This window comes from Conger conger, chromosome 16, assembly GCF_963514075.1.
Source record: "Conger conger chromosome 16, fConCon1.1, whole genome shotgun sequence".
Lineage (NCBI taxonomy): Eukaryota > Metazoa > Chordata > Actinopteri > Anguilliformes > Congridae > Conger > Conger conger.
The window spans coordinates 20,471,741-20,615,919 of NC_083775.1; the positions used below are offsets into that span (position 1 = coordinate 20,471,741).

General features: G+C 44.1%; 3 protein-coding genes across 5 annotated transcripts; all 3 read right to left on the reverse strand.

Annotated features, from left to right (window-relative positions):
* Positions 1-3,082: 3,082 nt before the first annotated feature.
* Positions 3,083-35,114, reverse strand: olfm2a (olfactomedin 2a). 2 transcript variants are annotated; one of them, XM_061224154.1, is made up of 6 exons: positions 34,689-35,114; positions 11,087-11,236; positions 9,121-9,276; positions 6,159-6,378; positions 5,778-5,884; positions 3,083-3,916 (listed from the first exon to the last, which is right to left on the reverse strand). In XM_061224154.1, exons 1-6 carry the CDS (start codon positions 34,743-34,745, stop codon positions 3,242-3,244), a joined length of 1,365 nt encoding a protein of 454 aa, XP_061080138.1. In that variant the 5' UTR covers positions 34,746-35,114; the 3' UTR covers positions 3,083-3,241. The 2 variants fall into 2 exon arrangements, with proteins under 2 accessions (XP_061080138.1, XP_061080137.1); XM_061224153.1 differs by lacking the exon at positions 34,689-35,114 and adding an exon at positions 21,953-22,111.
* Positions 35,115-42,167: 7,053 nt separating this feature from the next.
* col5a3a (collagen, type V, alpha 3a) lies at positions 42,168-112,417 on the reverse strand. Of its 2 annotated transcripts, XM_061224357.1 has the most exons (67): positions 112,110-112,417; positions 91,862-92,029; positions 89,634-89,847; positions 88,917-89,079; positions 83,846-83,974; positions 82,533-82,979; positions 80,794-80,913; positions 80,207-80,332; positions 79,994-80,050; positions 79,723-79,764; positions 79,507-79,569; positions 77,926-78,000; positions 77,355-77,438; positions 76,929-76,985; positions 76,180-76,233; positions 75,957-76,010; positions 75,636-75,689; positions 75,246-75,299; positions 74,548-74,601; positions 73,957-74,001; positions 72,596-72,649; positions 72,306-72,350; positions 70,580-70,633; positions 70,418-70,462; positions 69,602-69,655; positions 68,247-68,291; positions 67,746-67,799; positions 67,059-67,103; positions 66,618-66,671; positions 66,201-66,308; positions 65,514-65,567; positions 65,304-65,357; positions 65,013-65,057; positions 64,625-64,678; positions 62,838-62,882; positions 62,416-62,469; positions 62,165-62,218; positions 61,923-61,976; positions 61,725-61,832; positions 61,190-61,279; positions 60,991-61,044; positions 60,247-60,354; positions 59,740-59,847; positions 59,597-59,650; positions 59,438-59,491; positions 58,252-58,359; positions 57,828-57,881; positions 55,799-55,852; positions 53,881-53,934; positions 53,217-53,270; positions 53,018-53,125; positions 52,221-52,274; positions 52,025-52,078; positions 51,872-51,925; positions 50,058-50,111; positions 49,374-49,481; positions 48,714-48,767; positions 48,302-48,355; positions 48,041-48,148; positions 47,889-47,942; positions 47,621-47,656; positions 47,288-47,341; positions 46,900-47,185; positions 45,870-45,982; positions 45,402-45,470; positions 43,199-43,432; positions 42,168-42,706 (listed from the first exon to the last, which is right to left on the reverse strand). In XM_061224357.1, the coding sequence occupies exons 1-67, from the start codon at positions 112,183-112,185 to the stop codon at positions 42,560-42,562; spliced, it is 5,649 nt and encodes a 1,882-aa protein (XP_061080341.1). In that variant the 5' UTR covers positions 112,186-112,417; the 3' UTR covers positions 42,168-42,559. The 2 variants fall into 2 exon arrangements, with proteins under 2 accessions (XP_061080341.1, XP_061080342.1); XM_061224358.1 differs by lacking the exon at positions 82,533-82,979.
* Positions 112,418-127,879: 15,462 nt separating this feature from the next.
* On the reverse strand, positions 127,880-140,010 carry adgrg7.1 (adhesion G protein-coupled receptor G7, tandem duplicate 1). The gene is made up of 15 exons (XM_061224958.1): positions 139,942-140,010; positions 139,247-139,351; positions 138,723-138,829; positions 138,273-138,404; positions 137,809-137,900; positions 137,197-137,333; positions 135,691-135,804; positions 135,246-135,403; positions 134,703-134,855; positions 134,168-134,280; positions 132,682-132,998; positions 132,232-132,313; positions 130,121-130,279; positions 129,734-129,890; positions 127,880-129,382 (listed from the first exon to the last, which is right to left on the reverse strand). The coding sequence occupies exons 4-15, from the start codon at positions 138,387-138,389 to the stop codon at positions 129,191-129,193; spliced, it is 1,791 nt and encodes a 596-aa protein (XP_061080942.1). The 5' UTR covers positions 138,390-138,404; positions 138,723-138,829; positions 139,247-139,351; positions 139,942-140,010; the 3' UTR covers positions 127,880-129,190.
* Between the last annotated feature and the right edge of the window lie 4,169 nt (positions 140,011-144,179).

Below are 144,179 nucleotides of genomic sequence, written 5' to 3' on the forward strand. Positions count from 1 at the left end.
CTATAGCCAGCTCAAACCACATACAAAATGCAATCTCACATTTTCGTGATTTTTTAGGTTTTATTAAAACTGTACAATGAAAACATAACGCTGAATCAGGTTGAAATTGAACAAACACCACTGTGTCAAAAAAAATGCATTGTACGCCCACAACCGGATTGAGGTACCCAGGTGCTGTACCAGGCGGTTTTGCCGCGGTCGCTCTCCCGCCGCTCTTTTAAAGATGTGCGCGCGTGTGTGCGTACGTGTTTTTGTTTTCTGTTGCTCATGCTAAAATGGTCCCTATTAAAAAATAAAAGGCAGCATGTATCTGTCTCTATATATACCTCTGAGCACTAATTTATGTGTATCTACTGGCTTTAGCCGAGCTGGTTCTTGAAATGTATTTAAATGAATGAGTCTGGAAACTGACTATGGATCCACTCAAAGCATATGCACCAGAAATAATTTAATATTACAGTAATCTTTGGCATCTCAGAATGAATGTATAAATAATTTAGGCCTCCTTTCTCCCTAAAGCGTTGTGTGAAATTGGTTCTTTCAGTGTAAATCCTGACTGACTGCAGATATATCTTCATTCATTCAGTCTTTTCTGGTTGGGAAATTACTATTATCTGTTATTTTATTAGTATTTTTAATCAGGTTCTTCATGAATATGGAATAAAAAAAATAATTAAAAAATACAGTCCTGGAACTTCTTTTTTTGATTAACAAGACTGAAGTTTTCCAAACAACAGAGTTAGTGATATTACTGTGAAGTATTTGAGAAACCGTCTAATCTCTGTGCAGTTGGGAATATTTGAGTAACGGTGCATCTCTAATTGTATTTGGACCCTGGGAGACTTGAGTTAGACGGTATTTTGTCTCTAAACTCTATGCAGCTCCTTTTTCTCCATCCTCTTCTGCTTGTTACATAACATTACATTACATGAATGGCATTTGGCAGATGTATCCAGAGCAACGTACAGTTGATTAGACTAAGCAGGAGACAATCCTCCTCTGGAGCAATGCAGGGTTAAGGGCCTTGCCCAAGGGCCCAACTGCTGTGCGGATCTTATCGTGGCTATACCGGGGATCGAACCACTAACCTTGCGGGTCCCAGTCATTTACCTTAGCCACGCTACAGGCCATCAGCATGGGCCTCTCCACTTCACAACAGTATGTGGGTGACACGGCAGCAGTATCTGTGGTGTTAAGTGTGTGTTTTGAAACATAGAAAGAGCGGGAGAAAGAAGACAATATGAGAGAGCTACATGTGCAAGTGTGACTATTTGTATTTGTATTTGGGAAGATAATCTACTCTTTTTTCAGTTTAATTTGGTGAGTAAATACTACCCCTTATATGGCATTGAGTCTATATAACTCAACTCTAATACCTTGCTCTCTTTGGATTTAATAGTGTTTTCCAAAACCTCCACATCAGGGCCCTCTCAATCTTATTACAGTTTTACAGAGTGTACTTAGTGTCATGTTTCATTTCCTGAATTGTTTTCTTGTGCTTGGTTTACTTTGTGGCAAATGCACATTGTTTGCATTTGCATAATTGTCTAGAAACACAACAAGATTTGGGTTTAGTAAATAACTCTCTTGGCTACACAAGAGCACTGACATTTTATTACGGATGACTCATAATTGCATATTACAAAACAGCTGCAGTTACCTTTTATTATCTACTTCTTACTTGACACATGGAAGAACATGGTCTGTATGACTAGCTTTAGACCTTATTATCACAGTTACACTGTTGGAGTTTTAAGTAAAGATATGGGAGCGAAATTGACAGCTCCATGCATTATCACCCTAACCTGTCAAACTGGGTTTCCCAAAAATTATGAATTGTCGCATACCTCTAGTCCCTCGAGTCTGCTGTTTCCAGCGACTGTCCCCATCGTTCTGTTTTAATGAGGCCTTTCTCTCGTTGTCATTGACGTCCAAACGGGAAACAAACAGCCCCGTCTTCGTGGCCAGGCGCAATCCTGTCCCTGACTCCATTCCCAATGTCAAAAACATCAGTGTTGCAAATGCCATGTATGGTAATGGAACCCATTTCATACATATCCCTGGTACGGAAATCTATTCTTCTGAATTAACATCCATATATATTCATATAAAAAGCCAAGAGCAGTGGGGAACACTGCGCTTTGAAGATGCTTTCACCTTGGCAAAGCCCTAAGAAAGTTATCAGGCCGCTCCAGTGTAACAGATATAAATGACCTGTACGGCTCTCAGAGCATTCCAGAGTAATGGACATAAATTACCTTCACAACTCTCATAAATCACCTCTAAGGGCCTTATAAATTAAAGATGAATTCAGATTCAACTCTCAAATTATGAGCAGTGACGTGAATGTGGGGTTTTGCGATTCCCGTAGTGGGTGGAACAATGGAGTGGTGCCAATCACCGACTTGTCTGAACCATTAAAAATATATTTTGATTAACACTGAAAATATTACTGGTTCAACTCTGGCTGCCAGACAGTGACAACACAGAAGCTTCCGCCATTTTGAGTTTTTACTCGTCTATCTTTACTTACCGGTATACACAGTTTACAGGCAACTGTGTAAATTCAAAATAATCTACTGCATATGGATGTGCGTATATATGATTTTTGATACATATTAAAATTGAATCCGTTTTTTTTTTTAAAGCATAACATTTAAAATAAGATGTTTATATTACTTTGAAACATAGGTAAAATTGTATTGGTAGCATGGCTTTTATTGTAACAAGTCAAAAAGAAAATCTTAGTTACAGTACACCTATATGTTTCACCTGTCCTTTACTGTTTATACCTCCTGCCGTTTAATGTACTTTATGGTTTATCACTCTCATAACTGTTCAACAATCCTCTACTTATGGTCAACCTCTCTTTTACTGTAACCGCTCCGCTATTTACCATCAACCTCTCCTTTACTGTTCCCCTCTCCTCTATTAATAGTTATCGTCTTTTACTCTTACCCTCTCCTAAGGCGATAGAAATAGCAAACGTGTCTCTTCCGTGACTTTGGAAGTAATGATAATTGGGAATAGTTTTAGATATTTAAATTGTTCTCAAAAACACAAACAGAACAGTGAGAAAATGTCAAAGTCAAAGTGTTTTTTTTATTTCGGTCACAAATGAAAATAACCATGCGCACTCATCACAGGAAGAGAGGAGAGGAGAGGAGTCTGTGGCTGTCCGTGTCCAAAAGCTTTCGCCTCTGGCTTTGCGCTCGTTTTACTTAACGTACGACGGAAAGTTCTAGTCTTCCGCATTGGTAATGACCTGGAAGAGGGTGACGTTGTACAGGACCTGGTGGCCGTTGTTCCAGGTGTACAGCACCCTTTCGCGGGGGTTGTAGTCCAGCATGGAGATGTGTGAGTACTGGTTGTGGAAGGGGATGTCCGTGTACTCGTAGCTGGACGAGTTTGTGTAGTAGGCAAAGTAGATCTTGGCCCCGGCCAGGTGGGAGTTGGTGACGTAGAGCGTGCCGCAGATCATGAAGGCCTCTCCGGCGCTGCGCTTGGGGAAGCCCGTGTCCCAGGTCTGCAGCACCTCCAGGCTCTGGGGCTCCAGGCGGCTGATGACGATGTTGCCCGCGTTGGGGATGGTGGTGTAGACGGCCCACAGCCCGTTCTCGTCCGCCATCAGGTCGATATCGGAGGAGCCGCCCCAGGAGTAGGGGAAGGTGTTGTTGTAGCCGGCCGAGGGCAGGCTCCTCTGGAGCAGCACGCTGCGGGAGCGGAAGTGGTACTTGATGACGATGTTGCTCTGGTACTTGTTGTAGTACAGGGAGCCGTTGTAGACCACGTGCCCCGTCCCCGCCCACGGGTGGGGCAGCAGGTGCTGCACGAAGTTCTGGCCCTTCATGAAGTCGCCCAGCGTGCGGTACTCCAGCACGCGACGGCCCTTCAGGTACCCGTCCATCGACCACACCTGCAGGGAGGGAGGGAGGGAGAGGGGGGGAGGGAGAGGGAGGGAGAGAGGGATGGAGAAAGAGAGAGTGAGGGAAGGAGGGAGAGAGAGAAGGCAGGGAAAGAAGGAGGCAGAAAGAGAACAGCAGGAAGTATGAAGCATTTCAATCAAGAAACCACGTAGCTGATGGCAGAAACCAGTTGATTTACCCGAGTCATGGTTTTGTGTGTGCATGTTAGTGTGTATGTATGAACATATGCTTGCTCTGTCCTTGCTGTTGTGTAATGAGTTAGAATATGCAAACTGCTACAGTATTAGCAGCCAGTCAACACAATTAGCAACTCTCCTTCACTATAAAGCAGAAGGGGCGTGATATGGCAGTAAGTGTCTCTCTCCATAAAAAGATGAGGCTGTGATATTGCAGGAAGTCATGCACTGCCCACGGAGGAAGGAGGATATACCTCTCTCCCGATCCTCTCTACGTTCCTGGGAGACTTCATTAAAACTGCAGATAATTAGAGACCTGCCAACTCTTCTACAGTTAAAAACAGAAGTAATGAAAAACCTCATTGCAGTTTTTAATTGGTTCACCCTCTCTGCCTCCCTCCTGTCTCTCACTCTCTCTCTCCTGTCTCCCTCTGTCTCTCTCTATCTCTCTATCTCTCTCTACCTCTCTCCTCCTCTCTGCTGATTTATCTTGCTTTCTGGCCCACACTTCCTCCTCTTTATTCACTCCAAGTTCATGATTCCAGTCTTTCAGAAGGGAGATTGGAGAGAGGGATGAACACAGAGCGAGAGTCAGGGAGGGAGGAGTGAGTGAATGAGAGTGGAAGATGGATGGGGAAGTAGTATTGAGCTGTTGCACGCTTCCTCCCCTGAGTGGTCAAGCTGCATTTGAGTTGTGTTCCATCTGTGTTCAAGCTGTGTTCGAGCTGTGTTTGACCTGTGCTCAAGCTGTGTTTGAACTCTGTTTGAGCTGCATTTGAGCTGTGTTCGAGCTGCGTTTGAGCTGTCTTCAAGATGTGTTTGAACTGTGTTCGAGTAACATTTGAGCTGTGTTCAAGCTGTGTTTGAACTGTGTTCAAGCTGTGGTTGAGCTGTGTTTGAGCTGCATTAGAGGTGTGTTAAAGTTGGTTGAGCTGCGTTTGAGTAGTGTTCGAGCTGTGTTTGAGCTGTGTTCGAGCTACATTTGAGCTGCGTTTGAGTAGTGTTCGAGCTGTGTTTCAGCTGTGTTCGAGCTACATTTGAGCTATGTTTGAGTAGTGTTTAAGCTGCATTTCAGCTGTGTTGGAGACATGGTTGAGCTGTTTGAACAGTAAAGGAAGGCCAGGTTGGATCACATTGATGGAGCAGGGAGCAGAAGGGCTCCTAAATGCAGTCAGGGTGAAGGACAGGATAATTAATGTAATAACCTGCGACTGATACAGCCCTTAATGCCATCCCCCACTGTGGCATTCTCCAGCAAGAACGCCATGCTGTGGTTTGCGGGCTTTGCCCCGCTCATTAGTATTCCTTATCTGTCAGTCCCGACCACTGAGGGCAGGGCCTGCAGGGGTAGGGTCACTGCAGCCAATCATACGCAGGATTGGTGAAGCGGTCTCACAACAAGGGTTCATTTCCGGCCTAGGGATGGTGGTGAGGTTTGGGGGTTGAGTATTGTGCTCGGAGCATTATGCAACCCATGTTAAATCTCAAGGATGGAAGAACTAAAATGCTTTTCATTCTCACTAAAGCTGGACTTTCAAAACATCTCACTGCTCATGTCATGGTATTTTATTTGTGTACAGGCGAGCAGGTGACTGGATGGAGATGTTTTGATTGGCAAGCGTTAGTGAAACGCAAAGTGTTTTAGATTTTCAAGGGAGAATTCTCAGACTCTTACCCTGTTGTCTGAGCTGGGGGTCATGGTGTCGGTCATCCAGGAGCCAAAACGCGAGCCAGAGGCGCGGATTGTGATTGGATTACTGACGCCGGTTAGCTTCCCGCAACCTGTGAGACACACACACACTTTATTCAGTCACAGAGCTTCTGAGGGCTGCACATGAAAGTGAAAATCTATTAGAACTGGAGTAGTTTGATGTGGCTGGATCTCACTGGGGCCCTGCTGTTTCTCAAAATGGAAGACCAAGAAAACCCATATGAAATGCTCATGCCTCTTGATCCATCCCCCCCACCACCTGAATCCTCCTCTCCCACCACCTGAATCCTCCTCCCCCACCACCTGAATCCCCCCCACCACCTGAACCCCCCCCCCCCGCCGTACCCAGTTTCTGCATGCAGGAGTGCAGCCTGGTCTCCAGCAGGAGGACCCTGTGTCTCAGCTCCTCGTAGTCGTACGCTCCCATCTCCTCCTGGATGGCCAGCAGCACCAGGGACAGGTTCTGCACCTCCTCCTTCAGCTGCCCCAGCATGCGTGCGTCCGCCTTGTACTGCTCCAGCACCGGCAGCAGGGGGAGCAGCTGGGTCACCGTGTCCTTCAGCTCCTGGGAACAGGAGGAGAGAGGGGTAGGGTGGTGAGAGGGACAGCACTTTTAACTGACGCAGATATATTATACAGTTTGCATGTATAATATAGAATTCAAAATTATTTTTTCTTTAAAACCTTACTGACATAAATATATAAGACAGATATGAAAAAGAATTTCAGTGCTTGAGAGTATGTATTTCATTCACAATATCTGCAGTAATTTCAGTGCATTCCCTAAGATATTTATTTCATACAACAAATGTTTTCAATGTATGAGAAATATGATCTTCTGCTTCCTCTTCATTATTTTCTCTACAACCACTATTTGCACAAGGTATCTCTTGCGAAAAGCAAGGGTATACTGTAACCATATTTAGGGCCTAATAATTATTATTTATATACACTCAGCACTTTATTGGGTATTTATTGACTTATTGGTCTCTAGAGACTGTTGAAATGAAAATAACAGGAGATCAGCAGTTACTGAGATACTCAAACCACCCTGTCTGGCACCAATAATCATTCCACGGTCAAAGTCACTTAGATCACATTTATTCCCCATTATGACATTTGGTTTGAAAGACAGCTGAACCTCTTGACCATGCCTGCATGCTTTTATGCATTTACATTACATTATTGGCATTTGGCAGACGCTCTTATCCAGAGCGACGTACAACAAAGTGCATACCCATAACCAGGGCTAAGTGTGCTGAAAGACCCTAGAGGGAAGTACAATTTCAATTGCTACACGTACAAGAAAGATAAGGACCAGGGCCTATTTTTTATTTATTTATTTTTTTAAACAACAAATAAACAAACAAGGAAGCAAAAGTGACCAAACTTAACTATCCAAATACTGCTTACTTTATTTAGTTGCTGCTAATGATTGGCTGATTAGATATTTGCATTAACAACCTGGTGTACAGGTATACCTAATAAAGTGCTCACTGAGTGTATGCTAATGTAATAGAGCAATTGAATAATTATTTGTAGAATTGTGTATTGTTTTATAGCAGAGAAGCTCTGTGAAGCTCTTCATTTACAACATTTACTGCTAAATCTCTCAGTCCTGGCAAGAAAAAAAACAAGAAAAAAAACACATCCTCTAATCTTGACATATAATTTTTTGGGGGAGCTCAATATATGAATATTTTCTCTTTTTTAAGTGTACTGTCATGGCCCAGTTCTGACAGCACTGCTCCAGCAAAGCAAGGTTCTGCTGTAAATCCAAATCTACTCATCATCATCACCAGTGACTGATTGAGGGCCCTACAAGTGATTGTGCTTGTGGACCAGGGGGGTCGTATAGGACGAGGTGGTCCTGATGAAGCCTGGTCATTTAAATTTAATTTAAGTAGATACAACATGGGGCGCATGGGGGTCAAGGGGGCCCTATGCATATTTAATGTATAGCCATGAAGCTAGTGGCAGTACTCTGTAGAATCAGGGACTAGGGATAACACAACACCGCCTGTCTGTGTTCCTGTGTGAAGAACTCTCTCTTTGCCACGTGTCCCCCGAGTGCATTGATTTAACCATATCACAAACTCTCCCTCCTACGCCACTAAGAACAGGCTTAAATTACATTTTGAAATCAATGATGCGTGCAGAAATCGAAAGGACATGTTTATTTATCGGGGGTGTGCAGGGTCTCCGTAGCCCGCAATGCGGTGGCGAATACCACAACACTTCTGTAAAACGAGGATTGCGAGGAAGCCCCTTTCTCAGGTTTTTATATTATTGGGTTTTAATTTGCGCGTGTGTGTGTCTCCCTTCCTTGGTGCAGGACAGAGGGAGGTCTGTCGTAAATCTTGTGATGTAGTGGTGCTCAGCAAGGAGCGCCCCACCATAAATCTCATTTTCCGTTTGGCGGCGTGGAAATTTGGACTCGTAAATCTCCCACCCTGCTATGGGCGAGTCTGTTAGATCTCCATTCATCACTCATCCACGGGGGATGAAATAAAGGCGGTTCTGCTGTTTTATAGGAATGTGCTCGACGCACACGCATGCCCTTAACACAGTGGGGGCTGTTGATACCTTACCCTCAACAGACGGCCATCTTAAGCCAGGTTTCAATTGTTTCACTTGGTCAGGAATTGAGTACATTTAAGTAAAGGTCACTTGTCCTTACCGGGCTCGGTTCAGATGTATGTTGCACATGTAAGGCCACCAAAATAAAATTTCAGGTTATAATCTACTGCATATTATTTTGCATTAAGTGCACGTAAGTAAGTAGCACAGTTAAACGGAAATGACTTGACTTGTTCTCATGTGTTAATTGTTGTTTAAAATTTGTTTTTCATAACCATTTTGGGTCACACTTTACAATAAGGTTCATAAATTGCCATTAACTAATGTAGTTGTTAACATGGATTAATGATGGACAAATACATATTAAGCATGATATTAACTTTTAATTAGTTAATGCATTTGTTAACAACTAACGTATTTGTTACATTATATTTATACATTAGCAAACCATAGGGTGACCTTATAATTAGTTAACCATTAACAGATACATTAACTGACTTTTTAATTCCAATATGAATCGGCATGAATTAATGATGTACAAATACATTAACACAGCTGTACAGATTCACTTCTCGGTAGTAGTTTGTTAATTAGTGAGTTAACTACTACATTAATTCATTCCAATTCATAGAACCGTATATCATAATGACTATTGAGCATGCGGCATTTAGTATGCATGAAAAATAATATTTCTGGGTTGGGTACAGGCACACGTGAGTTGGAGTACCTGAAAGCTCTTGGGGTTGAGGGTTCTGGGGTTGTCAGAAGCCATCTTCAGCCTGCTGTCCACCGTCTTCATCAGGGACGCCGTGTTGTGCACATACTGCAGGTCCCTGTAGGTCCTCAGATCCAGAACCTCCATGGACTGCGTGATGTTCTGCACCTGTCAATCACAGGCACACTGTGAGAACCCGACCCTAATCACACACACCAAAGTCAACCACACTGTGGGGTCCGCTCGCCCGCCAAACACTTATTGGAAATCACTGACAGACTGGGGACCACACAACGTCAACCGCAGGGACAGTGTCGGGGCAGTGTATTTGGCACTCATTGTAAGCGGGCATCGATTATACAGAGAGGAAGGAGAAGGGCTGTTCAGAGGAGAAGTGAAGAAGAGAGGGAGCAGGGCCTTTGGCAGTGGAAGGTGACAGAGGTGGAGCATTTGGCAGTGAGAGGGGGGAGATGAACAGGGCCTTTTTCAGAGCGGGGGGGAAGGGGGGGGTGAGTGGGGCGGGGCCTTTTGCAGTGAGGGGGGAGAAGGGTGGGGCCTTTCTCAGGGGAGGGAGAGGGGCGGGACCTTTGGCAGAGAGTGGGGGAGAGGGGCGGGGCCTTTGACAGTGAGGGGGGGAGAGGGGCGGGGCCTAGTGGTAGTGGTAGTGGGAGGAGAGAAGGGCAGAGTCCTGAGCAGTTGGGGGTAAGGCGACAGCTGGTGTGTGTGCGTTGGAAGGTGAGACACCTGCTCAGCTGCCTCATTATACAGTGTTATTTCAGGCTGTTTAATTTTCCCTCACAGCTGGTGAGCATTAATACACAAACACACACACGCATTCACCGATGCACACACATACACCCACTCACCACATACACACACACACACACAAATGCTGAAACTCCTATACTGTAGATGGATAGAGGTTTTTATCATCAGCTCACACTAATTCTGAAGCATCCTCTCTTCCTATTAGCATTCCACGAAACACTACTATTGAGAGTAACACTCCTCTCTCTCAGGAACCCGACACTAACGCAGACTGGCAGATTTTATAGGTGCTTGCTTTCAGGGTCTCCAAAGGTTTCGGACCGGTTTCTACCCCTGTGACCATTCTCAGTTAGAGGAGATGGAGGAAAGTTATGGAGGAGGGAGAGAGCGGGGGATGTAAAGCCAGAGTCTGACAGTTTAAGGCCTGATCGATAGACCTGCTCCTGATGTTTACAGAGCAGTAAACGCCAACCTGCTGCCCACCCAAGAATATAGCCTCTTCTCTCTGCCCTGCTCTCTCCCCCGGTCTGCCACTTTATAGCACTCCCTCTCTTCCACTTCCACCCCATCATCCTCCTCTTTCTCTTTCATCTATTTGCAGTATTAGAGCAGTCTGAGTCAGTATAAGAGCACAGTCTGAGTCAGTATAAGAGCAGAGTCTGTGTCAGTATTAGAGCACAGTCTGAGTCAGTATTAGACCACAGTCTGAGTCAGAATTAGAGCAGTCTGAGTCAGTATTGCAGCAGTCTGAGTCAGTATAAGAGCAAGTCTGAGTCAGTATTAGTGCACAGTCTGAGTCAGTATAAGAGCAGAGTCTGTGTCAGTATTAGAGCACAGCCTGAGTCAGTATTAGACCACAGTCTGAGTCAGTATTAGAGCACAGTCTGAGTCAGTATTAGAGCACAGTCTGAGTCAGTATAAGAGCACAGTCTGAGTCAGTATTAGTGCACAGTCTGTGTCAGTATTAGAGCAGTCTGAGTCAGTATTAGTGCACAGTCTGTGTCAGTATTAGAGCAGTCTGAGTCAGTATTAGTGCACAGCCTGAGTCAGTATTAGACCACAGTCTGAGTCTTTATTAGAGTCAACACCAGTGGGTCACAGACAGGAAGCGTGCAATGCGCTTAAACAATGATTGACAGCAGTGGCTCACAGACAGGAGTGATTGACAGCAGTGGCTCACAGACAGGTATGATTGACAGCAGTGGCTAACCTTTTCCATGAGGTGGCGCAGCTGCTTGCTGCGTGGGTCGCGGTTGCACATGTTCTGCGCGGGAGCCACCACCGTGCACAGGCACTTCCCCTCCACGTCCTGAGAGGAGCTGTAGATCTGCCAGCCCTCTTCTGGGCTCGGATACAGCGCCTGCAGCAAGACAGGGAGAAACAGGCAGATAAACACCCGCACAGCCAAAACGAGACGGCGTGAGACTGAGAACAACCAGCCCGGAGAAAGAGATCTGTAAACGTCACATCTGGAAGGCGCGCAGACGGACACGTGGAGACGTTACACAAGACAGAACAAAAAGCAAACGTGAATCACTCAATGGAATTAAAGGTTATCCACGAAACAGCTTAGACATGCACCTAGGATTTAAAGCACAGCAAGGGTCAGGATCAGAGTAATCTGCTAAAAAAACGACTTTAACTCCCGGAGGTGATGTCAGACCAGTTCAGTTTTATTTGACGCCTGCTGCCCCCTCAGGGTAAAATAAAACAACATTTTCAACTGTAAACAGGGACACAAAAACACAGTGTTGATTAAGTGCCTGCATTAATCCGGTGCAGAAAGTTATAAAAGGCTCTATAAAATGATCTGGCATTGCAGGGAAGTGGGGGAGGGGGTGAGAGGGAGAGAGAGGGTGGCTGATGTGAGGTGGGCCCCCTAATTGGTTTAGGCAGGAAAAGGAAATGGAGCTGTTCCTGAGAGATCGATGCAGCTTTTCTCTGCAGGAGAGAGAGATGGGAGATATCCTTGTGTTCGCTAATCTAATCAGAGTCAACAATGCACTATCACTGTGCGTACGTGTGTGTGAGTGTGTATGAGCATCTGTGTGTGTGTCTGCATGAGCCAATCTAATCAGAGCCAACAATGCACTATCACTGTGTGTGTGTGTGTGTGTGTGCGTCTGTACGCATGAGTGCATGTGTGTGTGTGTGCGTGTGTGTTTGTTTCTCCTTGCCAGGAGACACTGCGTGTAAGTATATTAAGCTTGATTTCTCTGTCAGGATACATGTGTAGTCAGAATGGGGTTTGCGCCATTACCACACCTGGAAACACACACACATACACACACACACACAGGCACACTTCATTACTCACACTTAGGGTGCTGGGCATTACAGTAAATGGGTATCACAGTGTGTGGACTGTGGAGACTATTAATTTTTCATAAATGTTGGAGGTGCAGCAGCATGTAGAGTTCCCCTCAGTCTTAATCCAAAGGATCTCATTAAATTCCTTTGCCATTTCATTACCATCCACCTATTAATTCTGCAGTCACTTCCAAACAGCTCTTCATAATTACACAGGAAACCAGGGGACAAAACACTCTGTCAGTGAAAATATGTCAGTGAAAATATGATTTTCAGCTTTGTTTGCACGGTTCTAAACAGAAAACAAGACAAGAAAAAAGTGTGTGATCCGTCTGCTTGGCTGAATATGTGTTTGGTCTGAATCCTTCATATGAATATGCACTGGAACACAACCCAGATAACAACACAGATAAAACCAAACAATATGCCTATAAAAAGCTGTTTTGGCAAGTATACTGACTGCAGATAGAGTGGGATCCCTTGTGTTGGTGTTAAGGACATAGGAATGATAAATATGCTAAAAGTATAATTAGCACTGGTGTTAAGTACAGATTCATTTTGCTGTTAGTTTTGGTGTAAGTTACATATTTGTTTTTGTATTAGGGACAGATTTGTCTTTGGTTTTAGGGACATAAATTGCTGTGTTAGGTACAGCGTGTTTTGTTGTTAAGTAAATGTTAGTTTTGGTGTCAGGGACAAGGCTGAGCATTTTAAGGGATGAGTTTATGGTCGGGATATTGTACAGGCCCATTAAACAGATGGCAGAAGCAGTAAAATGAACAAGAGTGGGGGTGGAGGAGGGATCAATACAGCTTTGTCACTGAATGCTCTGTTCCCACTGATGTCTCGGGAAACCTTTCAACTGAATCATCTACACTCATCTCTCCATTAGCAGCTGAAACACTGCTATCCTCTCTCCCTGGTGTGTCCATCACAGAATGAAGAAAAGGAGGGGGGGGGTGAGAGACACAGGACATCCTATTAACACCCAGGGGTGTCATAATCAGGCCAATATTAACAGCCAGAGGCAAAGGGCAGGGGGTTTCAACCTTTCCTGATCCAGGGACCCCCACCTAGGCTCAAAGGCATCCAGGGGACCAACCCCCCCCATCACAAAAATGTTTAATGTTTAAAATCTAGAGGGACCAACCTACAGTACTTTGAAGGACGCCTAGGGGAATGTGGATCCCCTATTGAAAAACCATGGGCATCAAACAAGTGTCATTTGAAGCCTTGACAGCCCTATACCAGAGCAGGATTTCAACACCATAGACAGCTGTACACTGGAGCATATTTCAGGACCATAGATTGCCGTACACTAGAGCAGATTTCTGAACCAGGGACAGCTCTACACCAAAACAGATTCCAGGACCATACATAGCCATACACCAGAGCAGAGTTCAGGACCAGGGACAGCTCTATACCAAAACAGAGGCATGTTCAATCTGAAAATGAAAGTTTTGCTACAGTTTCTGTGCTGAGCGATATGTTTTCTCCCAACGATGTGCAGCGTTTTGCAACAGGCTCTGAGCTATATTTGCTCCCGTTTGGTGGATGTGTCGGGGGTGTAACCCTAATCAATAATGATGTCGGCCTATGCTTTTAAGGCCGGAGAACTCCTTCTCAGACGCCATAGGAGCAAACCCTACTACATCAGTTAGGATGTTCAACTCGGCACCATTTCTGTTTAAATAAATGGTTTACTACGTTTTTCCGGGGCTCAACGTGACCCAGATTTCAGGACTATAGATAGCCATACACTAGAGCAGATTTCAGGAACATAGATAGCCATACACTAGAGCAGATTTCAGGACCATAGATAGCCATACACCAGAGCACAGCTAAATAAAGGTGAGTAAATAAATCTGCTGTGTTTACATGCCAGTAGGGGGTGCTGTGCATGCCATGCTGGCAGCAAGGCTCGGTTCAGCAACAGGGTCAGCTTAATTTGCATTTGACTCAAGGAGAGATAGTTAATCTCCACTGAGATTCCTCTACACAGCCTTGCTTCCTGTCTGTGCTGAAAACATCTGTTGGTGGATAAAAATGGCTAGCAGTCAAGGACTAATTTGGTCTAGATATGTTTACAAAAAAGGTTCTTTGGCGGGGTTAAAATGTATAACCACAGCAACTGTCCATCTACCAATTATTATTCATGAACAGCTGTTTTCACCGAAGCACTCTGGCTCCAGTGAGGGGTGGGCTTTCTCTGCATGGGGCTGGACATCTTGTGTAAAGCAATTGGCTGAATTTACTAAACCGTCAAGACTAAATAATTGACAGAACTAATGACAGAACCAACTACAACAGAGAAAGGCAGTACTGTGAATGACATTTAAATATGTACTTTTTGTCAGTCAGGATGACTGGAGAATCCAATAAGAATAGCCCCAAAACCCAAAACGAGGTCACAGTGGACCAATGGCCACTCTCAGCTGCAAATGCATTGAACTGGGAGACAGATCGCGGACCTCCTCAAATTATTTAACATCCAACAGACTTCACAAAGTCCTAATGGCCAATTACAGAAAGCTAAGACCAGCAGTAAAGCCCCTGCTGTTCTTCTGGAGACAGCCCATTACATTATAATCACTTAGCAGATGCTATTACCCAGAAATGGAGAATATCGGTGTTAGTGTCAGGAATACAAAGTGCCATGTCCCCATGAAGGCACAGAGGCCCACTTTTAAACAAAGTGTAATATTAACCAGTAAAGAACTATTTGCATCATTAGCGTGATCACTTCATATTGTATAGCAATACCAATGCTATTATCCTGAAAGAAGAAAGAAAGAAAGAAAGAAACAGGGGTCAGAACAACCTGAAGACATGATGTGGCAGAACACACCCCCAGAGGTGTAAGAACATTTACATTTACATTTACATTTTAGGTACTTCAATGAGGAGTGGGGTGACATGAGCTGACCTGGGCTGAATGGTGATCAGGCGGACTGCAGCATTCTGAACCAGCTGGAGGAGCTTGATGGCACAAGCTAGGAGACCGGCTAGGAGGGAGTTGCAGTAATCCAGGCGGGAAATGACGAGCGCCTGAACTAGGAGCTCTGTGGCTTTCTCCGTCAGGACATGACGGATACGGCGCATATTGTAAAGGAAGAACCTGCAGGTTCTGGCAGTGGAGGATACATGTGGAGCGAGGGTGAGGTGGTTATCAAGAGTCATCCCAAGATTCTTGGCCATATGGGAGGAGGATACTACAAAGTCCTCAACAATCATTGAGAGGTCGATTGTCGGAGAGGACATAGCAGGGATGTAGAGAAGCTCAGTCATGGCAAGGTTAAGCTTCAGGTGGTGGGAAGTCATCCACACAGAGATATCAGCCAAGCAGGCAGAGATCGGTGTGGTGACCTGGGTATTGGGGGGAAGGAAAGAAAGAGTTGAGTGTCATCGGCGTAAGAATGGTAAGAGATAACAGACCCAAGAGACATGGTGTATAGAGAGAAGAGGAGAGGACCAAGAACTGAGCCCTGCGGGACTCCAGTTTGTAGGGGGTGGGGTGGCCGCTCCAAGTCAACTGGTAGGAGCGACCAGAGAGGTAGGAGGAAAACCATGCCAGTGCAGATCCTGTGACACTCATCCCAGTCAGCGATGAGAGCAGAATCTCATGGTTGACTGTATCGAAGGTGGCAGACAGGTTGAGGAAGATGAGGACAGCGGAGACGGATTTGGCTTTAGCAGAGTGGAGTGCCTCAGTGTCCGCGAGCAGGGCGGTCTCCGTGGAGTGGCCACTCTTGAAGCCAGACTGGTTGGGATCGTGGAGATTGTTCTGGAGAAGGTAAGTGGACAGTTGGGAGCAGACCGCCAATTCCAGAGTTTTAGATAGGAAGGGAAGAAGAGAGACAGGCCAGTAGTTATTCAGAGCAGAGGGTTCAAGAGTAGGTTTTTTTAACAGGGGGGCGACTCTGGCGAGAGGAGAGAAAAGGAGGATAGGGAGTTAGGGAAGGTAGGAGGGTCAGCAGTGGGAGAGGGTGGGGAGAAGGAATTGCAAATCACATCTACCTTGTTTTCAGAAGAAGAACAGCGAGGTCTGCCAGGTGTGTAGAGCCTGAGGATCTTTTTAGGGATATAACAAAGCTGCCCCTTTAGCTGCGTGATAGGTAAGCAGCAAGATTCAGAATCTAATACGAGTTGATGCCAGTCGAGGAGGGAGATAAGAAGGGGAGTGACAGGCTTGGGCCTGGGGAGGTTCTAGATCAGATGAGCAGCAGCAGTCTGGTAGCAGAGGCAGGGTGATCAGCAAAGATGGAGTTGCAGTAGTCCAGACTGGAGACGACCAGTGCCTGGAATAAGGGAGCCAGTCTATAAGAAACCCAGAAATCCAGGTCAGGTGACCTGCTGATCCTACTTATTGGGTAGTCTGGTCTGGTGGAAGAGGTAGTTGTGGTTTGTCTGTGGTCTCCAGGGAGGAGTTTAGGAGAATTTATCACCTTGACCCTGTCACCCGAGGCCATGAAGCCTAAAAGAACGGGGTCGTAAATCTGGTACTCTTTATTTCTGTCTGGCAGAAAGTTATTAGGATTGGCAGAGCAAGCACATAGCAGAAGGGGGGGGGGGGGTGCAGCATTGTGTCTGCTACAATGCTACACTAAAAAGCATTTTAGTGTTACAATGCATCTTTCTATGGTACAGTACGTGTTGGTGTATATGTGTAATATGGACACTGTGTATGTGTATATGTGAAATGCAGTTTCAATTCCCCAGTCATAATTGCCTACCTCTTACGGACAAATTCCACTTATCTGTGGGCCCTTCTGTTAATATAATGAGAGCTTTTAGAACAGTAATTCACCCCAGGTTCCTCCTTTATTCTGCTTCTCACTGCTTCAGCACAAATATGCAGCCTTTGTGATGACTGTACTGATCTTTTGGCACGGAGACCCAAGAACTGCTACAAATAAATTCAATATTGAGATCAGCCAAACAATATTATTTCTAGGTTTTATGCACAGACGAAAGGTCAGCCACAGTGCAAATAAAATGCTTTCTCCGCCAAGATCCGCTAGATTTCAATCAGGGTAAAAGAAAGGAGGGAGAGGAGCCAACACCAGCTCATGTCTTATACCTTTTCTGTAGGAACTAGATTATTCATTCTGGTTTCTTTATTAAGAGTGAATTGCTCTACTGTCATGATAGATGCACAGTGTGGATATGTGAGCTAGAAGATGATGGACTCAGTGATTTATTTCAGGATTTCCTTCCTATCGTAGAAAAGCTGTAATTCTGACAGAGCCTGCTCAATAATAACAATAATAAATACATTTGCCTGCAAGCAGTGATTCCTGGGGTCCAATCATCAAAAGCAACCATTTACAAACACAACGCTTTTCTCAGTTTTGGCCTAAGCACAAAGGCAATTCTTACAAAATGTGCTACCCTGACAGAGGCTATGATTGAATGGCTACTCTGCAATTTTAGGCTGATCTATAATGAAGCTATAACTGTCTCCTGAATTTGAAATATTTAAACAATCGTAACTCTGGCCCCAGTTGACCAAGAGCCTTGGAACCGAACTCAAAATATCCTGCTTTCGTTCATTTACAAGATCCGTTGTACATGATTTCTGCTAATAAAATCTGCTATATTGCAGATGTTTTTTCTTCAAGAATTTACCAATTAGCATTTGGCTGCATTGTTAATAGAATGTTACATGTCAAAATGTAGAATGTTTTTCAAACAATTAAAAATGACATAACTTTTACCCAGTTTGACTTTGAGTCCTTGAGGAAAATTCCTTCCTCAGCAGAGGGAGCAGAGTAGTGTGGCTCTAGGGCAAACAGGGCACAGGAGCTGGCCTTGTGAGGGCCCAAAATTCATCATGCGCAGTACAACACCACCAGGGGTCCAATCTGCACCATGTTATACAGCAGAGATGAGCAAGTCCGGTTCTGGAGGGCTGTATTCACCAACACTGATTCACTTTTAGATTAGATCACAGTAAAATGTTTCATATAGGGACCAGACCTGGGTGAAATGCATAATTGTTTTGGATTCAGATACTTTTCTATGCTCGACTGACCGACCAACCAAAATGGCCAGAAGGCAGGGCACTGCACTTTTTGAGAGTACAGTACAGTACAGTACAGTACAGTAAAGAAATGAAAAGTATTTGAATACAAACAATTACGTATCTGACCCAAGTCTGATAGGAACACCAAAACGGTTTTCAGCTTTCATTCATGCACTTATGAAGAAATGTCAGATGGACTAAATGGTAGGACGAATTAAGCAATTAAGACTGGAAGTTTGAACTAAAACCAGAAACAAATACGGCCCTTGTTGCCGATAGCTGTTTCAGGATCCAAGAGTTCAGCCATTCAAACAAGCCTAGCAAATTTGGTACACCTCATCCTTAGCAGGTAAAAGGTACTTTAGTCAGGACAACTCACATATTTAGATAAACATATTAATGAATATGTAAGTAAATTATTTTAGGTTTGGCGCTGAATGGATCTTCTTCAGGTACCACCCTGCACGCACCTGCATGCACTACGATACACCTCGCCTACTAAACAGGGGAGTAGCGGAACCACCAGTACCTAGAAGCAGATCCAAACAGCAGGTGTTAGCCGGGGTGGTGGAGGGTGAGCGCAGTTGTGCAAAGCAAGCGAGCACGCAGAGGCAGCGCAGGCAATGAGCAGCATAGGGAAGGTCTGACTGCCGGTTTAAGAAAGGCACTCTGAGATGCATGTGATTGGATGAAATTAATTTATGTGTTAATGTGATTTGTTGATTATGGCACACACGTGAATTCAAGCCTATTGGTCACCTGTCACAGAGTTCCCTGATCAAATTTGCTCTGCGCAATCCACAGGCTTTGCTCATTGGAGGCCAACAGGCAAAAAATTGAAACTAAATAAATAATCAAAAGACAACAGGGTTCCACCACCTGCAGAACTTGAACACCTTATTATACACAATATGTTGTGTCATCCATTTGGCAGACAGGAATGTTTGCTTTTGTGGCGGACGACATGCACACTTTTGTAGATCATCCTTATTACAACAGTGCGCCATATGTTTCTCTCATTGCTGCGTCTGCTAAAGGAAGCAGTGGGTAGCTGAGAAAAAGGCCATATGTTAATTATTTGCTAATTACTTGTGAATGATTTGCTGGCTTAGCAAAAAAAAAGCTACAATTATAATGATACAATTAGGAGAGCTTTCTTACTGTGGGCATATAAATACTGAAACTCAGCAAAGCTCCTTGGGGATGTGAATAAATCTAAAAAGCCTGCAATGTTGAGAAGTATATGACTCCTATATACTTTAAAATACACTGCTTTAGATACTGTTTGAATACTAAGTATAGTTTTTGTCATTACAGTTTAAAAGGAAACCAATACAGAGTAAATAGAAGAGAGCAAGTCTAGGTGAGTGAAAGAGCACTTCATGAGGTATAAACAACAGAGAGAGAGAGAGGGAGAGAGAGACAGATAGAGAGATAGAGGTAGAGAGAAGCCAAATGCTGCATCAAAGCCACAGAACTGCCAACACAGGACTCTACGGTAAAATGTTTGTGCTCTCCAAAGTTGAAAAATGTGAAAAACACTACAACATCCCAAATTGTAGATGTGCTCCTAAATTCTTTTTCCAGCTAGCACACATACATTTTCAGGAGCAAATGCACACGGAATGAGAGCACTGTAGAACCCTGCTACACAGCAGACTTTGGTTATATGGATTACACTTTGTGAGTAATGTGTGTGACTTGTGCTCTCCGCCACATCAGCCGATTAGCTAATGTTCCAAGCTAGCAACTACAAAACACCCCAGGTTATGTTCTATGCACACTAAATTGAAACCATGAAACCACAAATTAAGCATTCAGCCATCTAATGTAAACCAACTGCCTTGGTGCTGTGTGACACATGCCTTTACAGCTGCATAAAAGCCATTAGGTCCGTCTACACAAACCAGTCAATCGCACTCCACGGTTCCCACAAACAAACCGTGATGGCTCCTTCTATTTATGGGCAAGGACTTTATGTGATTGACCAGTCTTTAAGCCAATGGCAACGGCAAAAGCAGGAGACATTTTGTGCCATCTCATATCAGCTTCCTGAAACCAAGTTCAATTTAGAGAAATCACATTCAGCACTGGTCCAGTCAGTAGTAACATTCTTCATAATACTGTGTACAGACACTGTCAACCCATACCCTATTACAGTGCTAATAAAATCTGAATACTCATTCAAAAAATTATTTTAGAAAATATGACAAACACAAAAGAAAAAATTTCCCCTGTTTGGGCTGCTAGTTTTTATTTTCAAGAAAGGCTTTCCAAAGACATCCAACATTGCTCCACCTTGCAATCCTTTTTGAAAGTTTGGTAACTGGAAATGACCAGAACAATTTGGCAGAGAGGCCATTGCTCTAGTGATTTTATAGGAATAACATGAAAAAGCTTAAGTAACGACAGCCATATTTCATAACCCCTGACAGCTATATGGTGCAGATTGTGATGGATAGCGGAACAAAGGTCTGTAACAGTGAATTAATAATACGTTTTTTTTACTCATTACTCACTGTGCTACAGAAGTTCTTCTCCTGACAAAGAACAATTTGACTCAAAGATCAAAATAAATGCAACAAAACACTTCAATCATAACAGTGGTTTGACTGACAAAAGAATAACAACATCTACCTAAATTGAAACAGACACCCTTTGAAGCCATTACTTAGAATCTAGTGCTTTTTAACGGTGTCAAATAATCCCTCTAAACAAGTGTTTAGAATGCAATTATGTTAGAAATATGAATTAATAACACTTACAGGAAAAATGTACCTCTGTGAATGTAATGTCTATAAATAATATCTGTGTGATTGTAATTGTTCTGTGTTGACAATTTTACGGTACTAGAATACATAACGTTTACACTGCTGCACATAAACCTTAATACACTGGCCCTAATATGCATTAACCCTAACATAGACCCAAATGCAATAACTGTTATACACAAACCGTAATTAATTTGTATACATAGACAGCAATAAATACACAGAAGACATAATTACAGTACATTAACGATGCACAGACCCTAAGACATAAACATTTCCACAGATAAACACTAAAGCCCTCAGATCTACATAGGGATAAGCACATAGTTAATGATCATATCCAGGACACATACGGACATGCACACACTCTCGCTCTCTCTCATAGATACACACACACACACACACATACAGAACATATCCTCTCTTTGTCATACACACACAACCTCACACACACACCCACACTACATACACCTCACACACAGAGCACAGGAGCACATACACAAGCTTCGTACAAGTACACATCCACATATTCACAAACACACCACACACAGAGAAACATGCAGACATACACTTTCTCACACACAGATACACATAATGTACACAGACACACAATCTGTCACACACTGATTTACACTCACAAGACACTCCCTCACACGCAAACATGGTCACGTCATAGACACACACACTTTCACACACAGACACACTTGCATATCTCTCTCTCTCACACATACACACACACAGATTTACACTCACAAGACACACTCCCTCACACGCAAACACGGTCACATTTCATAGACACACACAGTTTCATACACAGACACACTTGCATATCTCTCTCTCTCTCTCTCTCTCTCTCTCACACACACACACACACACACACACACACAGACAAACGCAGACATGCGCGCGCACACACACACACACACACACTCACACACTCACACGGTAAGAAGAGGACAGGGCTACGCACACTGATGATCTTTTCCGAGGTTCCTCCTCTGGACACAGTGGTGCCGTTGAGCCCCACGAGAGAGGGCAGGGTCTGGGACATCCAGTTGGTGACCATGGCCATGGTGCTGAGCACTGCCCCGATTTTCAACAGCGGGACACTCATCTCCCCCCCCCCGCAAACACTGGCCTGCCCCGACCCCAACCCCAGCCCAGCACACTCCACCTAACACCCAGCCCAGGCAACGTTCCGCCAGAGAAACGCAATGAACCAGGCACACTCAGCGAGTCAGAGAGGACGGAGAGAGGCAGAATGAGAGAGAGAGAAAGAGAGAGAGAATGAGAGAGAGACAGAGAGGCGGAATGAGAGAGAGAGAGAGAGAGAGAGAGGATTGGATGAACGGACGGAGCTCCAGTCTAGTCACACTGCACTCTACTCATCAGTCTGTGTGACTCTGCAAGTACCTCGCTCCCTCCCTCTCTCACTCTCTCTCACGCTCTCTCTCTCCCCCTCTCTCCCACTCCCACTCTCTCTCTCTCCCTCCCTCCATTTCCCTCACATTCATGCACTCTCTCCTTTCTTCTGAATCTTGTTGGTTGAAAGTGTGGGAAGTGGGTGGGGGCTCTAACACTAAAATACACCTTTTCACCTTTTACTCTCACACACACACACACACACACACAGGGTGCGCAATGGGAAACATGAGTAAGGAAGAGGACGATGGTGATGAAGATGAAGATACCTGTGTACTGCTCTCAGTGAAAGCTCATCAATCATCACGCATCCTGGCAGCTGGTGCGTTAACAAAACTGCTGACAACCCATCAGTCTCAAAGTATTCATTGTCATGCATGCGGAAATGTATATTCACATCCATATTGCGGTTCACAGTGGCCGAACGTAGGAAGCAAATAAACAGGCTGGCATTAGATTATCTACAAACAGCTGGTAGATGTAATGTTAAAGCATCACGCTGACAGCCCATCTAGTCCACTCTCCAGAGTCACCTGCTCTGACGGTGGGCTGTGCGCTGCTGCCCTCGTGTGTTGGAAACGGGGTACTGCGGCAGACGTGCGAACAGCAGCACACAGCAGGGAACCGTCCTTCCTCTCCGCAGCAGATATTCCGCCCCCTATCCGTCTTTTAATTTGCGGTACGACAGTGAATAATTCGGACTATGAGGAGGGATCCGTTTTATGAGAGAGGCGCGGAACTTGAGCCCGTGCTGCACCGTGAATATCAGCACAGCGAGGCGGTTTGTGTTGCGCCTAAAAACATCCCCAAGCCGGGCCGATATTGATGACGCAGCACAGGCTGCGGTGTGGTGTCCGCTATCGTATGGCCGACTATGCGCTGACACAGCCAGGATTAGACTCTGGACCTTAGGGTGCATCGCTGCATCAGGAATGAGCTGGATACCATACGCTGTTATACTTTGTAAATTCAGCTTCTGAGTATGCCCTCACCACCAGTCTTAATAAGTGTCCCAAATTACCTGAAACCTCCTCTTAGCTATGAAAATGGAAGTCAGTATCAATTAAGCAGAAAATAAGAAGAAAACTGATATATTATAATAGTCTGTAAGAAGAACTAAGTTACCATAAATAAATACAATTTTCATTAACTGCCTCTGTATTTACATGCTTAGAATGAATAAACTAGAATAAAACTGCAAACTGACTTGGACAGGTATAGTGGGATACATTTTAACCATCACAGAGATGAATTAAACTGTACATTAATAGCCCTCAGGATCATTGTAGAGGGAAAATGCATATTTTATTATGATGAATACGGCTCTCACAGAGAGGGGGACATAAACACATACAATCACAGATACACACATACACACTCATGTACACCCACAAATGCACACACACAAACATATCAACACACACATGCACTGATGGACTGACACAAACATACACCAACATACATACCCACATATATCCACACACATGCGGAAAGAAACACATACACAAACCCACACACACATATCCACACACACACACACACACACACAAATCCACACACACACACACACACACACACACACACACACACACACACACACACACACAAATCGCCCAGGCACTTACTCGTAATTGAATCACAGGGGGTCAAAGGTTAACCTAAATATAAGCGGTTTGTCATATTTCCTCATTTATCGCATTACGTCTGGGCAAAGTGGACTGGGCGCCCTGCCCGCAGGATGTCTGTCCACCTCGTTTGGACAGCCTGTTAAATTGTAACCTTCCTACCTTTCCCATGAGAGCCTAAAAGACAGCAACACTGAGAAAAACATCACCTGCTTTCTGAACAACGCTGAGCAAAACGTCACCTGCTTTCCGTACAACGTTGAGAAAAACATCACCTGCTTTCTGAACAATGCTGAGCAAAACGTCACCTGCTTTCCGTACAACGTTGAGAAAAAAATCACCTGCTTTCTGAACAATGCTGAGCAAAACGTCACCTGCTTTCCGTACAACGTTGAGAAAAACATCACCTGCTTTCTGAACAATGTTTTTTTTTTTTTTTTAAGATATTTTTTAGGCCTTTTTTCAGCTTTTTTATTGGACAGTATATAGTATAGAGAGACAAGAAGAATGGGAGCAAGAGAGAGGGGAAGACATGCGACAAATGTCAGACGGTCGGATTCGAACCGCCGACGTCGCGGCTCGCAATGAGCATGCGGTCAGCGCTCTACAGGCTGCGCCACCGAGACACCCCTTTCACAATGTTGAGCAAAACATCACCTGCTTTCTGAACAGCATTGAGCAAATTAACACCTGCTTTCTGAACAACGCTGAGCAAAACATCATATGCTTTCAGGCCAAAACTGCGAAAACATCATCATCACACCAAAATAACTGCCAGAACCATTCTGTGAATCATCTTCTAATGTAGCACTGTCAAACACATTACTTCTTGCCAATCAAAAAATGAATCAATAAAAAGAGTGATGCTTGTGGGTACTTACACATAACTTACACGTATTGTGGTTATTGCATATCCAAAATAGAAGATTTACACACCATGATGCCCTCCGAGAACAGGGATACAGAACATGGCTGCTGGGTCCGTTTCCACATACACTCTACCAGCTACTCCGGTTCCCTTTGCATTTCACAATAGAATGGAACTTATTTTAATCCAGCCATTTTGTGTTCTGCTCATTCATATGTATTCACAGCACTGGTTACGTTTGGTCTGTTAAATGCAACCATAAGTATAACCATAAGTAATCCTGAAAGATAACACAGACTCTCTCTACATCTCTCTCGTGCACACACACACACACACACACACACACACACACACACACACACACACACACACACACACACACATACATACATACACACACACACACATACACACACACAATCCAGTTGTGTGTGTGTGTGTGTGTGTGTGTGTGTGTGTGTGTATTGACTGGCTGTGGGACACAGCAGTTAAAAGCAGGCAGGATGCTCTCTACAGGGCACACAGCCTTTGATGTAAATGGCAGGAATGCATTGAGAAAACCCAGGCAGCGCTTCTAAAACACTGCACCAGGCTGTTTACTCAGGAGCTTTCCAATGAAAGGGACAATGTTCAGGGAATGCCAATCGAAATGCACACTGCTGGGAAAACTGAGCAGCAGCCTGCAAAAACAGAAGGCAGTAAGCTCTCTGCATCCACAGGGGGCAGTAGAGCTCTTTCACAATTTACTAACAGTTTCTTAATTTCACAATATTCTTTCAAGCTCTGTGGAAATTGCCTTCATCTCAGTGAATGTCTGAGGCAAAGGACCATGGAGTTTCAAGAGACTTCCAGAGTCTGTTTCAGAGTCATATACACACTCAGAAAGCTGTCTCAGAGAGGAAACGCCTCAATCAGACAGAGGTACACTGTCACTTTTTTTTGTGATGCGTGTGTATTTTTTCTATTTTTAGGACAATGTGCATTCTTCAGTCATAACTCATTCATCTGAGATGTGCTCCTTTCTGATGAAATCACCATCAAAATGCATGATGTCATCTCCGCAGCAACCATCACAGCAATGTACAAAACCTAGCTTACAAAGCATTCATGGTTATAGATATTTACAGGCACACACACAAACATGTGCGGGCATATACAAAAGAATGGATGCACACATGCACACACACAGGTACACACATGCATACACACACACACACACACACACACACAGCATGTCTCAGCATGGTGTCATATAATCAATGCTCTGTGCGTGATGGACGATAATAGTTCCCATGGTTACTCCTAATAGATTAACTCATTCTGGAAGCTGGTATACATGCCTTTGTGCAATTACCGCATTTATTTTAATTACCACCCTTTGATGCATTGCTGTGTAATTTAGTATTATGAATCTAAGCATTCTGCCAGATCTTATTCTATTCACTTCATTAGAATTGCCCTGGATGAGAACATCTGGCAAATGAATAAATGATTACAATTGCAAAAACATATGTAGGCATGCATACACACGCACAATCGCGCACACACACTGTTACTCATTTCGTACCATTTTTGTTTAGTTTTTCTGAATTTGTCAGCAGTAAAACAGCTGACTTTAGCAATAATTCAGAGCTGCAGTTAGTATCACTGCAGGTACACTTGTGTGTGTGTTTGTGTGATGGCATATGCACACAATCCCTCGTTAATAAAAGTGTATTTCAATCACATAGTGCTTCTTATTAATTAGGGATTAATTACCCCCGTGTTTAATTACAGTGCTCCCCATTAATTTGGGTTTAATTACCATGGTGTTTCATTACAGTTTTCTTCATTAATTATTGCGTAATTATACAGTGGTTTAATCACACAATGTCCCTCATGAATTAGAGTGCAGTTTAATCAATCCGTATCCCCCATTAATAAAGGTGCAGTTTAATCACACAGTGTTCCACATTAATTAGGGTGTAGTTTAATCACACAGTGTTCCACATTAATTAGGGTGTAGTTTAATCACACAGTGTTCCACATTAATTAGGGTGTAGTTTAATCACACAGTGTTCCACATTAATTAGGGTGTAGTTTAATCACACAGTGTTCCACATTAATTAGGGTGTAGTTTAATCACACAGTGTTCCACATTAATTAGGGCGTAGTTTAATCACACAGTGTTCCACATTAATTAGGGCGTAGTTTAATCACACAGTGTTCCACATTATTTAGGGTGTAGTTTAATCACACAGTGTTCCACATTAATTAGGGTGTAGTTTAATCACACAGTGTTCCAGATTAATTAGGGTGTAGTCTAATCACACAAGTGTTCCATGTTAATTATGGTATATTAAAATCACAGTGTTACCCATTTATTAGGGTGTAGTTTAATCACAGTGTTCCCCATTAATTAGGGTGTAGTTTGATCACACACTGTTCCATATAAATTATGGTGTATTAAAATCACAGTGTTCCCCATTAAATAGGATGTAGTTTAATCACAGTGTTCTATATTAATTATAGTGTAGTAAAATCAGTGTTCCACATTAATTAGGGTGTAGTTTAATAACACAGTGTTCCACATTAATTAGGGCGTAGTTCAATAACACAGTGTTCCATATTAATTATGGTGTAGTTTAATCACAGTGTTCTACATTAATTAGAGTTTAGTTTAATCACACAGTGTTCCACATGAATTAGCATGCAATTTAATCACTTATAGTACTCCTAAATAAAAAAGGTGTAGATTAGGGCAAGTTTTCTTCTCAAACTGCCTTATCTTTCATAAATGTAACATTTAAGATGGTTTTTGTGCTTTCGTGTGTGTGCGTGCATGCAAGTGTGTGTGCGGTAATGTTTGTGTACCAGTGTTGCTGGTTACCATGGTGATAAATGCATTTCTAGTCATCTTTCTCTTCCCCAGAGATACATTACATTCTATCATATCATATGAATATTTGATGCGTACATGAAATGTGTGCAAAGTATTAAACACCCATCTCTAAGGGGCTCAATCTTTTTTATCATAAACATTTATTTACTGCATATCCTGATACTGCTCCGAAACCACACCACCAAATGCTACCACTACTATATACTAACACTACTACTATAGGATGTCATGGCTTACATGAGTGCAGGACCATTTATAATCAAAAGTACAAACAATTTAAACCATTTCAATAGTAAACATACCACTATACACTATACAGCTAACTCTAACCAGACCTGGGTCCAAATAGTATTTGTTTTGAATTGAAAAACTTTTGTGCATTTTAAGCTAATTTAATTTAATTTGTTCCAATACACTAAGCTTGCCTGGTGTATTGGAACAAATTAAATGATCCTAACAGTGTAAACCGCTCCCCTTTGCTTCTCCTGGCAGGCTCAAATGCACCAGGCAAGATCAACAGAGCGCAGAAAAGTATTTGAGTCCAAAACAAAAACCATTTGGACCCAGAGGCCGGTTCCACAAAGCAGGATAACGGAGTTAGCCTGACAAAAGCATTCCGGATTTTTTGGGCATAAGAATGTGCATATATTCTGCTCAGAACATATAAACAAATATCATTTGTTTAATTCTATATGTTGAGATATATTACTTGACCGTAATGACTCCTGCAGTAAGCGCACTCCATCGAGAGGCTTGAACACTCCAGGCTTTGAGAGTCCTGCCTCGCAGTCAATCTTACTCAGCCCAGTGCTGCACCATGTCTGCAGTCATCACTATCAACACAGATATCAACTCTGCAGTCGCTATCCGCCACAGACAGATGGGCTTGAGAAAGTACTATCGACCGCAAACAAACAGGCAGAGAAAACACATCTGAGACAGTGAATATGAGGCAGTTCTCGTGAGCTCTTCCGATCCATATTCTGCGCATCTCTGGTGGGACAGGTATACAACTGCCAGAGCTTTTAAAGCGCCTTCAAACACATCGGCTTTAATCAAACACTGCAACCAGAACTACCAGCACAACAATAACTACACACTCAATACACCAGCACTAACAAGCACAACAATAACTACAAACTCAATACACCAGCACTAACCAGCACAACAATAACTACAAATTCAATACACTAGTATTAACCAGCACAACAATAGCTGTAAACTCAATACACCAGCACTAACCAGCACAACAATAGCTACAAACTCAATACACCAGCACGAACCAGCACAACAATACTAAACACTCAATACACCAGCACTAACCAGCACAACAATAGCAAAAGAAAAACAATACACACATGCAAGCTTTACTCTTTTTCCTTCCTTTCCTCACTTTTACTTCTTGGTTTTTAAGATACATACTGCCACTTGTGCAGAGACACAACCACATTCACATTTCTCTCTATCCTCCACTCTCTCTCTCTCTCTCTCTCTCTATCCCTCTCCCCTCTCTCTCTCCCTCCGTTTTAGAGTCGGGCATTGTCTGAATAGTGCTGTGAGTGTTTGCTGTCTATTGATTTATTGCAACCGGCCAAATTAAACACAATCTGAACGCTTAATCAAGCAGGACTGTCCTGACCAGTCACAGCACAGGCACAGCGAGTGTGAGATGGACGAGTAATTAGACTCTCTTTAACGGAAGCCAGATAAGAGCCGACACGGCTCTCTGCCTTTCTCTCTTCCTCCATCCGATGTGGTTTTGCGCTTCTTTGCGCAGGACCCCTACTGACCACCACTAATATACACATATAGAACATGCACTCAAAGACAGACACACACACACACACACACACACACACAACCATACATGCTGAGAAACACACACAGTAGCACGCATGCATACACACACAGTCTCTCACTCTCGGCAGTATCGGAATAACCCAACAGCTGCAGCAATAATGACACTAATGCCGTTATTAAGACTAATGACTGAGGTGAGCTGGTGAATTTTAGTCAGAGAAGCACGTACACATATATTATGTTTGTACCTGCTGGGGGGGGGGGGGGGTTTGGGAGAGGGAGAGGGAGAGGGAGAGAGAGAGGGGGGGGTACTTGCAGTCACACAGACAAAAGAGACTGTCTCAGCCACAGAGCTGTTTCTGACAGAACTCTCATAAAATAACACAGAGAGGGCAGCCACTGAACCACATTAAACCACATGCACATAAATAAAAGATTCAGCCCCCCCCCCCCTTATTTCTCCTGTTCTGTAAAATCAAAGCAGCTCTACATTGAGTTGTAGTTCTTTTATTCTCCTACAGCGAGTTACCATTCTGCAGCACTGATATCACAGTACCTCTTTCTACACGACCGAATGCAGATTCACAACCCTTTAAGGTGCAAGATTGCAAATATATGATCAGAATGTTCTTAACTGAAAATTCTAATGCTGCTGTAACATTCACTACAGGCAATTAAAAGCAATGGAATTCTAGAACATTCCGAAAGCCTTCAGTACTCTTGAAAGAATTGCAGTCGTCTTCTCAGCAGCACTGGCAGGTTTTTGTCATGTGTTGGCATTTACAGGCCTTCGGGCTTCATTTAAGTCACTGAAAAATCTATACACCTTGTTTTCCAAGGCTTTAATTGGCTGCTGATTTGTAGGAAACCACAAAAACCTGCAGACACTGAGACCCTCCAGGGTGAGTTTGACACCTCTGCTCCTCCAGGACTCTTGTTCCATAGTCAGGAATTCCATCCAATCCGTGAACAGGCTGCATACTGTAGTATGCATGAGAATCAGTATTGTAAATACTGGCCATTTCTGGGCCATTTCATGCAGAGAGTGCGGTATGTAATGCTCAGAGTGGGGTATTTAATGCAGAAAGTGGGGTATTTAATGCAGAGAGTGGGGTATTTAACACTTAGAGTGGGGTATTTAATGCAGAGTTTGGTATTAAAGGCAGAATGGGGCATTATATGTGGAGAGTTGGGAATTTAATGCTCAGAGTGGGGTATTTAATGCAGAGAGTGGGGTATTAAAGGCAGATAGTGGGGTATTAAAGGCAGAGTGGGGCATTGTATGTGGACAGTGGGGTATTAAAGGCAGAGAGTGGGGTATTAAAAGCAGAGTGGGGCATTGTATGTGGAGAGTGGGGTATCAAAGGCAGAGTGGGGCATTGTATGTGGAGAGTGGGCTTGCTCATGCGACGCACACAGTAACATGAACTGCAGCAGCGCAGCGGGGTAAAACCATGTGCCACAATCTGATTGGTTTCCAAGCCAGAAGGCTTCTGTATAAAAGGGAAAGACACTCGGCTTTGGACATATTTATATTCCAATCCACTTGGCTGAGCTCATTAAAGATTCATAGCATGGAAGGATAGCAAGGTCACAAAGGAACCAGGCCAGGGTGTACACAGCACAGCAGGGGAGGAACAGAGAGCTGCGTTCACCTACTGCATCAGCCTTAAAACATGCAGCCGCCACAGAAAACAGGGGGAGGAGAGGGACAAGAGAGAAGAGAGGAGGAGATGGAGAGACAGATGGGGAAGAGAAAAGGAGAGAGATAGAGAGAGAGGGGGAGAGATGGGAGTCTTTATGATGCCTCTGTTGAGGGAGGCACACATACCTACACATACACACACACATTAAACAGAGTGACAGTGCACAGATGTGTCTTCTTAGAAGGATGAGATCCCTATTTTCTTCCCATTTGGAATATCCAATAGGTTTTGAGTTCTCCTGCTCATGGCTACATCTCCCCCCCCTGTCCATTCGTGAGGGCGCCCCCTCTTCAAAAAAACAGAAAACTGTGCTCTGCCAGCTAGGCCTGCACATAGGAGAGGAGGCTGCCTAAAGCAGAGGGGGTCACCAGTCACCCTCTGCCCTCCCTCCCCAAATGACAAACACCTTCCCAGCCAAACAGAGGAACACTCCCTGCAGGAAGAGCTACCAGCTTCAAAATGTACACTTCCTAACAGTAACATCTCATAAGGACTACCACTGTTTAGTCACATACAGAACATAAAATACCATACATACAATTCAATAACATCACACTATTTCTCTGTCGTATCCTTAACATAGCTGATAAAAGTTAACTTAGAAGATGACAGGAAAACGTATCCAGGAGCCAAATATTTCAATATGCAGCATTATGAGATTACTGTAATGATGCGTGCAAAATGATTAAATAAATCCACAGCAACGATGCATGAGACAAGATAAGAGACACATTTAATGTAGTGATGTATGCCATAGTGGAGTCTCGACTTTTAGAGACATACTGTAAATCAACCATTGCCTCGACATTCATAGACTCTGCATCATCATCTCCAAATGATCACTGCATCATCATCTCCAAATGATCATCATCTCCAAATGATCCTCATCCCAATGGCTACCATCACTCACGATCACGCCACTGCCCACAAACACCCAGAATCACACCAAAACCTACAAACAACATCACACTCTTCACACTACGCCATTCTCCACAACATTTTCATCCATTTTCATTAAGGGAGTTTTCCACCTTGCATACCATCTGCAACAGAGCCAATTTAGTGCAGGTGGGGTGACGAGAACCAGGTGCGCCACCCAGCAGCCGGTAAGCATGCATTTGCACTGCCAGCTTGGAAGACCACCGGGCATTATGGGCCATTTAACAAACATGGTCAATAAGCACGAGAGTGCATCGGCCTCATTAAAGCTTCATGAATATGTTGTGCATTTCCACACAGACACGTAACGTATTACTATTTCAGCATTGTTGCGGTAGACTTCATGACAAGAGAGATGTTGAAATTCATCATTTGTTTATGTCGGCCGTGTTTCACTGGGAGAGGGATGGCGCTGTTCTTTATAAATCTTTAATATTTACACTTCCAACGTTTCATCCCCCATGGCCAATTACAGGCCATTTGCTGAGGGGGAAACAGCCCCACTGACAGTGAGGTTTTTACCTCATAGGCCGTGTCTGAGACTGCTTACTGGCCTACCACGGAGTGTACCACTTGTATACTCAGTAGTAAGCAGGTAAGCTTGGACAAGGCGACAGTGAATGGCAGTAACTGAGAGAACTTCCTTAATTAGCTACAGCGCCACCTACTGCAGCAGGCGTCAAAATTCAGGTCATGCAAAGCAGTCATTCTGCTGTGGACAAACAATCATTTGGTTAGTATCTGGTCCTGTCTGGATATTTGATTCGGATACAGTCATATGAACATTTGATGAAAATATAGTTGTATAGACCTTAGGTTAGAATGTGCTCCCAAGGATATTTGGTAAAGGAAATATACATAAATTGAATGTATAGTACAAGACAGAATATGATCATGAGACGGTTGATTAAAATATGGTAGACATTTATTTGACATATGATCCTATGCATATTATGGGTTCATGTGGATATTTAATGATACATTTGGTTAGACATTTTCTAAAGACATGGTTGTACAGACATGCATTAGCATGAGGTTGTGTGGACATTTGCTTCGGACCTGGCTACATGGGCTAGGAGAGAGTGGTGTAGAACAAAGGGGTAAAAGTGAATCCTTGTGGGGTCAGAATAAATTGCAGGACTTTAAGCATCCAGTGGAATACTTTCAGAAGACACCAGTGGGATTGTCACCACCAAAAAACAATAATTGAAACTAGTCCGATTTTTTTCCGTCTTGTAAGTTATAACAACAGTTGTAGGGGTCCATATACTGGAATGGCGTTCAGGGGATTACACAAAGGCCCCAGCAGAGCAAGATGGTCCTTGCTAGGCTTTCTTTTTACTTTCAGTTAGCCCTGCAAGAAGGTAAACTTTACTTTACCTGGTAGTTTGAGCAAATGTTGTCACGGATACAAGCAACGGGTTAGACTGACTGAAACAATGACACAAAAGCAAGAACGCAAGAACCGCAGTAGGATCACGCAAGCTGCAGAGAAGACCCGATCCAAACAAGAATCAGACTGGACCATTACTCACCATCCACGGCACTCACGTCTTCTCTGAATATATATATATATACATATATACACACACACACACACATACACACACAAAAAAAAAAAAATCACTTTCCAATTCAGTGTGATCGGACGCATAACGGCTCCTTAACTGGCTAATGAATGGTGTCGACTATTACTGTTAATAGTTTAATTATTATTTAATCTTGTCAAATATCAAATATTTCAGCATTACATATTCATAGAGTGGAGACATTTAACTTGCTAAACGTCAGATGCACACAAACTGCCGAGTGTCACTTCACGTCCATCACCCATCCGGAAACGCTGTTCTGACTGACTGGACCCAACACAGCCGCACATAAGCGCTTCCAGGCTGAACCAACCCTGTCACTCGCTAGTTCACTTCTCAGGAAACTGATTCATTGCATCCAGTAATGATGTGAACACTGTCAGGTTTTGTTTTTGTTAGCAGTAAATCGTGGTAAGACTGTTCGGACAAATATAGGACTCTTGCCAAAGTCATACAGCACGCGCTGGTGCGTTTTATTAATATTACTGGTGTTGGACGCCCTTCTCCCTTAACTTTCCCCCCAGACGACAACATCAAAGACTCTGGGAACGCCTTCTTTTCCCGCACAAATCAATCTCACAAACGCTGGTTCAAGACAGGCGTACGCGAGAAGAACAGTTAAAAGCAAATAATGCTATAAAGCATTTTACAATCGATTGCTTTCCTTGAGACATGCGCTATAGACTACCTTATTTGTGTGTGACAGATGTCGAGAATCAGCTTTTTATTTTTGCACACTTCTTATAATACTAACGGCATACTAAAAACATCGCAGTGAACACAAACAAAATGTAATTGTAATTGTGCAGCCTTTGTTGGCGGATGCACTTCACGCAGTGATTAATCGAACAGGATGAATAGCTTTACATGCCTTACCTCGCAGGGCACGAGCGATAACATCAAGAGCAGGAATATGGCACTAAAAAGATGCATTCTGTCCGATATTACACGGCTCCAGGGCGCCCCGGCTCCGCAGCGAATGCAGGGGCAATTTCTTAAACCCAGTGCTTGCGATTTGAGAGGTCCGTTCTTTGTCGAATGTGCACCATGAGCGGCATCCCTAGTAAATCTGACTGGCGTTTACTCTACTCTACGGTGCGGTGCCCGCTGTTCGACCGTGAATCTAAGCAATGATCAGACTTAATTATTCTCCTTCTCCTCGTTCTTAGACAAACAGCTGGCCCGGTCTACGGGAGAGAGTTATACGGATGGACAGCTGTCGCAACGAACAGACTGTCCACTGTAAGCTGTTTTTTAAATCACAATTGCTAATTCGGAGGTGGAATTTCAGAGAGAGAGAGAGAGAGAGAGAGAGAGAGAGAGAGAGAGAGAGAGAGAGAGAGAGAGAGAGAGAGAGAGAGAGAGAGAATCGCAGAGGTTGGAAGGTGATCGGATCGCTGTAATTGCAATGTTCCGACGCTAGGCGCAGCACCTTGGGTCTGCAACAGCCTTTTCAGATCTCTGAAATGTGAGTAGGCTACGGCACAGGCTATGTATGTAAGACAATGGCAAAATGATTTCGCTTGGAATGACAGATAGCACGACACTCCGAGCGATGGTTGATGTTCATGTATGGAGAAAGTGAAACTCCTGTCAGTGACCTGCACCCAGTCAGAATGTGGAGAACAGAGCTGGAAACACAAATATGGAATAATGTGTATCGTTCCAATGTGTGCACGCTTGTGTGTGTGTGTGTGTGTGTGTGTGTGAGAGAGAGAGAGTGTGTGTTTGTGCATACAAAAATTACACCCCCAAGTTAACTCCATGTTTTACAGATAATTGGGGATTACTCTGATGCTACTGAATCTTGGTCTCATCTGTCCACAATACCTTTACCAGGACTATGCATGTTCTTTGACGTACTAACTAGTGGTTTGCATCTTGCAGTTCTGTTTGTGAAGTCTTCTGTGGACAGTAGTCACTGACACATTCACGCCTGCCTCATGAAGAACGTTTCTTATCTGTCGGCTTGTGAGTTTTTCTTCATTATTGTGAGAAATATTTGGCCATTAACTGTAGAGGTCTTCCTTGTTTAACTTTACTGAGCTCACAAATGATCTCTTCTTAATGATGTTCCTAACAGTTGATTTTAGTAAGCCTAAGGTTTGACCTACGTCTCCGGCTGTTCTTATTTCTCAGCCTCGTTATGCCTCCCTTGACATTGTGCCTTGGCACAACTATGGTTCTCATGTTGCAATCAAAAGCCTATAGTATCAAGACTAGATATTGAAGTCTCTCTTATACCTACACTAACCAAGCAATTGAACACACCATACTAATCAGAAACATGTGAACCTATTTGTCACAAATATTATGCTGCCCTGAAATGGGGGGGCTATAAAAAGTGCTGTAATTTCTACATGGTGAAACCAAAATGTATAATACAATACCCTGAAATAAAAGCTGAGAATATGCACTTTAACCACATGTGACACATTGTTTGAGTACAAATCTAAAATTGTGAAGTACAGAGCCAAGACAAAATATTTATTTGTCCAATCAATTATGGAGCTCACAGTATATGTTCATTTTTAAGGAATGAAACATGAGGTATACATATAAATATATCCTCATGATATTTCTTTCACTGTCTTCTGCTCACTGTAAGTGCTCCTTGTAAAATAATTAAGTGAACAAAGCCAAGGAGTTCTCTCCACTATTAATATAGTATAGTAATATAGCATTACATTCAACAGTGGCTTTAAGCTTTATACGGTCTAGTTTGAACTGTGTTGAATAATGGAAGGAATTAGTGTCAAATGCCAGATTGAGGGAAAGAGGAAAAGAGAAATGTGGGGTTTTTCACAGTATCTTTTTATTTATGTATTTATTCTGGAGGAGTGGGGGGGGTGGGGGGGTTCTAAGGAGAGGAGCTCAGTGTAACAGTTTTGGGGTGGGAGTGGGCGATGGTGGTGCTGTATTTCTTTGTGCTGGGGGATTGGAAGAGGGTGGCATTTCTATGACCACAGGCCTGTCCAGAAATCCTCAAAATATCAATAATGTGAGCTATGAAATAATTTGGATACTAGAAGCAAAATAACAGACCACCCCTTTCAGAGGTATGCGTAGCTGTTCGATTCGGAGAATGCGCCAAAAAAAGAACAGGCATAAGTGCTCCTGTGCAGGGCACGTGGAGGTGAGCTGATGTCTTCAGAGGGAGCGGGTTTAGCAGGTCGTTAACATGCAGCGACTCTCATTAGCCTGCGCGGGAGCTCATTAGCATTCATGCTAGCTCATTAACATGCACAGCAGCTCTTTAGTATGCGCAGGAGTATAGCTGACAGAGGAGGAGGTTTTTTCTTTTCTTTTTTTTCTTTTTTTACTGGAGGTCGGGAAAAATGTGCAGACAGACAGGATCCTTCTCTCAGAGAATTCTCCCAGACAAGCTTCATGGTAAGCTCTGTTCTGACAGAATTTTACAGGATAAGGACACCAGTGCGATTATCTAACAAACTTTAATAGAAACTTGTCATGGGGGTCATAATGCATTCCGAATATAAGTGTTACGACTCAATGTCGTTGAATCTAGTCCGTATGGATTTAAATATTCCGCTCTGCCATCTATTCAACTTCTATTTAATTTGCATTGCACACTGTCCACGGTTAAATACCCTACCCTGTTTATTTAAATGCTCCAATGCACCACACTCACCCTCCATTTAAATACTACACACAGCTTCCTACATGACCTACATTTCATGAACCAAAATGCCACATTGCATTAAAAGAGCCTGGCTAGCAGTGGAAATGAGACATTTTGGTAGCATAACGTGGTGTGTGTGTGTGTGCGCGCGTGTGTGCATGTGTGTGCGTGTGGGTCAGTGTGACGTTCAGGGTAGACTCAGCGTTTCTGAGGAGTTATTGTCCAATTTTTTGCTCTGCTTGGCATTTCCTCGAGTTGCATTATTGAAACAGTCTAACCTTGTGTCTAGACCAAGCCCAGAGTGTGAACACACATCTCATAAATCAGCAGAGCCACACACAACAGCAAACAAAAATGCAGGAGCGCAAAAAACCCTCTATCTTTTTCTTTCTCTCTATTTCATTCTCTCTCACTCCCACTTGCTTTCCCTTACCTTTTTCTCATCTCCCACCATTTTGAGATGGTTTGGTACTTTATAGGGTAGGGCTGTACGGATCTGAGGAGAAGACTATGAAGCACATCATAACCCTTTTAAGAGTAATTTTTTGGAATGTTTAAGTCAGTGTTTCAGAATAGACCATTGTTTTCAATTACCAGTATAGTTCAGTTATTATCACAGTACAACAGGAAAGTTAGCACTGCTCAGAAAAGAGACCTGCCGTTCACTGAGGACAGCTAGTCGCCTGTGGGCATCTGGCAGACTGATGTGGAGAAATAGTGCCGTGGCAACCTGAGATGGACATGGAGGCAAAGAGACAGGGGTGCACAGAAGGATAGGTAAGCAAAAAGTGTCAGGGAGGTGCAAAGACACAGGAGGTGTAGATGAATAAGGAGGTGCAGAGGAATAGGGAGGTGTGGAGAGACAGGAGGTGCAGAGGAATATGGAGGTGTGGAGAGACAGGAGGTGCAGAGGAATAGGGAGGTGTGGAGAGACAGGAGGTGCAGAGGAATAAGGAGGTATGGAGAGACAAGGAGGTGCAGAGGGACAGGGATGTGTGGAGAGACAAGGAGGTGCAGAGGGACAGGGATGTGTGGAGGGATAAGGAGGTGCAAAGGAATCGGGAGGTGCAGAGAGGCAGGGAGGCACAGACAGGCACATGGAGGGACATAAGGAGGGGTGTGTTGAGCTGGCAGTTGGTTTGTGTTAATGAGCAGCTGTTGAAAAAAAATGAATGCTCAGATTCAAGATTTCGGCATAAAAACCCTGAAAAACACAGGGCTTCTTCCGGACCTGTAGAGGCCGGGCAACAATCGTATTTTCTATTATCAAGTGACTGACTTGCCTTGTTAAAACGCACATGTGCAAGATGGCTCATGCAGTACCTACGAAGATACAGAAAGGTGTGACAAGATTGCAGAGCAAACAGCTATGCCTCGTCAGCCAACACTTCAAGTCCATGCTGGCTAGGAGAAAGCAAGCAATTCATACAACAGGGGAGATTGCAGTAAAAAATGACAGCGTCTTCATTAAAATATATAATAATACTAAATCGGAATAGTACTGACACTGTGCTCAGTTATAAGCACTGTAAAGCTGAATAATACCGACGCTGTGTTCAGTTATAAGCACTGTAAACCTGAATAGTACTGATGCTGCGTTCAGTTATAAGCACTGTAAAGCTGGATAATACTGACGCTGTGTTCAGTTATAAGCACTATAAAGCTGGATAATACTGAAGCCCTGCTGTTCTCATATCTGCCAAGGGTCACCGAGCTTTCGTCTCTGCTGGAGCAGCCTGGGACGTTTACTGAAAAAGCCTTTTGATGTCCAAACAATGGAAGCAGCGCAAGCGCATTCTGCATGTCATGCGTGTGAGAGCCACGCTTTGCAGTGCGCCTGTCCCTGTGTGTTTGTATTTCATTTGTGTGCTCTTACAAGGCTTTGTGTACGTGAGTGCGCGCGCGTTTGCATTTCCGTTCACGCACAAATAAGATAGTGGGGGAGCTTTGTGTGTACCAGCTGAAAGGCAGGTTGAATTATTAAAGCACATGTACAGTGTGCTCACATACATGTGCACATACAAGCGTGTACACACACATGCCACTCACTCAAGTATAGACACATACACACAAACATGCAGAGGTACAAACAGCGCAGAAGAAGATCATCATTAATTAAGTTTCCTCTTATCGGAAACCATGTGGCACCAGTTCATGTTTTCAAGTACACCTGTTAATTTATTTACCAGCTGGTATGTGAAACATTCCTCCTGCTATTTGTGATTTGGTTGTGGTTTCCAATCCCCATCTTCTCCGACAGAATCGCACCTGCAGATGCTCACAGCACAACATCAAAAATGAATTTCATATGTTTGTTGAAAAAAATTAAACATGATTTGGTATTTAAAAATGAATTATGCTTTACAAATTGAATTTCATGACAGTAGTGCAGCTGATACGGAGACATGAGGAGTGGTGTGCATAAACACACAACTATTATAAATACTATAAAAACTATTCTACCAATTGAATAAATACATAAGGTTTTATGTACATATGTAGTTTTCATTATATGAAATTATATACATATATATTCAATTATATTCCTGTTGAATAGTGTTAAGCATGAACAGATGTCAACCATACTGTAAATACCAGCTGTATTCTGTATTAATTGAACTGCATTAATTTGTAAAAACCTTGTCATCTCCCACTCAGGCAACCAAACAATAATAATACAAAGTTCCATTCACATTGCCATGGCAAACAGTCCTTACCTTAAGTCCAACACCTGTTCTCCACTAGGCAATGGGCTTATGCCCAGGAATAACAGAAGAGGGGAGTATGCCCAGGTGGTACAACAGGTGTAACTGTTATATCAGGCTCAAAACGACATCAGAAATCTACAGGTGCATATGTTATGTTTAGCTGGTAAATACAATGTCTGTCTTAAAGGTCCATTCTACATTGGGCACAGCTTACAGTTATATACCCCTCTGTTGTAACAATAACACACATAAACACACACATGCACTCACTCACTCTCTCTCTCTCTCTCTCTCTCTCTCTCTCTCTCTCTCTCACACACACACACAGATAGACAAAAAGCCAGGGCTTCCACAATAAAGACACATAGGCGGTCAATGCTACAGAGAGATGGAGGCTGAAACGCAGCCTGTAAGATGGCTGCCGGAAAAGTGTTAAAGATGATTACTGCATAGCACGGTGGGGTGTTGTAAGAAAGAAAGAAGTCCACGAGGTTTGTCTCTGTGAACTTCTGAGAGATTAAGATGGGGGCCTTCCACCTTTTCCAATGTAAGGACAACTTTGAAGAATAAGACTTGAGTAGATGTGTACTTTATTTAAGAATATTTTATTTCATTCAATCTTCACTTTTCACAAATACACTTTTTTCATTCAGGCAAGAAATATGTTTACTTGTTCTTAAAGAATAACTGTACAGTATATAAAATTAGTAAAACTTACTCTGTACACTTGGGTGGAGAGGATAGTGGCAGTTGGGAAGGAAGGGTGGGAAGAATCAGCCAAAACCATCATTTCTGATTATAGCCTGTCATATGTGCAACAATGATTATTACCTGTCATATGTGCAGAAGCCATTATAGCCTTTCTGTAACAGTGATTAGAGCCCATCACAGGTTTAATAGTGGTTATATTCTGTTCTGCGTATAATAGTGGTTATAGCCTGTCACATAGTGATTGTACTGTCACATATTGAATGGTAGTGATCTTAGTGTAGTCTCTTGTTTCCTTCCCAGCATTCACTGGGGTAGTACCCTCCATATCCACAGCGCTGCCCCTCTGCCCCATCCTGTCTCCCCCAAACAGACACAAAAAATTTAAATGAAACAAAAATTTGAGAATGTTTTTCTTAGCACCATCACTGAGTAAGACGCACGCAAATACAAAACAAAAACGACAACAAAAACACACAAGGTTAGAGTACAGTACACTTGATCCTGGATAAACAGTTGACACTCTGGAGAAAAACTTGCGCTTTCGAAACAGGAGTCAGAGACGGAAAGGGGACTCTAGGGGAGGCCCACCATTGGCCGGCGTCACATCACCATGACAACAGACAACAGACTGGCCACACCCACAACAAGCTCACAAGCTCATCTGAAGGCTGGCGCAAAAGGGTCTGATGGCTCTCAACAGCAGGTCACATGACACGGACTGTTCAAAGGACCAGAGAGTAACCACAAACCTGTATGCCACAATATTCTTAAATACTGTGCAATTTATTGTCTTATGTTTCTCTGTTAAAAAAAACAAAACACATTTAAGATAATGTTCAAGAGGACCAATATTATGAGGTAACAGAATAAATATATTTGATGCATTTTGCAAACAAAATTACTATATTTTCATAAAATACTGGGGCCCATATTTGGTAAAACATAATCTATGCTCTTCCCTCTTGGTATTTTGGTACACCTGATAAAGTAGAAAACCTCTTACAGTAGAACATGATGACTCTTTAAAAGGGATTTCGAATGTTCCACAGAAAACTATCAGTTTCCAAACCCGGCATGATTAAGGTATGAAAAATACATTTAATATTGCTAAAAGGGAACGTGGAAGCGTTCCGTGGAACATCATGTAAAGCACCTACAGAAACTTGCAGGTTCTTGACTGAACCCTTTCCTGCTCTGTCCTGTTTTGGTTAAGTTGTGGTCAAAGGGTGAACAGAATCTCTATTCATCTCCCACAATGGCGAAGAATCCTTCTCCTACAGGCGAGAAACTGGTGACACGCTGACTCCTCCCACACCTGGGAGTGGCAAACTGTGTCTGTCTGGAGCTGTGCTTGTTTAGTCTAATATATTTCACCTGATAATCTATGTGTGACCAGGGAGAAGGGAAGTAATTAAAACATGGCACTAAACAGAAATGAAATGTTTGTCTATCTGAATATTTCCCTTTGCAAAATATTCCTCTTCTTTCTGGCTGGCATCCTCCAATTGCCGCAGTTCAATTAGTCATGGGACCTTGTTTCCCACTGGATGTTCAAAAGTCATTAAAAATACCACAAACCCACCACAGATTCAAAAAAATACATATAAATATTGCTTGTGGCAAAATGATGAGTCATTTTTTTTTTGTTGCAAAAAAAGGATGTGCAGATGTCTCCCTGCTGGACGTTAACCGTTGAAACAGACGGGGCCGACCTGGAAGCCAAATTTCTGATTGCTGTTTCCGAAGTCTGTGACGGCCACGTCTACGATGGGGAGCACGTCAGCTCTGGGGGAGTCCACCTCCAGGACCGTCCGCTCCTGGCCCTTCCGAGACTGTGGAGACAGAGGCGGGTCCCGCGTTCAGTCAGTGCCGGTCGAGCCGTCTCTCTGCCTGACGCCTATCTTACTGCGTGTCAGTCTGCCCATGTACTCGCTGGTCTATCTGACTACACCTGACAATCGCAATTTCTGGGTGCAACAGGTTTATTGGTGACTTCTAATATTGCAGTTGTAGCTGTATGATAGAGGTCATTCTTTTAAATGAGCTTACCATGCTGTCTGACTGTGTGTAGTGTGAGTATGTAGTTATTTTGCTACTTGCCTTGGTAACCAAGCAAATCACTCATATGGGAAAAATATGAGTAAAAGGCTTTATTTGACAAATTGAAACTAAAATGCAATTGGTGAGATACTTTTATCCTATAAAACTGAATGTTTTCCCAAACGTCATTTATACATGATGCGTGCCTATAAAAGTGATGGACAAATACACATTATTATGCATTACAGTGGCCTTATTTTGGCTGTGTGTGTAGGGGGGCCCACCTGGCAGCCGTCGTACAGGGCCTGTAGGAAGGGGGTCTTGGCCTGCGACAGCTCCTCGTCGTTGCTGCCCTTCAGGCGCAGGGCGTGCTGGTGGCTGCGGGTGGCGCTGTTGTACCACCCGGCCGAGTTCTGGCAGGAGTAGGTGAAGGTCTGCGTCCCCATGGCGCTCAGGAGCTTCAGGAAGGTCAGCTGCACCACTGCTACGGGTTTCCCGTCTGCGTCCACGTAGGAGAACTGAACCGGGAGAGAGCACATGGCTCAGAACCTCAGCACACGGCTCAGAACATCAGCACACGGCTCAGAACCTCAGCACATGGCTCAGAACCTCAGCACACGGCTCAGAACATCAGCACACGGCTCAGAACCTCAGCACACGGCTCAGAACCTCAGCACACGGCTCAGAACCTCAGCCCATGGCTCAGAACCTCAGCACACGGCTCAGAACCTCAGCACATGGCTCATAACATCAGCACACGGCTCAGAACCTCAGCACACGGCTCATAACATCAGCACACGGCTCAGAACATCAGCACACGGCTCAGAACCTCAGCACACGGCTCAGAACCTCAGCACACGGCTCAGAACCTCAGCCCACGGCTCAGAACATCAGCACACGGCGCAGAACCTCAGCACACGGCTCAGAACTTCAGCACACGGCTCAGAACATCAGCACACGGCTCAGAACATCATCACACCGCTCAGGACATCAGCACACGGCTCAGAACCTCAGCACACGGCTCAGAACCTCAGCCCACGGCTCAGAACATCAGCACACGGCTCAGAACATCAGCACACGGCTCAGAACCTCAGCACATGGCTCAGAACATCAGCACACGGCTCAGAACCTCAGCACACTGCTCAGAACCTCAGCACACGGCTCAGAACCTCAGCACACGGCTCAGAACATCAGCACACGGCTCAGAACATCAGCACATGGCTCAGAACCTCAGCACACGGCTCAGAACATCAGCACACGGCTCAGAACCTCAGCACACGGCTCAGAACCTCAGCACACGGCTCAGAACCTCAGCCCATGGCTCAGAACCTCAGCACACGGCTCAGAACCTCAGCACATGGCTCATAACATCAGCACACGGCTCAGAACCTCAGCACACGGCTCATAACATCAGCACACGGCTCAGAACATCAGCACACGGCTCAGAACCTCAGCACATGGCTCAGAACCTCAGCACACGGCTCAGAACCTCAGCCCACGGCTCAGAACATCAGCACACGGCGCAGAACCTCAGCACACGGCTCAGAACTTCAGCACACGGCTCAGAACATCAGCACACGGCTCAGAACATCATCACACCGCTCAGGACATCAGCACACGGCTCAGAACCTCAGCACACGGCTCAGAACCTCAGCCCACGGCTCAGAACATCAGCACACGGCTCAGAACATCAGCACACGGCTCAGAACCTCAGCACATGGCTCAGAACATCAGCACACGGCTCAGAACCTCAGCACACTGCTCAGAACCTCAGCACACGGCTCAGAACCTCAGCACACTGCTCAGAACCTCAGCACACGGCTCAGAACCTCAGCACACGGCTCAGAACATCAGCACACAGCTCAGAACCTCAGCCCACGGCTCAGAACATCAGCACACGGCTCAGAACCTCAGCCCATGGCTCAGAACATCAGCACACAGCTCAGAACCTCAGCCCATGGCTCAGAACATCAGCACACGGCTCAGAACCTCAGCCCATGGCTCAGAACATCAGCACACGGCTCAGAACATCAGCTCATGGCTCAGAACCTCAGCACACCTCTCAGAACATCAGCCATGGCTCAGAACATCAGTACACGGCTCAGAACCTCAGCACACGGCTCAGAACCTCAGCACACGGCTCAGTCTATGCATAATAGAGCATTTTAAGTATTGATCACAACGCAACCCTGACCTGCTGCACATCTCTATCAAAATGCCCTGACCTCATATACCAGGGGCTTTTCAACCTTTCTAGATTCAGGAACCACCACCCAGCCTCAAAGGTATCCAAGGGATCCCCATCAGAAGTTATATTAAAAAATAATTTTGGAACAAGTCGGGCCAGGGTCCCCATACAGTACATTCATGGACCCCCAGGGACTGTTGAAAACCCAGACCCTATACTGATGTATACATGCACAGTGTACCAAAAAGGTTTCTGTTATACTTATACTTCTGTTATATATATGCAGTGATATACTCTACCTGTTTGCCTTTGCGGTACTTGCTGTACCAGGTGCCTGGCTTCTCTCGGTTCCAGGCTGCCAGTTTCACCTGCATTATAGAGACAGAAAGAGCATGACTGAGACTGATGTGTTCAGGTGTATAAGAGGAGATCAGTGAGACTGATGTGTTCAGGTGTATAAGAGGTGATCAGTGAGACTGATGTGTTCAGGTGTATAACAGGTGATCAGTGAGACTGATGTGTTCAGGTGTATAACAGCTGATCAGTGAGACTGATGTGTTCAGGTGTATAAGAGGTGATCAGTGAGACTGATGTGTTGAGGTGTATGACAGGTGATCAGTGAGACTGATGTGTTCAGGTGTATAACAGGTGATCAGTGAGACTGATGTGTTCAGGTGTATAAGAGGTGATCAGTGAGACTGATGTGTTCAGGTAAGAGGTTATGAGAGAGAGCAATGTGTTCAGGTGTGTAGTTTGTGATCACTCACTGATTCAATCCTTTTGTCAGGGAAGAGGCAGGTATCTCCTTCAGCGGTGAAGTTGCAGAAGACCTTGAAAGAGTCTCTGTGACAGCCCTGGTTTGGGTCGATCCAATACTCGCCTGCATAATGGAGACATTTTATGAATATGATCATATCAACAATGAAATTCAAATATCTAGCGGACAACAGGTATGAAGTCATAATAAAGAATCTGAATAAATCTATCTGAATAAAGTGTTGTTTTCTTCAATAGTTATTTTAACGTTGGGGATGAACAGAGATATTATGGTATTATATAAATATATTTGGTATCTGATAATGATCATGCAATGTCTATGGTGATATGCATGGTACTAGGTCTAGTGCAATATCAATAACATAGATGGAACAAGACAGCAATCTTTTTAGATTTCCCATACACTTTTTATGGCCACTTCCATCACAACCCGCATAAAATAAAGTCTCCATCAATCCCAGTATTTTTTAGTGAGAATTGGATTATATGTTGCTTGGCATCGGGAATTTTCTGCAGCCATTGCCAGGCAATGTGCAGCAAATTGACATTTAACTTTAGTAGCCAATATGACCAGTATATCTTCTGGGTTTTACAGTAAAATGGGGAAAGAGTGAAGCATATTCAATTGTCAGTGAAACACCTTTAGATTGATAGGGGCTTATTAGCTAAGCATGGCAGGATTATATCTAGGCAACTGGGCTTGGAACTTAAAAGGGACTGGGTCCATTCCCACTTGGGTGGTAATTGGCTAACTGTTCAGTTTGTTTATTTGCCATAATTAAATGTTTAGAAATGCATACGCTTCCCAAAGGAAAATCATCGGTGTGTCCTACAGTTCTTGCTACACTTCTGCTGCCTGGTAGTACAATCCGTGCAGTAAAACAATCTGCCCTGCCAAAGAAACTCAAAGTTATGAGATCGATGGAGACTTGCAGGGTGACTTCAATTTAAGGGAAGCTGAATCTCCTGTCGCTCTGTTCTCTGTGGCGATAATCTACTGCTGTGTGTCTGGCTTCTGACCGTCTTTGTAGTCCGGATGACACATGAGGAGCTCCTTGCAGGTGCGGGCGGGGCTCTCGTAGGTCCCCATCGGCTTCCTCATGACTTCCACCTCCGTCTTCATGGAGGTGAGGGAGGCGAACACCTCCTCCATCCCCTCGGGATCTTCCAGAGCCTGGTCCCCCTGCAGATACTCATCCTCCTGCTCCTCCTCCTCCACGCCAGCCCCGTCCACCTGGGAGTGCCTTCGCCTTTTCCTCCGTCCCTGCGGCAGAGGGAGCGGCTCCATTGCTGAGGCGGAAGGACCCTGTGGCCCAGAGCGAGGGAGCGGAAAAGAGACGTTAGGGAATGCAAAACAGCAAAAAAGAGAGAGAGAGAGAGAGAGAGAGAGAGGCATTGGGAGACTCACCGGAGGTCCTGGGGGGCCGGCAGGTCCTGTGTCTCCTCGTGGGCCAATGGGCCCCTTAAAAAAGGAGCAGAATACTGTCAGAATCTATACAAACACCCACCACCCACATCTACACAAACCTCACTCAGTCACCCACATCTGCACAAACCTCACTCAGTGATCCACATCTATACAAACCTCACTCAGTCTCTCACATCTATACAAACCTCACTTAGTGACCCAAATCTACACAAACATCACTCAGTCACCTGCATCTACACAAACATCACTCAGTCACCCATACATACAGTACATAAACCTCAAAAACCCACAAAGGAAGATGCCTCCACCCACCTGGTTCCCTTTTGATCCTTTTTGGCCAACCATACCCTGAGATGGAGAGAAGAGGGGAAGAGGAAGAGAGAGGGGAACATGATTGTTAAACACATTGTCTTCTCATAATTTTGCCATGTATTACATTTTTTGCATTTTTAATTGTGCAATGACTAATACAGAAATCCAAAACAGCTGGCACAATCTGGAAAAGGTGGAGAGGGTTGGGTGGAGGTGGGGGAAGGTACAGGTGGGGATGAGTGGAAAGAGTAGGGCTCACAACACTCACAGATAGACCTGTAGGTCCAGGAGGACCATTGGGACCAGCAAGACCACCTAAACCCTGAAACACAGAAACAAGCAGTGTATAAACCGGGGCTACTACTATAAATTCCTTGGTTCAGCTCATTAGTGTACAGTACGATGTGGGAGTGCTCCTACCTCATCGCCTTTGGGCCCCTGCAGGCCCTGGTTCCCTGGCAGGCCCCTGTCACCCTTCTCACCCATCTCCCCTGGGGGGCCGATCAGACCAATCAAACCACCATGACCCTGGAGAGAGAGAGAGAGAGAGAGAGAGAGAGAGAGAGAGAGAGGCAGGGAGAGAGATAGTGCACAAGAGATTGAGAGAGAGACATTTCCAAGGCATGCTTGGGGTGTGAGGTAAAAGTAGTTCAATGGGTTAGGCATAAAGGTGTGACTGACCTTGTCTCCCTTCCGACCGGGGTCCCCTTTCAGTCCCGGCAGACCTGGAGGTCCCTGCAAGGATCACACAAAGGTCGCACATGAGGACTGGGGAGGGTCACATGCTCTCACTGTTTAAGTACAGGCTATACAGAGACTGGTACCAAACCAGATACTGTCCTCACTGCACCGTCTGTGTGGTCTGCCTGTGTCAATGTGCTTGAGAGCCAGTGTCTGGAACACAGTCAGGATACTGTGAGCCTGTGCGTTTACAACATGCCTACGAGTGACTGATTCAACTGTCCAATCATTGTGTGTTTGTATGGAGAGGCAGGACTTTTGATTTGTTAAAGTCAGTGTTTGACAGCTCAAAAAATGGCTCATTACTATTTTTGTGGGATGTGGAGGGAGAGACGGGGGGTGGGGGACTCACCATGGGTCCTGGAGGTCCAGTCTGTCCTGGGGGGCCGTTCAAGCCTTGTTCTCCCTGGAAATGAGACAGAGATGGATGTTTTCAGGTGGACTGAGAATAACACCGGCCTGGATAAATCAACATTTCTCCTCAAATTTTAATTAAGTGGAATGAGTGTGTGTGTGTGAGTGTGTGTGTGTGTGTGTGTGTGTGTGTGTGTGTGTGTGTGTGAGTGTGTGTGTGTGTGTGTGTGTGAGTGTGCGTGTGTGTGTGTGTGTGTGTGTGTGAGTGTGTGTGAGTATGTGAGTGTGTGTGTGTGTGTGTGTGTGCGAGTGTGTGTGTGTGTGTGTGAGTGTGTGTGTGTGTGAGTGTGTGTGTGTGTGAATGTGTGTGTGTGTGTGTGTGTGTGTGAGTGTGTGTGAGTGTGTGTGTGTGAGTGTGTGTGTGTGTGTGTGTGTGTGTGAGTGTGTGTGTGTGTGTGTGAGTGTGTGTGAGTATGTGAGTGTGTGTGTGTGTGTGCGAGTGTGTGTGTGTATGAGTGTGTGTGTGTGTGAATGTGTGTGTGTGTGTGTGTGTGTGTGTGAGTATGTGAGTGTGTGTGTGTGTGTGTGTGTGTGTGTGTGTGTGAGAGTGTGTGTGTGTGTGTGTGTGTGTGTGTGAGAGAGAGAGAGAGAGACTTACTGCAGGTCCAGGAATTCCACGCAGTCCCTGGGGGCCAGCCTTGCCTGGGTGCCCCTGGGGTCCCACTGGCCCTGTCTTCCCAATCAGCCCCTCTGTCCCTGATGCCCCCTATAGCAGGGGAGGAGGAAGGACAGCATGAGTGGCATGACTCTACCTCATGGACCCCTAAACCTGCCCCAACTCCACCATAAACCTCTGCTCCAACTCCACCTTAAACCTGCCCCAACTCCACCTTAAACCTGCCCCAACTCCACTCTAAACCTGCCCCAACTGCACTCTAAACCTGTCCTAACTCCGCTCTAAACTTGGCCCAACTCCACCCTAAACCTCTGCCCCAACCCCACCCTAAACCTCTGCCCCAACTCCACTCTAAACCTGTCCCAACTCCACTCTAAACCTGCACCAACTTCACCCTAAACCTCTGCCCCAACTCCACCCTAAACCTCTGCTCCAACTCCACTCTACACCTGCCCCAACTCCACCCTAAACCTGCCCCAACTCCACCCTAAACCTCTGCTCTAACTCCGCTCTAAACCTCTGCTCTAACTCCACTCTAAACCTGCCCCAACTCCACCCTAAACCTCTGCCCCAACTCCACTCTAAACCTCTGCCCCAACTCCACCCTAAACCTCTGCTCTAACTCCACTCTAAACCTGCCCCAACCCACCCCAAACCCCAACTCACCTTTGCTCCTTTGGCACCTGCCTTCCCTTCTTTTCCTGCAGCCCCAAGATGTCCCTGGGGGGGTTCAGGAGTGAGAGATAGAAAGAGAGAAAGAAAGAGAGATTTATTAGATATATATTATGTCCCCTCTAGCTTATCGCAAATGGTAGATGGGTTATGTCAGAATTTAATGATCAAATCCATGTACTGTATAGCTGTGCATGATAAATCACCAGTGCACATTTGTTATGGCAGAATTCAGTATGTGTGTAGACATAAATTGTCCGTTCTCACCATTTATCAACAATAGTGAGAGCTTGTGAATCCATTCTAAAACAGTTGCAGACGAATACGCTAACAATCTGATAGAGTGATCCATCTGATACTTGCCTTCCCTAGATACTGTACACACAGTGTCACAGGGATGGTAGTCTGCCAGTTAGTTATTTGTGCAAATGAGAAAACTGGAGACCGAAGACCAAAGCAAGATGAAAGGAAATAGGTTCATCATAAGAACCGGCCCTGGGGGGGGGGGGGGGGGGGACAAGCATGCCTCTGACTGAGCCAGTGTAAATGAATGCACCTCTAAACCAGGGGTGTCAAACTCAAGGCCTGCTGGGCTGCAGTGTCCACATGGTTCATTTCCATATGGCCTTGGAAACAAGGTTTGTAAACTCTTTAGCCAATCAATGACTTTAGCACTAAAGAACGATCGACCCTGCAGGCCTCCGGGACTTAAGTTTCTCTCAGTTTTAACAGCTCCCCAATTTTTCATTTTAAAAATAAATACAAAATAATTTTTTAAAGAGAATTTATTCATATGGAAAATGTTCAGAAACAGATTCATCCTATACAACCCTTTTATGAATATTCATATATTTTTCAGCTATTTTGCATGTGAAATTAATAGTTTAATTTTGGGAAACCATTAGCAGCAAGCTATCTGTATACTTCTAGCGAGCCATTTCAGCAAGGAAGGAATTGATCCTAGAAGCACTAAGCATACTTGCTAACTCGTTACTGAGCAAATGCAAAACTGCTAGATGACTAGATATCAATTTTAGTTTGACCTTTTTTGGAAACAAGAAGCATATAAGCTAACATTAGCTAGTTCATGAAGAAATATTACATTACATTATATTAATGGCATTTGGCAGATGCTCTTATCCAGAACAACGTACAGTTGATTAGACTAAGCAGGAGACAATCCTCCCCTGGAGCAATGCAGGGTTAAGGGCCGGGGATTGAACCACTGACCTTGAGGGTCCCAGTCATGTACCTTAACTACTACGCTACAGGCCGCCCTTTTATCAACAATAGTGAGAGAAATATAGAACATAAACAAGCTGGTTAACAACATTTGCTTGCTGCATCATTCCACATAGCACTAAGCAGGTAGCTAGAGTGTTAGCTAACAATTGTTTAATTGTACAAGCACCCTGATAGTTGCCTAGCTTCATAAATTAGTCAAGCGAATAAAGCAAGGCTACCAAGGCTAACGTTTTTCTAAATAAACTAGTTGGTTTTCTGTTGGAATTCTGAGCAGCTTGAGAAGTTTGCACATTAGATAATGGGGAAAGCTTGGGTGAATATTGGGCTCACCCTGTGAACACAAAAGTACTAGGTTTCCCAGCAAACTGATATGACACAGCTCCAAAGCTGTAGAACACAGCGATTAAATGTTTGTGATACAAAAACTATGATGTTATTATTTTACAGATAACAAGCCTTGGCATGTTTTCCATGGAGACTAATTATGTACTGCTAGTGTGGATATGTTATGTTACAGTTCAATGAGTGAGTAAATAGGTAATTAATGTTTCAGCAAAACTCACCCTCCTTCCTGGGGCCCCTGGGGGGCCTGGCTCGCCTGAGGCCCCTGGTGGCCCCTGCAAAGTACAGCACAGATAGCATTAATCATCTCTGTGGAAACTGACACAGCACTTCCAGCAGTGTTGTACAGTACATCACCGTAGAAACACACTTACTGATTTTCCAGGGTCACCAGCATCTCCTTTCTCTCCTGGTCCCCCATCTACTCCCTAAAATAACCACAAAGTGTAAAACAGCACAGAGGTGAGGCGTACAGTGTAAAAGGTGCAGACTGCAGAGTATAAATGAAGTGTAAAACAGTGCAGTGGGGAGGTGTACAGTGTAAATCACAGTTTCTTTTATCATACTCACATTCATACCGGCCTCTCCTGGGGGTCCAGGGTCTCCCGGAAACCCGATGGGTCCCTGAGGGGGGATGGAAAAACAGAAATTATAGAGAGAGTGAGAGAGATTGACAGAGTGAGAGAAACGGATAAAGAAAAAGCACAAGAGGGTTTGATAGAGAGAGAGAGAGCGTATTCGGGGAAGATTAACTCGTCTTTTTCAGTTTAAATCAGTGAGAGCTTCCAGTCACTTCAGCACCACTGCACAGTACACAGTGCGTCTTCCTTCCTTGTCGTGTCCCTTTTGTTATCAGAAATGTCAGGAAAATTGGTTGGTTGTTGGTTTTATTAGCTTTACTGCATTGTCATTTGGCTGTGATTACAGTACAGTTCAGTGTGTCTAATGTCCCTGTCAACTGGAATATGAATAAAAATGAATGAATGAATAAATGACATTATTATTCTGAGAGTGTAGCCCTGCTGCTCAGTGGTACTGTTTGTATGCATTGTGCATAAAGGGACTCGCAGCTGAAGGTGACTTAGAGAACTCGCAGCTGATCCTGCCACAGGAGTGGTCTTGATGGGAGATATACACACAGACCACACACACACACACATACACACAGGCACACACACACATACCCCCATAAACACACACATGTATGCGCGTACGCACACGCACACACACACAGGTCACTATACTCCATAATTTACAGATGGAGAGCAAAATAGAGGGAGTAGGGAGAATAAGGAGAGGCAGCAGAACAGCACTGAAAGAGAGGCTAGGAGAGAAACAGAGGATGCGGATCTCTTGCTGTGACTCACTGGGTTGCCTTTGGCACCGTCCTCCCCAGCAGGTCCCTTAGCTCCGGGGGGCCCGGCCGCTCCAGGGAGCCCCGAGTCACCCTTCTCGCCCAGCTCTCCTTTCTCACCCTAAAACACAGGAGACCAGCCGTGAGTTTCAGCCATCCCACGGAGCGGGCACCACGATGAGGCATGAGGGAGGGGAGAGAGATGAGCTCACCGAGGGGCCGGCCTCTCCAACCTGTCCCGGGCTGCCGGCCTCGCCATCCTCCCCCTGGAAGAGAAGAGTCACACATAGTCAACCAGGGTACCCAGTGACATCCACACACACTGCCCAGTAACATCCACACACAGTCAACCACGGTACCCAGTGACATCCACACACAGTCAACCATGGTACCCAGTAACATCCACACACAGTTAACCACGGTACCCAGTAAAATTCACACACAGTCAACCACGGTACCCAGTAACATTCACACACAGTCAACCACGGTACCCAGTGACATCCACACACAGTCAACCATGGTACCCAGTAACATCCACACACAGTCAACCACAGTACCCAGTAACATCCACCCACACCACCCAATAACATCCACACACAGCACCAGTAACATCCACACACTGCCCAGTAACATCCACCCACAGCACCCAGTAACCTCCACCCACACCACCCAGTAACCTCCACCCACACCACCCAATAACCTCCACCCACAGTGCCCAATAACATCCACCCACACCACCCAATAACATCCACCCACAGTGCCCAATAACCTCTACCCACAGCACCCAGTAACCTCCATATACACCACCACAAATGGTGTACCAAACCCAGCCCAGTGTGATCAGGGCTGGGCTCCAGCACATTGCAGTGGACTTACCTTCTCCCCCACCGGTCCAGGCTGACCGACTCCACCGGGCATTCCTTGTGGTCCCTACAGAAACAGAAGCAGAGACACACCTCATTAGTTGCTCTCTGTGTAGAGAAGCATTGCAGGCTTTTTAACGCCTCTGGGTAATCATACTGCAGTGATGCCACTCACAATTGAGCCTTAGCCAGCGTTAGCTATTTATTCAGAGTTTCATTGTCTAATTATGCTGATTGTCTTAGCTTTTTGTTTTGACAAGAAACGGCATGCTGCCACACACCATCGCTAATTTAGAGATTGCTAATCACGACTCTGCATTTTACAGTATATATTGTCAACAGTATTATCGGGTAATCTACTTCTTGCTGAATAAACACTAGAGGACAGATAATTATACCTTCTCCATGTGGAGGGGCTTAACTGTCTAACTGCACTGAACTGGAAGAGATCCCAGTAAGATTAGCGCCACTAATTACACAAGGAAACATAATTGTTTATTTTTGGCTTTGTGTGGTGCTGTCTGACAAAGTTTTGTAAATGTGTCAATGCACTGTGGTGAAAGGTGGCTTGTACACTCAAGTACCAGCAGATTGAGAAAAGAATCGCCAAACAATGGTGCCAGACCATATTTTTTGTGCTTGCTGATTTTGCCTGGTACAATTGAGCCAACTAAGTGGACCAGAAGGTAGGGTTTGCACTTTTTGAGAGAGTTATTTCATAGGTTCCCATACACCAGATAAGTTCAGTAAAGCAGAGAAAAGTATTTGAATCCAAAACAATTATGTATTTGACCCAGGTATGAACATCCATCCATCCATCCATTATCTGAACCCGCTTATCCTGATCAGGGTCGCGGGGGGGCTGGAGCCTATCCCAGCATACATTGGGCGAAAGGCAGGAATACACCCTGGACAGGTCGCCAGTCTATCGCAGGGTACACACACCATTCACTCACACACTCATACCTACGGGCAATTTAGACTCTCCAATCAGCCTAACGTGCATGTCTTTGGACTGTGGGAGGAAACCGGAGTACCCAGAGGAAACCCACGCAGACACGGGGAGAACATGCAAACTCCACACAGAGAGGCCCCGGCCGACGGGGATTCGAACCCAGGACCTCCTTGCTGTGAGGCGGCAGTGCTACCCACTGCACCATCCGTGCCGCCATCAGGTATGAACAGTGCACTGAGATTTGTATGGCCTTCGAGGTGACCGGAGATTCTAGTTTTCACACTGTTAGCAAACCATGTCTCCTTTCCCTCTGTAGTACAGCTCTGTGATTGCACTGCACTGTGCTACATTTTATAAATCACGAGAACAGGCTTTATGACCGCTCAGTAATGAAATAACAGATCTTGACAGATAACAGTTGTCTCTACACATTTCCCATGCAGAATATGAACTGCATCATTGATTAGCGGCAATATATATATGTAATAATTCATTATTTGTTTGCTGTATCTGATATATGCTTTTGGCAGCAGAGAGTTTTCCCACTCTAAGCCAAGATAGTGTATTAAATTGAAAGGGAGAAGATGAGAAGGGGGGGGGGGGGCAGGCGAGGGGAGAAGGACTAAAAAAACTGACAGGTTGAAAGACAGTGAAGGGGATGAGATGAAAGAGAGGAAGCGTCAGAGAAGACAAAAGAAGAAAAGAAGAGGGAATGAAAGGAAACAGGAGGGCTAGAGGACAGCTGTTTGGCTGTTTAGTGAGCTATGTGCATATGCTTATCCCATCCTGTGAGTTAGCTGGATAAGTTCACCCTTCCAAAGTAAAACCAGCTAGTCCTGTTGTCATCTTATCCAGCTAACTCTGTAATCCAGCTTTGTGATGTGCCCCCCTGTATTCCAACGCAGCTCTGAGTTATGGTTAAAATAAAACTGAGGGATGGACTGACAGACGTTGACAGACAGACGCAGGCACCCACCTCTCCGCCGATGGGCCCCTGGGGACCCCTGGGGCCATGCTGACCTGGTGGACCCTGGAAAGAGAAACACAAATTTACTACATCTTCTGGCACACACACACACACACACACACACAAACAGGCCTGCGCCTATGAAATTATTATTCCGGCCATCTGTCTGATTACCATGGAGACTGTTGGCCTGCATATTTTTGTTTGTCTGCCTCTGAGTTATAATGAAAGCTGACTCACTCGCACACTCCAGAGGGTCACATTCTATCTAATCTTGCCGCCAATGACTGAAGCAAGGAACGTCTTGTCTGGAATTGGTTCTTGGCTGACAGCATTTTGAGTGGGTCCAATCTGGTCACAGTCTTATTAACACCAACCGCTCACCGCACCCCCCTCCCCCCCCCCCCCGTGTCTGCGGTCTGCGACCGACAGCGTGCTACACCCCTTTGCATTATGGCGGCACAGTGGGGGTGTGTGTACTGCAATTCAATCTCTTCTGCCTTCGGCCAAGTTTTGATTCTCTGCAATTGAATTTGTAAGCATGTATTGACATTCCCTGGATCTCTAATTACCATTCCACACACGTACAGGCCAGATTAGAGGAAAAGCGATGATAGATTTAACAGAGATATCATTATAGACTAACCAGACATCGCCTCCTACTTTCCTTCTGTCCTCTTTTTCTTAATTTGTTCCGGTTAATAATAAGCAGAGTTGCCACAGCTTCCAGTCATCCATAGAAACTGCGCTGTACTTAATCACTAAATTCATTTTCATGAAGCATAATTTTTGCAATGTTTCTATGACAACAGAAGGGAAACTACATTTTCAGTGGTAATGGAAAAAATTACCCCATTTTGTTTAATGCACAGTTTTACTTAACTGTGGTAGTAATAGCAGGAAACAATTAAATGGCTGTATACAATTATTTCTCCACGCTTTGGCCTTTCCATTAATTTGGTAGTTAATCTTGGCCTGATCAGTCCATAAAACTTTGTTCCAGAACGTTTGTATCTCATCTCTGTATTTCTTTGCAAATTGTAATCTCTCTATCCGATCTTACTACTGATGAGTGGTTTTCATCTTGTGGTATAGCTTCTATATTGCTGTTCTCTAAGTCTTCTTCGAATGGTTGATTGAGATACCTTCACCCCTGTCTTGTGGAGATTGTTTGTGATGTCACTGACTGATGTTTTGGGGTTTTTCTTCACAGCTCTCACAATGTTGTTGTTGTTTTCTTTGGTCAATCTGTTTGATGTCTGTTTCTCAGTATGCCAGCGGTTTCTTTCTTTTTCATGACATTCCAAGTTTTTGTATAAGCCACCCCCAAAGATCTTTTCTAAGCTTCAAAATGGCTTGCTTTTCTCCCAATGACAGCTCTCTTGTCTTCATGTTGGTTTATCTTTTCTAACACAAATGCAGTCTTCACAGGCAAAACCCAAGGCTAAGACCAAGAGTAGACATTCAGAACTATTTATTGTTTAACCAATCAGTCTAAGAGGACACATCTGGCCAATAAAAAACACCTGTCAGTCACATGTTCCAATACTTTTGCTCACCTAAAAAGTGGGTGGTCTGATACAAAGTGATATGTTCTAAGTTGTTTAACAAATCTAGATAAACATACCAGGAAATAAAAGCTGACATTCAGATCTGTCATCTCATGAACATCTTTTGACCTCAAGCTGTCTTCAGTGTATAGCAAAAACAAAGGAATTCACCTTGCTGTTCCAATACATTTGGAGGGGACTGTAATTCAGATTTATTTTGAAAGCACAAAGATAATGCCATGTCACCAAGAGCATGATGCCTGTGCACATTTTCACATTAAACGCTCATTAAACATTGAACTTTCACTGCTCATGCTGCACTACTTTGTAAGTCGCTCTGGGAAAGAGAGTTTGCTAATAGCAAATTGTAAATTGTAATTGTACTGCAAGACCATCTGCTAAATCTAAACTATAGACATATTATATAATATAGCCTATGATATCTGTGTGTTTAATAACCTTTGGGAAAAGTGAAATATGAGGCTCACCATGAGTCCAGTGTGCCCACTTTCTCCCTTCTCTCCTGGAGGTCCTGGCATGCCCTGCAACCATACACAGGAAGCATTTACACACAGGAAGCAGTTACACACCAGGAAGCAGTTACACACAGGAAGCAGTCGCACGCAGGAAGCAGTCACACACAGGAAGCAGTTACACACAGGAAGCAGTCGCACACAGGAAGCAGTCACACACAGGAAGCAGTTACACACAGGAAACAGTTACACACAGGAAACAGTTATACACCAGAAGAAGTTACACACAGGTCCCAGTCACACGTCAACGTATGGCCCTTCAGTCTCATAGGTAATTTATTAACACTTATTGCATTCATTAAATAGGGGGTGTTGGGGTGCGGGACAATATCAGATGTTAGAACGGTGTATTTTAGGGGCACTGTCAGCATTGCCGTACCTGCAGGCCTATGGGGCCAGTTGCTCCTTTAAAGCCCCGCAGTCCTTCATCCCCCTTCTGGCCATACATCCCCTGCTGCCCCCGTGGCCCAGACTCCCCGTCTACACCCTGAAATATACATACACCACACACCATTAACACGCTGTAAAAAACTCACACACCATTAACACACCATAAAACATACACACACCACACACCATTAACACACCATAAAACACACACACACCATTAACACATCATAAAACATACACACACCATTAACACATCCTAAAACACACATACACCACACACCATTAACACACTCTGAAACACACATACACCACACACCATTAACACACCCTGAAACATACATACACCACACACCATTAACACACTGTAAAACACACACACACACCATTAACACACCCTGAAACACACACAACATTAACACACCCTGAAATATACATACACCACACACCATTAACACACTGTAAAAAACTCACACACCATTAACACACCATAAAACACACACACCATTAACACACCCTGAAACACACACAACATTAACACACCCTGAAATATACATACACCACACACCATTAACACACTGTAAAAAACTCACACACCATTAACACACCATAAAACACACACACACCATTAACACACCCTGAAACACACACAACATTAAGACACCCTCCAACATACATGCATCACACAACATTGACACACCATAAAACATACATACATGACACACCATTAACACACCCTAAAATACACACGCCATTAATAAACCCTAAAATGTACATACACCACACCACACACCATAAATATACACACACCATTAACATGCCCTGAAACACACACATTAGCACATCCTGAAACACACACACACTCATACACGGATACGGCATTAACATCCGCAATTAACATACCCCAAAACACACATACCATTAACATAATCTGAAACACACACAGACACACCAATAACACACTCTGAAACACACACACATACCACTAACACACCTTGAAAAACGCAAATGCGATTGAAAAACCATGAAATCCACTCATGATCAACACACCCTGAAATTTACATATCATTACAACACCCTGAAACACATAATTAGCACACCCTGAATTCACGGGCTATCTTTGAAAGAGGTGCTCTCGGAGCACACAAACAGTACGGACAGGAACAAGAGAAACATACAGGTATTCCGGGCTGGCCAACAGGTCCCTGACTCCCATGTGGTCCGGAGGGTCCCTGGAAGCGATGCAAAATGGGGAGAGTTAGCTCTAATCTGGGTGTCACTGCCCAGGGACAGTGCAGAGGTGTAAAATGACAGTGTTAAATGACAGTGTAACTCACAAATTCGCCTTTGTCTCCTTTACTGCCCTTCTGCCCTGGTCCTCCAGTCTCACCCTGTGGAGACACACAGAGGTGTGAGGCACACACACAAACACTTTCACACACAAACACACTTTCACACACATACACAATTTGGGCAGTACCTTGTCTCCATCCTCTCCGGGGGGTCCTGGAGGCCCAGCTGCCCCCAGCAATCCCACCGTGCCCTGGTCTCCATCATGTCCGGCTGGTCCAATGGGGCCCTTCTCTCCCTGGGGGACAGAAACAGAGAGCAGGAGCATATGAGTGAGACATCCAGCTCGGTCTGGGATCAGAACCCACACAGACCCAGCTGAGTTGGGGATCAGAACCCACACAAACCCAGCAGGGTGAGATCAGAACCCACACAAACACAGCAGGGTCTGAGATCAGAGCCCACACAAACCCAGCAGGGTCTGAGATCAGAACCCGCACAAACCCAGCAGGGTCTAAGATCAGAACCCAGCACACATGGATGGATTTCAGACAGTTAAATCGCCAGACAGGACGGTCAAGCCTTTTTTCTGCGAATTGTCACAGTGTGTGTGGCATTTAACTGGGAATCTCTGCGATTCCTGCTTTTCCAACACTGATCAGGCCATTGGACTTTGGGAATGCGACGGGAATTTTACCGGCTCCCCTTTCTCTCCCATCGGTCCAGGAGGCCCTGAGCTACCAGGACGACCAGGCTGTCCAATCGCACCAGCCGAGCCAGGGGGTCCCCTGTCACCATTGGCCCCCTAAACAGGAAGTGCAGGACAGACATATGAGGAAGACAACTTAAAAATTATATATAAATGACTTTATCAAAGAGCACTAGATATTTACACCATGATAGAAACCAAAATGCCCAAAATCCTGTTTTTAGAGCTTTTCAGAACAGCATTTAATTTGCTTTCGTGGCTTTAAAAAAATTTTTTTTACAACAAGTAATGTAGGAGATTAAGTAAAAATGTACTCCAATTAAAAATTAATTCCAAGAGTGTAAAAGCAATTACAAAATGGCCACAAAATAATATTTTCTTAACACAGGCGTTAGAGATGAAGCTTCAATCCTTTCAGCACTGTGGCCTCAGAGCCACAGTGTCAGAATGATCTCTAGTGCCACATCCCAGCATACAGGATAAGTAGCTCAAACTCCTACTCCAAGCAGATTAATTGCTACTGTTATCACCCCTAGAACATCAGCTGCAGTATAACTTGGCTCGTTATACTGTCAGACCTGAACCCTGGCAGCAAACATCAAATTGAGATTTATGTTGTAATGTGAACATGCCAGTGACGTTTAACGCTTAAAGTAGAAGGGTTTAAAAGACAAGGTCATATATTTTAACACATACTAGCCTTAAGTCACTGTAATAATATAATATACTTACAACACCTCCTGGAGAACCAGTGGGTCCTTCTCCTCCTTTCAGACCAGGGGGACCCTGCAGGGAGAGGAGGTCAGAGGACACCTTAACGCTCAGTCTCAGAACCAGCCACACTGAGTCACAGAACCACACAATGAGACTCAGAGCTGATAAATTGTAATGTAATACAGTTCATAGAAAATAAATACTGGAGATATGTTACCATGGCGCCGGGGATCCCCCTGCCCCCTCTGAAGCCTCGCAGTCCAGCAGGGCCACTCTTCCCAGGAATCCCTGAAGGACCAGGGTCGCCCTGGACACCAGAGGAACCAATGTCAATTACACACACACAGGACCATGAGTATACACTCATCACTATGAGCACATGCATTATTGCACACTTATCACTGTAAGCACATAAATCACCACATACTTTCCACTGTGATTACTGCACTGTGGCCGCTACATGTGTTAGTATGGTGTTACTAACACATTGAACATACTACAGGCAACACCATAACAGTGAGTAGTATCATGGTCCTCGGATGTGAGTTTTATGGAAAAATACAGGAGACAAACAAGTAAATGCATACTAGGGAATTCACTTTTATATGGATGCACTGGAGCTACTAAAACAGAAAATATTAATGGCAAATATTTCACTAGTGTGAGCACAGCAAATGTGTTACGTGTGACAGTAGTATGACAGCAGCAACACTGTGAGTACCGTGGCAGACATAATGATGCCATTATTGTACCTTCGCCCCTTCTTTACCAGCCGCTCCAGGTAACCCCTGCTCGCCAGGAGGTCCAGGTGTCCCAGGGTGTCCCCTCTCCCCCATTGGACCGGTTTCTCCAGATTTACCCTGCAGCACACGGGACACTGCTCACCACACCGCGCAAGCAGAATAGGAGCGGACATCTTTCCAAATTCTTCTTTGTGAGAGGGAACTTACCTGAGGTCCAACCACACCCGTTGGCCCTGGGGGGCCTGTCTTTCCTTGGAATCCCTGTTGAGAGCAGAAAAGCAAGTTAAGATAGAGCACTGGACCCGGAGAATGAGTTCAGGGAGCGCATGATCATGAGCATGAGCATCATTGACATTTTGCCTATTGTGAAAATCATCCCCCTGATCTTGAATTGACATCAGACATCAGACAGTTCTGGAGCAATTCCAGCGAAAAACATGGAGTCTCACCGGCTCCCCCCGCTGGCCTGGATGACCCGGCAGTCCATCTTTCCCTCCTGGGCCCTGCAACACAAGCAAGAGGAGGTCTTAACCATCATTACAGATATAGGAGGACATGACACAACACTGCTACCATTACACATACAGAATATGAACTGACACAGTACCACCAGCCTGGACACAGGAAGTAAATTCCCTTTGTACTGGCACCAGTACGCATTGGCTGTACAATGTCATGAAACTGTTAATGTCACACTTACATTTGGTCCTTTAGGCCCGCCCTCCCCATTCCGGCCCTGGGGTCCTTGAGGTCCCTGTGATGTAAGCAGAGTTTCTGTAAACACACCTGGACAAGGCAGATTTACTACATCTATAACACTTGTAAAAAGGGTCATACACATTCATAACACGTCAATAACAGTATGCTTCACCTATGGTTATGGCTATGAGTAGACAAATGAAAGGTATGGCTGGAATCCTGCAGTGGTCGAAAATGGGTGTGTCTCGAGATCATGTGATTGATCCAATCTAGCTCTATCATGGGCAATGACTGTAGTAGATGTGTGTTTTCAGAACACACTTTTTTAAACATGGCACTTTAACATGACTGCTGAAACATATTAACAGCATGCTGTTCCTCATTGTAATTATATAAAAACGTAATAACTGCGGGGGGGTTTACCCTATCTCCACCTGGTCCTGGGGGTCCGTCGTGTCCTGCAGAACCCTGGGTAGGGAGAAGGAGATGTTTTTTTTAAATTTGTTTCACTACTATTTACAAACTGTAAGAACATGAAAAGTGTCAAATACTTGATATGTGAGCAAATTAGATTAAACTGGCTTAACTGCTTCATAGCTAGCTAGTACTAGATAGCATTAGCTGTTTGTTAACAACCTGTGTAGTAGTTCTGTATGCGAGTTGCCACGCCAAGTTACCATGCTAAAGCTCTAAGGTTGATAATTGGCCATCAATTAAATGTAAAAATTTAACTCATATATAATATAATGTATATAAATATAATGCAACAAACAAGAAAGTAAGATAGAATCCTATGCCTGTAACATAACTAATTAACGCAAAGAAAGCTAAGTTAGCTACCATTAGCAAGGCAAGTCAGATAACTATTTTACCAAGGCAGCTACAGTAGCTAGACAATAGCAGTTTGTTAAATTATATGTTTGCATAAGCAGCATTATTGTACATTAAAGGTACAATAGGTAAGATTTTTGTGTTAAAACATTGTTACAATTGTTAAATCCCTTCATATTATTGAAAAAGGCTCACTGACATGTTGACTCATAGTCCTTAAATTCTGGTTTCAAACTGTACATTTGTCGGGCCGTCACTCTGTATCAAAACATTGTACAGCAGTACAGAAATTCAAGCTCAATGGTTGAAAATTGGTTCTAACTAGCACTGCCAATGGCATAGGTGCTCATTCAGATTTTCCATGTAGCTGCCCAAATTGCACTCCAGACAAGCGATCACTGAAACTCTGTATAGTATTTCTTATTATCCAAGCGAAGACTACATATCTAGTTATAAAACAATACCAGCTTGTTATCGGTAGCAACATGCAAGTTAGCTATATTTAGCTTGACAAATTCACACTATATCCGCTTACGATAAAATATATGAATATGAACATAGTAGCGATTGCACAAGTGTTGTGCTTCTGGTGGATATTTGTAAATTAGCTAGTAATAGCAAATTTGCTTGTTGTTACTGATAGCAAACTGGTATTGTAGATAAGCAATAGCATACAGAGTTTCAGTGATCGATGGTCTCGAGCGCAATTTTGGCAGCTACACGTTCTTTTTTATCTGTACGTGTTCAATGATTCGTGTTTCGCTAAACCTTTATTTCTCTCAAACTGTAAGTTACAGTTGCATCGTTTGTGGTAGACTATCATTTCTTAGTTATATAGTCAGCTAGTTACATAGCCAAATAACTTGCTTGCTCACAATATTGTTGGTTAACTAAAGTGAAAACTTCAAAAAGACTTAAACTATGAATAGTGTTGTGTAGCACACCAAAGTCAAGATTTCATGAAGTCACCTGTTCGGTGAACATTTTCTTATTAGAACAATACGAAAAGACGGCAGGATCTGTTGTGTTTGTCACTGTCAGCTTTCCAAAACAGAGCATGAGAACACTGAACTGTATAATAACGCTTCATATTACACGTTACATTCACAGACTGTAGATTGTGGTTTGAGGTTGTTTGTTGTTGCAATTCCTCTCTTGACTGTTAGGAGTCCGAAATTGCCTATTGTACATTTAAGTAAGCTAGCTTCTGTTCATAGAAGAGGATCCACAGCAAATGTTCATTTTTATTGGTTTTTGGTTGAAGGAAACTCAAGCCTGAACCCCTGAATACACTCTAGGTTCTTAACCTGATGGTTTTCTGTGAGTAAATGGTCCTGATGAAATTAATAATTGTCTGGATATTCAGTCTATTTTCTCACCTTGGCTCCAGGTTTTCCAGTGGGTCCTCTTGCACCCCTACCTCCTCGTGCACCCTGCAGAATAACCCCAAAATACCGTTTTATGTACACCTTAAAACACCCAACTAAACACCAGTGTAGTATCTCAAATGCCCCCCAAAAAACCCAAAATATTCATATTCACAGTACACATACCTCAGAACTAGCCTTAAACAAGCACTTATACACAGACACTGAATAACCTTTGCCAATTCCCACCTACATATAGGTGTCAACTGTAAATTCCGAGTTGATTGTATATGCATGCAGTGTTCCATCAATACCTGCCCATGGTTCAGGGACAGTGAGACTGTGTTAATGGCTATGGGTGGTAAGTGTTACTGTTCAGGGAGGTGTGCCATTCACTGACCGTGGGCCCTCGCTGACCTGCTCCTCCTGGCTGGCCCCCAGGACCCTGCAGAAACACACACACACAGTTACCATGATGATAATTTTGCCTCTCTCTCTCTCTCTCTCTCTCTCTCACACACACACACACACACACAGTTACCATGGTGATAACACACCAGCAGCCTCAAATCCAAATTCAAATGCAAAGCTTCATCACTCACTCTCTCGCTCTTTCTCTCACAGTCCCTCTTTTTCTCATACTCTCTCTCTCTCACACACACACAGACCCTCTCTCTCTCTCTCCACTCACTCTTTTTCCTTTTTCTCCCACCACCCCAGCAGCTCCGGGGAATCCCACAGATCCCTACAGAGGGTGGGATGAAGAGCAAGGGAAGAATCGCACGATCAGTACAGCATCAAATCAACATCCCGATAACATATGTCCAGGGGACCATTTCAATTAATGGATGGTCTATCTTTAGACATTAACTGATGATGTACTTCATCAGTGTTTCTGTACCTTTGGTCCCTGTCGTCCTGGATACCCAGGCAAACCTGGAACACCTAGTTTACCCTTCAGGGAAAAGAGGGAAACATACATTATGATCACACACACGTTTACGTTTATGACATCATCACTGATGCAAAAATGTGAGTACTAAATGACAATAAGTCCATTGATAACATATTGGAAAAACACTTTATTCAGCGAATGCATTTTGAGTACGCCTAATAATCTGTGAGTTTCTGTTCCTGAGGGACAGTCATAATGAAACAAAAACAAGGGCATCTTACTCTACTGTCAAAGACGCATTTTATTGCACTGCTCGACATATTGACAGATCAATAAATAGAGCTGGAAGCAGTTTAAGATGCCTGCTAATTGGCAGCTGGCTGCTCCTCCGTCAGTGTTGCAGATGCAGTGATGCAGTGTCTTTTATCTTATGGCGAGAATAACTCGCTTGCTCAGCCCAGTCAGTATATCCATCTATTAGCGCTCTTCTTGGCAAAACTTTTCCGGTTTCTATGTAATCAACATTCTTTGCGGATATTCAACTTTCGCTTTTCAGAACCCAAGACACATAGCATTTTTCAGTATAATGCTGATATAGAAAAAATTATGCCATAATGAGATTTGTTTGATTATTTATTATCAATTTAGGAAATGGAAAAATAGGTGCCAGTTAAATAGGTGCCAGTTAGTTACCTTCTCTCCTGCAATGCCTGATGGACCTGATTCTCCCAGGGGCCCTGACTGACCCTTCAGTCCCTCTGATCCATCCTCACCACGGCCCCCTGTAGCCCCGTTATCACCCTACAGACAGACAGAGGCCCGACAGAAGGTCAAAGATATTGAGGCAAACAGAGATGGATGTTTTTTGTAATTTTGTGATGTTCTGGGCATTAATCTGTGTTGTCACAGTCTATCACATGGTCTATGATAAAACAAAAGTGTGGCATCACACTCACTTAACAGGTTATTGTGATGCCACTGACAGTCTTACTAGGTCACTGTGATGTCACAGACATTCTCTTACTAATAGCCGTGCTGCAATAGGCAATCTGTTACGTAACCTCTGATGTAAAACTGTGATGTCACACTGTAAACTGTGATGCGTCTTACCCGATCTCCCTTGATGCCCATGTCTCCTTTTGACCCTGGGAAGCCATCTTCACCCTGCAGGCAACATACACTGTGTTAAACAGCCCTGGCAGAGCATGTGACACCAACTCTAAAACCAAGTCATGCAATCGGCTGACAATCGAGCTGCTTCGTGTTTCATGCAGTAAAGTAATGATGCTAATCGAGCTGCTCAGTGTTTCATGCAGTAAAGTAATGATGCTAATCGAGCTGCTCAGTGTTTCATGCAGTAAAGTAATGATGCTAATCGAGCTGCTCAGTGTTTCATGCAGTAATGATGCTAATCGAGCTGCTCAGTGTTTCTTGCACTAATGATGCTAATGGAGCTGCTCAGTGTTTCATGCAGTAATGATGCTAATCGAGCTGCTCAGTGTTTCAGGAAGTAAAGTTATGATGCTAATGGAGCTGCTCAGTGTTTCATACCTTCTCTCCTTTGCTGCCCTTCAAACCTCTCACGCCATCAGCTCCCTGAAGATGGCACAAAATCAGTGCTGACCCACTCACACACAGCACTGACCCACTCACACACAACACTGACCCACTCACACACAACACTGACCCACTCACACACAGCACTGACCCACTCACACACAGCACTGACCCACTCACACACAGCACTGTCCCACTCACACACAACACTGACCCACTCACACACAACACTGACCCACTCACACACAACACTGACCCACTCACACACAGCACTGACCCACTCACACACAGCACTAAGCTATTCACTATCACAGCACTGACACATTCACAGAACGGACATTGGTGAGGTACAGACAGCTAAGGTGTGAACAAGCTTCCTTAACATGAGAACATGGCTGATAAACAGCAAATGATCTCCACCACGGCCCTCTAGAGCCGCTCCGACCCATTCAGCCAATCAGAATTCCAGATGCGTTCGCTTCTTTGTAAATCCTTTATTTCCATTGCACGTTCATCTCATTATTTTCTCTGCAGACCCAAGGTTTTTGTGGCTGTCAATCACACGGCTAGTTACTATTCAATTCCTCTCTGATGTGACAGCCACGTTCACAGAGAGATCGAGTGTGTGTGCGTGTGTGTGTGCGTGTGTGTGTGTGGGCAGTGTTTTCTTGCGTTTCTCACCTTCACACCACGTGATCCAGGGTATCCGATGGGTCCCTGAGCCCCTAGGAGACCCTGAAAACAAGAGCATTGTCAGTAATAATTATATCGAAACGAAGAAAATTAACTTATGAAAATAAGCCATTCAGCCCATCAACATTATGCTTAACATATTGCCTACTGTCTAAAGTGGGTATTCTATAGGACTGTGTGACACTTGTTGTTCAACATAGGTGTGTCTATGTGCCAACTTACCTCATTATTCTACCTTAGCTTTCAGTCTCTAACATACCTGCACCATAACTAAACCCAAACTCACTAATACTGCAGCTGCAACAAAACATTAATATCTGTACTATAAATACTGTCAGGCATACAGGCAGTGGAAATACAGCCCAGCACATATGTACTCTAAGAGCAGCAAACCACTGCAACTGCATCTGAAGTCAGAGACCAATTCCGTGGTCACTGGCTGAGACACGGGGTCATAGTTGAGAAGCAGGGGCAGCTCAGTAAACTCACCTGGAGGCCCTTCTCTCCTGCAGGTCCCTCTCTTCCTGGGTGACCCTGGGGGCAGAGCAGGGTACGCATGGCAACACCAATCAGTGACTTCCCTTCTTCAGATAGAAAGCTTAAGCATGCTATGAGAGTAGTGTACAAGCGACACACGGGGCCAGATTTATGGGCATGAAATTCGGCCTGACGAGGGTGTGTCGGTGCGGTCACAGTCCGCCTGAAATTAACGTCTTATTTACAAAGGCTACAGCTCATTACACAATCAGCGAATGGGACTGGCTGCTAATCGCACTTGGCAAACGAGTCAGATCTAAAACGGCGGAGTTGAAACTCCTGTTTAGTGCATTGAATAGCCTGTCTTCATAGATGCGGGGATATTCATGTATCTTCCGATGCCAAATAAGATCGTATCCAGCTTGACGGTCAGCGCAGAACCAAATGCGTATTCCTGCTGTGGCTGCAATTTTCGTCTGAATTCATCCAAATGAGAGAGTGTAGTGTGATGTTGCTGTGTGGCCAGGATAGAATGGGAACATTTTGTGGGAGGTTCCAAGACATATTTCCCAATTTCTAGCGCTTTCCGTAAGTGTTTTGGAGGATAACTACTCAAAACAAACACACAACATGGGTTTTCTTTGTCTAATTAAGCAATGCAATTTGAGCTCCGTTTCTAACAATGTTCTGTCAAAGGCAAAAAAGCATGCTCTTTCCACGAAAGACAAAAGTGATTACAAGCAGCATATGAATGTATTTACTCATATTTTTTACTAGCAGCAATACTGCAGTACTGGTTATTGGCACTACGACTGAGCACGTCATTTTCCACTGCTGCGCATAGGATAGCCCATAAATATTTTCTGTGACAAACACCAAGACTTAACGATTGCATGGTTGCTTAATCTGTACTGTATGATCATTTCCTGCTAGGGGAGTTGAATTAGTGTTGCAATGATTCTTCAAGGCCTATGTCTGTGTCTTTGTCTTTTTTTGCGCCTTGATTACCCCTGCTCTTTAGAGGTGGAGAAATATAAGATAATTATCGACCATTGTTACTTGCATGCTCTTTAGTAAATTCAACAGAATACATAATCAGCCACACTTATCACCACCTGAGCAATCCTCCCTTAAATACATATGCATTAAGGAGAATCGCACCATGCGATGTCTCAGGTAGACGGCACATATACTGCGCTTCCAGCCCCATGTGCCTGTTTGATACATAAGAAGCACTTTTCCGGGGCAGATTGCATCGTACCTGCGCATGAAACTAGTCGCGAAAGGCTACTTTAAATCTATATGGCTATATTGTTTGTCTCCACCTGCTGGTTGACTGCAGTAAGTGCACTCCACTCAGTACTCACCGGAGGACCATCTATACCAGGCAGACCCTGCATGCCTGCCTTTCCCTGAGGACCCTGTGGAGGAGAGGAGAGAGAGAGGGAGAGATGGGAGACAAAGATGTTTAAGGAGCTGACAGGGGAAAACAATATCATGCAGTATTTAATATGCTGGGTCATTGTGCCCTCACACCAGAGCTACCCTGTCACAGTGCTTAACTGTTCTCCGACACACAGAACCGATGCTGATGACATGGCCTGTAGTGTAGTGGTTAAATGTAGCCACAATAAGACCCACACAGCCGTTGGGCCCTTGAATAAGGCCCTTAACCCTGCATTGCTCCAGGGGAGGATTGTCTCCTGCTTAGTCTAATCAACTGTACATCGCTCTGGATAAGAGTGTCTGCCAAATGCCAATAATGTAATGTAATGTTCTCTGACACACAGAACTCCTTGCCTGTCATAGTGCTTAACTGTTCTCTGACACACAGAACCCCACCCCTGTCATAGTACTTAACTGTTCTCTGACACACAGAACTCCTCCCCTGTCATAGTGCTTAACTGTTCTGGGACACACAGAACTCCACCCCTGTCACAGTGCTTAACTGTTCTCTGACACACAGAACTCCTCCCCTGTCATAGTGCTGAACTGTTCTCTGACACACAGAACTCCTCCCCTGTCATAGTGCTGAACTGTTCTCTGACAAGCAGAACTCCTCCCCTGTCATAGTGCTTAACTGTTCTCTGACAAGCAGAACTCCTCCCCTGTCATAGTGCTTAACTGTTCTCTGACACACAGCACCCCTCCCCTGTCATAGTGTTGAACTGGACGACGCTTACCTTTTCTCCAGGCAGGCCAATAGGACCCTGAGCCCCAGGTAAGCCCTGAGTAGGAAGAGAAAGACATTTATCACTCTGTGTGTGTGTGTCTGTTTGTATGTGTATGTGTGTGTGTGTGTCTGTGTGTGTGCGTGTTTGTGTAAAGTTGTTGTTATGTTGTACCTGGTATCCAGGGTTTCCTTGCTGGCCTGGAGCTCCTGACTCCCCAGGTGGTCCCTGAGGACAACAAAAAATACATGACCTCCACCATCACATGACCCTACAGATCACATGACCTCCACCATCACATGACCCTACAGATCACATGACCTCCACCATCACATGACCCTACAGATCACATGACCTCCACCATCACATGACCCTACAGATCACATGACCTCCACCATCACATGACCCTACAGATCACATGACCTCCACCATCACATGACCCTACAGATCACATGACCTCCACCTTGACATAACCCTACAGATCACATGACCTCCACCATCACATGACCCTACAGATCACATGACCTCCACCATCACAAGACCTTACAGATCACATGACCTCTACCATCACATGACCCTACAGATCACATGACCACCACCATCACATGACCCTACAGATCACATGACCACCACCATCACATGACCCTACAGATCACATGACCTCCATGACGACATGGCCACCCAGATCACAACCTTTACTATTATCTGACTGTGCAGGTCACATGTTCTTTACCATAATATGACCTTCCCATGACCTTTACCAGGGCCCTCATGTATAGAGCCTTGTTTACTGCCTCTAATTCACTCCTTCTGCAGCAAGACAGAGCATACAGCCTCTGTACCCTGCTGCCATATCCTAATTAGTTAAATCAGTTGATTAAGTAGATTAATTTCTACTAATTATGTAAATTTGCAAACATTTGAGGAACTATGCCCACAGCTGCTGACACAAATGCGTGCATTGTAGTTAATAATATTCACAACAATGCTATGATATTACATTCATTTACAAATATGACATGAATATGGCAGAATATGACATGTCATCCAGTGAGCTCATCATTTTTACATGAAACATTAAAAGAAAACAAATACTAAATCAGAAATTCCCTTTGCAAGGAAACAGTGCATTAGAAAATGTTACTTGCTAAGCAAGCAACAACAAGCAACAACAAGCAACAACAAGCAACACCACTCGTTATTATTTCCCATGCCTGACAATCCGTTCAACATTCAGCTGTTTAACTGTGCTGTTAGCAAAGAGCAAGTGTCAGTTCAGGTGGAAAGTTCAGGCCACATTACGTGGTTATTAAACTGACACCTAGTCCTTTATGTTCTGTAATGAGTTCACTGCATCATGAGAACATCGTCCAAGTGGACAGCCCTGCAATCATTCAAAGAAAAGCTTTTTCTTCGAATGACAAAACTCTACTGTAATTCTAACAAATAGTTTAATAATCATTTGGATTGTATCAAACTCATAATTGGACTCCATCTATTATTTATTGCTAAATTATATAGAATTATCTTGACATTATTCAACTAGAGATGCGATAGAGACACATCGTGGATTTGATTGATCCCTTGATTGATCCCACAATAAGATCCGCACAGCCTAGAGCAAGGCCCTTAACCCTGCATTGCTCCAGGGGAGGATTGTCTCCTGCTTAGTCTAATCAACTGTACGTCGCTCTGGATAAGAGCGTCTGCCACATGCCATTAATGTAATGTAATGTAAATGAAGAAAGTGGCCATGTGCTGCTACTGCCACAATAACACCTGTTTTTACAGCATTTCTAGTTCTACTTCAGTTCAATACCCGCTCACAGGATCACTCCAGCAGGTGGGCTCTGTGCTAGAAGCTATTTTAAGCATGGCACAGCAGCACTTGCACACTCACCAGGTTTCCCTTTGACCCTTGAACCCCGTCCACACCACGAATGCCCTGTAGGAGAAAGGTTGGGTCAGGGGTCAGTTCATTTGTGGCTGTGGTGATTGTAAATTTGAGCAATTAATATTGTAGAAGTTACACTAATACATGCGCACACACACACACACACACACACACACACACACACTCACACATGTGAGCAGTTGCACAGATACACACACTGACTACATACACACAGACAGACACATACACAGGCATTCATATATACAGAGAGACAGACAGATCAGGAAAAGACTTACAGGTTGGCCTGGAGGCCCAGGAGATCCTCTTGGTCCCACAAGCCCACGAGACCCCTGAAGATTACAGCATAATACAGCAGTCAACATACGTGAGCAGTGAACAAGCATAATATAGCACTCAACAAGCATAATACAACAGACAGCAAGCATAATACAGCAGTCACCAAGTAAAGTACAACAGTCAACAAGCATTATATAGCAATCAACAAGCGTTATAAAACAGTCAACAAGCATAGGAGTCAAAAAGCATAATACAGCAGTCAACAAGCATAATATAGCAGTCAACAAGCATAATATAGTAGCCAACAAGCACAATATAGGAGTAAACAAGCACAATATAGCAGTCAACAAGCACAATATAGCAGTCAACAAGCATAATACAACAGACAGCAAGTATAGTACAGCAGTCAACAAGCATAATACAGCAGGCAACATGCATAATAGTCAACAAGCATGGTACAGCAGGAAACAAGCATAATATAGCCATCAACGAACGTAATATAGTAATCATCAAGCATAATACAGCAGTCAAGTATAATGCAGCAGTCAACAAGAGTGATAATGCAAGTGTGTGTGTGTGCGGTAAAGTCTGTGAATCCGTGTGTGAGGGCGTCTGTATATATATGTGCGTAATTGCATGTATTTATGTGTGCATATGTATGTGTGTGTGTGTGTGTGTGTGCGTGTGTTTGTGCATGCGTGCACGTACATGAGCGTGTGCGCGTGTGTTTGTGTGTGCGGTGGCCAAGCCACCTGTTCAAAAGCCACATCTGTGATCTCAGAGGAAGTGATTGAAATGGAAATAACCCAAAGCCAGGATCTCATCTCCTCTCCCCCCCCCCCATGCTTCCCCTCTTCCCAGTCTCTGGTGCTTTCTCTCCCCCTCTTTAATCTGCTGCCCCACTGCCCATTAAGAGCACAGAAAGCCCATTCCTCTCTCCCCAAAGAGGGAGAAGACAAATTGCTTCTGGCCCCAATATCCACTGGAGACTGGAGACATATTCTCTTAAAGTAATCTGCAGACTGTCATGTGTGTATAGAGTTTGTATGTGTGTGTGTGTGTGTGTGTGTGTGTGTATGTGAGCACACATCTGTGGTGTGTGTTAGAGAGTAAGAGAAAGAGAACAACTGAATTTGAGGCAGAGGCTGCCAGTGTGTTATCATTCTTTGTTGGTACGTGTTTGTCGGGCTTGCATACTTGCGTGTATTTGTGTGTGTTAAGAATGTGTTTGTGTATGTGTGGTGTATGTGATTGTGTATGTGTGGTGTATGTGTGGAGTATGTGGTGTATTTGTGGTGTACGTTTTTTTGTATGTGTGGTGTATGTGTGGTGTATGTGTGGTGTATGGGGGGGAACTCACAGGTTCTCCTGCTTGTCCTCTTGGTCCCACAGGTCCATCGGAACCCTGATGCAGACAGATTCTTTTTAACACACCTCTTTAACACACTTCCTTTTGATTGCTCCAGGGGAGGACTGTCTCCTGCTTGGTCTAATCAACTGTATGTCGCTCTGGATAAGAGTGTCTGCCAAATGCCATTAATGTAATGTGATGTAATAACCATTATGGCTGCAGGGCAGTGGACAGTCAGTAATGCCAGTTTGGCATGACAGCCAGCAGGGAACACCATTTTACCAAAAACCAGATATTTCTGAAAGATGGGAGTTCAACTCATTGGAACGGTAACATCAAATGTCTGATCAAAGCTATATGCCTGAGGTGTGGTACCGGAGTCAGCCTTAGATGTTCAATCTAACAATTCAGTAGAACTTATGATCTGAAAATGATCTGTAATTTGCAAGAAATTACAAACGAATCTCAAGATTCCATATCTATTTAAAAAAAGAAAAAATACAAATATAACAACATGGAAACATAACTGGACAGGCTGGAGCAAAACAAAATCACTTAAGTTAAGAGGTCAAAGGTCACAGTTCAGGGTTCTGCGCTCACCTTCTCCCCTGGTTCTCCAACCGGTCCGTGAGGGCCTGGCTTCCCTCTCTCTCCCTGAGGACACAGCATTCCATTTTAAACAACACACAGGTACAGCTCCGCATACACCCCGGTCCAGCTGGCTTTCAACAGCCAGGATGATGTCATATAAAATGAAACCTCACCAGGGCTACTTAGAAAAATTCACCCAAAGAACTAGTGCAGGAACACACTGAGATTTTGAGCTTTTTAGTATATTTAATAAACAGAACAGGACAAGAGCAGGCTGACATTTCAATGCCTATGATGTCTGCCACGGTGTGAGAAAACTGAAACTGAGAAAGACATTGTAGACGTCGAAGTCTGTTTAAAAGGGCAAATACCTTCTCCGCCCACTCTAGCGAGTGAGCTAGCCATCTCCTCAGGACCAACTAATGACATCACACTGGAAGCATTATTTAGTTCAGCCTGCATCTTACACTTCTCCACTAGAGGGCACTGTTATGCAAATGACTTCATAATCAGACAAACTGTGAGCATTTCAGACACGTGGAAGACTTTATGGCAAAAAATGGCTTCATCCAATTTGCTCTTTAATAAAAGGGGATCTAAAGTGTATTTATTCTGAGACTGAGAAGTGTATTGAATACTGAGCTTCCTAATGGCAGCGCCTCTCAGAGAAAGTAAAATGGGTGCTTTTTGGTTGCTTTGCCACTCACTCTGTGTCCCTTATTCCCAGGGAGGCCAGGCAGTCCATCGAAGCCTCTGTCACCCTGCCACAGACACACAGAAGAGTGAGACAGCACCACCTACATACACACACACACTCACAAACAGCACCACCTACATACACACACACACACACACTACACACAGTACCACCTACGCACACACACACACACTCACACACAGCACCACCTACACACACACACACACACACTCACACACTCCTAAATGCACCAGTCATACACACACATGAACCACGCTGTATGCTACATGCTACCTGCTCATGCATGTAGTGTGCAACCAGCACAAACCCCTGCAAAGAGGAGTGAATTTTGATGTGCTCTTTTTCTTCATGAAAGCATACTCAAGTGACAGATCTTTACCTTTCCGCCTGTCTCTCCCGGTGCTCCTCTATTGCCATCTGAGCCTCCGCGCCCCTGGAATACACACACACACAGGCACACACACATGCACACACACACACGGACACACGGACACACACACGCACACACACACACACACACACACATAAAAACAAATTTGAAACAGCATTTGAAACAGCATAAGATCGTAATACACACAGAGGAAACAACATCTAAACAGCAGACAGACTGAGACATCAGCTGCGCATTTTAACCACATGCAAAGACAGATGCAGACACACTTTCTCTCTGTCTCTCTCCACCTCTCTCTCTCTCTCTCACCCGTTTCCCTAGCTTTCCATTCTGTCCTGGAGCTCCAAGCAGTCCCCTGGGACCCTAAGAGAGGGGGGGGGGGGGTACTGTTGATATGCTGTAAATATTACATGAGCAGCAAGTATGTGTTTTCTGTGGTATATAAAGAGTTGTATTTCACATAAAGCCAGACAGATAGGTCTGGAGCTTTCAGACAAACTGAGCACTACAGTTCTCAGCCGGAGGCCCTTACTGGTGGTCCAGACTCCCCACTGTCCCCCTTCAGTCCTGAAGGACCAGGAAGACCCTGGAACACAGTGAAACGAAGCAGACAGGATGCTAAAGACATATGCACAAACAGTCACTCGCAAATGTACAGACAGAAACAACACGCACTTAGCCACGTTCTTCCAACCAGAGCAGGCTCTGGGAATACAGCATGGTCATACTGAAGCAGGCAGTAAGATTAAACAGTGCAGTTACAATGAAAAAGACGGTAAGATTAAAAAGTGTAGTAAGGAAACAGTTATAGATAGAAAGTGCAGTTAAGCTGAAACAGAGTGTAGAAAGTAGTTATGCGGAAGCACAGGTTTTCTGAAAGAGACTGGAATAAAAGTGTCGATTTACTGTAAGAAGACAGCAAGAAACTGCGGGGAAATCGTACCGAAACATATGAAAGCTAGAGCAGTCATTATAAAACAAAGTTATGCAGAAAGTCCTTGTAAAGAAATACACGACAGGATAGACAGTGATATACTGTCAGTTACACTGAAACAGGAAGTAAGATAAGAGAATAGCTACACTGAAGCAGACAGCTAAAGAACAGAGCTATAGGGAAACAGAGCGATGATGTAGTTTTACTGAAACAGCACATAAGACAGAGCACATAGTTATAATTAAGAAAGCAGTGGACTACAGAGTGACAGCACAGTTTAGAGTTCCTGGAAGCTAATGGTTCAGACAGGTGAGTTGGTTGCTGCGGTAACAATAAAAATCTCTTACCAAGGGGCCAGGTCGTCCCGTCAGGCCGAGTGGACCTGGAGGCCCTTTCAGCGAGAGCTGTTAAAACACACCCCGCCAGCGTTGTTACAATCATAACCCACTCATAAACCTCACTAATATTTAATACACCATTTACAAGTATCCCTACTTAGGACAGTAATAACACTTTTATTAGAATTATCTATTTTTATTACCAAAAGCATACAGCATTTACAATTATCACTCATTATTATATTAGTAGGCTAGTGACTGTTTCTTAGAGTAATATACGGGATAATATTAAAATGTAAATACAATACACTTGAAGCTTACTACAGTAATGAAATAAAGGTGAATGTGTTTATGGTACAGTACAGATGTCTGTTACACATTGCAAGGTCATGCTAAGGTCATGCTAAGGTCACGCAGAGGTCATCAGGCTCTGACCTTGGTTTGCTGGAGTATAGCCTGGGCCTGAGCCTCCTGTGCGGAAACCACTGGACCTTTCTGTCCATCATTCCCATACTGAAACTGAGAGAGAGAGAGAGAGAGAGAGAGAGGGGATTAGATCAGCCCTACCTGGAGACTCACAGGCCTGTTTCTAATTTAAGAGCTCCCCCTGCTGGCCAGGATGTGTTTGTACACCCCTCCACAGCTAAGATAAAATTACTCCCTGGGGTTTGACAGCTGTAGTCTTAATATGTACTGTACACAGGTTTGCCTCTAGTGAGTGAGTACGAGGTGAATATTTGTGTGTGTTTGTGTGTGTGGGGAGTCGGGGGTGGCTGGCTCCGGGGGAAGTTTTGATCCTACAGTCAGACAGGTAATTATAACATCACAGTGGAGAGGCAGGTGATATGGAATTAGGTCACCTACTTCCTCCCTCCTTACCTACGGGAAAATTCACCATCAACACCCACACCAGCGCTGCTCACTAACCGCAGCCCACAGGTCATGTGGGTCATGTGACCGGGGCAGGACCGAGAAAGTGTTGGAGTGCAGCATCGCGCAACTTTACCGGTAACATGAGCATGGTGCCTGGAGGACCCGGTATCCCATCAGCCCCGGAAAGACCTGGCCGTCCCGGAGGACCCTGGGACACAGAGAGAGAGAGAGAGAGAGAGAGAGAGAGAGAGAGAGAGAGAGAGAGAGAGAGAGGGTGTTAGACTAAGTAAATAACTACAAAGCCCTGGAATCCAGTCTCAGGTTCAACCACAAACAGAGAGAGGGAAATTCAGAGAAACAGAGCTCTCTGTGGCATGGCTCCATATGAGTGTGTGCCAGGTGACTGATGATAGATGTTGCCTTCTGCAGCAGATAAAAATCGTATTAACAACACCAATCTAAATCTGCAGTATAACAACCTGTCTTGGTAGCCATCTCCAACAGCAAACAGCACCTCACTCTGGTGGAAAGGCAAAGCCAGAAACTACAGCTGCTGTTCCATTAGATGGGTGTTTGACAGAGATCAGCCCCTCACATTTTAATGGGAGCGCCCAGGGAGTCTACATCACTGGAACTGCACTGTGAGCATGCTTTATCCATACTTTAATCACATTGTGAGTATACTTTCAGAACACTGCACTATGACCACACTTCAATCTCATTGTGACTGTACTTTAACTGCACTATGACCATACATTAACAGCACTATGTCATACTTTAACCACACTATGACCACTCATTTATCCACACTGTAGCAGAACTTTGACCACTCTTTATCCATACTGTCACCATACTTTAATCACACTGTGACCACACTGTATCCACACTGTGACTGAACTTTAGCTGCACTGTGACTGAACTTTAGCTGCACTGTGACTGAACTTTAGCTGCACTGTGACTGAACTTTAGCTGCACTGTGACTGAACTTTAGCTGCACTGTGACTGAACTTTAGCTGCACTGTGACCATACTTTATTCACACTGTGGGAACTGGAGTGGGTCACAACAGCCTGCACACGCATTGTGTTATAAACACAGTCACGTGTGTTCCTATGATGTCATTTCCATTTACTGGGGAAAGAATGCCACAATTGAAGTGCACGGAACATGGAGGGTCTTCTGTGGCTACTGCAGGACAGCTCGGTCTCTGTACGACGCCTACACACAGCTCACACAGCCTAATTGCTCTCCCTCGAGCATGCGGGATAAATGGCGAATACACATCACAGAACTCACTTCCCTCTGGAGCGAATGGCAGAGGATTCATCGCTCTCCAAAATATTCACACACATAATTAGCCACGAAACGTTCGCCGCTTCTCAAGTGCGGCTCGTCAGCTTCTCCGCCGGTCCTGTCATCAAAATGGAAGCTTTTCAAATGATTCACCATCTTGAAAGAAAGTGGTTTTGTGATTGCACCGTCTTTAAAGAGGGAACTGAATCATCGGCCGGGGGGGGGGGTTGGGGAACAGATGGCAGTGTAGCAAACGGGTACCCTTTGAGTGCAGTCACAGCCTCAACCACCCAGTGAGGGTCTAATATAGGTCACTTACTAAAGGTCCTGTAAGGTCATCTCTATAGCCTCCGATATAGGTCACTCTACAGGGCCTAAGTCCGATCACTCTGTAGGGAATTAAACAGGTTGCTCTCACTCACCAGTTCGCCCGGGTCCCCTCGTGAACCTGGAGGTCCGGAGGGACCAGGAATTCCTGCAGGCCCCTGGTGGACACAACATCCTCAGTGATCAACTACACCCACAGACATAGCAACAACAGCAACACACACACCCACATGCAAATTTACCAGCAACAACACCCACATAGTAAGATGGGGTTAAATGAGTTGAGTGTGTCTGACCATGAAGGGACCTACCTCTGGTCCTGGTGGCCCATGGGGACCTTCTATCAACGTGCCCTGCAGAGAAACACAGAGAAATACACATTCACCACACATATACTATTCACATATTATACCACATATCCTGTGGTCATGCAACTGTATGTGTAACCATGTGATAATTAGATAATTATTATATTATTATGATTATTGACACAATCATGGCAGAGTATCGGTTGGACGGTACGTGAGCCCATGAGGTCATGAAGTTGTGAGTGTGTGTGTATGTGTGCATGTGTAACCTCACCGGTTCAAATATAGCAGGCTCTCCCTTTTCTCCCTTCTCAGGCTGGAAGCGCTTACTCTGGAATAGACAGACAGAATCATGTAAAACCCGTCAACAACTGTTAAGAACCAAGGAGATACAGAGATATATGTGCGGCTGGGCAGTAATGGAATAAAAAGATGTGATGTAAAGGAAGTGATGTCATAATGTCATTGTTTGTGAATTCGGACATGCCTCCCCATCCCAGGTGTCCACATCTTCTCTTTCCACCAATCCAAATCTGTCTTCATATTCTTCATACTCCTCATACTCCTGCTCATGGTACTCAGTGCCATTCACGTAATCTTCATACTCTACGATCTGTGTAAGAGAGTAAGACATTACATCACCACACAACCGGTGACCTCACTATACAACCTGTGACATCACCATAAAGCCTGTGATATCAATTACCCATACTGTACTTCATTGTATAACCTGTGACATCCTTATACTGACTGTGACATCATTGTCCACCTGTGACATCACTGCACATACAGTGACACCATTGTATAGGCAGTGACATCATGCATCAGGATGTGATGTCACTAGAGCAGTATGCACAGGAGCCTGGTCATGTCCAGATCAATGCTGTGGTACTATTCCACAAGTGACAAAGCCTCAATTTCTCCAGGGCTTGATAGCTTCACTGATTTATTCGCTGACAGAATGTTGGATTGGTAAGTTGGTTGAATGATGTAGTTGTAGGTTGATTGGGAGATTGATTAATTGACTAAGGCTGAGATCTTCCATGAGCAATCATGTCAGCATAGACAGCTCACCTCGTACTCAGTGATGTTGGGGCCCACAGTTACTGTGGAGACAGAAAGGTCATCGTAAAGGTCACTGTAGAAGTCCTCCCCAAACTCCTCCACCTCCGGCTCTTTGGGTGGCCGATCAACCTGCAGGCAAGGAAGGAGTGTCAGAGCGGTGCTGTGGCAACTGCACTCAGGGAGATGCCGGCCCCTAGGGCAGCGTCACGGCAACAGGGTCACATTATTCAAACACCCCTCATCAAACCAGTCTGAATTGTGCTGAACATGACCTGCTATAGTGAAATATGGACAATAGTACTGAATATGACCTGCTATAGTGAAATATGGACAATAGTACTGAATATGACCTGCTATAGCATAATATGGTCAGCAGTATTGAATATGACCTGCTATAGCATAATATGGTCTGATGTACTGAACATGACCTGCTGTAGCCATGGTCAGCAGTAGTACTGAACATGACCTGCTATAGTGAAATATGGACAATAGTACTGAATATGACCTGCTATAGCATAATATGGTCAGCAGTATTGAATATGACCTGCTATAGCATAATATGGTCTGATGTACTGAACATGACCTGCTGTAGCCATGGTCAGCAGTAGTACTGAACATGACCTGCTATAGTGAAATGCTATAGTGACTGTCACAATAGTGAAAAAGGTCTAGTTTTACTGCCAGGCTGGTGAGACTGAAGGTGAGGGGTGCAGTGAGACGAGCTTTGGGGCTGACCCCGGTTCAGTTCAGCGCAGAGCAGCAGCGTCTCCGGACCGCGCGCGGTCACGTGACACAGGGTCGCGCTCTCGGGTTAGGGGATTAGACTGCAGGTGCTGGTGTGTTACTCACAGGTGCCGGTTAGACTGCGGGTTACTGACTGGTATGGGTTATGTTGGGAGAAGGCCTCTGGGTTCAGGTATGAACAGTGAGCAGCCGCAGGAGGATGAGCGTGCAAAGAGGCCAGAGTTTAGGTTCTTCGCTTCGAAAACTCAGTGGGGGACCGAACTACAGCCTCCTGTGGCTTTCACAGAGGTCTTTAAATAGATCTCAGCATGTTATACTGACCAGAACTGGGTCAAATATGTGATTGTTTTGGACTCAAGTACTTTTCTACGCTTTACTGAGATTGTATGGTGTATTGGAACCTATGAAATACACTCAAAAAGTGCAAACCCCCTGTTCCTCTCCTCTTGGTAGGCTCAATTGAGCACAGAAAAGTGTTTGAATCCAAAAATATTACATATTTGAACCAGGTCTGATAATGACATTATCCCAACGCTAACCGCTACGCTACATACATGCAGCTACACTCTAGAGAAATCTATGCAGGGGATTAGGGGTGACAAAAGGGCTGTTTGGAAGGTTTGCCTTTGAGATCTCATCCGTCTGCTGGTCCTTGTTTGAGCAGTGGAGGTATCTGGGAATTTTGATTTGAAAAGGCAAACATAAACATCACAAACACACTGACAACACGCAACACGCTTCAACATACATATCATGCACACGGGCATGTATGTATGTATGTTTGTACGAATGTACATTGATTAGGTTTCTACTTCTAGTACTACATCTACAGCTGGATTGGGTTCAGTTTGCTCAACAGTGACACCACGGGAGAGGAGGAGTACTGCAGCGTTGGTCAGTTAATGGGTGGGATGAAATGATTTAAGTATGGAGTTAAGAAGCATTAGGGAGATCATGGTGGGAAGGGAAGGGGAGGGGAGCTACATCAGAGCCTCTCGGTCTACCTCCACCCTGGGACTCAGGGGTTCAGGCAGCTCGGTGGGCACCACAGTGGGGGCCTCCTTGCTGGAATCGGGCTCATGCGTGGGCATCTCTGGGAGCTCCGTCATTTCTGGCAGAAAGGCAGGGCTCAAAGTCGTTGCTTCGGTTGCCAGGGCAGCGGAGGGAGTGGTCTCGGGTAGAGTGAGGGTTGCTAACGGAGATGGCTCTGTGAAGGGCAGCACTGCGGCTAGTAAGAGATCAGGCACTGCAGTGGATAGCCCATGGGAAAGCTCCTCAGGACCCGAAGACTCTTTTCTTTTCTTCCTGGACTCTTTCTTTCCCTTCCTCCCTTTGGACGAGCCATCTCTCTTCTTTTTGGATCTTTCCTTCTTGCCCTTCCTGTCTGCTTTGTGCGGAGAGTGTTTTTGTGACTTTGCTGCCTCATCCTGCTGCAATTCTGAGCCACCAGGCTTCAGGAAAGGGACATGGAGGAAAGAGACATCAAACAAGGAAGAAAGAGGATACACACACACTCTGTCACACACTCTGTCTCTCTGTCACACACACACAAACAAAACACACAAATCAACTCTCCGTCGTTTCCTCTCTCTCTCTCGCTCTCTCTCTCAACACACAGACACACACACCCATCAACTCTCTGTTCTTTCTCTCTCTTTCTCAAACACACAAACGCACACATACATAAAACCAAAAACATGAACATAGTGTCTCAGACATTATTGAAAGCAGAGAAGAGAGTGTTCTGCAGGCTTGCTGTATTCAAAGGGCTTGTTTGCTCTTAGCTTTAGGGTTATGAGGGAAGTGGTTCAGCACAGTCAACGAGCGGGCACTCAGAACACAGCATCAACACCTTCCCCTGGAGGAAAAGGTCTCCAGGAAGAACAGACACAGAAGCGTGTGTGCACACACGCAAGCGCGCTCGCACACACACACACACACACACACACACACACACACACACACAGTTTGGGTGTACAGTACACATGTGTTTTGCTTGAGTTGGAGCTCCAAGTGTTCAGAGCATTCACAGCCAACACTGGGGTTCATAAGAACGTAAGAACAGTGGTGACGTTAACAGGCCATCCAGCCCAGCTGAGCTCATCATCGTTTGTTTTTCTTTTTTCAGATCCTAGAAAGACACACCCACACTAAATACACCAATCATACAGTCTGAAGTAACACACAGTCGGTCAGGCAAACCATGTAAATTTACATGCCAATGTGATTCACAGCACTCTTCCCCTGTAGGAAAAGAAAACCCTTCTGTTGGGAGCATTTATGTGACCTAGCTCCCCCAAGTGTTGGGAGGACTAACCTGCACCTCCTCTGGCTCCAGGGCTAAGCTGCTGTAGGGCAGGGCGTAGTCACAGTCAGGGATGTACTGCTCACAGTAGCTCTCAGCAGCTCTTGGGTCATCCACTAGCAGCAGCTGCTGGATTTCCCCCTGTAAGCCAAACACCCAGACGGCACGTTACACAGCTGGCAAAGTGACACTCATACACACACGTTAGCATTCACCCCTAAATGAAATGTCATTTTACATACACCGAATGGGATGGAGGCGTGGCTAGAGCAGCTGGGTGAATCAGAAGCCTACATTAGTTTGGTGAGTCAGCACCTTGGCCAATCAGAAAGCCAAGAGCAGTTTGTGAAAAAAGTGCTTATCAAGTTACAGTCCACATAATGAGAAGCAAATTGCTATTCCGTAGAATGAATCCTTTTAAAATAGATATCTGCTAGCATCTTTTATATTGCTGACTGCAAGAAAATTACAAATAAAGGAAGAAACAAGACAAAACCATTTTAAATCAGTAAGTCTGTTTGCAGTGGGAAGAGGTTGCCATCTACTTCTTTGTCTTACACTGTGCAGTCACAACACACACATACATAAGGGAAGGACCAGTTCACACAGACACACACATACAGATAATCACACAGTCACACAAACGCACACTGTTACACAGACACACATGTTCACACAGACATACACACATACAGGGAAGCACACAGTCATACAAACGCACGCTGTCACACAGACATACACTTTCACACATACATACACCATCACACAAACATACAAACATACAGAGAATCACACAGTCACACAAACGTGCACTGTCACACAGACACACATGTTCACAGACATATACACATACAGGGAAGCACACAGTCATACAAATGCACACAGTCACACAAACACATACTGTCACACAGACATAATGTACACAGGTCTCCTCTCCAAGTTGTTATTACAGGCCAGAAAACAGAGAGGGCGAAATGCTGGGCCCTATTTTCCCTGCTCCGTGTTTGCGTTTCCGGTGAGGTTTAAAAGCCAGATTAAAGCCAGCCCTCTCCCAGCTGCTCAGATGATCTCATGAGATCTGAGAGTTCAGACCGTAAAGCACATGGAGTCTGACAGCAAGCACTTAGACTGTGTTTAACACAGCGAGCACTTAGACTGTGTTTAACACAGCGAGCACTTAGACTGTGTTTAACATAGCGAGCACTTTGTGTTTAATACAGAGAGCATTTAGACTGTGTTTAACACAGCGAGCACTTAAGACTGCGTTTAACACAGCGAGCACTTAGACTGTGTTTAACACAGCGAGCACTTAGACTGTGTTTAACACATCAAGCACTTAAGACTGTGTTTAACACAGCGAGCACTTAGACTGTGTTTAACATAGCAAGCACTTAGACTGTGTTTAACATAGCGAGCACTTTGTGTTTAATACAGCGAGCATTTAGATTGTGTTTAACACAGCGAGCACTTAAGACTGTGTTTAACACAGTGAGCACTTAGACTGTGTTTAACACAGCGAGCACTTTGTGTTTAATACAGCGAGCATTTAGACTGTGTTTAATACAGCGAGCATTTAGACTGTGTTTAACACAGCGAGCACTTAAGACTGTGCTTAACACAGTGAGCACTTAGACTGTGTTTAACACAGCGAGCACTTAGACTGTGTTTAACACAGCAAGCACTTTGTGTTTAATACAGCGAACACTTTGTGTTTAATACAGCGAGCACTTAGACTGTGTTTAACACAGCGAGCACTTTGTGTTTAATACAGCGAGCATTTAGACTGTGTTTAACACAGCAAGCACTTAGACTGTGTTTAACACAGCGAGCATTTAGACTGTGTTTAACACAGTGAACACTAAAGATTGTTCCACAGTGTGAGCAGACACTGCCTTCTCAACAAAAAAACTGTGTTTAAGACAGTGAGCACAGACTGGTACACAGTATAGGGCATAAGACTGTGTTCTGAGCACAGAGACTGTGTTTAACAGTGAGCACAGCTTTCACTGCTGAAACACAGGGGAAAACAGTGGCCAGACTGTAAACCCAGGAGTGGGATGTTCGGGGACAATCGTGTTTAGCCTGTTGAGCCAGCAGTCGTCACAGAAAACACGTCAATGCAATATAACATAAAATCTTAATCCTTCTGAAACTGTTTGTGTGTGTGTGTGTCTGTCTGTATCCACACCATTTGTAATCTGGAAAAGATTCAGGCATTCATTTTGACCAGAGCCAAGAACATTCTTCCTTGCCGGGAAGGGCCACTGACCCAGGGACAGTCTGAACTCTACCATGCCTCCCCTCCCCACACACTGCCCTTTCTGTCACCGCAAACATCACTGTCAATCATTAGTGCCATGAAAAGACAGGAAAATCAGTTAAATGCGTTGTTGACCGGGAAAGAAACATGAAACATGACTAATATTTGAAGGGGATCATAATTGTCCAGAAAAAGGCAGGAATACACCCTGGACAGGTCACCAATCTCTTGCAGGGCACACACACACACACACACACACACACACACCATTCACTCACACGCTCATACCTAGGGCTAATTTAGACTCCCCAATGAACCAAACCTGCATGTCTTTGCACTGGGAAACCGGAGTACCCAGAGGGAACCCACGCGGACCCCACAGAGAAAGGCCCTGGACGAGACTAATCTGAATCAGAATGTGCGTTTTTAAAGGAGGGGTGTGAAAGACCACACCAGCACAGGAAGTACAGAGTGCAGTAAAAAAGGTAGAGGGGTAATTACTCTGCAGAAGAAGGCTGGAAAGAATGTGCAGTTATAGCAGGGGTGGTGAAGTGTGTCAGAGGTGGGGTTATGGACGGAGGCACACCTGGTTTTCTCCAGAGAAAGTGCAAGAGTCCATTAAATACGACAGCCTCACACTCTCCCTGCAGGGCAGGCAGACAGGAGAGCACACACAGGGCACGGTACAGCAAACTCAGCATAACACACACACACTCTCACACACACACCCATACACACACACACACACACACCCATACACACACACTCACACACACACCCATACACACACTCACACACACACACACACACACACACACACACCCATACACACATCCATACACACACACACACTCACACACACACCCATACACACACACTCACACACACACCCATACACACACCCATACACACACACACACACACACCCATACACACACACTCACACACACACCCATACACACACACACACTCACACACACCCATACACACACACACACACACACACACACCCATACAAGCACACACACACACACTCACACCCATACACATACACACTCACACACACACCCATACACACACACTCACTGACACACATGCATACACACACACACATACACAAAACTCAGCACAGAAAGCACACTCACACAAACACCCATACACACACAAAACCCAGCACATAAAGCTCACACACAGACACACAGACACACACACTCAGTACAGCAAGCTTGCTCTCACACACACACACAACACGCACAACACACACAACACACACACACGCACACACAAAACAGCACTGCAAATGCACACAGAACAGATAAAAAACTCAAGTGACAGCACAGCTCAAAAGCAGACGCATCACAGTACTAATCTAAGTGTCAGATAGCAGGAGAGCTCAAAGTAGCCGTAGGGAAATTCTCCCAGAGGAGAGGAATAACTCTCCACCCTTACCTGGAATATACTAAAAACACACACACACACATACACATGCATGTGCACGTGCATACGCACATACACACACATGCATGCACACATGCACATACACACATCCACTCACATCACATACGTGTACACGCACGCGCGGGTTCCACACACACACACACACAGGTATTTCAGATTTCACAGCACTGCAAATTAGAGGGCCCCTCCGCAAGCCACGGCTTGCCACCTCCCTCCCCCAAACATCCCTCTAACTCGACTCTGAAGCCTCCAACATCTGATGCAGGATTAAGCATTCCCCAGCTCAATCATAACCACAGTCGCTCGGCGGAAAACCCTGAAAATAACCCCAGGTACGCCCCGGGGGCAGACTCTCTCCACAGATAAACTCAGCACAACACTGTTCAGAGGTCAGTGCTTAAGGCAGAGTCTCTCTGCACATGAACACCGGGATGCTGACCTCAGGCCAGTTCCCAGGTCAGAATCACTCAACAGATAATCACAGCATGCTGACCCCAGCGCTCAGTCAGAAAGCCTTTACGTAAGCCATCATCCTCGGTCCTGACCGGGGAATCGCCCTCAGTGCAGCACCAGTTTAACACACCAACCGAGTGCGCTGTGAAAGTATTTTCATTATCGTGAATTCTAGAAAGCGCAGGGCTGGATGGCACTACCCGCTGCTGCCATCCAGAAGCGGGTTTGAGTGGCTTTATTACAGCGGTGTAATGTGGACAGTAACAATCATGTCCTCTAGGGGGCAGTAATATTCAAATAGTGCTGGTTGAACTGCTTGCTTGGTTTAATGTGTGGATATGGTTTTCTCAGTAAAATACTGTAGCGAATTACAGCTTATGGTGTGTAACAGAGAGTGAGAGTGTGTGAGTGAGGGTTTATCAGTGTGTGAGTGATTGCGACAGTGTGAGAGTATGTCAGTGGGTGAGTCTGTGAGTGACAGAATGAGTGAGAGTGTGAGAGTATGTGTACACAATGTTGTGTGTGTGAGACAGTGTGTGTGTGTGTGTGTGAGACAGTGTGAGAGTTGTGTGTGTGAGACAGTGTGAGAGTTGTGTGTGTGAGACAGTGTGTGTGTGTGTGTGTGTGTGTGAGACAGTGTGAGAGTTGTGTGTGTGAGACAGTGTGAGAGTTGTGTGTGTGAGACAGTGTGTGTGTGTGTGTGTGTGTGAGACAGTGTGAGAGCTGTGTGTGTGAGACAGTGTGAGAGTTGTGTGTGTGAGACAGTGTGTGTGTGTGTGTGTGTGTGAGACAGTGTGTGTGTGTGTGTGTGTGTGTGTGTGAGACAGTGTGTGTGTGTGTGTGTGTGTGTGTGTGAGACAGTGTGTGTGTGTGTGTGTGTGTGTGTGAGACAGTGTGAGAGCGATATCTCACCTCGAACACCTCCTCGTCGAGCAGGCGTGTCCCGAACACGGTGACGCCCTCAGTGCTGACGATGGGGTCTTCTCCCCGTAGCAAGTCCAGCGTCTGCACCCTCTCACAGTCCAGGTACAGAGTGACAGACTTCCCCTCCACACTGTAGGCTATTCTGTGCCACCTGCAAGACCACAACACAGTCACTCAGTCACCACTGCATAGCACAGTCACTCTATCACCACTGCACAACACAGTCACTGTCACCACTGCACAACAGTCACTCTGTCACCACTGCACAACACAGTCACTCAGTCACCACTGCACAATCATTCAATCACCAACACAGTCTGTGACCACTGTGTAGCACAGTCACCTACGTATATAATTGTATATGTTCTAGACTTGGGTCAAATACATAATTGCTTTGGATTCAAATACATTTCTGCTCTTTCCTGAGCATGTCCGGGGAATTGGGACCTATGAAAGTGCAAACCCCGCCTTCTGGTCCTCCTGGTTGGCTCAATTGCACCAGGCAATATCAATCGGGCACAGAAAAGTGTTTGAATTCAAAACATTGCATTGTCACACTGTGTTACCTATATGTGCCAGGACCAGGTGAGTGAGCTACTGTACTGTATGTGGCTAAACGCTCATTACCTGCTCCTGACATACATACTGTATACCACATAAAGCTAGCCTTCACTAGGGGCGCAGGTTTGGTTTGGGGACACTTACTTTCCGTCAGCCAGGTTGAGCTTTTTGAAGATGGGGTAGAGCTCGGGGGAGGGCCGCCCCTGGTGGTCCTCGTACAGAAGGACGGGGGACCGGCCCATCTCCAGGCCCAGCTGCTGAACGCCCTGCGCGTCGTACACCGACAGCAGGAAGAACTGCGCCCCCTTCTTCGCCCGCACCGTCGTCATCAGGGAGAAGTCCTCGGGGAATGGAGAGTCTGAGGGGCAGAAAGACCCAAATTTACCACCCGCTCGTGCCCACAGAGCGCAAACCAGGGGTGCGCAACTCCCGTCCTGGAGGGCCAGTCTGCGTGCTGGTTTTTGTTCCAACCCGATTATATTATTGGCATTTAGCAGACGCTCTTATCCAGAGCGATGTACAGTTGTTTAGACTAAGCAGGAGACAATCCTCCCCTGGAGCAATGCAGGGTTAAGGGCCTTGCTCAAGGGCCCAACGGCTGTGCGGATCTTATTGCAACTGGGACCCCCAACCTTGGGTGTCCCAGTCATTTAACTTAACCACTACGCTACAGGCCGCCCCGATAACTTTAGTTTCAGTTTTCTGATAGCTCGATAAACTATGCTGATTGCAGTCTTTAGGATACACTGGCACTCTGTGGCTGTGGCTGATGCTTAAACATATAGTTGAGTTCATGAAATAATGAAGAGCATAAGAGAATCACAAAGTAAAAGTTAAAATCATTTTTTAAACTTAATACAACCATCTGTACTGGATAACCATTTTACGTGTCTGAGCTTTAAGCTGTTTTTGATTTTGAAGTATGATCCTTAAAATTAGCTAGCTTGTGAATTTGACTTTATTGGAATTGAAATGTATTAGTGATCTCAGATTAAAAGTGTCATTTAAAAACTCTTATTGTATATACTTTGATTACAATTATAAAATGTTAAATTTCATTAGAATGGCTAAATATTTTTAAAAAGACAAATATAAAGGATAAAGTAAAATTCCCTATGAAACACAAGTACTCAGGTGGTTTTGTTTGCAACAATGTAGCAAACTATGTCACTTGTACGAAAGGCATACACAATATCGATGCAGTGTCTTCATGTATGACATCATGTATGACATCTATGGTAACGGGTGACTGATCGCCATAGCTACTGCGAAGAAATACTCCTGGGTCCACTTATAACACCAATCAGTGAATATTCAAATTTACAAAATCAAATCAAAGAAATATGAAATCTAAATCTCCTTCCAAAATGACCTTACTTGGTGATATGATTGTGGCAATTGATTTATAGATGATATACATATATTTTTCATTTGATTTTAGTTCACAATATAAAAAAGAATAAGAAGTGTAATATCCCGCAATCAAGGAATTCTTCATGTTATAATCCAAAACAAAATTTCCCAAACACGATTGTTCCATGTTAGAACTCACTCTGGTCATATGCACCACAGTCAATTTTTTAAATAACCATTGATCTCTTTTTAAGTAACTAATGGTCTGTGTGTCGGTGTGTGCTTTGCTGTGCTGCTCGTTGTCTGTGTGTAAAACTGAATATTATTTGTACTAGGAGTATATCTTGGCAATATTGTTTTATATGTACTGTATAGTGGCTATCTTAGCCAAATCTCCCTGGGAAAAGAGATTTTTCAATCTTGGGACTTCCTGGCAAATAATAAAGGTTAATAAAAAATATATGATAAAATGTCAATGGTTTTGTTATAAAATATGTTACAAAATTGAACATATCCCAAAGATAAGTGTAATTACTAAAATACTTCATTATTATTTTTTTAAATCACCAAAATGTTGAAGATATTCTCAGATGTGCTAAACGTTGGTCAAGTTTTTCACCAGTTCATCTCAAATATACTGACACATGTCAATAACAGTGGTAGAGAATGGCTTGTCCCTTTTTCTCACCTCCTTCTTACCCACCCAAGTTCTTCTTCCAAGCATATTGTCGTGGGGAGTTTTCTCAAATAGCCTACTTAACTTCAAACCACCTTTATATGGAGAAAACACTGGCCTAATTTGTCTATCATAATTAAAGCCTTAGAGCTCAGATAATGTAAATGTATGTATATCATGTGTGCGTGTGTGTGCATACCAGGGAGAAGCTGTTTGGTTGTGTACTCTAAAATAATCTATGGAAGTATATACAGTTTTGCAGTGTATGTCCTGTGCATCTGCAGCATGTGCATGTGTGTGTGCGTTTACGTATGTTTGTCTGTGCTTCTGCAGGTGTACATACCAGGGAGAAGCTGCTTGGTTGGGGCGCTGAGCTGAATCTTCTTGTCTATCCTGTAGGCCATGTCTGTTTCCTCTGCACCTTTCCTGCTTGTGCAAAGCCCCGCCTCCATGGACACTCCTTCCATGTCCTCCGATAGGTCCAGCACCCTCAGAATGTCAATCAGATTGGCTGTTCACAGTGCAGAGGAGGAAAAAGAACAGATTCAGAACCCTCATTCAGTTTGCCGTTTCAAATGTAAAGTAAAATGTAAAGCGCACACACACACACACACACACACACACACACATGATCATAATCGTATGCATGACCACATAGTGATGCTTTAGGTGTACAAATAAATCATACATTAATGGAGTCACATAGGTATTTAAATAAGTCACATAATTTCTCACACAAAGCCCATAAATGACTAAAGTTTAATCAAAATTTCACTGTCACAGTTATCTGTTTCACAGACAGACAGACATTAGTTCTGAAACATTGAGGCAATAAACAAATAGTTGTTGTTTACAACAGAATTGTGTCATTATATCATCATCATTATATCATCTTATGTTTGTAGTTTACTAGTCACTGGAAGCATATAAAAGGACTTTTAAGACAGAGGATTCCATTAGATTAGACTGTGCTATTCTGCTCATTCCTGCCATCGACCTATTACACTGTAACAAACTGAATTCAGCTTCTCCTTCTGTCTCATAAAGTGGTACAGCTGCTGCAGGGCAGTCTGGGAGGTGTAGTTTTTCTGACACAGCCAGGAAACAGGAAAGACCCAGGCCTCCCGAGAGCCATTATGCACATGCTCCCTGAAGGGCTACTTCAGCAGACAGACCAACACAAGGAGGCCTGCAGGTGGTCACCAGGGGCTATCATTACAAGATAGACAGACCTACGGAGTCTATCCAAAAGAGCTGCAGGCTTCCAGATTCACACCTGACAGCTGACACCGGTGTCAGCAATTTGGGGGGAGGGTGTCTTGGAACCTCTTGGTCTCTATTCTTCCCTGTAAACATCCCCCCCCAATCTGTCTCTCTCCCTCTCCTTCCTCCACTGATATTTTATATTTTCACTTGAATGGATGTACATCAATATGCTTTAAATGCTCAATGTGTTTTAGATACATAAAGGAAAGCAAAAAATATATAACACGGAAATCCACCATTTGCCTTTAATGTTCATTATTGTGATTAAAGGAATATTTGGCAAGTTATTACATTAATCACGTTTAAAAAATACATTTAAAATATTTTTTTATCAGAGTAGTCCTAAGCACAGTGAATCTTCTCTGGTTAATCTTTTTCAATGGTTGTTGTTCCAAGTTTGTACTGTATTTCTTTCTTTTTTTTTTCAGTCGCTATGGTCAGATATTTTTATGATCAAACAGAACTGCACTTTACTTTGTGGTTGCAGTTTGAGTTTTCTGCAGTAATTGAGTTGCCTCAAACGGACAGTGTTATGACTGTACTGCACGGCTCTGAAAAGGCACTGTCTTAGGGTGGATTAGCGAACTGAACCTCAGGACCAGCTGGGCTCGTTTCCGGGGGTTGTGGGGCTTTGTAATGGCATGCCTATGTGAATGTACAAGTATATGTTACCTGCACTATGAAAACCAGCCGTATTGACCCCAAAACGTATTTTGAGTTTTAGAAGCTATTGGAATGAAGAGAATGTAAGCTTTCTAACGATATCAACGTTATCCCCCTACTCCAGATATCACTCGAGTGTCCTGTTTAATTTTAAGCACCACCAAACCATGTTCTTGAGAAAAATGGCTTCAAAATTACGTCGCGAGAATTGCGTGAGGCTGGGAGATTACCGACATTATGCTAACAAAACTCTGGGGCTATAACTTGCCATCTTATGTATAAACCCTATAAAACTACATTTCTACTCTGAACATTTACTCTTGACATTAAGACATAGACCATGAAAGCAAAGACATTAATATGTAGCCATGAACACAGCTGATGTGGTTTGTGACTGGTGAAAATGAAAGCCTAAAACAGCCAAAAATTACATTGGCCGTCGCGACTTACGACTGATTATAATAGAATGGGTCACATATAGTCTTGAGTAAAGTTAAACATACACTGTAGTGATTTGTTTATATGTAATTGACACGTATGTCTTATTATCTCATACAGGCTGGTCATCAGGCAATGTACAGTATGACATTAAAAACGGCTCATTAATTTTAGTATCAGTGACAGACTGTTCTTTTGATTTTTCCAAAATTCAATTGCCCTTTAATATTAATAATGGATACCAGCTGAATCTACACTGTAAACTTTGTTTTGAATTCATCACAGAGCGCAACGTGGAGGGTTTTCAACTGCACGATTTTCAAATTAAGCAAAAATCTTGCTTTCTTAGCGGACTGCACACATCACAGCCATATGTTTTCAAGGCCACTGGTTCAATTACAGGCAAATTCCAGTGCGGATTTTAATGTGTATTTACCTCAGTGAAATTCCCAGCCAGCTTCTTTCAGTTCATTGGCTACTTTTTTTGAGAACTTATTTACAATCATGCAACCCCTGCAAATGCTTTGTGTTCTCAAGCAGAGCCAAGACCTGGCAGGTCCACTGAAGCGTTCGACACCCAGCGCCTCACTGATGCCCTGAGCAAAGAAGTCAGCTACTTTGTTGCCGATGATTGAGCGCTGCTTGTTTCCAGCATGCATTGCTTCAATTATGCCATACACTTAACCCCCAAGGCCAGTTCCAAAGCTACATGAATGAACCTGTGTGGCAAACTTAATTGTGTGTTTTGTGGAAACCTATAAAATCAGGAGATAAACAGGTTGTGTTGATTAAAGATGTCAGCAATGCCAAATTGTCAGAAAAGAAAGAGCAGTATCACATTTTCTTCCATTCTTTTGCCAGAAACATGTACTTTTCCAAGCACCTCAACTGCTGTGCCCAGTCCTCCACATTCCACCACTGCACCATACTGCTGCTCTGACCACTGCTCCATATTGCTGCTCTGACTACTGCTCCACACTGCTGCTCTGACCACTGCTCCACACTGCTGCTCTGACCACTGCTCCACACTGCTGCTCTGACCACTGCTCCACACTGATGCTCTGACCACTGCTCCACACTGATGCTCTGACCACTGCTCCACACTGATGCTCTGACCACTGCTCTATACAGCTGCTCTGACCACTGCTCCATATTGCCGCTCTGACTACTGCTCCACACTGCTGCTCTGACCACTGCTCCTCTGACCCATGCTCCATACTGCTGCTGCTCTGATCACTGTTTTTGCTACTCTGACCACTGCTGTGCAATGCTCTTGTTGTATTATTAGGTGAAAAGTAGAAAAAGGGGCACAGGTGGCCTTTCCTGCAGCAAAAAGTGACAGGTCTTAGCGTCATGGCAACAAGACAGAGACCTGGTTAGCAGGGGTGTTAATAACAAGGCACATTGAATGACAACATGAAATCCTCTCATTAGAGCCCCTCTGAATCAGGTTATGTCCCAAATTCACCCCTTGGCCCCCAGCCCTGTTCATTCCACAATCCCACAGAGCAGAGGAGTCAGGGGGAGGGGGCAGTTCAGGAGGGGCTGGCAAACGCCGCACACAAATACTGCAGCGATGAGTGATGGTCCCTCAAAAGGTCACACAGATCCAGTCAGACTGTGCCAAAATACCAAACATGCACACACCACGGAGAGTAAGACAGAGATGCACAGAGAGGGGGGTGAGGAGGGTGAGGGGGGTGAGGGAGAGAAAGAGAAGGCCAAAGAGCAGGAGACATAAACATGAAAAGAAAAAAAACTAAACAAAAACAAAAACATGCACTGCATTCATAACCTACTTTGTCCTTTACCCAAATAACACAACATTAATATTGTGCATGTACAGGAGAGTAGGGTGTAGGAGAGAGAGAGAGGGACTGTGTTATACAGGAGAGTAGGGTGCAGGAGCGATGGAGAGAGAGAGGGACTGTGTTGTACAGGAGAGTAGGGTGGAAGAGAGAGAGAGGGAATGTGTTGTGCAGGAGAGTAGGGTGGAGGAGAGAGAGAGAGAGAGAGAGAGAGAGAGAGAGAGAGAGAGAGAGACTGTGTTGTACAGGAGAGTAGGATGGAGGAGAGATAGAAAGGGACTGTGTTGTGCAGGAAAGTAGGGTGGAGGATAGTGAGGAAAGGACTGTGTTATAAAGAAGAGCAGGAAGAGAGGGAAAGCAGACAGCCTGCAGTAACCGGCTGAGTCTCAGACAGACATCAGGTACTTATTTAAATTGATGCTTCAGATCCGCTCACAATTCACTCCATTAGGCAACAAGACCTCTATAAATATGCAACAGGACCACACATTTAAACAAGGAACATGTGCACACACAAAAACACATACACACACACAAATGCTTGCAACTCAATCTGTTCAGTCAGCATCTACAAAATGTTAAGTTAATATAACAAAAACTATACTTAAAACGATACATTTCCTGAAAACCAGAACGTTTCCTCAATTCACCTTCTGGCTGTTCTGCTACTTCTGAAGTCTGCTTTAAAAGCAACCAAGCAACAGAAAGAACTGCACTTCCTGGATCCTGGGTGAACCTTCCCTGACAGTCTGTCTTATTGAAATCATTAGTATCTAATTTCAAAACTTCCTATGTGGCAAAAGTACAGGGAGCATTATTAAATATTCCATGAACAGAATATCTCAAAGAAAATAGCATTTAGTGTGATCCAGTATACCAGGATTTAAATTGTAATGCATTATGATAGTACCACAGTTATGCTAAATCAGAGTATCCTACTGTAATTACAGTAACATCACAGCTACTGGTTGACCTAGACTAAATGATAGTTCCACAATCAATACAGAACCCACAGTCACACTACTACATCTGCACGCTGATTCACAATAGGCCTACCACAATCGCGACCCAATCCAGGTCACAACATTCACTGTACCACCATAAATAAATGACCACTGTAAATGAAAGTACCATGAGCCAAGAACCACCATACTTAAGGTGGCGTTTTGTTTTTCCAAGATACCTCTAGTAAAAAACAACATGTCTCTTTCATTATGACCACAGGCTTTCCACATCACAGCATTCTTAAACATAGATGGGGGTGTGCTGTAATTTGTGAAAAAGAATGTTATGTTTTACAAATAGTATATTACCAGAACGTATAATAAGTCATGGTAGTTGACTGAAGTAAGAAAATGAAGAGACAAATCACAATTAGCGAAGAGGTGGCCATAAACAGTAAAAGCATGTTTCGCCAAGGCGTAATGAGTCTCAAGGTCCGGATTCCAAACCGCAAACTAACACAGAAGAAAAATGAAAACACATGTAAGAGAACACTGAAAGTCAACACGACACTGACGCCTGATAGAAACACTACGACAGATAACGGAAGCCCAAAGTAAACAAACGTTGCAACTCAACTGCGGAAAGGAAACAACTCGAGCTTGAAATTCAGTCCACAAACCTTTGGTGTAACTGGTGCAACCCATGTATCACACGGAGATAGAAAGCCGAGAGACGCGGAACATGTGAATACAACAAGTTGTTCCGTATAACTAGGTTTTCCGTGCAGGCATCAGACGGACAGGACACCACCGAAGGAGTGCCATAGCGGATCAGGTTATGAGAGGATGAAAACACGGGCGATATTATTCTCTACTCGCGCAGTAACGTAGCACAGGCCTGTAAGGATACACAGTTTGCATTTGATAACATGCAACATAATCAATATGATTATGCTGAATGTCAGCAACATGTAACATTATATAGGCCTACATTAAAGAAAACAATATTTCGATAAAACTAAATGCATGTTATTGCCAAGTTCAAACTCATTCAGTGTATGACATTGAGTTGTGGCCCATAATTGTCAACCCAGTCAAATAAATGCCGCTGTTTGTTTTACTCAAGATGATTAGAATACTGCAAGAAGACTTAGAATTGTTTATAGACACAGGCTATAAAAGACTCTTCTTTTGAAGCTGCAACTTTTCTTGGGTTATAGTGATGTAATCTATGTGCAAGCCTGATTTAATGACTGGAAAAGTGTGTCTTTATTTGAGCACTCTTCTGATCAGATTATAAAACAGAAACAACATTCCTTTCCTGTGCCTATTTTACTCTTTGTGGTTGCACTATTCGAAACAAATGATAGGAAAAGGTAATTCAGCCACTATGCTCTCTGTCAACAGCAATTCATTACTCTACTTTGCTCACAGACTACATATACATATTTCAGTAAATTTTTATATGCAATTACTTTTGATTGGCTGAATCTAACAGATAAAGCACTAAATGTGGCATGTGCAAAATTTGGGGCAGCCTGTCAGCCCAGGATTAGTAACACCTCCTGGCAGAAATCACAGCGTCCAAAATGTTCTACAGTATTTTACAGATAATAATATTTGAATGTGGCGACTGTGAAGGCTATTCCAATTCCAAAAAAAACTTTTTTTAATACTTTCCTGTTGAAACACCACATGAACGTTTTTCAGCTTCATTTTCTTCACTGATTCTGTCTCTCGGACATTAGCTTTCTGAGATTATTTAGTTGAATCCATTCTTCCTTCCACAAACTATATTTCCAGTGCCAATGGCTGCTACAAAACCCCAGAGCATAATAAATCCACCCCCATGCTTAATGGTTGGCAAGATGTTCTTTTCTGCAAATGCTTCCCCTGTTTTTGTCCAAATGCATCTTTGGTGGTTGTGACCAAATAATTAAATAATGTTTCATCAGTCCACATCACTTCCAAATTCAGATCACAGGAAAGGTTTCCTTCTGACAACTCTTCCATGCAGATGATTTTTGTGCACATTTTTGTAACCTTTGTGCGCAGTTAGAGGTTAGAAAGGCCAGAGTATTTATTAAGCTCCAGAATTGTTTGCACCTGTCTGCACCTAACTTGGAAATTTACAGTTGAACAATTTTGAGACTTAAAAAAAGTACTAATGGATCGACTTCTGCATATGCCACATTTAGGGTTACATTTTTTTCCAAACACTTAAATTAGGCAAATAAATAGCAATTAATAAATTGTGTAATGTTTTAGTCTGTTAACAACTTGGGTGTTAACAACATTTCTTTTTAATTAAGAGATTGAACAAAACAATTTTTCTTGGGGTGCCCAAACTTTTACACAGTATCACTGATTATCACTGGATCACAGGCAAGTCCATCTAAGGATTGCATGGGTTTTAGTTGGGTGTGTGCGGTACAGCTGCAATTCAACACCTGCAATTAGTCCAAACTGGGGACGAAAAATTGAGGTAAAATATGTTTACATTTTTGTTTAATCCATTCCAGTGTAGTAACATGTATAAATCAGAGGTGAGTCATATAAGATATGTGTATATTACAGATGAGTAATGGATACTTTGCAGGTCTTCTCAGCTGTGTCCATGGTTACAGAATTTGTATACACAGCTTGGATGAATCTGCCGACACATGCCCCCCCATGCTGTCCGGGCCTGTCTCAGAGTCACACATGGAAACCCTGGGTCTGTTTTACCTGAGCCACAGACACCTGGATCTCCTCAACACTCCTTATCTGAGCCAGCATCACCTGCCATTATCTGGATCTGTTTTAACTGAGCCAATGACATTTAATATATCTTACCTGAGCCCAAATCAGAAAAATGCAAGCAATGCAAACCACCCTGAATAATAACCCTGAGTACACCGACATGTTAGCGCTGAGGTCAGAGGTCATTTCAGGAAGACGTTTGAATGCCCTCTTAACCAGCAGGCTGGGTATGGAGACACACATGCACGCTCTCTCTGATAGAAACTTTCTTCTTCTGTTAATATTATATGTTCTGTGCACTGTTGTTCTTCATCAACGACCATGATAGAAAAAAGTTTATGTACATTTTTAAGTTCTATCCTCTGAGATGTTCTCTTGGCCGTAATTTTAATACCAGAATTAAAACTCAAAAATTTCAATCCACAAAGATAAAAACTTTAAAACTAAAACTCACCAAGTGATATTACTGAACATGCTCTGCATGACACTCTCAGCACTATACTAAACTTGGCATATATTTTTTTATATGAAATTGTCATTGTCCCAGTGAAAACAGTAAACACTAGTGCAATGCTGTATTAAAACTTTTTTGTCCCAGTGATGATGCTAAATTCTACTGCAGTGCTTTATTGAACCCTTTTTGTCCCAGTGACAAAGCTAAACTCTAGTTCTCAGTGATATTACTGAGCTTTCCTCCAACAGCCAGTCCCTCCTGACTAAAGTAACAATGCCACACTGTTTACATACAATCACGCCTCAGACGGAGGGATTTTCAGATCACCGAGGTCAGGAATGCAAGTGGGCTCAGAAAAGCACACCATTTCCCCAAACTCTACACATGTATCAACATGAAGCACAGCTGCAGTACCGCTGCATCCTGCCTGTGTCACCCACACACAGAGCACCATTTACTATGCTCACCCACACACAGAGCACCATTTACTATGCTCACCAACACACAGAGCACCATTTACTATGCTCACCCACACACACAGAGCACCATTTACTATGCTCACCCACACACAGAGCACCATTTACTATGCTCACCCACACACAGAGCACCATTTACTATGTTCACCCACACACAGAGCACCACTTACTATGCTCACCCACACACAGAGCACCATTTACTATGCTCACGCACACACAGAGTACCATTTACTATGCTCACCCACACACAGAGCACCACTTACTACGCTCACCCACACACAGAGCACCATTTACTATGCTCACCCACACACAGAGCACCATTTACTATGCTCACCCACACACAGAGTACCATTTACTATGCTCACCAACACACAGAGTACCATTTACTATGCTCACCCACACACACAGAGTACCATTTACTATGCTCACCCACACACAGAGCACCATTTAGTATGCTCACCTACATAACAACACAGTTTTGCTATTTACTTTTATCACCCACTAACATAGAGCACTACAACCATGCATGGTTGTAAGTGCATGCTTATGTATTATTCTGTGTGTTTTTGCATGTGTGTGCCCATGCAGTAAAATGAGTGGTGAAAATGCAGACTTAAGTAGAAAAGGCTTTTTTAAGGAACTGCCAGACATGACATGGTGACACCTGCCCCCACTCACACCCCCCACCCCCCAATCAGAAGGCAGAACTTAATTAAATCACTCCTGCCCTAACCTCTGACCTCCAGGGTCCTGGGACATAGCTGATGTGGACAACAGGGGCAGTGAGGCGGAGAGAAAGGGAACAAAAGGACCCAAAACTTGGGGAGGTAGGAGGAGAGCCCCACAGAGCCAGTGTGAGATGAACTAAATTACAAGGTGGCCATTTTATACACCTTCTCTAAATTTGCTTAAGGAAATCACACATTCTGACAACTACAAATACTCTGACAATGACAAATATTTTCTAAAATGCTTGTGGTATTTCCAACATACTTTTGAAATGCTATTTCTAAAAATCACGGGAGCCCTCACCAAAGCAGATAAAAAACAATGTAATGAAAAATGAAATAATGAAATATTACCTGGTAGACCTCATTCTACTTCATTTATTTTATATTCAAACAAACTGTGTATGTGAATGTTTTGGCCTCTGATTCGTTGGCTGTTTGTTTGAATATAAACTAAATAAACAGAGTGCGGTTTACCAGGTATTTTTTCTAAAGCTACTTCTAACCATTTCAAATACTATCACCAAGGACCATTGAAAGGCCAATAAATCACAAATAAAATGATAAAAAAATAAATGATAGTTTAACCAATTTATGAAACATAAGACTTGACCTCATAACCTTTTAAAGCCAGCTGACTCATTTCCTTATTTATCCATTCAGGAAAAATTTGAAACTGCCAAGTAGCTTATTTTCCTGATTAGTGATGCAAATGTGGGTGAAGGTTAAGCTGTGTGCACTGACATTAGGGCTGGTTGTTTAAAAGCATGAAATAAGGGAGGCTGCAGGGTGACCAGTCAGAGCCCTGATAGGCCACACAGTCTGGTATCAAATCTGCCTGGACCAACTGGAACAGTTGGACAGGAGGACATGCCATTGGTTGGAGCATTGCCTGGGGTGAAAGAGATTTTGGTCAGAGGGTCGCATCATGCACTACTATGCATCAACCTCAATTAGGTCAATTAGGACTCCCCCATCTGCCTGTACAGCAGTCCTGTTCCTCAAAGACATATCGAGCAGTTGAATGAGTTGTGCTTTGTTGGGATCGAAAGTAAAACCTACAGGAGGATGATGGATCTTCAGAAACAGGATTGAGAACTATTGCTGAACAACATGTGTGTGTGAAGTATCCTCCTTCAGATGAACGTCTGTCTGAGGAAACGCGCCGGACTGCGGAGTGATAAGAAGCAGCGGCCTCATTCAGAGGAGAGCTCACACTCAGAGGAGAGCTCACACTCAGAGGAGAGCTCACACTCAGAGGAGAGCTCACACTCAGAGGAGAGTTCACACTCAGAGGAGCGCTCACACTCAGAAGAGAGTTCACACTCAGAGGAGAGTTCACACTCAGAGGAGAGTTCACACTCAGAAGAGAGTTCACACTCAGAGGAGAGTTTACACTCAGAGGAGAGCTCACACTCAGAGGAGAGTTCACACTCAGAGGAGCGCTCACACTCAGAGGAGAGCTCACACTCAGAGGAGAGCTCACACTCAGAGGAGAGCTCACACTCAGAGGAGCGCTCACACTCAGAGGAGAGCTCACACTCAGAGGAGAGCTCACACTCAGAGGAGAGCTCACACTCAGAGGAGCGCTCACACTCAGAGGAGAGCTCACACTCAGAGGAGAGCTCACACTCAGAGGAGAGCTCACACGTGTCTCTGCTCTCTCACACAGAGGAGTCGGTGTGAGCACAAGCACAATCGGGTTCTCCAGAGTCTGAGAAAGAGGGGAAATTAATAAGGCCAATGATGATCAAATACCCAATGAGCTACGGGCCAGCTGAAAAAGGAGGAACCAACAGGTGCTCTCCAACCAGGACAGACAGACTATATGAGACTCCTTACCCAGACAATTTCACAGGGACTGGCCCCAAATAAGGAGCACTGGGCTCTGTTTAATGTATAGGTGAGGCTGAAGTTTCGACGTCAAACGAGGTCCTTCCTCAGTACAGAGTGTACAGTGTATGGCGCCATCTCTTATTTCGGCTAGTCCCTGTGAAGTTGTCTGGGTAAGGAGTCTCAGATGATCAATGATGCTTGGTTGCACATAACACAGCACTGAATTCATGAGAGTACATAAAACTACCCCGTAATACCCATAATTCACTCAGAATGACGAATTCATAAAAGCCCCAAATATCATCAAAAGCACCACAGTTTCCATTACTGCAGGTTTACCAGTCCAACACCAGTCCGGCCTCAGTCTGATCTCCCTGAAGCAGGATGTCATCTGCTTGACTACGGAATAAAGCGTTTTATCCTAACGCGGAAACAATGTTTTGTGTTGGTGGAATGTGAACCTACATTCAGCCTGTTTGTTTGGCATTTGGGATAAACCTGCTCTGTGTTTTGGCAGAGTTTACACCAGTAGTTGTGTGGGAGACCACTTGGAATCTCCATGATTCTTTTCTTTTTTGCTTTCTGAATTCATTTATTATTCAGCAACAAGTGAGGGGGGGGGGGGGGTGACTGAGAGAGAGAGAAAGAAAGAGAAAGAGAGATAGAAAGCATGTGTGTGAGTAGTGAGTGAGAGATTTGGCAATTGAGAAAGGCAGACACAGGGGACAGGTTGTTACCACTGCAGTCAGGGAGCAGTGGACACAGAGCTACAATTGTTTACAAGCTGTGAGACATAATACACAAATGAGTTTAAGGGGGGGTACCACATGTGAACAGGGGGAAAAAATCCTTTCCTCTAAACATTACATTACATTAATGGCATTTGGCAGTCGCTCTTATCCAGAGCGATGTACAGTTGATTAGACTAAGCAGACAATCCTCCCCTGGAGCAATGCAGGGTTAAGGGCCTTGCTCAAGGGCCCAACGGCTGTGCAGATCTTATTGTGGCTACACTGGGGATAAAACCACTGACCTTGCAGGTCCCAGTCATCTACCTTAACCACTACGCTACAGGCCGCCCAAAACAACTTCAAAATCACCAACAGCTCCCCTTTTAATTAGGGGAAAGTGTAACTATGTAGCATTGATTGGCAGAACAACATTTAACCTCATGCAACACTGCAAAACTATTTTTACCTTTAGGGTTAAAATAGCTTGTTGGCACTGGGGCAGTATCCTCAATGGTACGCTCACTGTACCTTTTACCGTTTAGATTAGTATACTAAGGTACAAATATGACCCAGCAAGGGAACATTAACACAAATTGTTCCTAAGAGGTCAAATACAGGCCCCTACGGTACTGCTTTTTCTGAGAGTGTACAAACTGAGGGACAGTGAGTGACTCTCCATTTATCATATATTTCCCTCAACTGTGTAATTACGTATTTATTGAGAAAGAGAGCAAGAGTGAAGCAAACAGACAGTGTGAAGAGAGAGGGAGAGCGATAGATAGCTTTTCCTGGAACCAATATTAGCTCATCATGCTATCTGCATAGTTTATCTGCATATTTGCTAAAGTTATCATAGCATAGTAAATCTGTGGCATGTGGTTTGTAATCTCAAAATGTGTGTGTGTATGCGTGTGTGTGAGTGTGTATGCACACACATGTGTGCTAAGTTTGAACGTACATCAGTTCACATTCCTCTCCTTCAACAGTTTGTTCTGCTGTTGTTTGCTCATTGTATGAGGCCCAGACTGTCCTACTGACCAGAGATTACCCTGCTGTTTCTCCTGTAGACTGGCTCTACACTATTCACCAACAACACACATGCTTCACATTATCTCCATCAGCATTACAGACAGTTTACACAACCTCTACACTCTCCAACATCAGTCTATAGCCCATCGAAAATCACCGACATCGGTCTACACCGCATCAATACTCACCAACATCAGTCTACACCAAATATACACTCACCAACATCAGTCTATACCACATATACACTCACCAACATCAGTCTACACCACATATACACTCACCAACATCAGTCTACACCACATATACACTCACCAACATCAGTCTACACCAAATATACACTCACCAACATCAGTCTATACCACATATACACTCACCAACATCAGTCTACACCACATATACACTCACCAACATGAGTCTACACCAAATATACACTCACCAACATCAGTCTATACCACATATACACTCACCAACATGAGTCTACACCACATATACACTCACCAACATGAGTCTACACCACATATACACTCACCAACATGAGTCTACATCACATATACACTCTCCAATATCAGTCTACACCCCATATACACTCTCCAACATCAGTCTACACCACATATACACTCTCCAACATCAGTCTACACCACATATACACACTCCAACATCAGTCTACACCACATATACACTCACCAACATCAGTCTATACCACATATACACTCACCAACATCAGTCTACACCAAATATACACTCTCCAACATCAGTCTACACCACATCTACACTCACCAACATCAGTCTACAGCACATAAACACTCACTGCAAGAGTATGCACTGCAAAGCCTGGCTGCAGTGACCATGCATGCTGCAGTGGATTTGCACTGTAAGTCCGAAAATCTGTCTCCCTCAGGGAGTGTAACTAAAGCTGTGATTGGATAACTCAGGAGGCAGCAAGGGGCGGGGGGTTACTTCTGGAGTCCAGATGTTTATTAAAGGTGTTGGGGAGGGCACTGAGGACTGTGTATATATCATGCATGTTACAGTATCCTTAATCCTAACAGAACGTGAGTGACAGCCAAATGGCACCCGGAGAAAGAAGAGCCATCTGGCCCACGCACCTCGACAGCGTTCCCTCCTGCCTGCCCCTGTTCCTCTCCCATCCTGCCTGCCCCTGTCCCTGTCCCGTCCCCTGCTTTTACATTTATTTCTGTTTTCGCCTAATTTATCAGCGGATCAAAGGCGCTGGCGTTCCCGCACTGTGGTTGAGATTCCCAGCAGGATGAGCGCAGCGGTGGCACACGTGAATCCCCCCCCCCCACTCACAAGGCTGGAGGAGGGGAGGCAGCAGATGAAAAGCAAACACCCCCCCCCTCTCAGTCTTCCGGAGAAAGAAAAGAATTAAAGAACAGAGGAAAAGAGGGGAGATGAGGGATCATGAAGTCGGGATGAGAGAGTGTGTATGTGTGAGTGTGTGCTTGTGTGTACTGTATGTACATTTATGTGTGCGTGTATGTACGTGTGTGCGTGTACTGTATGTATATGTCTGTCTGTGTGTTTGTGAGTGTGTGTGTTTGTTTGTATGTACATGTGCGTGTTTGCGCGTATCACTTGCATGTGTACCATGTGTATGCGCGTGTTTGTATGTACAGTACATGTGTGTATGTGCACGGCACGTGCATGTGTGCGTACCTCGTGTTTGTGGGTGCGTGCACGGCACGTGTATGTGTGCACGCCACGTGTATGCATGTGTACCACATGTGTATGTGTGTGCGTGTATGTATATGTGAGTGAGTTTTAGAGTGCATGCCATGTATGTGTATGTGTGTGTGTGCATACGTGTGTCTGTCTGGCACTTTTTCTTCAGTTATCTCTACCCTCTCACACATGTTGCACACACACACACACACACACACACACACACAAACATTGCAGGCTTGCCGGGGTGGTGTGTAGGCATTTTGAGCTCTGAAGCTCAGTTTGAGACATGGATAAAAGGAGTAATAAAAGGGGCCATAAAGACCGGAGCAATGGCCAAGCTGGCTAATGTAACCCTTACTGTACACACTCCCCAATGTATACCCCACACTGTAACCCTTACTGTACACACTCCCCAATGTATACCCCACACTGTAACCCTTACTGTACACACTCCCCAATGTATACCCCACACTGTAACCCTTACTGTACACACTCCCCAATGTATACCCCACACTGTAACCCTTACTGTACACACTCCCCAATGTATACCCCACACTGTAACCCTTACTGTACACACTCCCCAATGTATACCCCACACTGTAACCCTTACTGTACACACTCCCCAATGTATACCCCACACTGTAACCCTTACTGTTCACACTCCCCAATGTATACCTCACACTGTAACCCTTACTGTACACACTCCCCAATGTATACCCCACACTGTAACCCTTACTGTACACACTCCCCAATGTATACCCCACACTGTAACCCTTACTGTACACACTCCCCGATGTATACCCCACACTCTAACCCTTACTGTACACACTCCCCAGAGAAATCCCCACACTATAATCCACACTGTACTCCCCACTAAACCCCACACTATATCCATCACTACTACCATCGAACCTTACATTACACCCACCCTGCACCCAGCAACCCACCCTGTAGCCTGCAGGGCTCCCAGACTGCCCCACACTGTCTCTCGCTGTGAGTCACTGCAGAATTCCCAGAGGTCATATTCCTGTACAGCCTTGCCTTTTGGAGAAACATTCCTAATAACTTCACTTATCATGTTTCCAGCGCTAAATACTGGTGGGACAGACAGACACCACCGCACTGTTTCAGCCGATCCCCCAGGGGGTGCTGATCGACATGAACCATCCTAGAACTTCTCACTCTCAGAACTAAAGGCAAGAAAAGTGCCTAAAAAAGTAGACAAATGCTTGTCGCTGGGGCGGTACCCTATAGGTAGATAGAATTGTACGCCTAGCCAGCAATTCATAATTAATTAGTACCTTTTTTGAATGGAACACATACTAATTTGTAGCCAAAGAGAACATGTTTTCTACATTCAGGGTCCTTGAAGAACAAAAATGTACCTCCACTGTAACTTTATTTCTGAGAGCGCTCCCAAATACCGTCATAGCACGTTTCATCCGTTCCCATGGAAACAGACCGTCGCTCCCTCCAGACAAGACCAGTGGTCACGCCCAGCCTTTAAAACATATCATAGGCCTGAAGAGCTCCCTTTGATTCATGGGAAAAAAACTGATTATATCATCAGTGCGCTGCAGTCTTTCGTCTCAAATGCACCTGCCCGGTTATTAAAGGACTAAGAATTCCCTCCACGGAGATGGGTCTTTGGATGTGATGTGGTTTCTGAGAATTTTAACCATTTGAAGAGTAGTTTTTGGGTCATTATTGATCTGAGTGGTGTGGCAGGAGAATACTGTGAGGTTTTGGACAGTAGGTTTTTTAAATTTTATTTCCCCCAAAATTCCAGGTGTTCAGATAAGAACATTGTGATCACATATTTGTGATCTTACACTTTAAAGGATTAAAGTTGCATTCTTAATATCAAAGGGTGAAATTTGAGCAGAGGGTTTCCAGAAGTTTATTTCAATGAAGTGTGGTTCTACACTTCAGTACATGTAATACTGCAACCTGAATGAACCCTTCCAACAAGGTAATTACATCACTTTACAAGAACACAATCTCCTCCTAGTACATGCATGAGCCTGTGCTAATTGACCTAGTTCCTAAGACATGTGCCAAACTGTCTAACTCATGCAAATGAGGTTAAATTACAGTAGGAAAACCTTTTTTTCCATTTGACTCTACTTAATTACTTAACTTTTATGAAGTGGCACACAGAAATTTTGGTATGCAAGGATATTACTAAAAAACCATAATTGCAGCAAACTGTTTAACCAAAACAAATACACATTATAGTATTAGAGAACTTGTGCCAAAGTATTAAAGTCCTAAAGTAGTGTTTGCACAATGCTGAAGAAATTGAAACGGTGCTTTGAATCACTGAGGATATGGAAAATGCACTACTAGTCATCACAAATGGGGTTTATGAAGTAAATTGAATTTATGAAGTAAAGCTGAGAAACCTGAGAAATGCCTGACACTTGTAGCTTGAAATCTGGCCCCACCTGGCACTCTTTTGATTACATAATCTGAGTCCTCTTCAGTAGTTGATGGGAACACACTTGCATTTTCTTTTGCCGACCTTTCAGAAATGTACTTAACATTTGCAAAATATTTGCAAAAAACTTAACTACAGTCACTGAAATGGCACTGCTACTGAACATAGTAACTGAAATAGCACTGCTAGTTACCACAGTCACTGAAATGACACTGCTAATTATCACAGTCACTGAAATGACACTGCTAATTACCACAGTCACTGAAATGACACTGCTAATTATCACAGTCACTGAAATGACACTGCTAATTATCACAGTCACTGAAATGACACTGCTAATTAGCAGAGTCAATCAAATTACACTGCTAATTACCACAGTCATGGAAATGACACAGCTAATTAGCACAGTCAATAAAATTGCACTGCTAATTACCATAGTAACTGAAATAGCACTGCTAATTACCATAGCATCTGAAATAGCACTGCTAGTTACCACAGTCACTTAAATGACACTGCTAATTAGCACAGTCACTGTATCACTGAAATTGGGTTGTAAATACTGACACAAAAATACTGACACTAAAGCATTGAACCAGAGTGTCATGCTTAAAGTTTGGTGTTTCACAGCAATGATGAGGTGCTGGCTCTCTCCCTGACCTTTGACCCCTGTGCTTGACTTAGTGACCCAACACATCCATAGGCACTACAGCTGGCAGAGATCAGTGGTCTTAGATCAGCGTTCCACTGAATGGGTGGATAGGCTGTTCCTTGATCAGCACTCCACAACCCCACATCTGAAGCACATGCAAGCTTGGCAACCTTACACACACAGACCCCACACGCTGGTAAGAGTAGAGGCAAATCTGCAGCCATCACTAAATACAACTGGTAGGGCAAAACTGAGGGTGCCTGCCAACAGAAGGAACCAATGCAACAGTAACCAAAGGAACCCCTGGCCAACTTAATCCAACTGTGCCCCTGAGACACGACACACTGTGTCCTTACACTGTGGAGCTATACTCCACAGTGTAAGACATAGCCTATCCTCGAACCTGCAAAAGTGGGGCAGTGCCTGTGCCCGTGATAGAAGCTCTTTTGGAGCAAGCTACTTGAGCTTCAATCTCAGCAAACACAAAACGTTCTCACAATGTTACCGAAATGTATGTCATAACATTGCCACAAAACTGCAGCAACCTTGTGGGAATGGTTTGTGTTAGTTGGCTAATGAGCTAATTAAGCAGGAACAAGCCAGGATTGATCCCTTGCATTCCACACCTCAACTACTCCTGCTATTGCTCTACAGTGCTCAAGGTAAGGTAAGGTGTATGATAGTGAGTATGAGCGAGTTGCGCTATAATAAGAGCAGGCAGGATGTGCTTGTGGCCTTGTACAGTATGTAAGGGGGGGGGCAGTATATCTGTCACTGTGCCTATGTTATGATCCCAGTCTCCCACTCTGTTTGTTTTTGAAGTTGAAAGAAGAACTCCCGCTGGTGGCGCAGAGGAGCTGGACACGGCGGCGGTTGGGAGGGCCGGGGGAAAAGACACCCCTCCGTCCAACTCTTAACTCTTAAGCGGGATCGCAAGGGACGTTGGCCGCAACGGCTGACCGTTTCCCAAGGAGAGAGGCGGTTACACTGCAGCACCTGCGCAGGGTGATGAGATGGCAAGGCAGAGGTGTACAGCCCATCGCTGCGATACAGTGGACTGTGTCATACTGAGATCGGTGCACAGTGCTAATGCTAAAACCACACGTCTTTTAATGTAATCTTGACACTGGATACAGTGTGTTTTTGTTTTCATTTAGAAAATTTTCGGAGATTATTTACCACTTCGCTGCATGCACTTCACTTCACAAAAATGTATCGTTTAAATGCCTATGTAAAAGGGAATAATGGAAATATGGGCCCTGCTACATGCACAGCACCTGCCTGAGAAAACTCAATCCACACAGAGTTGGAAGAAATGGAGTTTGCCTGTGAAGTAGGCCTCCTTATTGAATCTTGGGAGTGGTTTCCCACAGGCCAAGAAATGGAAATGTTATCAGGCTGATTGACACGTTATTATGTCACTGCATTCCTAAGTAAAAAATCTATATAAAACAGACATTTTCTTACATTAAAAATGTAACTACTACCAAGATAAGTATTTAAAACGTTCTGCTCTCCGTAAAAACTTGACCTGCGTAAAGTTCCAATCCTTTTCCGTCTGCCAGTGTTTGTCCATTTATCGTTTTCACAAGCCAACGTTAAACCGTTTCACAGTAAACCGACAGCAGTCGCGAGCACACAGTGGCATGACATCACAGACTTGCAGCGTCCCTAGGAATCCTTGGCGCATTTTTCCTACCATTCATCTGCAGGGTCCTGGTGGAATTTGTCTTTGTGCCAGAGACTATGGGGAGACACAGTGGAACGAGTCGGATCGCTTGAGGCGTCCTTCTGCAAAGTGGTGTGTGCTTGAGCACGAGCGCGCGTGCTTGCGTGCGTGCGGTAGGTCAGAAATAACAGCCGTTTTGCGCAGATGATATAACGTTTACTGAAGTGCCATCTCAAAGCGACGATTTCACGTTTACGGGGGCCATGAACCAAACAATAGAGCCCAAAAAATATAAAGAAATAAACGAACATTTAAGCATTAAAGTCTAAGTACCCAAGTGTGCGGAGTCGGGGTTCTGGGGGCAGGGGTGCTCTAATCAGGATTATCATAATATAATTCACCACGTGTACATTACGTAGTTTAGACTGACACAGTGCGACTTTTCATGCTTACTGATAACAGCGCAGTGACTGGTAATGCTATGCATTCTTTTTTTACAAATAATATTTCATTATTGCAATCAACTGTTGGAAACAGAAGTAAGAAACCAAACAACACCGGTAGGGTGGCTGGCCAGAGGGGTCTTTCAAAGACTCTTTATGAGAAAAATTAATCTGCGTCCTCAGATTAATTTTGGAAAGCGCATTAACGCCAGCGCTCCGGACTAATCCAGACCTGAAGCAACTCCTTGAACAAGTTTAAACCAGCAGTATCGCTCGCCTGACAATGACAAAAGATTGTCTTTGACGGCGGAAGTCGTCAGATACCGCAAACTTTGCGGTAAAAAGTTCAACCCTGAGAATGCATAAAATATGAATTGGCTTTTCAATAAATATTTAATTGCTTCCCATGAGTTTGCTGTAAAATTGCATGTTTTATAAATTGTAAGTTGGAAAATATGCTTTTCAAAGGCAAGATAACCAAATGCAAGCAAGATCAAAGAAAAGTAAACAGTGGCAATCATTTTTCAGCCAGTTTGTGGGCGAGACATTCTAATTTATGGACAGGTCGTTTTGATAAGTGATAATTTACCAGCTCGCGTCGTCGTCGCCATCGCGTGTAGAATGATGAGCAGAAGCAACCGTAATCTTCCGTTCCACCAGTCCATCTTTCAGAGAAAAAGCTCCGTCCGTCTCGTTCTGTTTGGACACACTCGCGTTGTGGTCGGAGATAACTTTTTTAGCTCTTGAATGCAGCTGCCATGCGTGGGAGACGGAGGCAGAACCTGTGCCGCGCGCTCCTGCAAACCCGGATTGAGGGATCCCCTTGGCGAAAAGCTTCTTGCTGCAAGTTTTTTTTTAAAGATCCTCACCCTCTCATTCAGTGTCCCCCTATCTCATACTCGCTCGCTCTCTCTCCCTCCCTCCTCTCTCTTTTTCCCTCCCTCGCTCTCTCTCTCTCTCCTCCCCTGGGACGGTATCTCGCCACTTGGGGGTAATAGATGAGAAACGGTGCCTCCAGAGGACAGATGTCATAAATCACGCGCGGCTTTCTGGCGAGTGCTCCTGCACACCTTTATTACTGCCTTGTCTAGGTAGCTCCTGCATCTCTGATTATAGACCAGAGCTGCAAAATGTCCTCCCTGCTCCTTCAATTTTTGCTTTCCGGTCTGATAAGGTGGAGCCTTTTATACTTTCGTTTTTGTATGTGAGAACTGGGCACCTGCCCTAATGAAAACATGAATAATGCCATTATCGTTACGCCGACATAGGCTAAATGTGTGAAACTAGGCACTCTGAGATTGTAATGTCCAGTGATTCATGACAGTATCACTGGAATTAGCAGGTAATCCCAGAATGTCCCCAGTATAGACACAAGTGTCTGGCAAGATGTGTCCTGGCCTGGGTAATTTTGTCTGATATGGTTTATAACCAACAGTGTTTTACAATGCTATAACATGCATTCCTTGTCTTTTTTCATTATGTTAAAACCTTTTATGTCAATATACATAAATGTCACTTCTTTTACATGAGAATCAAGGAAACAGGCTACAAAAGACCAATGAACCCGGGCATGAGCACAGTGAGACAGTACTGACACAGGCATGTGGGCTGAAGCATGGACACAGAGAAATAGACATGACAGCACAGACTCAATGACAGTACAGACCCAGACAGCACAGACTCTTACAGGACTCGGTACAGACTCTGAAACTTCTGTAAGAAAACTGAGCACGAGGGTTCGAAGCATCTGCAGGGCTTGTGAATGAACACAGGGGTTACAGCACTGTTCAGTGCCCTGAAGTGTGCTATTCCAGAATTTTCTCTAGGGCAGGTGAGGTTATCTCTCTCAGCACCGTTTTATCTCATTCCAGTTTCAACGTCTTTCCAACGTTTTTGGGCAGTTTCAAGCCGCAGCCTGATGTTGTTATGGCTGGAAGCGCCCTCGCGCTCACAGTGCTCGACAGCAGAAGAAGAACCGGAGGCGCCCGCTGACTTTGGATCAACATTCGCAATGACACAAGCGGGTTCGACTGTCAGCAGCAGCCTCCACAGAGACAACATCAGTTTAACTGTTAGAAACAACCTCTACAGAGACAACCTCAGTTTAACTGTTAGAAACAACCTCTACAGAGACAACCTCAGTTTAACTGTTAGAAACAACCTCTACAGAGACAACCTCAGTTTAACTGTTAGAAACAACCTCTACAGAGACAACCTCAGTTTAACTTTTAGAAACAACCTCTACAGAGACAACCTCAGTTTAACTGTTAGGAACAACCTCTACAGAGACAACCTCAGTTTAACTGTTAGAAACAAACTCTACAGAGACAACCTCAGTTTAACTGTTAGAAACAAACTTGACAGAGAAAACCTCAGTTTAACTGTTAGAAACAAACTCTGCAGAGACAACCTCAGTTTAACTGTTAGAAACAAACTCTACAGAGACAACCTCAGTTTAACTGTTAGAAACAAACTCTACAGAGACAACCTCAGTTTAACTGTTAGAAACAAACTTGACAGAGAAAACCTCAGTTTAACTGTTAGAAACAAACTCTACAGAGACAACCTCAGTTTAACTGTTAGAAACAAACTCTACAGAGACAACCTCAGTTTAACTGTTAGAAACAAACTCTACAGAGACAACCTCAGTTTAACTGTTAGAAACAAACTCTAAAGAGACAACCTCAGTTTACTGTCAGCAGCAACATCTATAGAGACACAAACTGGGATTTAAGGTCAGAAATAGCCTGCAGAGAGACACATCCTGGGTAGGTTATGCAATTCCTTAATGTGCAAGAAGGATCTGGAAGAAGCATGGATATCTTAGCGCACCATGGGCAACAGACATCCTCAGAAAGGCGTCGGGGGCTTAAGATGAGACAATCTCGACAACAAAATCCTCTAATTAAAGAATTAACAAAGCTGACATCAGCATGGCCCATGTCACAGAGAGCCTTTGTGTCCGAGCCAAGGAGTGCTCTGTGAATCTCACGAGAAAAGGAATTAAGGAAGAGATGGATAAACCAGAGCCTAATTGAGTCATAACAGAACCATGAACCTTCATTTTCAAAATCTGAAAAACCACAATGCCATCATACAGCAGGCATTCATATTATTAACAGTTTAACAGTTTAGAATCAATGGCATTCAAGCAAGTTTAGACACTTTTTCTTCATATCGCTCACTCAGGCGTACACACACACTTTCCAGATTTCCAGATGACTACTGAGATGAAGGGAGAGAGAGAGAGACTAGCTAAGTTCCAGAAACGTGCAAATTATTTGGCGGATTGCGGTTTATCCCTTGGGTAAACAGGAGCGCCGGTCCCCCGCTCCCCCTCCCCAGTACACACTAAGCTGCCCTGAGTCCGCAGCGCATTCCTGGCAGCTTTTAGCAGATAGTTACCAAAGCGCCGCCCGGAGTCTGAGTTCACTGTGAGAAATACTCCAACTCATCAGCTTCCTCTCATCACTCATACCCTTATAGCCTTAAACTGCTGCTTGACCATGTAGCCCTCTCACCAGCACATAACCCTTTCAGCAGCACATAACACTCTCACCAGCACATAATCCTCTCGCATAACCCTCTCACTAGCACATAATCCTCTCACATAACCCTCTCACTAGCACATACCCCTCTCACATAACGCTCTCACTAGCACATAATCCTTTCACATAACCCTCTCACCAGCACATAACCCCCACCAGCACATAACCCTCACCAGTGCATAACCCCCACCAGCACATAACCCCCACCAGCACATAACCCCCACCAGCACATAACCCTCACCAGCACATAACCCTCACCAGTGCATAACCCTCACCAGCACATAACCCCCACCAGCACATAACCCTCACCAGCACATAACCCCCACCAGCACATAATCCTCTCACATAACCCTCTCACTAGCACATAATCCTCTCGCATAACCCTTTCACTAGCACATAATCCTCTCACATAACCCTCTCACCAGCACATAACCCTCTCACATAACCCTCTCCAGCACATAACCCTCCCACATAACCCTCTCACTAGCACATAATCCTCTCACATAACCCTCTCACTAGCACATAATCCTCTCACATAACCCTCTCCAGCACATAACCCTCACCAGTGCATAACCCCCACCAGCACATAATCCTCTCACATAACCCTCTCACCAGCACATAATCCTCTCACATAACCCTCTCACTAGCACATAATCCTCTCACATAACCCTCTCACTAGCACATAACCCTCACACCAGCACATAACCCTCACACCATGTCAGCAGAACATAACCCTGTAACTCTGTCACCACAGCATAACCCTCTCGCCACAACATCAAACTCTCACCCTCTCACTATTACATGTTCTTCTGAGTGGTTTGTAGGACAATAAAGCACCAGGAGTTCCCCATAGATTCTGTGACTGAATGTAGTTGATTCTCTCCACTCTCTCCATTACCAGTACTGACTCTCTCTTGTGCAGAAGACACTAAAGCAGTGAGTGGTTTGGACAGGTGGAACAAATATTTATATATGAAATGAACCAAATGTGAATCAATAATGCATGCAAATACATATTTCACTCTAGGGACAGTGCCAGTGAGGTGGATATTCTCTCTTTTGGGATCGTGGTTGTCAAAGCGTGCTGCTTTTTCCCCTGCTCTCGAGTGCAGAACAAGTCAGAACAGGAGTGCGGCCCGTCTCACTGATGAAAATATGCATCTGAAGTTTCCGAGTGATGAGGCTATAGAGTTTCTCCTCCAGCCAGAGACATGATTTATATACGTTAAGGAGAAAGGAAAGGATCCTACAGCTTTTAAAAATGTCTCTTCAAGAATATACTGTTCAAACCATGTAGAGACAGTTCTCTTACATAACAGGCCTCTGATTTTCATTGCCATCTCGCTCTGTCCAATGTGATGTCACAGCTCAGAGGCTCTGTCCCTGCAGTGATGCGACACCACAGCGGTCATGATTCCTTTATGAGGTCATAGCTCTAAGGCTCTGTATGAAGTATGATGTCACAGCAGAGACCCTCTGCTTCCTTTATGATATTATAACTCAGAGGTCCTGTATACACTGTTACGTCACTGTTCATACACATTCCCTCAACTCCCTGTTCCTGGCACAATTTTGTGGGCTTTTTTTTAGTTTGTGTTTTATCAAACAGATGCAGGTTAATACTTTTATGTGTTTGGACTGGAAAGAGATGAGGAGATAAAGAAGGTTAGAGGGAGGGAGAGCCAGGCCTAAAACACCAAGCCAGGTGGAAAAATTTGAAGAAAAAAAAACCTCCATCAGAAAATAGATGCCAGTAGTCATTAGTAGGTGAGTTTGTCAGAGAATAGCGCAAGTATGACCTAAGGATCTGTGGCCTACATGTGTCACAGAGCATAAAGATTCATGTCTTCATGTGCTGTAGACAGCCCAGAGATTATATACCAGCTCTGCTCACATCTGCAGATATAAACCCACATGCTGATACATACTGGTTTTGATTGCCTTTGGAGTCTGTTATTGGTGTTTGTTAACACGAGGACAAGAGTTTGTCAATGAAAGTCAAGGAAGCCATTATGAGGCTGAGAAATAAGAAGAAAAAAACAGTAAAACAATAGGCTTACTGAAACAAACTGTTTGGAACAAAGTCATTGGCACAACTTTTGTCCACATGTTGAGACATGGCAATAACAGACTCCAAAGGCAATCAAAATACACTTTCTTATAGATGCACTACGGCAGTATTTGAATACACCTGAGAAGCCAAGTGTCCAATTACTTTTGTTTCCCTAAAAAAGGGTGGGGGGCTATGTAAAAAAAGGGGATGCAATTAAAATGATCCCCCTAGAGGGATCATCCGATATGAATATGAATGTGCATACCATGAAATTAGAGGCGACAGTCAGCACTTTAATCTCATAGTCGTTGTTTGATTTCAAATCCAATGTGCTGGAGCACAGAGCCAAAAAAACTGAAATTGACCCACTGTCCAAATACCTACGGACCACATTGTATGAGTATTGTATTGTCTTGTGAATATTATATCAAGCTGCTGGGTTTTTAAAGCCAGTGAAAGTAACTATTTCCCAGATATAGTTTTATACATTAGTATCCTTTTGAAAATAATTGAATAATTCTATATTAGTATTTGTCTCTGGAATATTATGTTGATGAAAATTCCTGACTGAAGAAAGGGCCAGGTGGAGAAGCGCAGTCAACAGCTTTACCACTGAGTGAATAAAAAGCAAAAACCAAAACATATGTAAAGTATTTTAGGCTTAATTGTATATTTAGCTTAATCATACTAAATAATTGCCAATGAGGTAAGACAGTTTTACTCATTTGAAGATTTGTCAATGAGGTAAGGCAATGTCACTTCTTTTCACTTGACTGTCAGTCAATACAAGACGATATAGTGTCTGTAAGAGAGCAGTTACTGTGTGTGAGAGTGTGTGTGGGCATAGGTGTGAGAGGGTGAGGTTGTGTGTGTGGGAATAAAGATGAGGGAAAGGCAGTGGTCTAGATAAAGACCAAACATGGCAGACTACAGAGACGTAGGATGATAGCTTGTGGCAGTTACAGTCTCAGATGTTTAGTAATGACTGCGCGGTAAAGGGCCAATGAGTCAATGTTGCGTTCTAGTTCACGTTATAAGAACTGGCACCGGTTTCCTTGTATCCAGTGTGTGTCACACTCCCAGGCAGGGCCAATTCTAAGCATAGGCAATATAAACAGCTGCAAAGAAGAGGCAGCCGTATGACCGGGGCACCAAATGAAGGGGATGAAAATGCACCTCTGAGCAATAACCCCCCCTCTGCTCTGTTATCTCTACCTGAACCTCCGCCCCACGCTTCTCACCTAGGGTGTCACAAAGGCGAGAGCCACGCTCCCCAGGAAGACAGGGGTGAGCCGGGATAGTGGTAATGGTGGAGCGGTGCAGAGGGGCAGGTGGGCGCGGATGGAGAACTCTTTTTCTGTGGGGTGAGATGTCAGTTAGAGTTGGGAGGTGGGGTGGGGGTGGTGGTAATGACAGTCATTACAGCTGCTGGATGAAAGAGATAATTAACATGTAGGATCAATTGTTTTAAATTAGCAGCTCAAACATTCGCCCCCTCCGCCATCCATCGGCACATCTCTCCATCCTTCCACCCTTCGTTCTCCTTCCCTGCCTCCCCATTTCCACCCCTCCCTCCCTCCCTCTCTCCCTCCACAGCTCTTCTCTTGTTTTTCTTCCTCTTGCTCCTGTGAAGTTTGCATTCCACATCTCCTGTGCACACAGCGCACAGCGTCCCCTGCACCCGCTACAAACATTCCTCTGACTCCATCCTCTCCCGCACAACCCAGCACTCTTATACCATCTGCTCTTTACTGTCTGCTCCATCCTCTCCCACACAACCCAGCACTCTTACACCATCTGCTCTTTACTGTCTGCTCCATCCTCTCCCACACAACCCAGCACTCTTACACCATCTGCTCTTTACTGTCTGCTCCATCCTCTCCCACACAACCCAGCACTCTTACACCATCTGCACTTTACTGTCTGCATAACGCATCTGCGCCCACTGCCTTCACAATACCTTTACTCAATATACTATGTGTCAATATCAATATTGTATGTTTTTGCAATATACCTGTCGTCGGTGACATATGGTAGTATGTTTCAGTGATCTGTCCTCACTATTTTAGTGGCATTGAGGCATTTCCCCTACACTGTGTTCACAATATATCAGTTTTTTATAATATCTATCCCTGTGCCGAAAATGTGTTTTGATAATATCCTTGTAACTAATAAAATATATGTTTTTATAAAATATCTGTGCTCAAATTAGATTTTATACACAAGTAAAATTTGATTAGATTACATACGCATGAGCTCACATTAATATGTGACTGGCCCTCTCAAAATTAGTCGTATTGACCCCAACATGAGTTTAAACTGCTCGAAAGAGGAGAATGGTATCTTTAGAAAGCGTACAAAGTTATCTCTCTAATCCAAATATCAAGGGAGTCGTGTCCCATTTCATGAGTGCCACCAAACCATGTTTTTGAGAAAAACCGCTTCAAAGTTTTGTCGTGAGCTGGCAGTCACGTGAGGCTGGGAGATTACCGACACTGGGCTAACGAAAATCCAGGGCTATAACTTGCCATCTTATGTATAAACCCCTTTAAAACAATATTTTTACTCTGAACATTTACTCTTAGCTGGCTAACCTCAAAACAATGCACAAAACAGGTGTTACTTTTACTTTGACATGTTGCGTTTAAAAGCTTACTCTGAATTTGACATTAACGCATGCAGATTATGAAAGCCAAACAAAATGTGCTCTAAAAAAATGAAGCTGAAAGCCTAAAACGGCCAAAAATCTAAATTTTTACATAAACTTTGATTTATGTGAAATTGCCCATTGTAACTTCCTGACTGATTATGATAGAGTGGGTTGTTCACTCGCATGTCTATGCTTAACAGTAATTCTAAGAAAAAAAGAAGAATTTTCCTATTGACCCACATTGCATCTGCATGAGGAAAATCAACTCAAGATGGACAGATAGTGATCTACAGTATTATTGTGTTTGGCCCATGGCCCTAAGCTCTCTGAGCACTATGCATGGTTCTTAAAGGATGCATCACTTAGCTGGAATACTTTCTGTGTCTACAAAACCATTACATCTCTATTACAATAAAACAAAGCACAGTGCTTTTTTTAGTCTTGTTTTACAGTATTGGTATATTGTATTTCACAGAATTTCATATTCAAAAATCTTTTGTGTGTTTTTTTGTTCTTGATTCAAATGTGCATGATAAATGCAGTTAGACTTAAATTTAAATATGGATTAAAATAGATAATGGCAATGAGGCAAGACAGTTTAACCATTTTTGCCAATGGCGTAAGAAAATCTCACTTCTCTAGGTAAACAGGAACTTAAAGCAAACAAATATTTTCTACTTGAGGGAAAATGTTTTAAGAGATTGTTAAGATGGTCAGTTTTGCATTGTTAGCGTGAAGTTTAGAGTTCAAAGTTTCCATTTGAAACGTGCTGGGAAATGACCCTTAAACACATCACCTAAAAGCCCATGTACTGGAGTTTCAGCTTTCCGGCAGGAAACTTCACAGAAAAAATAAGCACCTCTCACGTTCCGGATCAGCCGGGTTTGTGAATCAGCGTTTGTGAAAACTGATGCATCTGCACTGAACGAAGCCAGGGGACCTGTTGCTTCGGAAGGCAGCTTTAATGTCGATTTGCTTTATCATGCAAATATAGAGTAGAATGTGCCTCGGCTGCTGCCAGGACGGACCATTACCCAGCATGCACAGGCAGCGGTGTGATGAGGTCAGGAGGCAGAGCACCGGCCACGCCCCTGTTGAGTGGGTGGGGGCTCTGGGTGGGCCTAACGTGTGTCACTATTAACTGATCTCTTTAAATACACAGGGCACGTGTCCCCACCTGGGGACATCCGTATCTGAGCTCAGGATTCAGAGTTGGGCTGGAGTTCTGAAAGCGGACATCGATGACACTGGCTGACGCCTAGCAACCTCGCAGTTCCTTGCCTTGAACTCGCTCGTTATGGCCCACCAGAGCTGGTGTAAAGAAAACAGATGTTCACCATATTTGTACTCAGACTAACAACATTAGCATTTTCCGCAATTTTTCAAATAAAAAAGAAGTAATTTAAGATCTATTTCTGGGCACAGAGGAGCTCATAGACATTGAGCGAAATAGAATGTTCACAAGTGGATACATATGATGTTCTAACCTGTGATGTCACATGAACCCATGAATGTGGCGGAGAGATCAGAGATCTGGGGATTTCTTCTCGTTACACCCCTCCCTCCACATCTGGCACTGAACCTCACCTGAAAGAGGGAAGAGAAGGAGCGAGGGAGCAAGGGAGAGAGGAAGGAGAGCATGACTGGGCAGGAGAGGGGCGCGTGGCAGTGAAAGACAGCGTGCACAAACTCGTCCCCCTCTCCTCCTCTCCCCCTCTCCCCCTCTCCTCCTGCTCGCAGGGAAGGAGCTCTGAGGCGATGAGTTTGAGAGTCTGCTCACATTCCCTCTCCTCAAACACACACACCTGTCCACTTTCACCGCAGGCTCAGACAAAGGCATGCCAGGAACGCCCCCAACTCCCCAACACACACACACACACCTGCACACACACACACATACACACGTGCATATACACACAGGCACACACACACACCCGCGCACGCACACACACATGTACATGCACAAACACATGTACCCGCACAGAAAAAATATTCTCAGATACAAAAATGCACACTCTCACATACTCTTACTCACATATACAAACACACGCACACACACACATACACCCTATAATACAACCCCTCGCACACATACACACACACACATAGAACGTATTCGGACTCCTTCACTTTTTGCACAAATTATTATGTCGTAGATTTCACTTTAAATGGATCAAATTGCCATTTTTGCACATCAGTCTACACTCAATACTCTATAATGAAAACATGCTTTTCGAGACAAAAAACAGAAATCTCTCATTCATATAAGTATTCAAACCCTTTACTGTGGCACTCCAAATTGTGGTCAGGCACATTCTGTTTGCTTTAATTATCCTTGAGATGTGTCTAGAACTTCATTGGAGTCCAACTGTGGCAAATTGAGTTGATTGGACATAGTTTCAAAAGGTCCACAATTCACAATTCATGCATGGTTAGAACAATGTCCAAGGAACTCTCTGTAGACCTCTGCAATAAAATTGTAGCAAGGCATAGATCAGGGTAAGGGCATAAAACCATTTCTAAAGCTTTGAGAGTTCCCAGGAGCACAATGGCCTCAATAGTGGTGAAATGGAAGAAGTTGGGAACCACCAGGACTCTGAATGCATGAGGGAAAAGATTCTCTGGTCTGATGAGACAAAGATTGAACTCTTTGGGCGAACACCAGGCACTGCCCATCACCTGACTAATACCATCCCTACAGCGAATCTCTTTATTTTTTTTCTCCAAATACATTATAGAAAACAGATGATTAGTGAAGTATATTAGTCCACCACATTTATATTTGTGCCCGCCATTTTGTTAATTCTTTTTGTTCACACTGCTTACAAGCCTTCAATGGATAGCAAATTGAAGGGGCGTGTCAAACACGGACTATAATGGGCTGAATAAAGTTAGCCCAAATGCATAACAAATCGAGGGGGCGTGTCACTATATGTAAAGCTTGTCACACACTTGACATTGTAATATGCTGACCGGGGGCTGAGAAAAAGTATCCCTGTAGCTAAAATATTGGTCATACCCTATGTTTTTTATGACCATTAGATGGTGCTGCTGTTCTTGGCTTCCCCATAATTCAAACAAAACTACCTCAATTCTTTTATTGACATGAAATAAGACGACAAACGAGACCTACGCAAGGATCATTGTAAAAAACGCTTCTTCAAAAGTTAGGGAGCACCTAGCCCTGTTAGCACATTTATACCAGCCGTCACTGGTCTGAATATTTACATAACTGAGAGATTTCATTTTTAGATTTTTTCATACATTTGCTAAAAATTCTAAAAACGTTTCACTTTGTCATTATAGGTTATTGAGTGTAGATTGATGAGAAAAAATGTATTCCATTTGAAATTAAATCGGCACCGCAATAAAGTGTACAAAAAGTGAAGGTGTCTGAATACGATCTGAAGCCACTGTACAGTACACACACACACACACACACACACACAAACACACACACACTTCTGTTTTATTTATTGGTGAAGTGCGGCTCTGTTTTTGGACTGTAATATTAAGCACAGCCTGTCTGCACACACTGAGCCCCAGCTTCGCCCCATTCAGGGCCTGCTGCTCTAACTGTGCTGCGCTCTGTGTTTATCTTTGTTTCCTTATAGCAGCAGCACTTTGCCAAGTAGAATTTGGACTCTGACGGCTTAACCCCTTAGGGTGTGAGATCACAAATATGTGACTAGAATATTCTCAACTGAATATTGCAATTCTGATGTAGCTTACACACAAAAAAAACGCGAATCACGAAAATCAAGAGAAGTTCATTGGAAAGAGATTTTAAAGAGCTAGTAAAATAATTGTTTATTTTACTTGAGCATTGCAGCAAAAAAGTGCCCCAGTACAAGGTGCATCACAAAAAGTACAAGACATTTTGGTCAGAGCACCTTCCTCAGCACTGCAACCTCCCTGACATCAGAGAAGTATTTAGCCTCTTTACTTTTCACTTTGTTTGTACAGTAGTACTCTGTAGAAATCAGTGCAGTTTTGTTGACAGAGAGAACATGAGTGCAGTTAGAGGCTGTGAGAGAGTGGAGTTTCCGGCGCAAGGCTAAACTTGCGTCCACTCCATCAGACAGCTTGATGGAGTCTGACCCTGAGTTTTACAGAGCAGAATTCCACACATAGCCCAGGAACAGCCCGCGGGACACGGCAGCCCTGACCAGACAGACCATCTCATCTTCTGCTCTCACTGTGTGTGTGGTGCCCCAACACTTTAATCCCCATTAGATAGACAGATAGATAGATAGATACTTTATTCATCCCGAGGGAAATTTTAGATTAGGTAACACCATTAGGTGTTTCCAATTCATTTAAATTTCAGTAAATTCTGATTTAAATATTTTTTTAAAGCTCAAAGACACAGAATTGAAGTTTGCATTGAAATGAAAGGGAACAGGATGTTTTGGAAGTTCTAGTTAAGTGTGTGTATGTGTTTGGCGTTGCATGCAGAACCATACCAGGTAAAGTGGGGGTGGGGTGGAGGGTTGTGTGCGGGACCATACCAGGTAAAGTGGGGGTGGGTGGGGTCTTTTATGGGAACATCTGTGGGCCGCTCTTACTAGCCAACAGGCCCTTACTTGGCTGTGACCTCTGACCTATCATCATGCCTTCTCTTCGATCTTATCTCCTGCACCTTGACCCCAAGACACCCCACCCCACAACCCAGGACCACCCATTCCAAACTGGTCTAGATCATCACGTTCTATTATGTAACCCCCCCCCCACCCCCCACCATGTCCCCATCCCCCCAGAAATTTTAAATAATACATGTTTGTTTTCACCCCCAAAGTTTAAAAAAAGTATCAAAGGTACCATTTTCCTGTATGTAAAAATGCAACCTCTGTGAGTCGCTCTGCACAACTGTTCAGCATCTTTTGTACAAAATGCGAAAACATTTTTTGCTAAATGCCAAAATAAACAGAATACAATGGCAATGATTGTCACCCTTCAGGATATTTACAGCTCTGAGAAAAGGAGCTGTTGGCAATATGAACCAACAAACAGCTGAAGCTCTTGTATTTTTCACAGCCAAAATTGAGCATTCTGTTATATTTCATTGACACACAGGAACCCTGTTTGACAGGAGTCCTGTTCAGGCTGCTTGGTTTTGGAACATGCTATGCTTGTCGCAGCTTGTTGAGAACCGACATTCATTTTGTGTATAGGAGGAAAGAGGAATTTCCCAGCACCAGGCCCTGCATGTGTCTGCTCACCACTCCAATGACCGTGTGTGATGTCACTCCACGTAGCGTTCTCCATGAGGGACCTTCCCTCATAATAACACTGTGTTCAAAGATTGTCCATTGTCACAAAAAAACAATGAGAGGTTCTCCATTTCCAAGTTAATACAATCAGATTTCAAAGATAACAGTGATTTCCCATCACGATAACACAGTTCTTGCATTGCAAAGATAGCACAATTAGAGACTTCCCATCACAATAATCCAGATCTTCCATCACAAAGATAACACAGTGATTTCCCATCTCAATAACACAGATCTTCCATCACAAAAAGCAACGCAATGTGCTTTACATAGATAGATAAAATACAACAGATTAAAACAAATTATAAAGATTGTAAACTGGATTTATTACAAGCCAAACTTTCCTCAATTTCACTCCCAAAGATAGCAGGTTGGTTTTCTTTCCTTTTTTTATTTTTGGACTGATGACTTTAGCCACGAGTGGCAGGATTTGGTGAAGCTGAGGGCCCGGGTGCATTGACTTGTGCACAACAGCAGGGGAGGCTAGAGGACAACATTTGGCCTGTTGGACTCCCTGGGGGATACGGGTTCACGAGGGGGAACAGGACAGCACACCACAGTGAGTGAACATGCATCTCAGTAAGCAGTATCCCTGAAGCTCACTCCTGGGAACCGCTGTGTGTTGTTGGTTTCTGCTCAGAAAAGCGAGAAAACTGAGGTAACAGAGAACGTGCATTTACATGCTTGCACGGTTCTGCACTTTCCTCAGAATGCAGGCTTGGCTCATAGCCACGTGCTTTCAATGTGCTTTGTTTTCCCCACAGGCAGACAGCGAGCTTCAGGTGTACACACACTCAGCATGGAGGACCCCAGTGAGAATCAGTCACTCAATTAAAAAGTCAACCCAGCACAGCTCAATGATCAGCTCATTGGATGCTGGAAACAGCCACTTCAGCTGGAATTAAATTAAAGGGCTCGAGCCCTGGGTTTTGGACACCCAGTAGGCAAACGGGACACATTGGGTTTATGCTGAAACTATAACTGAGGTGTGTGTGTTCACTACACGGAGGGGAAAGGACTGAGTGGTTAAAATGGTCGCTGTGCAATTCTTTTCCAGCAATACCACTAGACTAGGCTGCTGCCACCCGTAACCTGAAACTGAAAAGAGTTTTAACATTGATTGAGATATACTCTGAAGGATCAGAGGCATAGAATAATGACAAATAATCTAAATAATTTACTACTATTTTTGTAATTTTCTTTAATACAGCATGTTTTGAAGGGTGAGACGTTTTCAGATTGAACTTGGTTGGAATGGGTTGAATGGTTAAGAGGTTAAAGTGGGGGCCTTAAACCCTGGACCCAGAGGGTACAGCAAGTGCTGTATGTTTTTACATTTAATTTTGCCACTCAGCACTTCATTGATCCAGCTGCAGCTAATGCTATGTTTTACACTGAGGTTTCATTCTGATTTTTATTGGCCTTGTGTCTTCACTGGTACTGAAGCAAAGACATGGTAGCTAATCATACCGTGAAGATTATCTCAAAGATTCCTTCTTCCTGTAGAAAGGAAGCATTTTCCAGAAATTACATTAACTCATTGAAGAATGTTTTAATTTTCCAAAAAAGTCAGTGGTCTAGAACTCTGCTTGCAATTACCAGTCATGAATTAACTAATGTAGTTGTTAACATGAATGAATTATGGACAGATACATTAATAAAGGATGACAATAACTTTTCTTTAGTTAATGAATTTGTTAACAACTAAGTAACGTATTTGTTACATGATTAATGATGTACAAATACATTAACAGATCTGTACAGATTAACTTCTCAGAATTAGTTTGTTAACAACTACATTAGTTCATGCCTATTCAAGGGACCTTATCATAAAGTGTTAGTGAACATTCTTATCACCTACATATTTGTGATCTCATACCTTAAAGGGTTGCAGGTTATTTCTGCTTGACTGCATTGGCTGCCATTACCGTCCATGTTCAGGCTGTTGATTATGTCATTCACCTGCGCCGTAAAAAGAAAACACCTGGGTGTGCAAAATGCGTCCCACGTGTGCAGACACGAGGGGTGCGTGAGCTAACACAGCAATGTCACATCTGAATGAACAGTAAGGGGCAGTTATCTGACCACCAGAAAACTGGAAATGTAAGAAATGATATGACAAATATATTGCATGACCAATGGAAACTTTTTTTCTTAGATCACGCACCCAGTGGGGGCCTTGCAGCATTTCACATGGCTGTCGCAGATCGGTCCTAAACCCCACCTTCAAACATAGAGAAGAGCTGAAGCCATCTCCAGCTGTCTGTCTTTTTGACTGCGCGCCAACATGCTTGGCATGACTGGGCCACAATCTTGGCTATCAATTTAATTACAACGTACAGTTCTTTCACTTCAAGCAACGACACTGCTGTCAATGAAATACTGTACCCCGCAGCGGTAAAGCTCAGCGGGCTGTAATTCAGTGACAAACCCAGCATTCCGCTGGTGTGATGAGAGCACGCTCGGTGCTGGCGATGGAGCGGATGTAGCCGAGACGGGAACGGCCTGTAGAAACATGAAGGCATTCCCCGTTACCTGTAATTACCGTGTTTGTCAGCAGGGCAGGGGGTGGGCCACATCAACATGTAAACAGCTTGTTGTACAGAATGTTATGTAAACATTCATAAAGCAATTTAACAGTTTTATATAAAAAAAATAACTGACAGGGAGTTCTTGGACAGTCATGATATTGGCTACTGTGATAAGTAACATTTGCTATATTGTGCAGTTGTATCAACTGAATATTTGCTCGGATTAAATAATACAACTTCCGAATTTTTCACTGCAAAATGGAAACATTTTTTATTTCCTTTAAAACATATAATGTTCCTTAAGCTCGAAGAACTGCAATATTCGAGCATTCATATACCTTATATAAATATATCAACAAACACGACATAGATATAACATCAAGCACACATAGATACACATATTCCTGCTGGCATCAACCACCCGATGAGATCATCTAAAACTATTTGTCATCTAAGAGTATGAGCTTTTAAAAAAAGTAATAAAAGGAATTTGAAAAATTTATTTTAGCATTTAACATTTTTTAAAATTTTACCCTGATTTCTCCTAACAAGTCGTGTGTCAGAAACGTGTGTAATGTCAGGTCACTGCATATTTTCGGCTTTAGTCCACCACTTAACCCTTGTGTTATCCTCATATGTCACATGTTCTCCATGTCTCATAAAGTCACTAAATTTTAAGAACCTTCATCAATAATTTGATGTATAACTGTTTTCCCACGTTACAATCCATTTCTTCAGTATACACCACTCGTTTTTACTACAAAGTACGCATTGCGATTGATTTCTTTGCTGTAACAGATGTGTGGTGCTTAACTTTGCATAACTTCCAATTTCATAACTGCAGGGTTAAAAAAAGACTGAAACAAGACAATCTTTGTACCCTGATGGTCTACCACTTATATAAAAACATGAAAAAGGGCCATTGTGAACTTTTTCTAATGGTAGGATCACTCCAGGAAACATCAACAAATGTAATTCTGAGGGTTTTCCCGCTGATAAACGAGGGATAGTGTCATTTTGACCCCAAGGGCAACAGGGGGGTTAAGCTCACAGCCATTCAGTCAGAGGAAGACTCTCTTAATCTTCGGGCTGTTTACGTTTGGCCCCACAGGGTTTCTGGTCACAGAGCTGGCCCTGGCCGGCTGGATTTGGTAACACACTGGAACCCTGTCTTAACAGGCAGCCCCATAAATTATTTCTCAAACAGGTTTCCTGCTTAGTTGCTATTTGAGTCTATGACCTGATGCAACCCCGGGAATGAACAGTATGCAATGGGTGTGTGTAATTATCAAGGACTGGAATAGCTTTCTTTCCAATTGTGTATACAGCACTCCTGTGGGAGCAGCTTAATGCTTACTATCTTATTACCCTGGTTTATCTGTCATATTTCTGTCGGTTTCTTCTGTTAATGACAGTAAAGCTCCCATACAAGGCCACTTCATTAACATGAAAATGAATTGGCACTAACTAATGTAGTTCTTAACATGAATTAATGACGTACAAATACATTAACAGAGCTGTACATATCAGCTTCTCAGTAGTAGTTAGATAACGCTATACATTTCATGCCAATTCATGGAACCTTATTGTAAAGTGTTCCCATTTAGCTCACTGTTCAGAACTGACTGCTAGATTGGTCCTCTGTAGGCTTGTAGGACTCAGGGGAGCTGTCCTTCAGGTGTCTCCATAGGCGGAATTTCTTGTGGTGTAGGGTGATCTCAGGGGTTGGGATAGAGGGCAGTACCTTGGAAACCATCTTCTTGAAAGCGGACGTCCTGGCCGTGAAGAGGATGAAGATCTGTAGGCCCTTCAGCAACCACAGTAAGAGGGAGTTTTACACTGTGAGTGCCTCTGGAAGCCATTATTAAAGCCACAACACTGGAAAAATGGGTGCTCCATGGAATAATGAATCAGGCACTCCATTAGAGTTGCTCTGCACTCTTCTTGCGTGACGCTCATTTGTGTTCTCATAGTTCTTATCAGTGTTCTACAATGTGACATGGGAAATGCAAATCATGAGCACATCCCGCAAAGCCACAGAGTCATTGCACAAACCCATTTCTTGGGTCACAGAGCTACAGTACGTACCTGGGTGGTGGTAAACACAGAGCTACAGTACGTAGCTGGGAGGAGGTAAACACAGAGCTACAGTACATACCTGGGTGGAGGTAAAGACGCAGAACACGACGCTGAAGATGTAGTTTTGGGTCTCATTGCCTATCATCAGCAGATACCCCAGGATCCAGGACAGCCCCAATATTACACTCAGAGAAAAACTGCTCAGTACCTTCTTCATGGGTGACTTTACCCTTGTGCTGGAGAAATGGAAAGCAGACATTAAAGACACCTATAAATCCCGCAGTTATTACATACAGCAATGTACTGTATCTCTGTATTATGTAGTGTATTATGTCGTCTGAGTACCTTTCCCTGTAATATACACAGACTTTATATCTCCTCCTATACATTATATAACCTGTATACTGCCTATTTAAGTCTTTAAGAACCCTCTCTGTGCAACCTCAACAATGTATTCCTCAGTCACCTTTTTAACTTTGGGTCTTTCCTGCAGGTCACGACCATGAAATACATAGTAATCACACTATTATAAAGCAACAACAGAGCCACAGGAAGCAGGAACCCCCAAAACATGGGCTTCTCCAAGTCACATTTCTTCTCTCGGTCCAGGGCAGCCAGCCAACAGCTGAAACAACATCCATTCATATACAAATATTATTGCATTTTTATAACAGTTTATCTTAAAGCTAGCTTTTGTGCATGAAGTATTGACATTGGGTATTGAGGTCAACTGCTGGACAAATGGAATCTATATATATTAGGTATGCTTCGAAACCAGTGATAGGTACACACAATTTATTATTTTAAAACTTTATCAAAATGAAAAGTAGAATTGAAACATATTTAACAGTAAATAGTTTACACTGGTTCAGTCAAACCGATCCATGGTTAAGAGTTTCATTCATTTCTAAAATTTTGGCATGAAACCATTTGTAGGATGAATAGAATCTGCTTAACAGTTCTCCTGGTACCATATGTTCTTTGTAGGTAAACATGTTGATATTTATTTGCGTTAGCCAGCGTGTCATTCTGTGTTCAGCTATAGGAATATGTTCAAAGTAGCTTGCACAAACTAAACCAGTGATTGTTTATTAATAAATCATCAGGTTTTCACCTCATCTGAATCTATTTTTCAACTTCACAAATAAGTATATATAGCCGGTTATAAGAACTCTATAGAGCCGGTGTGTGTAGCATGAATACTTCAGAGCCCCTGAGCCTGAGTCAGAGCTACATGTAGGCACAAGTCTCAACAGCCTTTGAAGTTTCTAGCAACAGATTCTAAGTCCCAAGACCTCTCAGTACTGAGATCAATAACGCAGGACCTCTCAGTAATGAAATCAATAACGCAGGACCTCTCAGTATTGAGATCAATAACGCAGGACCTCTCAGTATTGAGATCAATAACGCAGGATCTCTCAGTATTGAGATCAATAACGCAGGACCTCTCAGTATTGAGATCAATAACGCAGGACCGCTGACAGATTCAAGCAATAGAGTCCAAGTCATAAGACCCATGAGCACCAACCGCGATGGCAAAGACATGAGCTAAAAACCAGTCCTCAGCCCTGCGAGATATAGCCTGAGGGGGCCAGGCGTGGGTGCTGAGATACGGGCGAGATGTAGCCTGAGGGGGCGGGGCGTGGATGCTGAGATACGGGCGAGATGTAGCCTGAGGGGGCGGGGCGTGGATGCTGAGATACGGGCGAGATGTAGCCTGAGGGGGCGGGGCGTGGGTGCTGAGATACGGGCGAGATGTAGCCTGAGGGAGCCAGCCGTGGGTGCTGAGATACGGGCGAGATGTAGCCTGAGGGGGCGGGGCGTGGGTGCTGAGATACGGGCGAGATGTAGCCTGAGGGGGCGGGGCGTGGGTGCTGAGATACGGGCGAGATGTAGCCTGAGGGGGCGGGGCGTGGGTGCTGAGATACGGGCGAGATGTAGCCTGAGGGGGCGGGGCGTGGGTGCTGAGATACGGGCGAGATGTAGCCTGAGGGAGCCAGCCGTGGGTGCTGAGATGCAGGCATGCCGCGCAGCACCAAAGCAGACAGGTCATGTGTCCAGGCTTCCCGTGTTAGCCTGCTCTTACTAACAACATTTCCTCAACATTTTTTCCTTCCTGTCACAAAATTTTAATCCTTGCAGCTTCAATACCATTCATTTAATATAAGAAATTTCTGAACTTAAGTGACAGATTTGTTGGATTCTGGATTCGTTGGTTTATTTCAATAAGGTATTCATACTTTTATATACAGTACTACATTGTAATGTGCTCATTTTGGATATAGTATATATAAACTGTATTTCTCTCAGCAGAAAATAGCTGTGACCAGTTGCACCCGACCCGGTTATCAACATTTTTTTTAAATCTAATATTTATTTTATATTTCTTGAGTTATCAGATTAAGTTTGTTCACACTGAACAAACATTAATCTGAAAAGGATACGCCTAAACTGTACATTTGCGAATATAGTTTGTACTGTCTGTGATTGCGTGAATATAGGCTGTTTTGAGCACATTGTAAATGGCTGCTTTACTGTACTGTACTGTACTGTACTTTACTGTATGACAGCACTCACAATTCCTCCTGCCGATAGCCAAGGGGGTGCTGAGGTCTGTATGTGACTCCCAGTGTCACAGCTACAATCACTGCTGGGAGACCTAGGGAAGAGACCACACACATAAATCACCCAAAACCCCCATACCGTAGATACATTCTGAAATACATAAACAACATGAAGGGCTAGTATTACTGAATACTAAATAATGTCACTGCAGTGGACAGGGTTATGAATATTATGCATTGTATGTTGCACTGACCGCATGAATATTAATGAAGGCAGGGCTGCCCAACCCTGTTCCAGGAGATCTACTCACCTATAGGTTTTCACTCCGACCCTAACAAAGCCCACCTCACTCAACAGCCAGTGATCTCATCAAGCTGCCAATTAGCAGAATTGAAAACATACACGACAGTAGGTCTCCAGGAACTGGATTGGGCGGCCCTGAATGAAGGGATGATGTCATACCCCAGCCAGTCACCAGGGCGGCGATGGTGAACGGGCGGGCGCGCCTTAAGAGGGGACGGTGGATCATGAGGAAGATCTGCGTGGCGTAGAGCGCGTTCCAGGTAAAGGTGGCCAGCAGGAAGAACTGCAGCAGAGCAGTGACGGCCGTGCAACCCCCGCGGTCCCGCTCCGGATGCTCGTCAGAAAGGAGGAGCACGTTGTCCTTTTCCGGGGTGGGCGCTGCGTTGTTCACCCCGAACAGGAAGAGGAGGTAGACCGCCAGGAGGGACGAACAGATGCTCACCAAGAGCAGGGTGGCGTTGGCCTTACGCGACTTCCTGAGGACAGCATCAGCACAGCTGCCATCAGTCAACCTCTCTCAGCTGGTTAATACACACTTTGTTGGGTATTTATTAGACTATACCAAACCATGTAATGCGTGGTTGTAATGCGTGGTTATTAGCATTACTGTCACCTTCCTGTCAGCTTCGACCATTAATAATGCATTTCTGCCCGCAGAACTGCTGCTCACTGGATGTGTTTTGTTTTTCGCACAATTCTCTGCAAACTCGGGAGACTGTCCCAGGAGATTAGCAGTTTCTGAGATACTCAAACCATCCATTACATTACATTACATTAATGGCATTTGGCTGACGCTCTTATCCAGAGTGACGTACAGTTGATTAGACTAAGACAATCCTCCCCTGGAGCAATGCAGGGTAAAGGGACTTACTCAAGGGCCCAACGGCTGTGCGGATCTTATCGTGGCTACACCGGGGATTAAACCATCCACCTTGTGGGTCCCAGACATGTACCTTAACCACTACAGGCCGCCTGGCACCAATAATCATTCCATGGCCAAAGTCACTTAGATCACATTTCTTCCCCATTCTGACATTTGTTCTGAACAACAGCTGAACCTCTTGACCATGTCTGCATGCTTTTATTAATTTAGTTGCTGGCACATGATTGGCTGATTAAATATTTGCATTGACAACCTGGTGTACAGGTCCACCTAACAAATTGTTCACTGAGTGTATCTCACAGTCAGTCAATCAGTCAATCAGCCAGCAAATATACCATTCCCTCACCAAATCAATAATTCTCAGCCAGTTATCACAGTCAAACAATTAATCAGTCAATAGAATGATAAAGACATGCAGATTAGGCTAGGGGGGGGGCATTAATGGGGCATTGCTGCAAAACAGCATGTGTGTTCAGTCAACCTATCCTGTATAGATAAAGGTTAATAAAGAAATAAATCCATCATTCACTCTAGACATACAATCTATCAATTTCAAAATCAGCAAATCAATCACTCAATCTATTTTGAATAGCAGAATTTACCCTGCATTGCTCTGGGGGGGATTGTCCCCTGCTGAGTCTAATCAACTGTAAGCCTCAACTAAATAAGTTATTGTTATTATGATTTTCAAACTAACACAATGAATACCCCATTTTGGTTTGCACTGTAATATTCAGTAACGTAATATCAGGGCCCAGCTACCTGGTGAGGATATGGAATATTATGGTTATGCTGACACCAGTGATAGACAGAGAACATCCCAGGATGCTGATCCAGCTCAGCTCAGCAGCGTAGCGATACTTATTCCTGAAAGACTGCAGAGAAAACATTACTGAACACAGCAACTGCCCAAGCAGAGCAGAGTACATGACACCTTTTTTCCGGGAGATGTGGAACAGGCAATAAAGTTTAAAAGAGGTTCTTATACCGTCTCACTTAACTGCTGCATTCTATAGTAATGACGATTTTTCACTGATCTCAAACAAAGTTTGATCGGGAATGTGGCTCACCTATTAGGCATATATGTAACAAACAACCTAGCAAACAGCAAATAGCTACTAGTTGCAGCATATAGTATATTTTATAATATATGTTTCAACATATATGGCATTTACAAGTTAATATATCTCCACCTCATTCCGGCCCAAGTGATGATCGATTTGAGATTGACGCATGTCGCTCCAGAGGAGGCAATAAAAGAGCGGAGGAAACCAGTGGAGGAAGTGCTCTGTCTCACCATCAGCACTGCAAAGTTAGTGGTGTGGTTGCAGGTACAGCCCAGACCTCCGTTGGACTTCCTGTCCTTCCAGCATCCCTGTGTGCTCCAGTCCTGCACGGTGTAGTTCCAGAACACGCAGGCGAAGTCATGGAGCACGGCGTCGGACAGCCTCTGAGACCGAGCGACAGCGACACGCTTCAGTCACGGACCGACGAACTCACACGGCTGCAGTGCACGCGTTAACCTTCACATACGCTGCACCAGCAGCTGCACACGGCACATTCAGAGCGAGCTTACACGCAGGCCCAGTAAAACGGCCTTCTAATGGTCAAGAGAGGAATAGCAGCAAGAAACACCTTCAAACCACAACACTGTTTATCCCTCCCCCTTCTCTGCAACGCGTCGACGTTGAAACGCCATTGGCTGCGGCAATTAGAACCCATTTTCAGCTTGATGTCGTACATTGCTTTTTTACCAGTTTTTGTCTCATCTTACTTAGCTAAGAAAGATGGCAAGGTGTGGAGTGGTATCCAAACAAGGAATGGCAGAGGAATGTCTTACTGTGGCTTTGAAGCGCATTTCTACCAGACCAAGCTCTCTGTCTTCCATAGAGGCGGAGATCACCCGCCTGGTGGTGTCCCTGGGGGCACGGAAGTTCACCGACCGGAAAAACTGGTCATTCTGATAGAGCACAAAACCCACTGGTCCATTCTTTTTACCTGAGTGATGGAGAGAGAGAGAGAGAGAGGGAAGAGAGAGAGAGAGAGATCTCAGAGGTTGGGACTGCTGCAAGTTCCTGTGATTTCAACTCTGATCTATCGTATAATTTCCTCAGTTAATCATCCTCTTACAAACAAATGGTCAAACGGTCTACCGGTATCCCCCTTGCATTTCAAACAGAATATTTTCACCCGGATGTAATGATTTGGTTTGATATGAGGAGTGCTGGGTGCTCAGGGGGGGCCTGGTGTTGAGAGGGCAGTCGCAGGAGCCTCTCCACTCCCACCTGGCTGAAGACCGAGGAATATCTGCACATCCGCACGCACTGTGCCGTTGTCGTTGAGCTGGGTGGCACTGGAGTTGACACTAATTCTTTGGGCCACAAATTGCCCAGACATTCCTGAGAGGAAGAGAAGAAGAGGCCCGTGGATCCCAAAGCTCTCACAGAGCTGTGTACAAAATGGCATACTTCACATATGGGTACATCATTGCCAGGCTTGGTGTGTAAATATGGCCAAAAAAGGCTACAGCTGTTCATATTACAGGTATAGTTGAAAGATCATCATTTTTTATTTGAACCAAATGAATGCTTGAAAGGCCGGAGCTGGCTTGTAAATGACTACATCACTGCAAATGCAACACCGTCCTCCTTCCACAACTTTTCCTAAATATGCGGGCTTAAAACAACAGCATTTTTTTAATTCAAAAAATATTACTTGATTTTCTTCACAGAAATCAGCCAAAGGTACTGTGATGTAATGAAACCGTAAAATGGTGATGCCAGATTGTTAAAAAGACTCTCCGCTAACGAGAACATCAGCTTAGATGCTTATCACCCTCTTATTTGCAAAGCAGGGCAATGAAACCCCAGCTTGCCCCTCGCCACTATCACAGTTTATAACCCTGAGCTTGCCACAGACTCAGCCAATAAAAGGCATATTCTAACAATCCTCGTTATTCACTTGTCTATGGCAAAACATGTTCCAATATAAGAACAAAAATAAACGATTCAGAAGTTGCATGAATAAAAAAATGAATATGCAGATGTTTTGGATTTGGATTTGGGTGCATCTGTCTGCAGCTTTTTGAAAACTCAGACATAAAACTCAGAAAACTCAAATATAAAGTAGTTTTAGGTTGGCCCTTGACTTAGAAATTGAGATATTCAGTGCTATAAAACTATAAAACTATAAACTATAAAACTATAAAAACATAAGGCGTTGTAATTTCCTTGTATTGTAGTGTACACTGTATGTGCATACTCTGACATACATTTGTTCCAATGCAAATTCATGAATGGTACAAGCCTCTTCTTTAATTTTAGTCTTGCACCATGTGTGTGCAGAAAATAGTTTTTGAGATATTGACACGTTTGTATAACTAGTACAAAATAGGTGGAAACTGCCCTCAATTCAAACCCGTTAAATGTTCCTTCTAGGAGTAGAAGTTAGGAACTCCAAATCTTGGTGCAAGAAATCATCAGCGCATCCTTTGCGGAAGTATTTTTTCTGAACCTGACATATAAATGATCAACCTGTGGATCCACCTTTCCCCATCTGGTATATCTGTAACTGACGTGGTTTTGAGCTGACGTTTTAAGGAGCAAGGACATTTCATTTGCCTAGTGGGTCTGCTTGTAGCCTGCAAACATTTAAACTTTATATAATGCATTTCGGAAATACTTACACACTAAGGTGACATAAGCAGACCACCAGAAGTGTATGAGTATTGTGGTTTGTGCTGATTGAGCTGGAGATAGATGAAGTGTCTGTTGTGGGGGACTGATACTCACCAGCCTGTGCTATAAACTCCACACCTTTGGAGTCCGTTTCCAGCCCTCTTACCGACTGTACCACCAGGTTGGGCTGTACCAACAGGGACATGTTTCCCTTCTGACGCAAGGAGAAGTTCTCCAGTTGGTTTGTTAGACTGAGAAGAAACACACAACTATGGATGGCAACATTTTCTAACAATTTTCCAACACACTAAATTATTTTATATTATTATTTTCACTTGGATCTGAAGGCACTAACATACTTTACTCTGTGTGTGTGTGTGTGTGTGTGTGTGTGTGTGTGTGTGTGTGTGTGTGTGTGTGCGTGCGTGTGTGTGTGTGTGTGTGTGTGTGTGTGTGTGGTGTGTGTGTGCAGCCGTGGATGGTCATTTAACACACACGAAGGCGGCATGGCTGAGGCAGTAAGAGCAGTCGTCTGGCAGTCGGAGGGTTGCCAGTTCGATCCCCCGCCCGGGCTGTGTCAAAGTGTCCCTGAGCAAGTTGTACAGCGCTTTGGATAAAGGTGCCATATAAATGCCTACCATTTACAAAGTTTGTGTAATATTCCAGATGCCGCAGGTCACATGGTGTTTAAGTGGCAGCTGGGCATGTCTACCTGTGCACTTTTACCTGTTTGTAGCGTTGCTGCCCACGGAGCCCTCGTCAGTGAAATTGGCACTGAGAAGCTGGCTGACAGTGGCCACTGCAGCAACCGCAACTCCCTTCAGTGAACAAAAATTCAGTTTACAGCTCAGCGGGCAACTCTGTTTCCTCAGAAAGAAACGTACACTTCATAGGTTTCACCCAAGAATTTATCACTAGAGAGACTGTGTGGACTACAGCTTTCATCACTGAATCTAAGGAGCACCCATTATGCAACTGTTCAGCAAAGCTAAAATCGAACATTCGGTGTAAAGTTGAGGATCTCGGCTCCAACGAATGTGTTTGGAAGGGGACTGGGAGGTTGGGGGTTACCACAGCAGTATAGGTTATGAGAGCAACATGGTTGTGTGTGTTTGGGGGGAATTGTGGAGTAGAAAAGGGAGGTTGCTGGGGAAGTATGAGGTTGGAGCAGGGAGCTGGGAGCTGGAAACCTCGTCAGGGTTGGATCCCAGGAGCCGAGTGACGATCTCTGCCGCGGTGGTGATGTTGTCTGGTGTAAGTTGTTGGGGTTGAGAGGTCAGAATCTGTACGTTGGTAGCAACTTCCATAGAATTCCCAGTGGGCTATTCCAACAGAGAGAACAATAGCGGGAATGTACAATTCAATAAATCCACCTGGATGTGCTACAGTACATCTACAGTAGTACCTCCATCCTTTCCCATGATGCATCCACCCTTCGCTGTGCCGTTTTTGGAATGAAACCAAATTTCAATGGAAAGCGCTTGTGGTCAAATTAACATTTGTTACATTTTGAGTCATTCTAACTACTGCCCATCATGCAGAAGAAAGTGAAAAACATGTAGCCCCTTGTTTAGAGTCCTCACAGTAAGGCATATGGTCTATGGTCCGGCCTTCCACCATGGGAGCACCTGGATACTCACATTCAGGAGGTCATTCAGAGTCAGGCTACAGTTCACCCTCTGCACCGGACCAAAGACAGGCGAGCTACTGTTGTCCAAACATTGCACCGACGCCTTGGGAATGCCCTCTGAGAAGAGTGAAGCCAATCGGCAATGTCAATCATGTGACCAGAAACAGTCTGCAGTGATAGCTGATAAAACATTGACCAGAGGCAACAGGCAAAACTGGTGCCGGAAAAGAAAAACATTGACACTGAAATAAGAGCGTAAAGCTGTGTGAAATACTATAAAATCCATCCCATAAGTCATGGAGATGCGTGGGCCTGGTGATGTCTAAACTGGCTTTCATTTGGCTGCTCATCGGCACCTTCAATGATGTCCTAAGCACTTGGGATAGGCAGAAGACCAGAGACCTGCTCATCTACAATGGATCTGCGTCAACCCTACTTTGCATTAGTGGCAGCACTGCTTTATGGCAAGCCCTTTCTAATCCCCTGCCATGTTCCTGAGTATTAGACCAATAAAAGGACACAGTCAGTACATACCATTGGGTGTTCCTTTAGGACAGCGCTGAGCCGAGTAAGCAAACCAGCCAACGACCGTCTTGTTGAAATTCAAACCATCTATAATGGTTGCCTTGCAGAAATTTGCTTTGAGAAAACAAAAAAATCTATTTTAATATTTTAGCAAAATCCTAAAATTTAACTTTGTAATGAAATATGAATATGCATATGTATAGTATACTCTTATTTATTGGTCTTCACATGTACACTTTACATGTTTTTTCCATGTCTGTATGAGGTTATGTTTCTTATGTGTGTCAGTGTGTGTCTGTGTGTGAGTATTTCCATATGAGTACGAGTAAGCATGCATGCATAGAAGTGCCTGCATGTGTGCGCACATACATAAGTGTGGGTGAGTGTGAGCATGTGCATGCCTGTGTTCAGGTGCATTATATTATTAGTTACTCAGCTGACACTTTTAAGTGACTTACAGTTTATTAGACTAAGCAGGGGCCAATCCCACCTGGAGCAATGTGGGGTTAAGGGCCTTGCTAAAGGGCACAATAGCACTGTTCTTATTGTGGCTACACTGGGGCTTGAACCACCAACCTGTCAGGTCCCAGTCAAGCACCTTAGCCACTAGACCATAAGCAGCCCAGGTGCATGTTCATAATTGAGTGTGTGAGCACAAGGACATACTGTACATATGCATTTGTGTGCGTTGTATGCAAGCTCACGGTTTTGGCAGAACTGTCCGGCCCATTCATCCGGACAGAGGCACACTCTGTTCTCCTCCACTCCATTGACACAGTCAGTGGTGGTTAGGCTAGTAGTTGGGAAATTGGTGGTTGAGGTATCCGGGATAGCGGTGGTTGAGCGATACGGGATAGCGATGGTTGAGCGATACGGGATAGCGGTGGTTGAGCCATACGGGATAGTGGTGGTTGAGATATCCGGGATATCAGTGGTGGAGGTATCCGGGATAGCGGTGGTGGAGGTATCAGGGATAGCGGTGGTGGAGGTATCCGGGATAGCGGTGGTGGAGGTATCAGGGATAGCGGTGGTGGAGGTATCCGGGATAGCGGTGGTGGAGGTATCAGGGATAGCGGTGGTGGAGTTATATGGGATAGCGGTGGTGGAGTTATACGGGATAGCGGTGGTGGAGGTATACGGGATAGCGGTGGTGGAGTTATATGGGATAGCGGTGGTGGAGTTATACGGAATAGCGGTGGTGGAGGTATACGGAATAGCGGTGGTGGAGTTATACGGAATAGTGGTGGTGGAGTTATACGGGATAGCGGTGGTTGAGCGATACGGGATAGCGGTGGTTGAGCGATACGGGATAGTGGTGGTGGAGTTATACGGGATAGCGGTGGTGGAGTTATACGGGATAGCGGTGGTGGAGTTATACGGGATAGCTGTGGTGGAGTTATACGGGATAGCGGTGGTGGAGTTATACAGGATAGCGGTGGTGGAGGTATACGGAATAGCGGTGGTGGAGTTATACGGAATAGTGGTGGTGGAGTTATACGGGATAGCGGTGGTGGAGTTATACGGGATAACGGTGGTGGAGGTATACGGGACAGCGGTGGTGGAGTTATATGGGATAGCGGTGGTGGAGTTATACGGGATAGCGGTGGTGGAGGTATACGGGATAGCGGTGGTGGAGTTATATGGGATAGCGGTGGTGGAGTTATACGGAATAGCGGTGGTGGAGTTATACGGGATAGCGGTGGTGGAGTTATACGGGATAGCGGTGGTGGAGGTATACGGGATAGCGGTGGTGGAGTTATATGGGATAGCGGTGGTGGAGTTATACGGAATAGCGGTGGTGGAGTTATACGGGATAGCGGTGGTGGAGTTATACGGGATAGCGGTGGTGGAGGTATACGGGATAGCGGTGGTGGAGTTATATGGGATAGCGGTGGTGGAGTTATACGGAATAGCGGTGGTGGAGGTATACGGAATAGCGGTGGTGGAGTTATACGGAATAGTGGTGGTGGAGTTATACGGGATAGCGGTGGTTGAGCGATACGGGATAGCGGTGGTTGAGCGATACGGGATAGTGGTGGTGGAGTTATACGGGATAGCGGTGGTGGAGTTATACGGGATAGCGGTGGTGGAGTTATACGGGATAGCTGTGGTGGAGTTATACGGGATAGCGGTGGTGGAGTTATACAGGATAGCGGTGGTGGAGTTATACGGGATAGCGGTGGTGGAGTTATACGGGATAGCTGTGGTGGAGGTATACGGGATAGCGGTGGTGGAATTATACGGGATAGCAGTGGTGGAATTATACGGGATAGCGGTGGTGGAGTTATATGGGATAGCGGTGGTGGAGTTATACAGGATAGCGGTGGTGGAGTTATACGGGATAGCGGTGGTGGAGGTATCCGGGATAGCGGTGGTGGAGGTATCCGGGATCGCGGTGGTTGAGTTATCCGAGAAACCAGTGATTAGAGTAAATTGGGTAGCAGGGTTTAGGGTACCTGAGATAGAAGGGGTATTATCTGGGCCAGTGGTGGCTACATTATCTGGGATAGTGATGGTCAGGGTAGTAGTTGGGAAGGAGGTGGTTGGGAAATCTATGGTTGAGCTATCCGGGAAAGTGGTGGTTGTGTTATCCGGGATAGCGGTGGTTGAGTTATCCGGGATAGCAGTGGTTGAGCTATCTGGGAAAGTGGTGGTTGAGGGGTCCGGGAAAGTGGTAATTAGAGTAATTGGGGTACTGCTTAGGCTTAATGAGTTTGTGATTACGTTACCACCAATGATGCCAATTGTTCTGTCTGGGTTAGTACTGGCATCACTGCTGGAGAAAGCGGTGTTAGTACTGCCAGGGGGTAGAGTGATCCCTTGGGTCTCTGAAACTGTGGAGATAAAAAAAAGGAATACAGTGGCAGTAAAGAGAGAACAATGTACGCATGTCACTGTCAGGGAATCCCCACTGCCACCACACAGGGGAACCAGAGGGTCCAAAGGTCATGTTCACAAAGGTACCTTCACAGGCCCTTACACAAAATGGCACTTACAGTATAGAGCATTTGTACATATAGGACCTTATTGAGGCTTATATTCACATAGACACATTCACATAGACCCTTAGATACATATGACCTCACATAGGCCCTTACACGAATATGACCTCATAGAAGCCCTTACATCAGTGATCTGGGTGATATTGCCTGCCACATTTATACATTAACCCACATAATTTTCCTAAAAAAGGTGGGGGTCCATCAATCTGAAATCAAATAGGGTGTCATCAGGCAAAGAGGAAAACAGCCAGTGAGATGGACTTTCGGGCAGGCTGGGGGTGAGGGGAATAAGGTAGGAAGGTGTTTTTTACAGAGCTTTTGTGCATCTCTTCCACCAGAGGGCGACTGGTATTAGATCAAGGTTTGTTTTTGTTTTGAAAGTTGGTTCTTCTAACCTTATGGTATGTGTTGTATTGCAAGTTGCTCATTACTTATATCAGTATTTCTGCCAGGTTTGCATCACCATAAATGTTTATGGCCATGAATAACAATAAACTTTATTTACAGAGCACCTCAATGAACAGCAGTAGAATTCCATACAAAATCAAATGAGTGAACATAAACAGACAATAGGGTTATATTATATTATGGTTACATTATATTTCAGACGGTTCTCTGCTTTGTACGATTCACGTTTGGAACTCAAAAAGGCTTTGCCTTGAACTGTTCTCCGAGTTCTGGTTGGCTGATAATAAAGTGAAAGATTGTAAATGCATTCAGGTGCTGATCCATTTTGAGCTTTAGAAAGAAGTAACTTGACCTTATTATGTTGCTGGTGTTATAAATTATCCCAGTGACTCACTGCACACACAAGGCACTCAAGTGCTCTGCTTCGTTCAGAAGGTCACAATGGCAATTTGCTGCTTGATGTCTACAGTGGAGAGAACAGCGCTCAAGATTGTATGGTAGTTTAACACAGACCATGCAAGCATGCAAACTTTCAAAACACCTATGCCATGTTGCTCCTTAATGCTGACATTCTTGGCTCCATGGTTTCATATTTATTTTGGCAGGTACAGAAGCAATATAATAAGCAATAAATAACATGAACAATATGAAACTAGCCTAGCTTATCAATACAGAAAATACAGAAAGGTCTTCCAGCATTTTTAAAGTTCTTCAGTAATTTTGAGATAACTGTCTATTGACCATATCTGACTTTATTTCCACACTGCTATGTTTGTTTCCCCATCATATGAAACACATTAACCCAGTTTCACTTTAACTGCGTTTTTGCGCCAACTTCTGCCGTTAATTATTTTAATCGTATCTCAAGCTGATATTTGTACAGGCACCAGCCACAGCCACAGCCTGCAAGTGTATCCTTAAGATTTTACTGTGTTCAAAGTACAGGAGTGCACAAGCATTGTTTACAGAGAGGTCAGAAAACAAATACTAAGGCGAAAGGAAAACCAGCATGGACCTCCAGGAGCAGAGCTGTGCATCCCGGTTTTACACTTTCTTCTAAATAACACAGGAATGCTTGCAAGGATCTGCATAGAAGAATGGTCCAACATCCCTACAAATGTGTTCTTTAACCGCTGGAAAAGACAGAGGTTGCACCAAGTATTAAACCAGGGGTGCCAATAATTAGGGAACCTTGATTTTTGTTACATTAACATTACATTGGCATTTGGCAGACGCTCTTACCCAGAGTGACATACAGTTGATTAGACTAAGCAGGAGACTATCCTCTCCTGGAGCAATGCACGGTTAAGGGCCTTGCTCAAGGGCCCAATGGCTGTGTGGATCTTATTGTGGCTACACTGGGGATCAAACCACTGACCTTGTGTGTCCCAGTCCTGTACCTTAACCATTACGCTACAGGCTGCCCTTTTGTGAAATCTATTTCTTATTAAATGAAGGTTTGATTTTATAAAGTACAGTATTTTTCACGTGGCCATTTTTGAGTTTCTCATAATTATATTGTTTCTTTTTTA

Excerpts from the sequence above, each read along its gene's own strand:
- col5a3a (XM_061224357.1), bottom strand. The coding sequence starts at position 112,185 with ATGGACTGGTGGAACGGAAGATTACGGTTGCTTCTGCTCATCATTCTA. Across the intron at positions 64,679-65,012 it reads CAGGTCAGCGAGGGCCCACG|GGTGCACGAGGAGGTAGGGG; the intron begins GTCAGTGAATGG and ends GTTATTCTGCAG. Across the intron at positions 59,848-60,246 it reads TGGGAGAGAAAGGGGAGCCG|GGAGAGAAGGGCCCCATTGG; the intron begins GTAAAATTCCCG and ends TCTGTCCCCCAG.
- adgrg7.1 (XM_061224958.1), bottom strand. The coding sequence starts at position 138,389 with ATGGAAGTTGCTACCAACGTACAGATTCTGACCTCTCAACCCCAACAA. Across the intron at positions 132,314-132,681 it reads CGCCCTGGTGACTGGCTGGG|GTCTCCCAGCAGTGATTGTA; the intron begins GTATGACATCAT and ends TCTCTTCCCTAG. Across the intron at positions 130,280-132,231 it reads GGCTATCGGCAGGAGGAATT|CTGTTGGCTGGCTGCCCTGG; the intron begins GTGAGTGCTGTC and ends ATGTTGTTTCAG.
- olfm2a (XM_061224153.1), bottom strand. The coding sequence starts at position 22,096 with ATGAGTGTCCCGCTGTTGAAAATCGGGGCAGTGCTCAGCACCATGGCC. Across the intron at positions 9,277-11,086 it reads TGCGCCACCTCATGGAAAAG|GTGCAGAACATCACGCAGTC; the intron begins GTTAGCCACTGC and ends TGTGATTGACAG. Across the intron at positions 3,917-5,777 it reads CCCCCAGCTCAGACAACAGG|GTGTGGTCGATGGACGGGTA; the intron begins GTAAGAGTCTGA and ends CCCTCCCTGCAG.